A 138564-nucleotide genomic window follows, 5' to 3' on the forward strand; every position below is an offset into this window, starting at 1 on the left:
TAAATATATACATACACCTTTATATATATACACACATATATGCATATATATATATATATATTACTTAATAATATAAGCATAACATCTTTTATAATTGAATATATAGTATAACCTAATTACTTATGCCTAGTCACTTATGTCTCAATATTGAATATACTTCATTGTTGAGAATATTAATGAATTGTAAACCCATAGCGTCCCAAGAGCCGGAGCTAGAGAGAGAAGCTCCCACCCCTCTCTAAATAGAAAACTTAGAGCGTCCCAAGAGGGAGGCGGGAGCCTCGGCTCCCTCCCTCCCTCCCCTTCCAATTTTACTGTTTTTTTAGTTTGTTTGCTTTGTCTAGTTGTGGAATAAGGTTGCTCGGTGTTGGATGCTATGAAGATGTAGTGCCGTGGCTCATGCGCCTAGTTCCAAGATCTCGGTGGTTTATGGAGGCTCCTGCGGACATGTATGACCCCTGTATCGGAAAGAGGAGGATGTTCTCGATCGGTGGGGAGGTTGCTCCCAGTCAGTTGGGTACAATCTGGACTGATTCATGAAAATGCTTTGTTTTCATAACATAAAACAGAGGAATAAATCATCTTTCTTTCCAGTTGACGGCAACTTCCCAGTGGACATTACTGAAAGGTAACGATGACCTCTGAAGTGGCGGTTTGCGGTGCAGGTAAAGGGGGGGAGTACTTTGTTTTCCTGGGCGAGGGGCAGTTGGCGGAGCCGAATGGGACGGACAGAATCGTGGTCTTGCGGTTGTACTGAAGTTGGTGCTCGTGTAGAAACGCATTTCCAGTAATCTTCTTGCGGAAGTCGGTGCTTGTGCAGTGGTGGACTTGCTGAGGAAAGGGAGGTGGTGACTTATAGTTTTTGAAGAAACCCTAAGAGATCCCACTAGCAATCAGATTTGGTCCGTGTGTTTTGATGTTTAATGGGCTCTTGAGTTTAGGCTCAACCCATATGTTTTGTTTTAGACTGGGCCATGTGTTTTGTTTTTTTTAGATTGTTGTTTTTGTTTTATTTTATAAATAAAAAGAAGTAGGCTATTGGACTTGATGTCCATAGCAATAAAGTCTCACTCCTCCTTTGGAGGAATGTGGGTTTTAGTCTCACTCCTCCATTGGAGGAAGGTGGGTGGTTGTACTCCTCCTCCTTAGGAGGATGGAGCGTAGTAGTACCTCTATTCTTCGGAAGAGAGTTTATAGAAGTTCAGATAATGTCTGTCATAAAGAACTTTATAGGCGGGAGAGCTCCTAACAGATGAGTAGTTTTGGCTGGTAATCTGGGTTTTCCCAGTATTGATTAGTCACAATTATAATTTCGGTTTCATTAAATGGAATGAAGTCTATTTCAAAAAAAAAAAGAATATACTTCATAGTTATATTTTATAATTTATACAATATTTAGTGGATAAAATCTAATAATTTCATATACTAGTACGTGGAAAATATATATGAAATATTGATATATACTATCATATTATTTGTATGTATTAGTAAGTTATGTAGAAATATAATATATTGTTATTATAGATAAATATCAACTAGTTACATATTAATTATTTATAAATTTTTACAATTTTCTAAACAACTTGGGCTCGAGTTGTGATCTTAGCTCATCGAGTTGAACTTGAACAAATATTATATAAAAATCTTGAACTTCAGCTTGAGCTCAAGTTCGAGTTTCTTGAGTTGACCTGAGCTCAGTAATCCAAAAACTGACTCAGCTTGACTTGATTACAACCCTAATAGGAGGTAATTGCTTGTCCACCACGACAACCAATAGAATCTATAGGAGGAGAGTTTGGTGAAGCGCCTTGAATCTCTAATAGCGCAAATTGGTTGAATCATGTGGAAGCTCCCAAGCATGTAAAGCATAGCACAAGTTGGTCAGATCACTTAAAACCTTGACTCCTGAGCATGTGATAAGGTCACAATCAAATTGATGATTACATGGTAGCTTGGTTCCCTAGCATACCGCAAATTGATTAAATCACATGGGAACATGACTCCTGAGTATGCGATATGACCCCTATCAAATAGGTAAGAACAAGTAGGATCTCAATTTCCGAGCATGTTAGCAAGCATGTGATCCAACCAATGATCAAATTGCTTGGATCATGTGGGAGCTTAGTTTCCAAGCATGTAGAGCATACCCAATCTCCATAAGTATCTAATCCCCAATTAAATTAGTTGGATCACGTTGGAGCTTGACTCTCGAGCTCAAGATCCGTCTACCAATGAAATAAATTGGATCATGCGGGAGCAAAGTGTTTGCACCCTCAAGCAAAGTGCTCCTCATGTAGAGTGAGCAACAATAAGAAGCACTTTACTTAGAAGGTGCACTAAAGTCCTCACATCCAGGAGGGCGAGTGACATCACTGAAAGGATGCTCATCCCCCCATGGGTGAGCAAGGCACTTTTGTTCAATCCCTAGAAAGGCAAGTTCTTGCACCCTGGTTAGTAAAGGGTATCTCGTTAGAACGAATAACAACATCTCGCACTTGGACAAAAGGGTATCCTGATAAGGTGAGCAAACAATGCTCCTCTTGAATGGTGACCAAAAGATCTCATCATGAGAAGTCCTCCTCCCAAGGGACTAGCATTCAAAAAAATATTATGGTGATATTTGTGAAAGTGCCCATCCTAGGGCGTATAAAATTTGAAAGTGCTCATCGCTTGGGACGAGCAACAACATCTCACACCCATTGGGCGAGCACTTTGCTCGCATTACATGCTCGAGTCGAGAGCTCAACTCCCAAGTATGTGATAGGAAGCTTGATCAAATAGAATGAATCATGTGGGAGCTCCCGAGCATGTAAAGCGTAGCGGAAATTGGTTGGAGCTTAGCTCCCGAGCATGTAATCAAACCCTGATCAAATTGATCTTATTATGTGAGAGATTGGCTACCAAACACATATCTGATTCCTAATCAATTTGCTCGGATAATGTGGGAGCTCCTTACCCGCAGAGCGAACAAAGAGATCTCAAACCCCGGAGGAGCAACAATGCTTGCACATAATCTAGTGAAAGTATTCACATCTTCGAGCAAAGTTCTCTTCACGAAGGGCGAGTAACAATAGTGAGCACTTTGGTTTGGGTGCGCACTAAAGTCCTCGTATCCAGGAGGGTGAGTGACAGCACTGAATGAATGCTCGTCCCTTGTGGGTGAGTAAAGCACTTGAATTTTTCTCCAGAAAGGCAAGTGCTTGCACCCTTGGGCGAGTAAAGGGTATACGACCTGGGTGAGCAACAACATCTCACACTTTAACAAAAGGGTGTACCACTAGGGCAAGTAAAAAATGCTCCTCTTGAATAAGTGAATAACAACCAAAAGATCTCTCCACGATAAGTGCTCCTCCCAAGGGCAAAAAATTTATGTAGTGATATTTGCAAGTGCTTGACGCACAAGGCGAGCAACAACATCTCATTGTATACATGCTTAGATATTGTGCTTGATTTTCATAAATATTTGAGTCTTGATCAAATTAGTCGGATTATATGGGAGCTTGGCTCCTGAATATGTAAATCGTACAAATCAAATCACCAACAGTATCTAATGAAGTCCACAACATAAATTTCTACTAGAAATATCCATCTCAAAACCATCAAGCTCACAACACAAATACCCACAAAAAACCTCCTTATAACCATCAAGTCGATAGTAGAAATTCCCATAAGAAATCTCTTCATCTTTGACCCATGATAATGGCACCATTGTGGGTCTTTGGTACAAACATGAAGATATTTATGGTTATTTCCACTGCGGGTTGTGATGTGGTCAGATCTGGTCACATTGACGTGGTTGTCCATCTTTGCCATGGCTCTCACCATAGTCAACAAATAAACATGGCTCCGCATTTCTCTGAAGAAGAGAAAGTTTGAAGCATGAAAAGAGAAAGAGTAGAATAATGAAGAACACGAATAGGGTAGATGGAGAGTAGGGAGTGTGAAAGAAGATGAAACTTGTTTTGGAGATTTCTACCTATCATCGGTTGGTTTGATTTCGATTAGATTTCAATCAAAGATGTGTCTATCTAATTTAATTTGATGTAGAGGTAGTTTAGTCAGTTCAAATCTATGGCAGGGGCATTTTAGCCTAACTCAGGTCTCTTGTTAGGGCACCTTGGTCAAACTAGCATTTGTAGTAAGGGCATTTCGGCCCAACATGACATCTGTAAAGCGATATTTTGGTCTAAGTTATCACATGAATTCCTAATGGGTAGAATTTAAACTCGCTCTTTTATTATAAATAGATTTATAGGTCTCAATCAGATATTATAATTAAATCTAATCCATCTAAATATTTTCAATAACTGTACTATTCTTTACCAAAATTTTCTTTTATTTTTATCAAAATGATAAAGTCAAAATCCTTGTGGATGCTTTGTTTGGGCAATCTATTTTACCTTTTGACATTCAAATTTTTAACTTCTTCTTTTTTTTTTATTATTATTGAAAATGTTGCATCCTAAATGTTATTGCCTAAGATTGCACAGTGGGTAGGAAGGGAGGAAGGAATTATCCCCAGCCCATAATGGTGATTCGGGCTTCCATGTAGTGCTCTTCGCATTCATCTCTGAAATAATAAATAGCAAGAGAATAAAAATAAATAATGAGATACACAGAGATTTACGTGGTTCGGCATAGAAGTCTACATCCACAAGTTGGTTGGGAGCAAAATCCACTATGATATATTATTTTATAATTTCTCATAGCCTCACATACCGCTCAGTACAATGGAGAAATTTAGGATTTCAGAAGGTTGAAGATGATGCCTCCCTTGAGAAAGATCTGGTAGAGTCGCTACGTGTGGTGGAGTTTGTACGTAGAGAGCTTGGGGAGAGTCCCCCCTTCATTTGTAGAGATCTCATTCTTTTATAAAGATCTGTTTTCTTCCTTAGAGTGATAGTCCAACTTACCTTGTGAAACTTTTTCTTTTTGGGAGTCTAAACCAACGTCTTTTGGATTATATCTTCCTTTCCTTATCTCTTCCCTTATTATGGGTGATAGTTTTTCAAAGGGTTGAACCCAATCAATTTAGTCCCTAATAGATGCCCGCGATTTTTAAGGTCAACTTGTTTATTAAGAAGGCATTGAGAATCTTCAAGTCAACCATGATGGAAATAACCTATAAAAACTATAGAAAAAGTGATTATGGGAAATTGTCCATAGTTTGTCACTGTTATGCAATGCAATGGCGATTTCTGTGAGCGGTCCTCAAGAAGTACTTGTAAAATTTATAGTAAGGGCCTTCGAGGATGGGCCTCTTTATAGTTTGCTTGTAAGAAAGTTTGCATGATAATTGAGTGTACTAGTGATTGCATGTGATTGTTTATCGTTAGTCAAGTGCGCGTATTTTTGTGCTTGGTGGTCATTTTTTGTTTTCGATGCCACAAGTGGATTTTGCCTCATGCTGCAATTTTTCATTGGTGCTTAATGTTTCAATTTGGATGTTGATGTAAGATTTTATTTGTAGTAACCGACACTTAAGTGGTCAGTGAGCCTATCAACACCCTAGATCCAACTTAGGCGGTTGTTGAGGTCGTTGACTCGTTCCCGAAGGAAATCCATATAAGGCAATTGTAGAGCTCAAAGAGTCACTCTCAAAGGTAACCCGCTGTAGGCGGTTGTAGCGAGTGGAGACACTCGGCTTGTACATGGCAAGAGGATGCCTCGATCTCGTTGATGAGAGTATAGCAGGAGGATGTCTTGACCGGATAACTCTGGAGATGTGAATGTAGCAAAAGGATGCCTTGACCTCGTAACTCTAGCGATGCGAGTATAGTACGAGGATGCTTCAACCACGTAACTTTGGTCGTGCGAGTGTAGCGGGAGGATGCATCGACCGCGTAACTCTAGTGATGCGAGTGTAGCGGAAGGATGCCTCGACCACGTGACTTTGGCAATAAGAGTGTAATGGGAGAATGCCTCGACCATGCAATTCTAGCGATAAGAGTGTAGTAGGAGAATGCCTCAACTGTGTAACTCTGGCCATGCAAATGTAGTGAGAGGATGTATTGACCATATAACTCTGGCCATGCAAGTGTAGCGGGAGGATGCCTTTACTACATAACTCTAGTGATGAGAGTGTAGCGAGAGGAAGCCTCGACCGCTTACCTCTGGCGATGAGATTGTAGTGGGAATATGCAGCGACCACATTGACGTTAAAGTTGAGCTCAACCACTTGTTGCAATGGGAGCTAGAGCTCGATTGTACCAATAAAAAGAAACAAACAGGTCAGATTAAATAATCCAAATCAAAATTTTGAGGTTTGCAAACCTGAGCCATCTTGCTTGAGTGTAAGGAAGGATGGTGAGACATGGGTGATCTCCATTGGCAGCTATCTTTTGGCAACAATGAGAACATAGGATGCCCATGTTACCGAATAGTCTATTTTGATGATAACAAATTAATATGCCTAAGCGGTGCTAAAGTGGCGTCATAGTCGGTGTTTCATGCCACGCAAGTGATTCCTAGCAAAGTATATACTTGGGGCATACAGACACTAGGTTTCTTGTGGAACCTCGAGGACCTTAATGGGAAAAATCTTCCAAAAATCAATTTCATTAGTAAAAATAAAATAGTAAGTTTGAAGGAGACAAACTAGAATAATTTGGTTGTTGCGTCCAACAATTCCTTGACTAAAGTTGTTTGTTGTTGAGTGATTTTTTTGTTCAACTAAAGTTGTTTGTTGTTGTGTGATTTTTTTGTTCGCCCCTAAGTATTTTTTTTTTATTTTTCATGCACGATCGGTTGCTCACCATCTCGGTTGTTCTCCATCCTTACTCACCGCAATCATTTACCCGTAGCGGAGTGGTTGTTTGTCCGTTTGTTGCTTTTTCCTCGCCATGCACGATCGGTTGTTCGTCATCTTTGCTCATCATAGTTAGTTGCCTATCCTGGAGTGGTTGTTCGTCTATTTGTTGCTTTTTCCTCGTCATGCACAATCGGTTGCCCGCCATATTTGTTCGTCGCATTTAGTTGCTGGCCTTGGAGTTGTTTCTCCCCATATGCAATGCACTACTTGGTGAGATCATTGCTCGCCACAATGGTGGCCAGGAGCAGTGGGTATGGGCAATGAACTCACTGTTTGTCGTCTTTGCAATATCCCCCTTATGTCAGGAACTACAGACGACAATCTTTATCTCTAGTTTGGTGGCCGGGCGAGCTTCAAAGCCAAAGGGGACTTTACGACAGTGGAGGAGTGTTGTTGCAATTAGTGGAGGTGGTGAGGAGCTTTTCAGTAGGCAGAGCTTTTGTGTTTCATGGGCCTTCATGGCAGTGAAAAAATGATTCGAGCGACAGTCGAAAAATAGTGAGAATGGAGATAAATGGTGGCGAGGAACTCCATTGAGTTCGAAAACCTAGCTCGTCGATGACAGACAATGCAGGCGAGATAGGTGGTGGTCAGTGGTTGGACCTTCGGGGTGTGTAGGAATGTGCAACCTTTACCTATGGTTCTATACCTTAAGTGGTTGACTTCCGGTTAGGGGTGAGTTTGGTCCAATCCAGTCCGGTCCAGGGAGGTTTTGTGGACCGGACCGGACCTATTTGGTCCAGGGTTTTCCTACCCTCGACCGGACCGAACTCCCTCAGGACCGGTTCGGTCCATTCCTATTCGGTCTGGTCTGGTCCAGTCGGTCCGCAGTTGACTTTTTTTTTTTTTATCTAATGACATTTTGTTTAATACTTATGTAATTATATTATGATATATTTAATATATATACATATAGTATACTATTATATATATATATATATATTAGTAATACGCTAATACTATTAGTTTATTAGTAATAATACTATAACTAATAACTATATTATAACTAATAACTATATGTAATAATAGTAATAGACTAATAGTGATAACTATATATGTAACTATATGTAATACTAATAACTAATACTATTAGTCTATTAGTACTAATAACTATACTAGTACTATTAACTATACTAGTACTAATACTATAACTAATAACTAAATGTAATGATAGTAATACTATATGTAATACTATATTAAATAATAGTAATACTCTTATTACTAATGCTCTATGTAGTTATAGTGATTTAATACTAACATATTACATATTAAGCTAATTATACTAATACTATTATAAATTTACAAATATATGATATATTATAATTTATACTATAACTTTTATAATATGTTAATACATTAATATATATATATACTAGTACTATATATATATTTTTTTGATCGATTATACTAGTACTATATATTATAGTTAATAGTTATACATTAAAGACTATAGTAATACATTGATACTAAATATATATAGTTATAGACTTATAATAATTTAGTTATTATGAATTTGTGATTAGTATAACTATATAATTGTATTAGTATTAGACTATTAGTAATTCAATTTGGTTATATTATATTAGTAATATTAGTTATGTTGAATCAGTTAGTTAGTATAACTATATTCTACATTATTAGTATTAATATAAATATTAGTATTAGTTATAACTATATAGCCTCTTTTAGAATTGAGTCTTAGACTATATAATAGACTAATAGTATTAGTACAACTATATAAGTATATTTTATAGCTATATATTAGTTTTAATTATAGTGATTAGTATAACTATATAATAGTAGACTATTAGTATAACTATATATTAGTATTAGTTATACTGTTATGGTGATTTAGTATATTATAATTTATATATTATATTTATACTATAACTCTTATAATATATTAATATATACTAGTACTATATATTATAGTTATATATTAAATAATATAATAATACATTCATATTAAATATATATAGTTATATTTCTAGTGATTTAGTTATTAACTTTTTTTTTAAACTAGTTATTAACTTATTCTGATTAGTATAACTATATAAATTATAATAGTATTAGACCATTAATATAGCTATATATTAGTAATATTAATTATGGTAAATCAGTGTTTTAGTATAACTATATAAGTATTAACTATAATGATTTGTATATATTAATTAAATATAAGTATAGTGATAATTAAATTATATTAATTAAAGTGATAAATATACTATATAGCTATACATAGTATTAATTATAGTGATTAGTATAACTATATAAATTATATAATAGTATATTAATATTAATAGTAGACTATTAGTATAGGTCACTATAGCTATTGTTGAAGTATTAATTATAGTGATTTAGTATAACTATATTAGTATAACTATAATATATATTAGACTATTAATATTTTTTTATACTATATATAATTATATAATTAATTATATACAACTATTATATATAATATATATAAATAAATTTTTTTTTTAATTTTCTATTTGGTTCGGTCCGGGGTGAAAAACCCCTAGACCAGGACCGGACCGAACTCTTTCGATCCCTTAAAAATTGGACCGGACCGGACCGATCTTAATTCGGTCCGGTCCAAATAGGATCAGTCCGGTCGGTTTATCCGGTTCGGACCGTATGATTCTCAACCCTACTTCCGGTGTCGAGGACCCACCCCACGAGCAATAGAAATTGCCGACGGTGTGGGTAGTGGTTTGTGGTGGCCCTGCCAACTCATAGACTTTGGTGTGGGGGCCTCCAGCCACTTGTCAATTTTTACCTACATCGTGAAAGGCATGCACATGCGGGCTCCTGCGTAGTGCATGTTGCACATGCAATATGCTTCCCGTGTTCTTTCTCTATTTTTTTTTTTTGTTTTACCATTCACTACAATGTTAAGAGAATAAATAATAGGAAACAGAAAAGTTGAGGAGATCTATTTTGGTTTTTTAAAGACGATCTTATGAGTCAGAAAATATCTTTCTCCCAATTTCGATGCAGAAGATTTCGTTGATCCCACAGACAATGCCAATTTTTAATGCTTAAAATTGCACAATGGGCTGGAATAGAGAAATAAATTATACCTGGCCCATGATGGTGATTCAAGCTTCCATGCGGTGCTCTTCGTGTTCTTTCATGAAATACTAAATAACTAGCGAATAAAAATAAATAAATAGAGACATAAGATTTATGTAGTTCGGCATAAAAGTCTACATTCACAAGTTACTTGGGGGGAAAATCCATTATGATAGATGATTTGTAATCTCTAATGGTCACATATGTCGCTCAATACAGTAGAGAAATCTAGGGTTTTAGGAGGTTTAAGACAATGCCTCACTTAGACAAATCTGGTAAAGTTGCTATGTATAGTAGAGTTTGTACGTAGAAAGCTTGTGGAGAGTTCCCCTTTCATTTATAGAGATTTCCTCCTTTTATATAGATTTGTTTTCTTCCTTGGAGTAATAGAATCTAACTTGTCTTGTGATATCTTTTCTTTTTAAGAGTCTAAGCTAACTTTTTTTGGTTTATCTCTTCCTTAATTTATGTCTTAGCTTTATCCATTCCCTTATTATTAGTGATAAATTTTCAAAGGGCTAGACCCAGTCAATTTAGTCCCTAACACTAACTTTCAAAGCATACAATTTAAACCTCAAAGTATCAGTTTTTTTTTTTTTTTTCCAATATGCACATCAAAGTATCAAAACCCTCAATTCCATCTCATACTACCACTTATTTTAATTTTACCCCACTTTTTCTAAAATATTCTCATTGAAAATTTCTAAAAATAATGAAACTACAATTAATAGAAACAAATAACGGAAGAACAAAGAAGGGCAACTGGTAAGGGTGGCAATCCTTGTTTACAAGTAGGGCTGTAAATGAACCAGTCAGTTCGATAGCCCGCTTGGTACTAGCTCGGTTAAACTCGAATCGAACTCGACTCATGAAAAAAAAAAAAGCTCATTCGTGAAAACAGATATCCGCTCGATTTGTAAATGATAAATACCCGACAAAACTTGACTCGACTTGGCTAAGGCTCGTTTATGCTCGAGTTGACTCGTTAGCTCAACTCGATTAAAACTCATTCATATATTGATAAATATATACATACACTTATGCATGTATATATGTATTAGTTAATAATATAAGCATACCACTTTTATAATTAAATATATAATATGTATTCTAATTATTTATGTCTATATAGTGTATATACTTCATAGGTATATTTTATAATTTGTATAATAATTAGTCGATAAAATTTAATAATTTCATATACTAGTATGTGGGAACCATATATGAAATAGATATATGCTATCATATTAAGTGTATGTATTAATAATATATGTAGGCATATAATATATTGTTATTTTGGATAAATATCAACTAGTTAGATATTAATTATTTATAAATTTTTTAAAATTTTATAATTTCATAGAGGTTCTACTTATTAGTTGTATAAATTCAATATTAGTTCTTTTTATTTATTTATTTAATTTATTAATTATTAAATTTTATTAAAAAAAACAATTCAAGCTCGAGCACGAGCTCGACTCGACTCGAACTCGTTTGTGGGACGAGCTCGAACTCGAGTTCGAGTTGAGAGTTTAGTTTATCGAGTCAAGTTCGAATAAAGAATTAAAAAAAAATCTTAACCTCGAGTATTTTGAGTTGAGCTGAGCTTGGCAAGCTAAAAACTAGCTCGGCTCGGCTTGATTATAGCCCTATTTGTGGGTCATATTTGTGTCATGTCAAATCATAGATATTCGACTATATAGATTAACCCAACCACGACTCACTAAGCTAAACGAATCATACATTCAAATCTTAACACAATCCATTTAAATAATTGGTCGTGTAGTGTCATCCATTTAATAATTAATTGAAAATGGGTCAACATGATACTACTTATTTCAACCCATTTCATATAAATGGATTTAATTAGCCCGCATAATATATTTGACCTGATTAACATAATTTCACATAAAAGTTAAAATCCATATTTATTAGTAGTTACAATATCTCAAAAAAATAATAAGACTACTTACAAATAAAAAGATATCAATATTTTTTAGATTTTAACCTAAAATTTACCTAAAATAAAACCAATATTAAAAACCCTATAATAATAAATATGAGCATAAGTCTAGAATTACAATCTCAACAATAAAAATACAAATATATTTAGAAATACCAATATTACAACCAAATAATAATAAAATTTAAATTGGTTATTGTGGATTGATTTCAAGTTAAACACAAAGTTTTCGATTCCGTTCTGGTGATCGTTCTGGTTGAGATACTGGAACGGAATATTTTGGTACTGGTATGTTCTGGTGTACTATTTCAAGATAGAAGATATATGAATAAATTATATATATGATAACTATATTCTAAAATAAAACTAATACAAATTTTAAAAATATACATGCTTGATAAACTTAATAATAATTATCAGTAATCAATAAGTCATAAACACACTTATTTATAAAACTCAATAAAATACTCAATAAACATGCCTACCCATTCCTCAATCAAATCAATGATGCCAGTCATTCAGAATGATAATCACAAGGATGTACATCCTTCTTCTCCAACTTCGCAAAAGAAAATATTTTAAAAATATGTAAGCAACTTTTTGATTTTTTTGCATGCAAATCCCATCTTTTATTTATTAAATGGTAGATATAGATGTGTTGATGCTGACACATGTTGATTAGAAAAAGAATTAGTGGAGAAATAAGAAGACGAGGAACTTACAATATGGTATGGGAAGAAAACCGTGTGTTAGATTTTTAGACCGAAATAACCTGAAACACACCAAATAGGCCAGAATTGAATCTAGTACGAAATATTTAGCCACATCGTTTCGGTTACTGTTCCAGAACAGCAAATTCTGATCATTTTGGCCAGAACGGAACAATTTTCAAAACTTTGGTTAAACAGGTTAATCCATTTATTAATCGTTTCTTAATAGGTTAATTCGTTTTGACCCAAATCCATTTATATAAAATTTAAACTAGCTGATTTATTGTTATATCCGTATTGGATTCCAGAGCCGTGACACATATTGCCACCTCTAGTAATAGGTACCGACAAGTTACCTTGTCTTTTGTTATTTCTTACTAAATTTTTAGTTGTTTTAAAAGTTTTCATTTTTATTTAGTAAATCCTAACTTAATTAGTTAACAGTGGATGCGTGATTTCGCATTTCTAGTGATGGTATTTTAGAAACTTTACTCTAAAGAATGGGTGAATTAAAAATAACATGAGACTATCATTTTGAGTGTTGGGTGTTAATAACTTAATCTAGACTTATGTGTTTATGTAATGTGTAACGTCTAATACACTATGTTAAGAGATAATAAATCGATGTCAAATCTGTCTGGAATCTTATGTAATCTCAATTCTCGATTTGATTGGACGCAAAATGTAGCTTCTGTTCTGTCATGATTACACTATGTAATCTTGTAACCCAATCACACCTCTAATCCTTGTCAAAAAATGAAATCAAAACGTTCCTCGTCCAATAATTTGCAGACACGATAGCATGCATAAAAAAGCCATAAAAATCAACAAGACAGATATCGATTTTTAAAAAGAAGATGTTAACACCGTACACGTGGCCACAGACCTGTAATCAAGTATAACATATAATATTCATGTCCTAAAGTTTGTTTAGGTAGCGTTAAATGTCTTAATTATAAAAAGGTTTTATAAAATTAAAGTTATAAATTAAAGTGATTTAACGTGATATGTTAAATTATAAAATTATTTTTATCATAAAGTAAATTTAACGTATCACATTAAATTATGTTAATTTGTGAGTTTTCTTTTATGAAATTTTTTGTAATTATAACATTTCTTTTAAGTAAAAATCTTGATTATTAATAGTGAAATGATTTCTATAGTTTTAGAATGTGTAAGGACAAATTTGAAGAGTGAGATGAGATGAAAATTTTGTGAATAGTAATAAAATAGTTTGTGAATAGTAGTGAGATAATTTATCATAATGTTTTATAAGGTTTTAGGAAATAAAAGAGAAAAAGTTGAATAAAAAATATTATAATATTAAAATATTATTATAATATAATTTTTTAATATTTTTTTTATTTGGAGAATTGAAAATATTGAATTGTTTTTTATTTTTTTGTTTGAAAGTTTAATAAAATTGTAATAATCAGTCTGAAAGTATTTATATTTGAGTGATATTTAGAAAGAAAATGAAATGAGATGAAAATTAATTTTTTTCCAAACAAACCATAAGTCTCGCACTTTTTAGGAGAAAAAGTAATAAATATGAGACTCGCATGAAAAAATTATTTTTTAATAGTGTAACCCACTTTTATTTTTTTTTAAAATGAGTACACGGAATTTAGGTTTGGTTTGGCTGTATAAAATTATCATTTCAAACTCAAAATTTTCATCTAATTATTATAATTTTTTTAAATCTCCATATAAAATATAATAAATAATTTAATTTTTTTTAATTTTTTCAAATATTAAAATAATAATAATATTAAAAATATTTCATTTTAAAATTCAAAATTTTCATATCAAATTTTTTACTTATCAAACCGAACCTTATACACATTTTAACTGTATTTGATATTTCTCTGATTAATATTAAAGCAATGAAAGGGACTTGACAAAACTTGAATAGCAAAACGCTTTTAAAACGTGTTAGATATTATAACTTCTTTTTAGCTCAAGAGTGTATGATGTGTTAGAAGTGATGGTTTAGGTAGGGTACAACATCATAAACGAAGTAACATTTTAAAAAGGAAAAATGATATTTACAGTCGAAATTATATAAGTACTATCCAATTTTTTTGAAAAAAATAAATTAATATGGAACCCACGTGAAAAAAAAAAAAACTAACTTTTTAATCGTAGAGCTCATTCTTTTTCAAAACGATTATACGGTATTTACACATTTCATAACTGTACGTAGAATTCCTCTTTAAAAAATTCAGTACATTTTCTTCTATTAAACATAAAAACCATCATAGTAAAAAATATGCGTATATTTTTTTAATGTTAATACCAATGAATAGTGGTATATGAACACTGTTAGCTGCATCCATTCCATGGATCATAGCTTAGTTTTCAATCTATTTCCTTACTTTTTGTATAAAATAAATGGGATGCTATCTTTGATTTTCTTTCTTTCATCATAGATGTGGACCATCTGAAGCCCAAAAGGCTAAAATCCAGCCATCCATGCTAACTCTGCATTGGAAGTTCACTTTGATTATTTCCTTATTTATTTTTATAAAAAAAATGAGATAAGTTGATATAATAGTTAAAAATTAAATAAAATATTATTAAAATATATTTTTATAATATTATTATTATTTTAAAAAGTTAAATTATTTATTTTATTTTGTATGAAAATGTAAAAAAAATTATAATAATTACATGAGATAAATTATAAAAACAAACAAGGCATAAGTCTATAAGATCCCAAGTCGGCCTTTAGCATTAATATATAGAATATATTACAAGTAAATAAAAAACAAGTGCGTTAGTAAAAAGCCCAGAAGACAAAAACCTTGTAATCCAAACAAGTACAAATGATGCAAATACCAAGTACCAAGATCAATCATTTAGAAAGGCATTAATTTGCCAAAGTATAGAACCAAATTAAACACCAAAGAAAAAGGAGTTTGAGAAACTATTAGTAATTCGTGGACATGATATAAAATACCTTGGTTTCTTCAGGAAACATAAGCCTAAGACCATCTATCCAGAGAAAACCATTAGGTTGTAGATCTTGAAAGGAAAACAATTATTCAGAGAATGCCTTATGTTCCAAAGAACCAGTCAGTATATATTCTTAAGTAGTATACAAGTAACATACTTAGAACAAAACTTGACCAAAGTCACATAAAAGATCCAAGCCCAATATTTCTATCCCCTGAAATGGTATACTACCCCATTTCACCCAGCTATAAGTCTATCAAGTATTACAAGTCAATTCTTGAACATACTAAGGTCTTGTTTGAATAGTAAGATAAGGTTTGTGAATAGTAATGAAATGGTTTGAGTTAATATATTTTATGGGGTTTAAGGAAATGAGAGAAAAAAATTAAATAAAAATTTTATAAAGTTAAAATATTGTTATAATATATTTTTTTAATATTATTTTTATTTTAGGATTTGAAATGATTGAATTGTTTTTTACATTTTGTTTAGAAGTTTAGAAAATTTGTAATGAATAGATAATGATTAAATGAAAAAGTTAACAATTTGAAATGAAAAATATTTGTGTGTGGTGTTTTGATATTGAGTTGGGAGCATTTTGCTATCTAAATTAGGCCTAAGCCAGGTGTTTTCAAACCAATCATGGATAGATTTGGCCCCAATGGTCAAAAAATTGCATTCCATAAATTATACATTTTAAATATAATTTTCAAAAATAAAAATAAAAAAATGAGGAACTTATCCATCCGTTTTCAAAAAATTACAAGATTAGCAATAACAATTTAGTTATTATGACTACATGGAAACATGGTTCTAAGTTCATCTCTACCAAACTGAGACTTACTCACATTCTCAGTTTATAAGTTAATACAACTCTTTCAAGAGCAAAATTTCAAGTTGGTTCTTAAGATGATAGACCATTTATTGCCTCGTCTTGGAAATTTACCCTAAAGAATTACTTGACATCATCAGACTTCCAAGTTGATAAACATGATTTTCAATTTCTTATTTCCCTCATTTTCACGAGTAAATATAAAGTCCCAAGGACTCTAAAATTGAAATTTTTCCAAAGAACAATATAGTTGTATTCAGAAGTATTACATAAAATAGTGGGATCAATTCAAGTTTCATAGAGTAATTTTACAAGCTTAGAAAGAATTTCTATCACCAAAAGACCAAACCAAATTCTCTGTAGAGAAAGCATGACTTTAAACAGTCATGGCTTCAACCATGACCCAAGTAAAGATCAAGGAAGACCTTGCAAACCTTTTAAAAGAAGCACTATTACAAATTGAAAGAAAGTAAAAGAAGACATCTCTAGTCTCCTCAGTGTCACCTTCAACCAATCAACAAGAAGAAAATGAGTCCTCAATAAAGTTTAGCCAAATTCACACTCCTAAGACCGAGCCTTATTTACGACTCAGTGAAGTTTTCCAAGAAGCACAAGATCCATATTCTTACCTCAGTGAAGATTTTTAATCCCAGAGGAAAAGAATATAACAAGAAAAAATGTAGCAAAAAAATAAGTCATTGATATTATTCAAGGAATAGTAAAATTTGACAAATAAACAGTGAGTCGTCTCGTGATCAAATTTACCTCAAGTCTACAGAAGTTTTGGTGTTAGAGATAAATGCTACAAGATAAGAAACTTTCAGTACTGCCAAATCAAAAGGAAAAACAATTCGATAGAAGAAAAAAAAAACCACAATTAGAGGAATCTAAAGAATATTCTTATGCTGCCAAGTCAAAAAGAAAAGAATTCAACAAAAGGAAAAGAAAAAATCATAGCCGGAGGAATCTTTAGAGCATTCACAGCTCTATAAATGGAAGAATCAGTGAACAAAGAGAAAGGAGTGAAAAATATAAGTAATGAAGAGCGAATTGTAAAGAAAGAAAATCAGAGAGAGACCTTACCTTATTTTCTCATGTGTCCCTATTCGTTTGAATACAAGTTGAAACCTCAAGTCACATATTTAAGAAAAGTCCAAGATCGTAAGTAATCTTATTATCTTCAATAAAATTAATATTTTAAAATATGATTATTGTTTACTTGCTTTATATATAACGTTTACGTATTATTTCAAAAAATCTATTATAAAAACGTTGACATTGGATTAGCTAAATGCAGTGAAGTCTAAAATATAGCTAAATTCTACTTAAATAAGTTACATTGAATTAGCTAAAGTCATTTAGGTAAAACTCTAAGCTACTGTAAATGAAAAGGGAAGTCCGAACTTGGCTAGTCACTATTCATAGATCAAACCCACATTTAATTTCCAAACTTTAGATTATTTGCATTCTAATGTTAACACTAACTATATGTTAATTAATAATTTAATAATTAATATATGCTTAGTGTAGTGACAAAATATGAAAAAAAAAATAAAAATAAAATTATATTATTATTTTAATTTATTTTTATCTAGTCTAATGTGAGGTTATATATATACACATATATTTATACATGGAGAAGGAGGTCAAACCCATAATCTCCGTTTCAAAGATGTAGGTCTTGTATGATCAACCCATAAGTCTTTAGCCAATGTGAGATTATACTTGAATAGCTTTGATGTTTAACGAAAACATCTAATTTTAGTCTAATTTTAGCTCTGACACTCGTTAGAGCATTGTTAATAGATTATTTATTGTTAATAGATTATACATATGTAAAGGATATTTTTGATGAATATAATATGGATTTAAATTTTAGCTATTCTATTTATACAGTCTTCATATTAAAATAACTATTTTTCATTATATAACAATAAAATAATAGAAGATAAATTTGACTTTAGCTATTCAGATCACATCTCCACGTTGGATTATCTATTTATTTATTATATAATAATGACTAATTAATAATTTGAAAAATATTTAATTTTTTAATTATTAATTTATTTTATTTTATCATATTTTACTATTCTACCTATTATATATTAATTAGTAATCATATTCTAATTAAATTATAGGTCAACAAATTATATTTTTTCAATTGTCATTTAATATTAATAATCATAAATGTCTAATTAAATTCATCTAAAATTTTATATAAATGTCTTAATTACAAATCAAATTTCTAAATTTCCCATCTAACTATATATATTTTTTTTCAGATTTTATTCTACGCAACAACTATCAATTAAAATGAGAGAGGGAGAGTTATGGATAACTAATAAAATAAAGATTTACTCTTTAAACAGTAATGATCAAATTTTATTTTATCTTTGGAAAGACTGTAGCTAAAAATAAAATAAAAAATTGATAATGCATAATCTATTACAGGTGAATTTTATGTCTAATAATTAAAAAGTGAATAAGCCGTTAAGAAGCTCTTAGGATGCTTGTGTACCTGAATCGATAAGCAGCAGGTAGTGCAGGATCTCAAGGAGGACGCACAACTTCCACTAACTCAGATGCGACCGCTCGGGGCTCCCGGACCTCAAGATAGCTACAGAGCTTAAATGAAAAATAAAAAATAAAAAAAAAAAAAGTTTATCTCGTTTCCATAATGATAATATTATATTATATTACATTGCAATATTATTTCTAGTTCCAAAGCCGCAACGCTATGGATTATTATAAGGAAATAAAATATTCTCCCAACTAGAACGAGGAGATCCATTGCTTGAACTTGGACAGCTTCTCTTTCTCTTGCTATGGCAGACGATGATCTCCGTATGATATCGTTGTACCTTGAAAATAGAGGTTAGATTTCCATTGGGTCAAATTTATTTTCTTAATTTATTATTCATTTGTTTTCCTTAGCTTTTCCCAGTCCTTTTCTCGAAGCCTATCTAGGTTGGATTTTATACGATTCAACCTAGTCTTCTTTCTATTTTAGACTTCTTGCTGATCTATCCCGAGTTTGCATGACTTCTATTTGCATTGCCCATTAGATGATAATCATGGGCATGGATAATATTAGTTTTCTGCTTTCCCTTTTTAAGCGTTATAGGGTAACGCCATACGAGTATTTCCCTTAAAACTCTTTAAGAAAGTTTCTTCATAGAGTTTTCAGAATTTTTTTTTTTTTAACTTATAAAAATAGACTTTCTTAAAATTCTATTAAGAAAACAAGTCTTTGTGTGGAAGGAATGCTTAGTCTGTAAGAATAATAAAAAAGAAGATAGTTTACAGCTAAAAAGCTTCAATGATTTATTAACAATTCTGTATACACTTATTACAAGAAGTACATGAGCTATTACAGCAGTAAATGGTTCTGTGCAACTCGGCAATCTAAGCTAATATGCTGACAAAGATCATGATCGGTCATTGACTGTATAAAGGTAAGATCAGTGATTGTAGCAGAGCAGCTAATTTTTAGGACTTAGATGACTTGGTGAGCTGTCTTCACTTGAATGATCTGGACAATTTCAGTTGATTGGGCTTGGCTGTCGATGTGCTTAGCAGTTTGTACACTTGACTGCATTGCGAGATGGCAGGTATAAGTCGGCGTTATCTTTCTATCATATGGAGGAGAGTGATGGCTATTCATTGTAATGAACGAGGGAGGCAAAGCAATTGATTATATTGAACCTGTCATATGCATGACTAAGAATTAGATATTTTAATAACTAATGCATTTGCTTATACAAGGATGTGTTTCTAGTAAAGAACTTGTAGCTGCTGTTTAGGGATTCTTGACATCGTTCCAAATTCTTTGCTTCATTCTTCTTTTAAATTTCCCTTGCTTGCTCAGTATTATTGGTGGCATATGTTCATTTATCACCTTCGTATTCCTCGATGATCAATCTTAGGGGTGAAAAAAAAAACCGGCAAACCGGTGAGGTTCTAAATCAGTTTGGTACCAGTTCTATTTTTTCAAAACCAGTCGAAATCAATCCGGTTCTAGTTTTCCTTTTTCTAACACCAGACCGAACCGGACCGGATTGGTTCATATAGATATATATTTTAGTTTTTTATATTATATAAAATATTTTTTATACGAATTTTTATATTATATATAATTTTTGTATCTAATATATATAATTATGTATAAAATAATATTGTATTATATGCTAAATTATTAATTAAAATAACATTAAATTTTAAAATCCTATATAAATAACTATATATTATCGCTATAGTCTATAGTATTAATAGTTATACTAATACAATATCACTTTATATTATAATAAACTATAATATTTCATTATATTATATATTATAATATATCACTATATTATTATAAAATACTATAATAATATTATCACTATATTATTATATACCATAATCTATATAGCATATTATATATACTATATATATAATATACCAGAAAAATGGGACTGGAACCATTAAAACTGAAAGTACCGGTTTAGGGGTGTGGAAGGGATATTTAGAGCCTTGAAGAAGTAAGTCCATGTATTAAAAGGCCCAAATCTGAGACATCAGTGATTGAACTATGAGCCTAAGGGTTGGTCTTATTGATATATGTTATAGATAATGGAAATAGATAACGCCTCCAACTGATCATGAAGGTGATTACTCCAATTTACACGGAAATTCATCAAGATAAACTTCGGAGGTCAGTCTTTATCACCATTATCACGCCCATATAAATAAAACGAAAAGGTAACACATTGACTACATCATTCATATACTTATATTGATATCACTTTTCTCTAAATTAGGCACCAAAGTTCCACTAGGCACACCGTGCCACCCTTTCATTTCATTGCAAGTTATCCGTGTTATTGGTGATATGAAACATTAACAGTGGCGCCGTCTATGGGATTGTTATAAACTTCAACATGATTTTCACATGCCAACTACCATGCGATCACAGGCAACTTGAGACCAAAAGATGAATACAACAGAGATTGAAGCGAGGCTGGCGGATGTTAAAGAGAAGCTGAAAAGGGCGACAGCTCTGATGGAGAAACTACAGAAAGATAATGAAGAGTTGAAGCAATAGAACGCTGCTACACCACTAGTTAACAATAACCAGATTGAAGGAGATGCGCCAAGTGCAGGTGGAGTCAATGCCAAGGAGCTAGAAAAGAAGAGACTACACGACGAACTGCGGAGTCTCATGGATAAATACAAGGAGATGGCAAGAAAGATAGGGGAATCTTCCTCCATAGAGCAGTTGCTGAACTGGACGGATCTTCCCTACAGTGGTGAGGTAATGGCGGTACCACTTCCACCCAAGTTCAAAGTCTCCAAGATCGATATGTATGATGGATCCATGGATCTTACAGATCACTTGGAGAATTTTAAAGCATACATGACTCTCAATGGCTTCCCAGGAGAGGCCTCTTGCTGCGTTTTTCAATTAACCATGAAAGTAATAGCACGCGAATGGTTTGGAACTCTACAGCTAGGGTTTATCAATAGCTTTGAAGAGTTGGCCAAATAGTTCTTAACACAATTCCTGGCAAGCAGGAGACGCTGGTGACCTGCAGCTTACCTTCTCACCATTAAGTAGAGAGAATGAGAGAGCTTGAAAGCATACTTGACTCGATTCAATAAGGAGAAACTGACCATGGATGATTAAGACAAAAAGATCACACTAGCCACCCTACTAGGAGGCATATGACCTCGGAGTCCATTCGTGACCGAGTTGGTTAGGAAAACCCCCTCAACTTTGAGGGAGTTCATGGACAAGATTGGCGACTATGTTAATGCAGAGGACATGTTGCTGGCCCCTTTGGAGCCCAAGAAGTAAGAAGTGAAGTCGGAAGCAAAAAATTCAAGAAGAGATAGGAAGGTTGGGTCCAGTCACAGGGCACCCCGCAGGGGGGGGGGATTGAAAGACACTCCACCTAATGAGACCAAGGGCCTTGCCTTATCCACAACAACTTGAGCGTGCAAGAAACCGAATTGGGAGGAAGTAGAGAGCTCAAGCAAATGTTAGTAGACCACGTTAAGCCAAGAAGGGAAGAAGGTCGGGGGCATGAGTCCAAGCAGAGCAGAAGCCCATAAAGATAGAGGCAAGATAGAGAACGAAGGCAAGACATCCCTTGCCAACCACACGACCAAGACTAAGCCCCCTTGGAGGAAATCCGTACCATAATAGGGGGATTTTTTGGCGGGGGAGTGACGGCATCTAGCAGAAAGGCTCATGCCCGTCAAGCCAGGTATCATGAAGTGTACTTTATGGATAAACCTCCAAGTACCCTAGACTGAGTACCACGCCTGTTGTTTCCTCTGGAGATGAAGACTACGAGGGCGTCGTATACCCCCATGATGATACCTTGGTAGTCATTTTGTTAGTCGCAAACTATACCACCAGGCAGATCTTGATTGACAACAGAAGCTTAGTTGACATCCTATTCTGGGATGCCTTTACTAAAATAGGCATTGGCCTTGATAGGCTATGCCCATTATCGACCCCTCTAAAAGGATTTTCTAGCGAGGCTGTCCAACCAATGGGCACCATCGCTCTACCCATCACGATTGGGTAGGGAGCCAACATGGTTACAACAATGACATATTTCTTGGTTGTTAAATCCCCATCATCCTATAATGCCATATTGGGGCGCTTAACTTTAAATGATTTGAAAGTTGTTAACTCTACCTACCACCAAAAAATGACGTTTTCAATAGAAGCAAGCATCAGTGAGGTTCGAGGAGAGCAAATCTTGGTGTGGGAATGCTACATGTAAGAACTCAAGGCGGGGGCGCCAAGGGTATGTATCACAGAAAATTCAAGCACTAAGTCACCACCTCCATCATTAGTCGTGGCTGGCTAAGACATGGAGGTTAGGGATGAGAACAATCTAATGCAAGTAGAGGCAGATGAGCCTCTAGAGTTGGTAACATTGCACACCGATCGTTTGAACGCCACCACTCATGTGGGAACAAGACTCACCTGAGTATAGAGAAGCATTAAAACAGCTATTGATTGAGCACAAGGATGTTTTTGCATGTAGCCACGAAAACATGCTAGGGATTGACAATACTGTCATGGAACACAGGCTATGTGTCGATCCAGCAGCAAAGAAAACATGACAAAAGGGGAGAACCTTCAACACAGAGAGGTGCATAGCCATAGCTGAGGAGATTGATCAATGATCGCCTTTTAGCCATAGGATTTATAAGAAAAACATACTACCCAGAGTGGCTCTCCAACGTGGTGCATTGAAGAAGATTGATGCCATCTTGAACATGAAGCCGTCCCAGAGCATCAACGATGCCCAACAACTGGCGGGCAGAGTAGCAGCTTTAAACAGGTTCATTTCAAGGTCCACGACAAATGTCTTCCCTTCTTTAGGGTCCTAAGAAAGGTTCATCTGTGGAACAAGGAATGTGATCAGGCTTTCCAAGAATTGAAGTAGTATTTATGCAACCCACTACTATTGAAGCAGCCTAATCAAGGAGACACCTTGTATGTATACTTGTGGTATCCCCCTATGTCGTTTTTGTGGTCCTAGTTAAAGAAGAAAAAGAAACGCAAGCACCAGTATACCATACAAGCCGAGCATTGAGAGGCACCGAAACCAGATATCAGCGAATGGAAATGTTAGCATTCGCACCAGTGACAGCCGCCAAAAGATTGCGACCATATTTTCCAGCTCATCCCATGAAGGTGTTAACGGAACACCCTCTCGGTAGAATATTGCAAAAGCCCAACAGCTCAAGTAGATTGGTTGCATAGTTAGTAGAACTCAACGAATTCGATGTCGAATACATACCTAGAAGTGCAGTGAAGGGGCAAGCTTTGACAGATTTCATCACTGAGTTACCGAGTTCTCTGTAGAAGCTGAAGTCACACCTCACCAACAACCTTGGTGAGTTTTCGTTGACGGATCCACTAGTCAAACAAGAGGAGGAATAGGGATCTACATCGTCGAAAAAAGTGGGAAAGAGCACTATTACATGGCCACACTCACATTTAAAACCACTAATAACGAAGCCGAATACGAAGCTTTGATTGCTGGTCTCTCAATTGCCAAAGCCTTAGGTGCTGTAGAGATTGAAGCAAAGGTAGATTCCTAGATTGTGATAAACCAAGTCATTAGAGCATATGCCATGAAAGAGGAAAAGTTGAAAAAAAAAATACCTAAGTCGAGTGTTGGAGATCCGCGACCAGCTGGCCTATTTTAGTCTTGCATAGATACCTAAAGAAAACAACGCGATAGTAGACAGACTGGCCAAAGTCACTTCCATGAGGGATGAAGTAAATCTCTCCTGGGATATGCACAGAAAAGTGATAGAAATCCTAGCAATTGGAATGCAAGTGAGCCAACTAGGGCCCGCAGGGCCAGAATGGGCCAAGGCAATTTTTGAGTACTTTGACTCAGGCAAACTCATCGAGAAGAAAGAGGCAGCGAAGAAGATCAAAAAGAGTGCAACACAATTTGTCAAAGATGACAGAATCCTTTATAAAAAAAGGATTTGTCGTTCCTTTGCTAAGATGCATCTCGCCTAAAGAGGTGCAATACATCCTAGCGGAGATACATGAGGGTGTCTGTAGGAATCATTCTGGTGGGAAAGTTTTGTCGAGGAAAGCCCTTAGGATGAGCTATTACTGGCCCAATGCCCTCAGGGATGCCAAGCAATTTGCGACAAAATGCATCAAATGCCAGGTCTACACTCACATCCCGCATTGCCCTCCCAAAGAAGGTATTCTCTATCACTGTCCCATGGTCGTTTGCCCAATGGGGAATTGACTTGGTTGGCCACTTTCTGCCAGGGAAGTGGAGAGTAAAACATATAGTCGTGGTCATAGACTATTTTTACGAAATGGGTGGAGACGAAACCCTTAGCAACCATAACGGCAAAAACTATCACTAAGTTTATGTGGAAAAACGTCATCTACCAACTTGGAATTCCTCACAGTATAATATCTGACAACGGGAAGCAGTTGGACTCGGAACATTACAAAGAATGGTGCAAGGAGCTGGGAATCTAATGTCAACCCGCGGGATTGGAATTCCTTAAACCCACAATCAATTTGAAAACTCACTCAAGAAAATCAAAACCAAGTCAATGGATGGAAGAGCCTAAACCCGTTGAGGAACTTGTTTCAAGAAACTAGACCCGTTGAGAAATTCGTTTCAAGAACTTTGATTATATGAAAATCTAGACCCGTTGAAGAACTTATCGGGTTTCAATTGGCTAGGTTACTGTAGTGGTACTGTAGTTGCGCACTGTAGCCGTACACTATTCACTTAAGGGTATTTTTGGAAACAAAGGGCCTTATTTTAGCTAGGGTTATGTTTTGGGAATGGTTATTTAAACTCCTTGTAGCCACAGCTTATGAATATAATGAAAGTTTATGAAATTAATTAATTTTATTCATTGTGAGTTGAATTTATCTGCTCTTGTTCTTAATTGAACTTTTGAACTTATCAAAAGTAAATCACAACCTTTGTGGCGTTTCTCCTTTGTAATCTGGATTCTTGAGACAAGTTTTTCAACGGGTCTAGATTTTCATATAATTTAGGTTCTTGAAACGAGTTCTTCAACGGGTCTAGGTTTCTCTATCCATTGACGGTCCACCTTGGAGTCCATCAAAATTCAAGCCAAGTATTACCCGAGCACCCATAAGTTAATGGGCAAGCGAAGGTGACAAACAAGTCTTTACTCGGGATTTTAAAAAAGATTTTAACAAGTAGGAAGGAAGAGTGGTTAGAACTTAGAAGAGCCCCTAGGGGTAATGTGGACATACAAGACAACCGTGAAGACCCCAACAGGTGAAGCACCGTTCTCATTGGCTTTCGGGAGCGAAATAGTCGCCCCAATGGAAATCGGTTTGCTACACCAAACCCGCCACTTTAACCAAACTTAGAATAATGAAGTGCTGGAGGAGCACCTTGACCTCTTAGAGGAAAAAAGGGAAGAAGTCGAGATCCAAAACGTCCCCCACAAAAGAAGGACAGAGCACTATTTCAATAAAAAGTCAAACCCAAATCTTTAAAATAGGTGACTTTGTTCTCAAAGAAACAAGAGTGACAACACAAGATGAAGGCAAGCTCGGGCCACGTTGGAAAGGGTCATATGTAGTGATAGCTAACAACCAACCGAGGTCGTACTGCCTCAAAGATAGCCAAGGAAAGGAGTTGCAACATCCTTGGAATGCTAAGCAACTGAAGAAGTTTTACCCTTAATTCTTTTCTCCTATGTATTCAATAAAGCAAGATCAATAAAGGTAGATGGTTGTTCAGCTTGCGTACCCACGACCCCCATACTTAGCCACCAAAGTTGAGTCCAAAAACTTGCGCTGCAACTAAAGGGCGTGGAGGTCCAAAGACCCCATACCAATAGATATTTCAATTGTGGTTTCCATAAATTCGTTTAACAGAGTCTGTAGGGTGCATCCCACTTATCTAGAATCTAGTATGATGGGGGTTTGCATGCTTCGTTCATGTCTATTACTTATAGTCTAGTTAGAAGCACATGAGAAGTTGTCCACGAATGAAAGTTAATGAAATTCAACTCTATTTGGGACTTGGTTCTCTCTTGTTTCAATTAGTCTTGATTAGCAGGTGCAATTACCAAGTAGGAAAAGGGCAGGAATTCAAATTAGTCCAATTGTTAGGCTTGGTTTATTTGTTAGTGGAGCATAACAAGATAGTCTTTCTTTAATTTTGCCAAGTTCAGATATTGTTTATTTAGTTGCTTTCCCTTTACCCAGGAGACCTAGGTTTGATCCCCAGCAATGGAATAAAATTATTGTTACTGATAAAAAATTGCTTTCCTAATAGAAAACCACTGATAGCCTCCATTTAAAATCGGTTGTCTTAAATGGAACCAATTAACTTTTGGGCTGTCATTAAAAGATATTATGGTAAGTTCTTGCGAGCATTTAACTTGCAATTGCCCTATATATTACCTAGTTCGCCTAAGGTGTCATTATGGGATACCATACTGGAAATCGGTTTTCATTCCCCATGTTTTAGGTATCATTAGAATGAGAATGACAAGATATCTCTTTCCAATGTGTTGAGCTACTCGTGCTTTTCTAAAACTATGATTTATAGAGGGTTTAGTCCTGAGTGGGTTCAGTTACTGTGAGCATTTAAACCGGGCTGCTTATTCATTTTTCAAACCTGCTGAAGCCAAACAACCCCACAACCCCCATACTTAGTCACCAAAATCGAGTCCAAAGACTCGCGGTGCAGCTAAAGGACTTAGAAGTCAAAAGATCCTACGACCCCCATACTTAGTCACCGAAGTAGAGTCCAAAGACTCGCAATGCAGCCAAAGGGGGTGGAGGTCAAAAGACCCCACAACCCCCATACTTAGCCACCAAAGTTGAGTCTAGCCAAAGGGAGTGAAGGTCAAAAGATCCTACGACCCCCATACTTAAACACCTAAGACGAGTTTAAAGACTTGAGGTGCAGCCAAAGGGTGTGGAGGTCAAAGGACCCATGATCCCTTTTTTAAGCTAGCGAGCAGCGAGCATATAGGTCAATAGCGTGGATTAAACTAAGCGTGAAGAACACAAAGTAAACTCATAAAGGGCAACACAATATTAGCACAATATCACAACACATCTATACGAAATTGTCCAAGGAATTTCCAGAAAGTATTACAAAAGTTCAAACTATTACAACAGTTCAAGAAACATTATTCATAAAAGGGTAGGAAAAATCTTTAGGAAGGTGGAGCAGGCGAAGGCTTGGAGGGCGACGAGGAGTCCAAAAAGGAGTCGGGCATGGTTTTGCCCCCCAAGGAGTCCACGAACTAGACTGTAGCATCATTAGGTTTGAAGGCCTCGAGGTCCAAGTACTTTAAGTTAGTTCAAGGATGGCCCAATAGGTGAGCTCACAGGCGGGCCATGCCAGCCCCATACCTGTACCCAAAAGCCTAATCCCTAACACTTCTGGAAGACGCCAGCTATGGATGTAGACGAACCACCTTGCCTCTTGAAGCAGTCAATTCTGCTTCCAACTCCGACAACCGTTTCTTATGCTCCTTCACCTTCTTGTCCAGATGCAGCCTGGTTTGGCTCATCTTGTCCTACTTGGCATCTATTTCCTCCCAATTTTTTTGGTAGGCAGCGAACCTACTGTGCAAATCTTCATAGGACCCTTCCTTCTCCGACAGTTGAATCCCAAACTGCCTTCGAGCTTCCTGAAAGCTCAAGAAGCTCAGATGCCTAATCACGAAGGAGTTTGAGGTCACCTTCGAAGGAGCGGATATGCCCATCAGCTTGCTCGAGGTAGGATTCTACCTCAATCTTCTCAGCTAGCAGCTAAGCCATTTCTTGCTTGGCAAAAAATCCAAACATTCGCCTCTGGCGCACCTCCAACTCCAAGTCAGCACGATCATTCACAATCCAAGCTACCAAGTCGTTCACGCCCTACAAGGCACAATAACACACTAAGGAATGGACCCCATGGGCAAAGAGGGAAAATAATTATAACGCAACCAGCAATGTCATACCGGAGACAAGAAATCTTTCAAACGACATGACATCTCCATCACGGCCACATCCCGAGGAAAGGAACCCAAGTGAGAGGACCCCTCTTGCCGTGACTCGCTAATCCTCCACCTGGCCCCTTCTCAGGAAATGTGTCAATGGTGCGGAAGATGCAGTAACGACCTCTATCTCCGGCACATAAGTGTCCTGGACCAAGGGGTTGACAAATATAGAAGTGCCATCAGGGCTTCCTCCCCCTCTGTTCCCATCTTCCACATGGTCTCCTTCAACTTGATCCTCCCTCGATGACCCACCTCCCTAGGGGTCAAGGGATCCACATCACCACCAAAGGAAGGAAGAGGGGGAAGGGAAAGGAATGGAGACCCTTTCATTGTCTATGGGTGGAGTTTCATCCCTAGAGATAGTCGCAGGCAAGGAACTTAGATTGGAGCCTTGGTCATTGCTAGCAGTAAGGGTCACCAACTCAGACGCCATGACCCCAATCACACCCATTGAAAAGGTCTCAAATATTTCAGATGCAAACTCGCCGCCACTAGGAGTTGAGACTGATGAAAGAAGAGAGGGGAACTTGAAGGGCGAGGTACCCATCAAGTTTGACCCCTTAGCGGGCAACTCAAAATCAAAGGGTGTGGCCAAATCAACAAGGGCTTGGCCTATGAGCCCATCAAGGTCGTCTAACCTAGGGGATGTGGGCGGTGACACAGGCGTTAGAGAAACAAAGGGCATCTCTTACTCAATAGAGGGCATCTCCCCCTCCAAAGTGGGATGGACACCAGTATCAACGGTCATACCTAGCCCCACATCATTAGCCACGCCCTCAGCGTCTTTAGTTGAGCGGCTGGTTGGCGCATTGCCCTCAGTTTGGTGAAAACGCTTCTTGAGAGCTTCAAAAGAAGGCGAGGAAGCGGGCATCTTTTTGGAAAAGGGCTCCACAGCCTTCAATTTATGCCCATTTACATGGGAGCGATCAAGTACAACAAGAAACTGGTCAATGTTGTCGGGAGCCAATAGTTGCTCTATCCACAGGGCACTATCGTTTTCTTTAGCCCAATTAAGGACTGCATCAATGCAACTACGCTCGTGGTCAGTCAGATCTATAAGGATCTTTTTGTCGTCAGGGACCTTGCCCCAGTAAGCCAGAATGGGAAAATCCCGAATTTCCATTTCAGAGGCTGAGAATTCCCAGCCATTTTCAGAAACAAAGAAAATTTTCTTTTTCCATTGTTTGGCATTCGAATGGCAACCTTCAAAGGCGCCAAACATTGAGAACGGACACGAAAACTACAAATATTACTTGACAGTCCTTTTACGGATTAAAAAGAAAAGAACTCATGGGCAGTCAGGTTTGGGTACCTCTCCCCCAAAGGTTCCAGAACCATACGGAACACTATGCAGGAGCATAAAAGTACACACCAAGGGTATGAATGGAGTTGGGCAGGAGCCAGTTTAAGAAGATCAAGAATGTCGTGAATAGGGCAACAAAAGGGGAGACACAAACCATGTATAAGAGCACAAACAGGAAGGGAAACTCTCCTCGAGAAACCCTCTCGTCAACAACATCCTCTGAGGGGATAGTGAGACTCACAAAATCAGGGATATGGCACAAAGCCCTCAACTTCGTCAAGTCTCGAGCTATGAGTGTAGAGTGCCAAGTGAATCCTTCAAATAAAGGAGGGGTCTAACCCTTAGAAGATTCGGGCACAGAGTGGGAAGAAACCGTGGAAGGGGTTCACATAGAAACTTGGGGGGAAGTACGGGAAGAACTACGGTGAGCCATTTGGTGTTTAGGTTGGAAGAAACAATTTTGAGAGAGTGAGAGGTAGCGAGTCTTTGGAAGCCTTAGAGAATAGAATGTAGAGAGGAAATGGAAGAACTCGAGAAGAACAAATGACCTAAGGAAATGGAAGAGGTAGGAGAAAAAAAGGCAATGATGAGGGATTCTTGGAAGGCGAACGGCTGACAACCCCGTCAGTTATCATTCTTGAACAAAAATAAAAATAAGGAGTAAAAGTGCGGGAACATTACAGATGATGTGTGTCACGTCTTGGATGTGCATGAAAGTTAAATCTATACGAGCCCATACCCTAGTTAGCATAGACCTCCAGTGGGATAAAATCCCTAGGGTCACCACCTGTCTAGAGCTAGTAGGGTAGAAAGAAAGCACGAGCTAGTGAATTTCCCATGTACAGGCACAAGAGAAATTAGTGGGGTAACTAGAAGGGATATTTAGAGCCTCGAAGAAGTACGCCCATGTATTAAAGGGTCCGAGTCTGAGACGTAAGGGGTTGAACTATGAGCCCAAGGGTTGACTTATTGATATATATTATAGATAATGAGAATAGATAAGGTCTCCGACTGATTAGGAAGGTGATTACTCCAATTTACATGGACAGTCTTCAAGATAAACTTAGGAGGTCAGTCGTTATCACCATCATCACGCCCCTATAAATAACACGTAAAGGTAACACATTGACTACATTCATTTATATACTTATATTGAGATCACTTCTGCATAACTTAGGCATTAGAGTTCCATTGGGCACCCCGTGCCATCCTCTCATTTCGTTGCAGGTTATTCGTGCTGTTGGTGGTGTGGAACACATTCTTAATAGGGTGTAACCAGTGTATATTGGTTCGGTTCTAAAATATGTTCAAAACTGGACCAGACCGGTTATACCCCTAAATTCAATCATGCTAGTTGAAGTAATTCAAAACATTGCCATGATTCCTGTACTGTTTCTTGTTGTCTTCCACCCCAGGCTAGTTAAATTAGAATTTGAATACAAAATCTGGAGGATTGTTTGACCAGACTAGTGCAAATAAGACTTGAGTTTTCTTGATTTTTTATTGTTGTTATATTTACTATCAAGATATCATCGAATAAGATTTTTTTTTTTCCTTTTTATTGAAAGTTACCTATTAGAGTTAATCATCATGTGGGGCATACTCTATTTGGGTTATCATACAGAGAGGCTCCTGGTCAAATTTTGTATCTATGGTTTGAAACAGTTTGTGGTGATTATCTATTGATTGTTTAATTCTTGACAGTTGGACTGGCGAGACTTCTATTCCCCATGGAAGCAAAACTTGCAATGGATATTGCTTACGTTGATGGCACTTCTGAGTTTCCTTTAGGCATCAAATCTATGAATTTGGGGAATGCCCAGAGAACAAGTGTAGACTTAACTGAGGCACCTTTCAAGATCCAAGAGGAGTATCTAGCTAGGATTAAAGCACTCTCTAGAAGTGGTAATGACCTCCCATCTATATGCACCTGTATGATCATATTTTTTGTTCTGCTTCTAACACCAAGCACTTAGGGTGAATCAGCTCTTGCAAAAACTCACCTCGATCGACAAGGTTAATACACTGATTTGCCCTTTCATATTGGAACTTTACAGGATTTGTACAGAAGAAATATATTTCCCAGATGTTTTATTTGAAAGTGATGTCTGAATAGGAAGAGAGTATCATGTCAATATTCTTGTGTTTCTTAGAAACTTTTACTTGATGAAAACTTTCTCATTAGGAATCAGTTTCTTCCTTCAATGCTTTGGTTTTCTAATCTCCTCTCCCCCACCCAACCAACTCAAAAGAATTGCACCCTATATTTGCACCCTATATCGTGCCCACTTCTGCACAATGTCAGAGCACATCATCTTTGGATTTTTGTTTTATTATTTTTTAAGGTGAATTTCATTAGAAAGTTATATCTTTGGATCTCTAAATTATATGCAAGCGTCCCATTTTTTGCGTTTAGAATATTAAAAAAATTGCTTCACTTAAATCAGATTTTACTGTTCTTGTTTTTTTTTTTTTTTTTTGGTGTTTTGGGGGGGGGGGGGGGGGGGGGGGGAGGTGTTAATATGCCTGATTTTCTCTCTCTTGCTTAATCATGAGCAGTGGAACTTGGAAAACGCTACTTCCCTCGTTGCTCTGAAATCCTTAATAAGATAATGGATGCTGATGATATATCAGAACTGGCATGCCTGGAGAACGACAATCCAGATGATCGACTATTGAAGAAAAAAAGGTATATAGAACTCCAAGAAGGTATAAAGAAGGCGTTTGATGAAGATAAGGAGGAGTTTGATAGGTCTGCTATGTCGTCTTCAGCATCTGCATGCTCGGGAGTTGGCAAGGCCTAATGGTAAGCTTACCATCAGGAAATGAATAATTGTAAAACAGTTGTAAACCATCGTGTTATCCAATATAAAGAGATCCAAAATGCTTCATTTTGTTGTCGTACCATAAATGGTTTTCATGTCATTTTTTATTTTCTTTGTAACAAAGTCTGTATTTACTTGATTGTTGCCGAATTGTTTTAGAGATTTAGAGGGTGATTTCCTTTCTGGTCTTTCTTTCTCTTCCCCCACCTACTCGAACTCTTTGCCAAATACAAGAAAGATTTTTGTAAAATAGGAGTTCATGTACTAAGTTAGTATCGTTAGTATCATTAGCACCAATTTTTATTTTTTTTTAAATAACACAAAAAGTTGGTGTTATTCATTGATGATCCTTTTTCTACGAACCTACTCGCATGGAATTTAGTTCTCTCAGATACTTTCTCAATCCTGTCACCTTTTTTGTCTGCTTGAATTCTTAGTGCTAGTCAAATCATGGCAACGGGGTCACTCTCAGCTCATTCCACGCTAGTCGAAAAGCTCGTATTTTTGCTTCCGAAAACCACATCTAAGACACACTTTTAGTCATGTCTTGCACTTGTACAAGAGACCCACCTACCAGACATATAAAATAGTCGACCTTCATGTTCTTCAAACATGTGGCAGAGTTCTGGGCACATGGTTGTGTAAGATCTAGGCCAATCTAACTATGTTTAACTCAAGACAACTTTTGTTAGGGGCACCTAAGATGATCCACTTTGTCACACGTTTGGAGCAGAGCATAGGGATTCCATCATTTAATAGATTTAATCCACTATCTTTATATGTTCTGCTTGTAATTTGTTATTAGCCAATGTCAATGGAGAGCTTTGCTGTCCATAATTATTCTTCCTTCCTTATTTTCACCTTTCTTAATTTACTTAGGCTTGTACAGTTAGCATATTTGACAGAGTATAGTTTCCATATAGGGTTGGAATCATTCGGGAATTGCATTCTTTCCATGTATAAAATTCTTGTAAAGCTTATATATAATCTACAGATTACTCAAGGCCAATTAATTCGGCCATTCCCACAATACTTTGACATGGTATCAAGAGCCAGGTTGCTAATTTTTTCTTTTCCTTCGAATTTTTTTGTCTTCTTGGTTTCGGAGGTGCCTCTCGTGCCTTTCGGTCAGATCTGTGTTGTTGTCCCTACTTATCAAAATTAAGGGACCCCTTGGGTGAAAATAATGGTTCCTAGTTTTTCTAATTTTTACACAACAAAAAGTCACTCCTTCAAAATTACTACCATATAAAACAAACTGTCCGATCAAGAAATACAACAAACTGATAGGCAAGCTGCAGCAGCATGAACTCAATCTAAGGTATTTATGTTATAAGAGGACCAAGCTGTTCAATTCTAGTAGGGCTGTAACACTTTTTCCATAACAAACGAGCGCATCACCTTAAAAAAAAAGTGAATAGAAACTATGAACACTCGCGATAACGATGATATCTTCAGTACGAGTGAGTAGGAAATTCTTTCCACTGCAACTTCAACTTCTTGTGAGACAGAACCAAACCAAAGACACCCTCTTTTAGCTTCAGCCTTCTTTACAATGAGGAGAATTAGAGCAGATAAAAGACACACCAAGACGGTACATTTGATTCAAGGAAGCGCCCCAACACAACCAGCTTGCTCCACCAGTCCACATGCAATTCCCCCCCAATCATTTGGCTTGACAATCAAATCCTCCAATTCAGAATAGAATTTAGAGTCATTTACAGCTAACTCTTCATCTACAATCGAATTGTCCTCCAGTAGTTTCTCTGACATGACATCATAAACAGAGGAGATATTTGGTTTGCTACTTCTTCTAGACATCACATTGATATTCTGGTCCTCAAGACTGCATATTAATGCATCATCTATGGACGCTGGGATATCCATATCCATAGCCTCCTCTTTCAGGATTTCAGAGAGTCCAGATAGAGTTGTCACCAAGCCCCTCGGAACTTTGTTTCTGCAATTAATTCTACGACTTTTGTCAATGGCCTTTTCATGCACGTGGGATGCTAACAATCTGCGTCTCTTAACAAACTCTCCTCCATCCAGCTCTCTCTTTTGCTGCTTTTTCTTCTGGATCAATTGCTGAACAAAGCTTGGGCTTTTGGTTACTTTGGTGAGGAAAAAGAGCATCTGTTGTATCCTACACTCTGCACCTCGAATACGATTTGCAACAGCACCTAAATGATTCTGAGAGTCTTTCTGTTTCTGTCTCAGGTTATGGATTTCCACTTTCAATATGTTTTGATTCTCCTTAAGACTCTCGAGTTCATCCTCCAACCCGGGTTTCATTGGATTGGCACCTACCGCCCCCTCTTGTTGTTGCTGCTTGTTTAACCTACTTCTTCTTTTGATGCTCTTGAGCAAATGCTTCTTCCCTTTTTGAAATCCTTCGTTTACAAACGTCCAGTTATCTGTATCAATCTTCTTGAAACCCTTCACGCGTTTTACACCACGAAACCCCATCAACAAAACAGCCAATAGTAAAATGTTCAAACCATATTAATTCAATAGAAATTTGTATTAGGAATTTAGGCCTGAAACGGAAGAATCATGCAAGTCTATGTATATAAGATAAAACCCACATATGAGGCATGCAACTTTTAGCAAAAAAATGGTCTGGTTGACATGTGGCAAATTTGATTTCCAAGAAAATACATCTCAACCAGCCAGACCGAGTACTTGGATGAACAAAGAACTTGGAAATTGTTAGTGTAATGTACTCACGTAAGTGTTGAGCTGGCGAATGAAGCTGGAGAAGTTTCTGTGCTTGAAATACCTTGGGAGCAGGTCTTGTGCGAAGACATGCTCGTCCCACACGGTAAAGCTGTCCCGGGTCTCGCTCCACGATACCACCGTATCGGTATCCGGGTCTTCCACCATCTCGAATATCTTCTTCAGAAATGGCGGTGGACCAGGCTCGTGCAGCCCCTCCATCGGCTTTGGCACCGCCTCCGACGAAGGCCCATTACCACCTCCGTCACCGTCAAAACTCGCTACGCCCCGGTCCTCGTCTTCCTCTTCTTCTACTTCTTCTTTTATACAGACCACCTCGATGTCGTCCACTTTCGAGGTCTTTGTTGTAGTCGGTGGAGCTGTGTCGTTTATTTCATGGACCGGTGTCCTTATTGAGGTGGAGGAAGAAGAATAAGACGACCCACCATCAGGTGCACCGCCGGAATGAGCAGGCCGAATGTCATCAGAAGGCGTCGTTCTTGTTTCTTCTTCTTCTTTTTTGACATGGACTAGTTCTTTCATAAGCAAAGATGAGAAAGTACGACCACCTTCAGTTTCATGAGTAACCATATTGTTATTCTTCAATCTGGGAAATATCAGACGGTTTTTAAGAACAGTGAAGACTGCCAAAAAATGGCGCTTAGCTGAGAGGGAAAAAGAGAGTTCTATTTAGTTTCTTGCGCACAGAGGCGAGGAGAGAAGTGGCAGGAAGATGTCAAAAAGAAATGCGCAGAGTCCAGAGACGATAATGCCGAGTCGCCGACTGGGTGTGTGTTAGTCTGGGAGAGTGCTGTTTTTGGGGAACGTGGGTGAATCGCCACGTTGCACTGCTTTTATAATTGTTGCCATTTGTACTTTGTAGCCACCGTCTGGGCTGGTACCTCTTCTCCCCTGCCTAATCCAAGTCCTACCCTTTTTTTTTCTACTTCCAACTCCCTCAATTTTCTTAAAACTCGTGAATGACACTGATACAATCTTTTTTTTACAATTTTTTATCACTTTTTTTTTTTTTCTATTCTTTTTTCCTCCATCGGTGTAGCACGTGCAGGACATCTAAGGGTATCACTGACCTACTTTATTTTAAAAGTAATGTGAGATATAATACTAGAGTGTGTAGATTCTATGTATTTTTCTTAAAGTGTGATTTATTATTAAAAAATTATTATCATTTATATAAATTTTATATTTATTTTTTTTAAATAATATACGAGACTTATTAAAAAATTATTATTATTTATATAAATCTTATATTTATTTACTTTTTTTTAAAAATAATATATGAGACTTACACACCTTCAGATTGTAACTATCATTTCACTCATGTTAAACAGAAATTAATTATTTAAAATAAACACCATCATATAAATTTTTTGTAAAATATATTGTAAAATAGGACTACTAAAAATATAAAAAAATCTCACAAATTGACGCGACACATAATGTAGCACGATACCAATGTGCCATGTCAGTCCTTTTTTTTTTCTCTCCTCATTTTCCCCCTATCCACTTCTCTCTCGTGCCCCTCCCCTCACCCTTCCCCACTCCCTTTCCCAAACTCTCGAGCCCAGCACCGCCACAGCGTAGCCCCACACCAACATCGCCACCACATCTTTCTCGTCCCTCATCGATATCATTGCCACACCCCTCACCTTCCTCACCCCTTATTGTAGCCCAATCATCTTCCTTGACTCGTAATCGACGTCGGAACATTGTCATCATTGCCCCTCACCAGCAAGTATGCGATCTCTCTCTCTCTCTCTCTCTCTCTCTCTCTCTCTCTCTCTCTCTCTCTCACAATTTGGATTGAGGGGGTGGGCAACGAGAGGGTGGGGGAGTGAAAGGAAAAAACAAAACTAGCGTGACATGCTGATAATGTGCTATGTCAGTTTGTAAGATTCATTTATGTCTGTAGTATTTTTCATTATAAAATAATTATACGAATCCTTGATCATAAACTATACACAACAACTTTTTATTTTTTACAACTTTATTTTAAATTAAGGATGATAATATAAAATTTAGGAAAATAAAAACATTAGTATTTTTAATAAAATAGCACTATCACATTAGTCTGTTGTGAAATAGACATATAAATATTATTATTAATCTCCATCCATCTATGCATTTTCAAGTAAACCCAATATTATGGACAAAAACTTGTTTTTATGGCTGACCCGACGATGAAACAAAAACCCTTCGATATTTATTTATTAAACAAAAAACCCTTAGATATTTATGAGTAAATTGTCTTTTTCTTTAAAAAAAAAAAAAAAATGAAACTTTAGTGATGACTTCCATTATAACAAATCTGAAATATATGGAGGAGATTCCTCCATATTAACAATTACATAAGAAATGGTTAATGCTTCTTTTGCCAAGATATATGCTATTACATTGATATTTCTTCTAAGATGAAGAAACTCCCACTTGTCAAATTCCTTAGATTTTCTTTTGCTATAGTTACAAATATCCATATACTAGTCCAAGCACTATCTTCAGTCTTCAAATCCTTAATGATCTAAAAGAGTCACATTCAATTATAGCATTTCCCAACCCCAAATCCAAACCAAAAATTGTTGCTTGAAGTGCCATAATTTTCAGCCAGCAATGGATCTGGGAAAAGGCTCTTGTTCTTTTCTTGGTAGCAATAACATTTTCTTCATAATCTCGAACAACAACCCCTATGCTAATTAATTCTGATGTGAGCTTCATCTACTATAGCATCCGCTTAGTTTATAAGTATTCAAAAGAGGGAGTTCCCGCTTATTGGCTGTAGTAAAATGTTTTCTTTGATTGCTCTTAGGAATGGAAAGTTTCATAGTTCTTTTTACTAAATAATCACAGTTGTACGAGTTATTGAAAAGAGTGATTCTAGGCTACCACCCAACAATGACTGCTGGGCATGCCGCCTAGCACAAATTTGGTTTTTTATTTTTTTATTCTTTTTCTTTTCATATTTTTTTAACATATTTAAATATTTTTTTTAAAAAAAATTCATCGATAAACTAAAGTCACTTCATTAATCATTAAATAAAAAAATTAAAAATAAATTTAAATAAATGAGCGATCAAAATGAGAGAGCAAACTCGGGCAACATGCTAGCATTTTCTTATCGAAAAATATGACTCCCATTAATTTCTATCAACATTAAAAAAAAAAAAAGAAATAGATGGTCAAATCATTGGTTGTCACATGTGGACTTTGTATTTTCTTAAAATATGATATTATTTTTTTCTTCAAATAATTATAAAAAATGATTATTTAAAAAATTGTAAAAAAAAAAAATGTCTTCAACGGCCAAATCTACCCATTATTTAGGGTGTGAGCGAGCAAATCGTTTTAGAATTATATATATAAAGGTAGAGGATTCGAACTTTATTTTTTTCATTTGGAGATCAAGTATTATGTCATATGCTCCAAAGAACCTTGACAATTTAAGAACTTAGTAAATAAATAGGATGGATTGAGTAATAAAGTAATATACTCATGTCTTGCTCATCCCTTTCATAAATGTAGCAACTCAACTTTTTGTAACCCTAATTTTTTCTTCAACCCATAATCCCTTTCTTCTTTTCTTCTTTCTTCTCTCTTTCTAGTGCTATCTCTTCTTTGGTTCTTCTTCATTCTTCATTCCATTCATTTGCTTTTCCATGTCTACACATTGCGGGCCTGAAGGGCGTACCTTCAACACTCATACTACGAGATTTGTCTCTACATATCCTTGTCGTGTCATTGCCACCATGTCGTCAACAACATAAACGAGCCACCATCAATAGCTACAAATATACATCTCCTTCCTTATCTCTCGTCACCATAGAGGATTTGGTTGACTTTTTACTTGGGTTTCAATTTAGTCCATTTAGCTTTAGGTTTTAGTTGACTTTTGTTGTGGATCAGCTGCCTATTTAGGGCAAGTATGTTGCCTACTTCCAATCAAATAATTGACAAGAACTTAGTATCACAACCCTTGTCCCTATACCGGAATGCCATGTCACCTAAAAGCATTATGTGAAATTTGACTCATTGAAAAGATCATAAGCATTTTTATAAAGTTCTACAACATACAGTCACTTTTACATACTCTTTGTACACTCCACTAATATGATTAGCCAAAATAATCATTTTATATTAAAAAAAATAATGCAACCAATTACATAAATAGAGTACGCAAAGAGTACTAAAAAATTATTGCACATATGATTTTTGTTTTCGATCCTATTTGAAATAAACAAAAGATAAACCTATTTCTTTTTAATATACTTAGATTAATCATGCTTTGCCCCCATGGTCCTTACTCCTTAGGCTATTCTTCAAGAGTTTTACTACCTACAGACAAAGTCGCATACTAATCTGCGTACCAATACTGATTCCTTTAGATTCAAAATTTAAATTAACATTATTTTTAATAAAATCTACTTTTTAACCAATCACACTAAATTAATGCACATATTAGTACGCAGTTGTACTTACAACTAAATTTTTCCATTCTTCAAACACAAGAAATTCTTTCTGGTTTGAAAATTTCTAGTAACTTTGTTTTGGAACTAAAGTAGAAATTAGATTATGGGGGTAAAACACTTCATTGAATAGAAGCTACCAATTTAAAGATCCAACCCATCAACAAATATTGCATATCAATATTCAATATGGGATATTACAATATACATCAATAAATCTCAAACATTAGGCTCAAATCTCATTCTAATAGATTAATTGATTGACACGTGGTACACGTGGTATTTGTTACATGACAACTACGCTAATAACAAAGCTAACCGGAGTTGTACGAAAAGAATTCATTGGGGATCCAGGAAGTTTTGACAAGCAAGTGAAAATCCAAGAATTACTTTTATTTTTAAAATATTTACCAACAAAACTCTGACTAGGCCACCTCCTTTAACTGTTTGCCAGTATACCCAAGAAAGTTTTAGTTGCAAGGTTCCCGTCATGGTATTTACCATTTAGCTATGGTAATGGAAACGTCTACAGTGATTGTAACCCATATGCAAAACTTAAAAATTAAAAATTAAAGTTGAGCTTTAAGAATATTAGTTTGAATATTTATTACTAATCTACAGGTAGGTTGATAGAGCTACTTTCAGAGGCAATTCAAGGTCTGCCAAAGTTAGGAACGAAACATGTACATCAGGATGGACACTAAACAAGAAACTAATAAAAATACTGACTATAATCATGAGTATTTTGCATTCCTGATATAAAACCCAGATCGCACACAATACCTCAAACCAGCCTTTCCAACCAAAGCATGGATCAGACATTTAAGACCTGCCTACTATAGGTGTAACTGAGTTTAGAAAGCAACCTAATTCATTACAAGGAGAACCACAATTTCAAAAACTAAAGGAAGAGCCTGGGATTAGTCGGGGAAGCTGTTCCTGGGCACCCGGTGCCAATAAAAAAAAACTACAGGAAGAGAAGACTTGCCAAGTATTTTATGGTGTAGGAACATTGTAAGAAAGATGAAAACGAGGGGCATCATTGCTCATTTGCAAGTGCAACAGCAAGCCAGTTTGAAGCCGATGATTGAATCTCTATCCAGTTGGCTGGATTTAAAGATAAAGGAGTAATTGCAACCTGTCGTGCCAAAAGGCAACCTCAGAATCAGCAATCAAGGACAAGAGATAGACAGAGAGATGACAGACAAGGAGAATTTAACTCACAAAGCCATCTTCAAGTGCTTTGTAATCTAGATCTTCATCTGCATTTTTCTGATCCTTGTCTTCTAGCTGCGAATGTGGAAATAACAAGTGCTCATAAAAGATATTTCTTGAAATAATCCAAAATTGCAGGGAGAAAAATAGAATAAAGTAGCAATTTAGGGCTATGGATTCAACAACAAATTATAAGGACGGCTCGACCCCCCCCCCCCCCCCAAAAACCCAAAATAAAAAATAAAAAGAAATAAAAATGGGGAAGGGTCATTAACAGAGGGCTTTGCCTAGTATTTCAAAGATGGGAGTTAGTTTGAACCTCTAAACGGAAGTATTTCTTCACAGTTTCTTGAGAACTAAATTTCCCTGCAACTCCAACTGATTCAATCTCCACATTTTTCCGATGAATGTTCAGGCGACGCGCTGCACCCTAATAATATCATAAAGTACATACAGTTTAAGAATGGCAACTGAGAAATAGCAATATCTACTCAACCATGAGACTAACATGGTGGCATTATGGTATCAAACACAGAACTCACAGCAGCAGAGGCATCTCGGCTGAGCTGTGCCAACTTAATACCAAGGCTTTGCTGATTGGACATGAAATGGCCAGCAGAGGGATGCCTGTTTGCTGATACAGCACGCCAGCTTAGAAAGGACCTCCATAGACTCTGCTTGCTCACCTTGAAGCCCTGTCAAACAAAAAGTATAGCCTAAATACATGAAACACAACTGCAACTAAAAAGCACTTGAGTATGACTCAAGCAAACTGTGATGACTAATGGAAGGACTCCAGTCCACCGGACGTTCTGGCTAAAATTTCACAAAAATATGACCCATCACATAACGAAAGGGCCTTTGACAGGACAATCTATGCCTAAAAAGTGTACTTAAACATCCACGATAATGCAAAAAGGCATCCACATATTTTTAATTCAAGCATACTTCATCAATTTCATCTGGTGCCTAGCAGTTACCCACACAATGTTTTAAATCCACATTCCTCATTTATATGATTGCGAAATAAAACAATACACATCATCTCCCATCACACTTAAGATTATGAAAGTTTATTATCCTTCAATGGGATCAATCTCAATTGCAGGCACATGCCTTTTTTGGCTGCCCAACTCATTGATCTGGCAAGAAATATGACTTTGATTTTCTTTCAAAGAGGGAGAATTGCTACCCATACAATCTCAGGAATTGAAAAAAAAAAAAGAAGAAGTTGAAATATGCCATGGAATAGCATTTCATTTTCTTAGAATTTTCCTTTTGGACTCTTTTTTTTTTTTTTTTATAAGTAATATAAAATTATAATTTTCCTCTTGGACTCTTACTATCTGATGACTAAAAGATATAAATTAACATCCGGAAGATCCTTCATAGAAATATTCTAATGTTCTTGTCATACCGTGGACAGATGGATGCAAATAAGTCATTTTTTATATAAAGAGGATCATTAGACTCGTTTAGATATCTAATTCTTAGTAACAAGAACTCCCTACATTGCAAATTTAGAATGCTCCCACACAATCCAAAAACACAGCAGTTGGAGAAGCAAACCTTGTTCATCAAAGGACAACTGGGAATCTGAATATTCAGCAAGAAACTTTTGGGGAAAGTTCCTCTCTCAATATCTCTTACAGCTGCATGTATTAGTGGCAAACAAACGATGACCGCATCCTTCAAATCACTTTCATATCTCATGTCTTTCTTCCTGAATGGAACTTTGACATATAATATACTCGATGGGTGCCCATTTAAGTGGAGGGTAAACAAATACCAAAAAATAAGCGGAACCAATAAGAAACAAAGCACCGAAGATGCAATTACCAGTTCAATGATATACAAAGGGATGGTACACCACAAATCAGTGCCTCCCTAGCTCCAGCAACAGCCCCAGAGTAAAACCTAAACTCATGGGAACCCAACCAACATCAGCGCAAAGAGAAATATAATTCGACAGTAAACCCATACGACCAACATTGTTAGCTGAATAACTTTTCAGCAATAAATCTGGCCTTCAAAGAAAACAAGAACAAATTACTCACATGTTGTTACCACAACTTGATCCCTTGTTTACTCCACTAACGACCTGTATGTATACATTAATAAAATATTTAAGGGAATATTGGTGCTCAAAAATTAACGAGAAATTAAAAACAGTATCAGATTCTTAACTGCATACCAAATCAGGCTTTGGCCAAGAAAACAAGGCCCCGGATAAAGCTAGAGACACACAATCTGCAGGAGTGCCTGATCATAAACATAAAATGTAGCACATTTCATAGATTCTATTTCCGGGAATATAACTATATAGATCACTCAAAGACAAGCGGCATTGTAAAATGAATAAAAAAAAGTATAAAATCTGAACGCCGAGATACCAGAAACTTCATAAGCAGTGGCGCCGCATTTTTCAACGGAACACGCAGTAAGCGTCTCCCGGATCGTCACCGAATGACCGGACATCGACCCATCCCTGCAAAGAGCCAAATTCAAATTACTCAAATCGTCGTGGTAAGTACATTTCATTCCATTTTATATAAAACAGAACAGGAAATTTATCTGACCAAATGCTGAGGAAGCGAGGAAATGGATTGAATTCACCCCAAGAACAAATAACAGTAACAAGTTTTGCAGGGGAATATAAAAGAAAGGTAAAAAATAAAATCGGGAGCTTCTACTTTCCCACACTTTCTCAAAAAATAAAAATAAAAACGGAGGGATCATAACGCAAAACGAGAGCAAAATGGCTTTTAAGGAACAGACGATTGAGGAGCGCAGACGTGAACATCGAAACGACCGTCGCAAACCAGAGCTTCAACTAGGAATGTGAGACCCGGAGATTGTATGCCTTCCTCATTGGTCACCAACACCACAGGTTTCAAGCAATCGTTCTCCTTTTTCGACACTTCAGCACCTGAACATGGCGAAGTAGCCGAAGAAGAAGAAGAAGAAGAAGAAGAAGAAGGAGCTTCAGTTGGTTCGTGGATTTTGTTAGAGTGGCCCTCAACGGAGTTGTTTTTCCTGGTGATGAGAACTTGCTGAAGATTAGAGATCAAAGACGGAGGCATGAAGTTTTTCTTCACAGAGGTGGCCATTTGAGACAGACACAGATGCTTAGAGCAATTGCTCGAGTGTTCTTCATAAAAATACCCCGAAGGCAGCGACTGTAATTTTAATTCCTATAATTTATGAGAAATTAAACTCTAAAATATTATTAATAATCAAAGTTTTCCTCCGAGTTGAATTATTAGTAATTTTATTTTCCAAACTCATTCAAAAAAGTTGACACGTGTCTTCTTTTAAATACATAATTTCTTAAAAAACTGAGTATATAAAAATAAATCTATTAATTAATATGATTTCATACTAATCGTTAGATATATTTTACAATAAAAATAATTTTACAATCTTATTTATCATATCAAATTACGTTAATTTGTAAATGTATTTTTATATAATTATTTTGTATCTAAAGTATTTTACTTTCTTAATACATGTCAATTTTTTAAGTTAGATTTTTAGAAAAGAAAAATACTTTAACCACATAATAATTACATAAAAATAAATTTATAAATTGATATAATTTATTGTGATACATCAAATTATAAAATTATTTTATTATAAAATATATCTAACAAATCTCATAAAGTTATGTTGGTTTGTAAGTTTATTTTTATATAATCTTTTTACATATAAATCACTTCTATTTAAAAAAAAAAATTGTGTAGCCGTCAATAAACACTTAATTAGGTCGACCGAGGCTTCCTCCAAATTGGAAAACAGCGCCATTCATGTATTGGTCTTGCGAGGGACTAAGTTTCTTTTGTTATTTTTATTTTCAAAATGAATTGGAGGAAACCTCTTTCAAGTTTCAATCCATTTACAAAATTGGCATTTACTGAAAGGTCAATTAAGTTGTCGATAGCTTAACAAAATCAGAGCTCAGGGAGAGTCTTGTACTTTTCATAATTGGAATAACTTATCACGAATGGTGAGGAGAGTTTTAGCAATAGACAGAATAAATATCCCTTATTTACGATATAAATGAGTTCATATTCAATTTTTAGGTACAGTAGTTAAAGGTTATAACTACGATTTTTCTTTGCCAAAAATAAAATTTTAAATAAATATTTTTCTTTAAAAAAAAGAACCATATAATATTTTAGTGAGAAACACCTAACAGTTTTTTTTTTTAAAATATATATATATATATAATCTTAAAATGTGTAAGTCACACGTACTTGTTTTGATTTAAAAAAATAATAAGATCCGTTATTAAAAAATAGATTTGTTAGTGTGAATCTCAAATTTATCCATTTTTTTCAAATGAATTAGACTTTCACAATCTAAGACTGTAAAAATCATTTCTTAAATAGAAAATATTTTAATTTCTCTTATTTAGATTTTAAAATTTATATAAATGTCAAAAATAACATAAATTTAAAGGAAATTATTGTGCATTTGAAGTTTCAAATTCGATGTTTATTTTAATAAGGCTTGACTCAGTTGCTTGGTAATTAATTATTAAACCTAATTTCGTGTTGGATGGTCTTATACCTAACTTAGCGCTCATTGATCCCATCTATTTCGCTGTCACATGACCTCTTACATTTCTGCGCGTGTAATTGTGTTTTTTATTTCTGTTTTCGGCAGCTAAATTGTGATCCTATTTTGAATGGAAAAACATATTGACCATTATACATTAATTTATTTATTTTTTTATTGAATTTTTCTCACATTGAGGCTACAACGTTATTTTGTGGATAAAACTAATCTTGGCTACCGTCTCATTCAAATAGTCAGATGAGATAAAAAATTGATTAATAGAAATTAGATAGTTTATAAATAGTAGTAAAATAGTTTGAATTAAAATTTTTATTAAATTTTAGAAAATTAGAGAAAAAAATTGAATAAAAATATGATAAACTTAAAATATTATTTTTTTAATATTATTTTTGTTTTAAAATTTGAAAAAAAAAATTTATGTGAAAGTTTGAAAAAATTGTAACAATTATTATCGATTAGATGAAAAATTATGAAAGAGAAGTTGAAAAGCATTTGTATTTGAATAGTTTGTATTTCAATGTTTAAAAACACCACTTGCTATATCGTCTATTACAATTATAAAATACAAACATTTTCTTATGCAATCTAATGCAACAAGCTTTTATATCGATGTTATTTTTATTGTGTTGATAAATAGCCTTGTAAACAAAAAAAATTTATTAGTTTTTATCCTATAGAAAGGGGTGAGCCTAAGTAAGTTTAGATGTGTGGGGACAAGTCAAGTATGATATAAAGATGAAAAGTGAGCATAAGCATTGCTGTGTTAACATCATTAACTTTGACTGGGAAGAATAATTTTGAATCAAATTCAAAGAGTTTGAAAGGTGAAGTTCAAATTTCAAACAAGTTTGAATGTAGCTGAAAAATTTTTCAAAGACCATGTTGATGAATGATGTCGCTTTTCTACTTTTTCTTTTAGCTTTATAATGTTTAGGCAACGATGAGTCTTCTCCATGATAATAGCACTCTATAGCAGTGTAGGCAAATGCTCAATAAGGTCAGCCCCACATACACCACAGAGAGTCCCACATCGGGCAAACTTCTAACACAATCCAATGCCTTTTCCAAAACCTAAAGCAAGTGGCAAGAGCTCTTCCTACATGGTATATTACGTATAAAAGAAATCATACGTAATTCCTTCACATGAATTGCAAGCATCAAAAGGCTGACAGATAAATAATTCAACTCAGTACTACAACCATATGCCGCAAATAATACTCAATTTAGTTACCCGGGATAGAGACAACATCAACATGGGTGCTTTTCCTTGTCCTCATCAGATCCAAGAGCACTTGGATCATTTGCAAGCAACAGCCAGCTGAAAATCATGTTCACAGAAACGAATCAGGAATATTAATACAGCTTTGAGGAGACTTTTTCGGTTGAGCACTGCATTCATACAAACTGCATCCTGCAGCCTTAATACGCTCCAGTTTCAAAATTCACCTCCCGTAAATTTGAGCATTGGATCTTCAATCCAAAAACCTCATGAACTTGCCAAAACTTGAACCTATGTAAGAATCTTTTGCTTTTAAAGAATGTTGAGCAAAGTAACAAATCGAGTAAGATTTCATATTTTAGAATAATAATTTATACAAGCCCCAAATGTACAAGCCTCGTGCTTGTGCATTTGGGACTTGTCCCTAGCATCACTCTTCATATTAATCTGACATGCACCCTTAATATTCAGACGAGCAGCAAATTTCATTAGAAAAAGCAACCTGAACAGGTAGTCGCAAATTGCTGAAGCATAAAAAGAAGAAAAACAAAGCAATGACTAGGCAAGTAAAAGGTTGCTTCATTATCAAGATCCCATCACAAGTTGGCAGGTAGCAAATTCAAGAAAATAGATGCAAGGATGAAGAAGGTGGATACGTCTATAAAACCATTGCTGCAATAATCTTCTTTCCCTTTAATGGCAATACTAAACTTAGAATTAATGGGATGCGATGTAACTACTGAAAAGAAGCTAACCAAGGCAATTACCAGGAGATCAGTTTTAAGACCAGTCACATGTAACTGGCTTCTCAATAAATCAGTATATAAAACCTCAACGTAGAAAACCCATCTGGAGTCCCTTCAAAGCAAAGATCTCAAGTGATCATAATCATGGACCTCACATTCACAATGCAGCCATCATAATCAATCTACATTTGAAATTTCAAAACAGAACCCACAGTTAGTTTTTCCCTGTTAATAACAAAAGCATTGAAAGCATAAAAACATCAATGAAAATGCAAATCGCACCTGATTCTGAAAACAAGCTGCATGAATACAACATTGTGCCATTGAACGACAAAAGAGGAGGTACGGTACCAAAGAATGTCTTTACCACAAAAAATCTGTGCTTTACTTTTTTTTTTTATTATTAATAAATCTGCGCTTTACTTAAGCCGATCAGACATCGGATCCAGTCCCAACCAACCTGGATTTTACCCTTTACAGCTTAGTCTTACTACCATCGCCAGACAAGAAGTCAAGAATTTTTGAAGCTTTTGCCAAATCATTTTGGGAACTTCTAATTGTAATACTATTAGTGTCCTTACCAACCTCAGCACTGAGGCCGAGAGAACTAACAGACTGATTCGTTTTCACTTTTGATTCATACTTTGCTGCAAATAGTGTTAATGAGAGTGCCTTCCGGGCTGAGTTTGGTGCATCTTTATAATTCACAGAAGCTAAGGTGTCTGAAGATTGACTTGAAGCAATTACAGAAGCTAACAGCCTTGATGAGCTTGAATTTGAGTTTTGATATTTGCTACATGCAGCTTGTCCCTCTATAACAGCTCTATCAATAACAGTATTGCAACCAGAAGGATTGATGGCCTTTCTCTGACCGGTAGAATCTTGTCTCGGTAAATTCAAACTGTCCAATAACGTTAGTTTGGAAGCACTGTCCGCATTTGAATGCATGCTAGCCATGTTTTTACCAACAGAATCATCCAATGGAGCTTTTCCAAAGGAGAGAAAGTTTATTCCCTTTGGTACCCCACTCAGTGAAGTTCTATTTGGAATCTCAGCCGTTTTTTGAAATGTGTCTGATGCACTCGGGATTGCCAGATTCCCAACTTTGGCTCTCCCATTGCTACTTGGAGAGAAGCTTCCTTGTGTAAGCATACTAAAATTGACCACTGGAGATTTCTCAGCAGGAGGGAGGCGGCTGATTCGTTTGGGTGCAACTGCAGATGGTTTCACAAGAGTCTTCACATTTGTGGGAGGATGTGCCCCTGTGGAGTTGGAGAAGGCATCATTCTGCACGGAGCTACCCACAATGTTCAGTTGCTTCTTAATATTTTTCTTAGCCAGTGAGGATGGAGTCTTCAACTCAGGCGTGCAATAATTCGAAGGAGCTGTGGAATCTTCCTTGGTTGGTATCTGAAATGAGAGTAGCCAATGAAAAAGTAACTTAACTTCTTGAGAATTAATCTCAATTACTGGGAGTAAATATTCAATTATTCACTTATTATTTATTTTGTTTGTTTGGTAGAGAAAATAGTAGTTATGCACGTGTTACACTGCAATGTAGTCTCAAACAATCAGGCTACAGTATTTCAAAACATTAAAGAAGAATTGCCTTCATTCCCTCAAGCTCTCATTCCTTTTGTAATTAGACCATCAAGCAACGGAAGTTGTCACTTGGCCCCCCAATTAGAAACTTAAAACATAAGTTTTAAGGTTCAACCACTAATATTGTACTACGTCATCTATTTGTTAAGATTGTACCACGTCATCCACTTTTCGTCCATTTGAATGGTTAGAACTTAAAGACAACGTATGTTGCACTCTAATTGGGTGGTGGCTGTGTCAATTGGTGATCAACTAACAAAAGGAGTGGTAGCTTTAGAGGGTAAAGTTTAATTTTCCCAAACATTAAATAAACCCAAAAGCGTAGTACCTTGTGTGAAAACATACAAGCATCACCTCTGCTGCAGAAACCTTTCACATAATTGTCACAGGGATACTTCGAGAGCTGATGATCAAATGGACAGTCATCTCCTTTCATGCATGAGTGGCGTGCAAAATAACTGCAGGGCTGCAACAAGAATGGAGAAGAGAGAGAGAGAGAGAGAGAGAGAGAGAGAGAGAGAGTCTGTTAGGCCTTCAAGAGATGTTACTGAGGGAGCACAAAATTGTGTTACTGCATATATCCTCGAACTACAATCAAACAGCAGATGCCCATCAAAGGATAACAAGCAATCCAGCAACTCAATCCATTAATCATAACAGACTCCAGCCTTTTTTTTCATAGGAAAAAGTAAAATTTTATTGAAGTAAAGGTGAACAGGAAGTACACCGGCAGTTTACAAACAGCATGCCTAATTACATCTTGGTACTAGTGAGAGATACAAGGGGGTCATGAAAATTATCCGTATTACAGACTCCAGCTAACTACTGCTAATTGGCCAGTTGTAAATAACAAGAGTTTTATAATGCAGCAGCTAAAAAAAGCATAGGTTAAAGAAAATACCGTAGATTTTGTCAATGGTACTATATCATGTGAAAACTGGCACTTGTCACCCTGTGAAACAAGGATAAGTTATTGTATGAGTAGATGGGTAGAGGAAGAAAACCCAAAGTCATGTAGATTATATGATAAAGAAACAGTATAATAACATCATTTGATAAGTCAGCCACACAAAATGATTGGAAATTTAGAAGTGGTAGAGGGGAAGGGGAAGAGAAACTGTGTTGAACTCTTGTCACAAATTACTTTCAGTTCATGGTATTAAAGGGCACACTTGTATGCCCTACATCAGAGAAACAGTGGAGGGGATATGCATATGCCCTACATCTACAAATCGACACTCCTTTCAATAAATATTTTGGACAAAATGAGTACCGTTCTTATGTAGTGTTTTATTTTTTTTCTTGATGCATGCATAGTTTTGAATTTCATTCTGGTCAGAATGGCTGGAATTTTCTGGACTACATTCTATTCCGGATTGATTAATAACAATTTTATAATTTTCTTGTGTTTGAATGGCATTTTTATAAATTTCAAATTTAGATAGCATTCATATAATTTTAAAATCTAAAAGGGATTTATATGATTTAAATTTTTTTGTAACTTTAAATATGTCCCCTCATTCTCTTTTTTCTTTTTCTTTTTTAAATCTCATTATTTTTAATAATTTCTCAGCTCTTTATTTTTTTCTTTTTTCTTTTTTCTTTTTTTTCTTTTTTTTTTTTTTTTGTTCTCAACTCAAGTTTGTGATTTTTTCAATATTATCTTTTGACACCAATATCTCTACTTTTTTTTAATGTTGTCAGCATATATTCATTTTAGAAATTTTCAATTCTTCCACATATATATATATATATGGCTAATCCCAAAACAGTACACCAGAATGCACTAGTACCGAATATTCTGTTCCAGTACTTAAACCAGAATGATCTGCAGAATGGAATTTAAAATATTGGGCGTATGACCTGATTGCTCCACAATAAGTTAACATGCAAATGAACACAAACTGCAGAAAAAGCATGTTACTAAAGCAGATGGTTCTATACAAGAAATGAATGATATAAGGGGTACATAAGTTCGATAACCAGGTAATTTTACTTTCCTATGATCTTAATATATAAATAGCCACTTTCATGCATGGAAACAAAGCAGTATTTATGAGGTAGAAACAAGAGAAAGCCCAGAATTTAAAGCATGGGAAACGAGAAGAACCAATATCTCCCCAGCCAGAATTTATATTTGGTCCAGAGCCACATGAAATGGACATTGATTTTCTTTTCTTTTCTTTTTTTCTTTTTTTGATAAGTAAGAATGAACAATAGATTGATTTTCTTTTCTGGAAAAAAATGTGTTGTTTCCAAAGACATGACAAGAATGTAACCCAAACAAGACAATCAACAACTAAACCTCTATAAGAAAACTAGATTTGTCAAAATATGAAATTTGCTGCTTGTTGGAACACATTACAGATTATTGCCATAGATGCAGGGCCAAAAAACTGATGAAAATAAATTTTTAAGTGATTATGGTATAAACATCAGAATGCACCTTTGCAGCATGACAAGGGTTTTGTGAAACTTGATAGAATTAGTAATCAGCATTAAGATCAAACGAGAATAATATGACAGGGAGCATTGTACAACCTGGTGGCACCTTCCCTTGAGATAATGGCGGCAATATGTCACAGTTTTTGGTTTTGACACTGGATATAGTTTCAACCTTTTAACACCAAGCTCTCTGTTCTTTTCTGCTCGTCTCTTTCGTTCTTTTAGCTACAGAATACAATAGTCATTAATGAACAGATTAAATAAATACTTTAAAAGAAGATAGAATTATATTCCCCACTTGAAAACTTGCTATTAAAAATGGAGTGAATTAATCTTTCGGGAGATTCTGAGGAGTACCAAGCCAACACCCGATAAAATTCCTTAGAAAGAATGGACAATCAATAAGCTTCATCAAAATATGCATAAATATACAAAGAGCATCCAAGCAATAGAGGAGACCGAAGAGATATTTTTAATTACCTTTTTCTTTTCTTTCTTTTCTTTAGAAAGAGGGCCCCGCTTTTTCTTTTTGCTGGAATTAGCATGTTGCTGCAGTGCAGATGACAAACATCAAATCAGAAGGGTTACATGTGGACGAACACCATAAATTTAGTGACTTCCCAATTTTAGGACCACAAACATTTCTGTGTGGAGAAAGTGTGTGCATCACATACTTGGTCAGATGTGCAGGGGTTTATGCATTTGAGAAAGGGAAATTTCAGAATCAACTTGTCATATTGATCAGTTATATTTAAAAGAATTAATTTTTATAAAAAAAATAGCAGGCTATGGAAAAATGTAAACTCATAGTCACTTGTCTGGTATTGAAATCAATAGAGCTAAAACTGATCATTTCTACTCAAAGTGAAAGCAAGAACACATCCCTTTGCCCTCAATGAGATAAGTTGCAGAGTTCTAAATATTAACCACAGTTAACTCAAATTAGCATAACAATGATAGAAAATGCTTCCTTATTGGAAATCAAGACCATGTCTATTGAATTCTGTAAGTCATAAGGCAAAATTTCCTCTTCCACTGCATTTAACATCCTCAATTCCAGAAAATGAGCTGTTGTTTAAAACAGTGTTGTTAAAAGTGTTCTTAATCTCCACCCCCATTTTTCCTCACCATCTCTCCCTTCTTTCTCTTCTCTTTCTTCTCTCCCCATCTCTCTTTCTCCCCTGTTTCTCTGCGATGGACAATGTTAGGCATTTTTCAGTGGAGTCCAAATCTTTTGCTTTCTCAAAGGTGGGTGCAAATTGTTTTCGTATTCTTGAGAAAAGCAGACGCATGGCTATTTATCTATTAGTCAACGAGGCAGCGGCTTCATGGGTGGTGAAAATGGTGGTGGAAGCCACCGAGACCAGGTGGCGTGAGAATTTCTTCAGGAAAATGAGGGTCGGTAATGGGTTTCTCATGCTTCATCTACTCAGAAATGCTAGGGGCTGCTACCTCCATTTGGAGGAGTTCATCAATGGGAGAAGAAGAGGCTCTCTGATCATCCCCGAGGGCGTCAAGGGCTGCGGATGGGAGGGGTTCGCTTATAATCTCAAAAAGGTGGCTGAACGTGAGACTCCAAGCCGGGTTGGGGAGCTCGGTTTCAGGCCGTCTGCCACGCCGCCGGTTTCCTACGCCGCGGTCTTGTCTGGTGCAGCAGCAGAGTACAGCTCTACCATGGAAAAGTTGGGAGACAAGCCTGGTTTTTGCCCAGTGGACTCGGAAGGGACTTCTGACAGTGGTACTAAGCTAGGTGATATAGAAGGGGTGTTCTGGGATGTAAAAGCCAAGCTTACTGGTGTACTCCAAGATATTGCCTTTTTGATGAATAAAGTTGATATGGGACTCGGCATGGTGATGGGACGGGGTAAGGGGTTCACGTCTACCTCTCTCCAGCTAGTTCCAGAAGACCGTTTTCCCAATATGGGAAAGAATGACTCTGCAGCAGAGAAATATGAAGGTTCAGGGGCCTTAATAGGCTCTCAGCCACTCGGGCCGTTGACAGGCTCGGGGCCCAAGCCTCAGAGCCCACTGAAGGTTTTGAACCCTCAGCCCCCCCTCACACGGGCTTCGAGCCCACGGCCTCAGGCCTTAAGCCCACGGTCGCGGGCCTCCTCACAGGCCAACCCCCCCTTTCGGGTTGAGTCTGAGACCCGGCAGGTAAGCCTTCAGCCTCCCCTCACACGGGCTTCGAGCCCACGATCCCGGGCTTTAAGCCCACGGTCTCGGGCCCCTCCTCAGGCCGGACCCCCCACCCGAGTCGAGCCCGTGACCTGGCAGCTTTCATCACACGGGCCTTCCTCGTCTCGGTCCCAAGACCCTTCTTCCAGCACTGTCAACCACACTCCACCGGCACCTTTGCCGGCAACCACGCCGACATCACAGAAACGGCTGATGGACTCCAGCGTACCTACCGGCGTAACCGACGCACGGTATAAGGTCACGACAGCGGCAATTTCGACCCCAGCAAAGTCGCCTGAGGAGGAAAACGACGTCTCAGTCGTTCCTCAAGCCTCTGGGAGCCCGATGCCGGCACAGATAATCCCGATCTGCCCCTTGGAGTCTTCTAGGTTTTCTTCCGATGGCAATCTGTCCCCACGAGATGAGGACCACCCCTTCCCAGCAACCTGCGCAGCCTCTTCCTTGGTGGGAACTTCAGAGTTTACTTCCAGGGTTCTTTGTACTCTTGAAGAAGAGGCAAATCATGGTTCTGAAGAGGAGGAAGAAGAAGTGGTAGAGCTTGGCAATCTGTCCCCACGAGATGAGGACCACCCCTTCCCAGCAACCTGCGCAGCCTCTTCCTTGGTGGGAACTTCAGAGTTTACTTCCAGGGTCCTTTGTACTCTTGAAGAAGAGGCAATTCATGATTCTGAAGAGGAGGAAGAAGAAGTGGTAGAGCTTGGATCAGGTTCTTTGGTTCCTTTCACTGTTATGGGCAACGAAGGGGATGATCCCAGTCCACTTTGCTCGTTGCCCCCAGCACTTCCGTGGTCTGACCCACAAACAGATTGGGTGCTAAAGAAGGTAGAAGACATTCGGCTTTGTGCGGGGATTTCTTGCGCCGGCTTTGAGGATCAACTGACAGCACTGTTCACGGCCATTGCAACAGAGCAGTTTCCCAACCTCCGATCCGCCAGCAAAAGGGAGAGGGAATTAAAGAGACTCTCATGCTCCGTAAATTATGGTCGAGAAGGAAGCACTAGCAGGGAAAGATTTACTGAGAGGGCGAACTTGGGTGATCCATGAAGCCCAAGATCCTTTCATGGAATGTTCGAGGTTTAAACAACCCGAACAAACGCCTTAGAGTGAAGAACCTAATCCGAGATTGGAAGGCGGACATCCTTTGCTTACAGGAGACCAAGTTGAAGTACGTAAACAGGAAAATTATCAGAAGTTTGTGGAATTGCGCTTATGCGGGATGGACCAGCTTGCCCTCCAAGGGTGCATCAGGGGGTATTATTGTGATGTGAGATAAGAGAGTTGTTGATTTGGTGGAAGAATTCATTGGCGAGTTCGTGGTTGCATGTTCCTTTAAATCTTTGGAAGACGGGTTCGGGTGGGGCTTTGCATGTGTTTATGGTCCAAATAATGATAATAACAGGAGGCTCCTTTGGGACGAGATTGCGGGTTTGTGTAGCTGGAGGGAGGGTCCTTGGTGCATTGGAGGCGATTTCAACATCACTCGGTTCTCGAGTGAAAGGTCGGGGGACTCCAACTCGGGATCAACCATGGCTGATTTTTCAGCCCTAATCTTCAAGCTAGACTTGATTGATCTTCCCCTAGGAGGGGGCAACTATACTTGGTCAAATGGGAGGGTATGGTCTCGTTTAGATAGATTTATTGTCTCTCCTTCTTGGGAGACACATTTCCCCACTCTTTGTCAGAAGCGCCTCCCCAAGCTTTGCTCAGATCATTTTTCACTTTTGTTGGACTGTGGAGGTATTCAAGAGGGACGGAGATATTTCAAATTCGAGAATATGTGGCTGAAGGTAGAGGGTTTTATGGACAAAATTAGAGCTTGGTGGTCCTCCTATCAGATCTCGGGCACCCCCAGTTTTGTTTTAGCCGGAAAACTTAAACCCTTGAAAAATGATCTGAGAACATGGAATATGGAAACCTTTGGGAAACCAAATGACCAAAGATATAATTTTTTTCAGGAATTACAGCTTTTCGAGGATAAAGAAGCGACTTCGGCCCTCACGGCTAAGGAGAAGGAAAGGAAAACAAGGGTGATAGCTGAACTGGAAAAAATCACGCTTATGGAGGAAATATCCTGGAGACAAAAATCACAAGCCCTTTGGTTGAAAGAAGGGGACAAGTGCACTAAATTCTTCCATCGTGTCGCCAACTCCCATAGACGAAGCAACGCCATTGAGGTTCTTCATTCCGATGGGAGGATTATCTCCAATAGGGCAGCCATCAAGGAACACATTGTTTACTTTTACGATCATCTGCTTAAAGAGCAACATTCTTGGCGTCCTAAGGTAGATGGATTGACCTTTGAATCTATTGATGCATCAAGTGCAGCGTTGTTAGAAAGGAGGTTTGAAGAGGAGGAAGTACTCAAAGTTTTAAAAGGGATGATAAAAGACAAGGCCCCAGGCCCCGACGGTTTCACTATGGCTTTCTTTCAAGCTAGCTGGGACATCGTCAAGGAGGACATTATGAAGGTATTCCTCAAATTTCACGCTTTTTTGAAATTTGAGAAAAGTCCCAATGCCTCCTTTATTGCCCTTATTCCGAAAAGGGTAGGCTCAGTAGAGGTGTAGGAATTTTGCCCCATTAGCTTGGTGAGTGGGGTTTACAAAATTATTTCCAAGGTGTTAGCCCAGCGGATGAGCATAGTTATGGCGAAGATCATATCGAAATCCCAAAACGCCTTTGTGAAAGGGAGGCAAATTCTTGACTCCGTCCTTATTGCTAATGAATGTCTGGAAAGTCGGGTCAAAGCCGGCATTCCCGGTATCTTGTGCAAGTTAGACATGGAGAAAGCTTTTGATCATGTTAAATGGGACTTCTTGATACACATAATTGGCAGGTACAGTTTTGGGGAAAGGTGGTGCCAATGGATAAAACATTGTATCACAACCGTCCCTTTTTCCGTCTTGGTGAATGGCACTCCCGAAGGCTTCTTTAATAGTTCCCGAGGCCTGCGACAAGGAGATCCCCTATCACCTCTTCTTTTCATATTAGTGATGGATGTCTTAAGCAGAATGTTGCATAGAATGGTGGAGGGTGGTCACATCTCGGGTTTCTCAGTGGGCGGCTCCACCCACGGTAATCTCTCAATCTCTCATCTTCTCTTTGCCGATGACACATTAATCTTTTGCGAGCCAAATCCTGATCAAATCCTCTCTCTAAGGGCTCTATTGCTCTGTGTTGAAGCTGTCTCCGGACTCAAGGTCAATCTTGCAAAATCTGAAGTGGTTCAAGTCGGAGAGGTCGGTAATCTAAGTGAATTGGCTGGTTTGCTAGGCTGCAAGGTGTCATCCTTACCTATGAAATATTTAGGTCTCCCTTTGGGGGCTTCACATAAATCCAAAACAATGTGGGATGGGGTGGTCGAGAAAATCGAATGTAAACTTGCAGGTTGGAAACGACTTTACTTATCCAAAGGTGGTAGAGTCACTCTTATTAAGAGCACTCTATCCAACCTTCCCACATATTTTCTCTCCCTTTTCCCCTTGCCTGCAGGTGTGGCGCATAGACTGGAAAAGACCTTCCGTGATTTCCTATGGGGTAGCTTGGAGGACGTGAAAAAGTTCCATTTGATCAAATGGAAAAAAGTATGCACACCCATAGCCAATGGCGGATTGGGGCTCCGCAACTTGAGAACTCACAACAAAGCACTACTTGGCAAATGGCTATGGAGATACCACAGGGAACAAGACGCCTTTTGGAGAGAAGTTATCAACAGTAAATATGGAAGCATGCGAGGTGGTTGGTGTTCCAACCCAATAAGAGGGGCTCATGGTGTAGGTTTGTGGAAATTCATACGCAACGGTTGGGAAGCTTTTTTTGCTAATTGCAGACTTGCGGTGGGAAGGGGCAATCAAGTTAGCTTCTGGCACGACTCTTGGTGTGGCGAGTTTGCTTTGAAGACCACTTTTCCTTCCTTGTACAGGATTGCGTCTGATAAGGAGGCCACAGTTGCTGATAACTTCGACAGTTCTTCTACCTCCACCCACTGGTCAGTAAGATTCACTTGAACGGCACAAGATTGGAAATTGGGAGTCATCGCTGATTTTTACAGCGCGTTACAAGCATCAATTTTACATGCTGATAGAGAAGATCATCTCCTTTGGTCGCCCACAGGAAATAAGCGTTTCTCAATACATTCCTTTAACAAGGTACTCTCAGCACATCCCTCCTTTGTATTCCCTTGGAAGTGCATTTGGAGGACTAAGGCTCCCTTAAAAGTGGCTTTCTTCGTATGGCTAGCATCTCATGAGAGTATTCTGACTATTGATAAATTGAGAAGACGCGGCCTCTACTTGACGGATTGGTGTTTTATGTGCAAACACAATGGTGAGACAGCAGATCACCTTCTCCTCCATTGTGAAGCTGTCACGGCTCTATGGGATGACATCTTCACAAGACTAGACTTGGCGTGGGTAATGCCTAGAAAGGTGATTGATCTTTTGGCTTGTTGGAGAGGAATCCAGGGTAAGGGCCAGATTGCAGATATTTGGAAAATAGTGCCACTTTGCCTAATGTGGTGCACATGGAATGAAAGGAATAGTCGTTGTTTTGAGGACAAGGAGCGATCTCTGGAAGGCTTTAGGGATTTTTTTTATCACACTTTAGTTCTATGGGCATCCTCTATTGTAATGAATGGCACTTCTTTTATTGAACTTTAAGCTGCGAAGTAGCAAGGCTCTTTGTATACCCCCTGTGTACTCGGGCCTTGCCCTTTTCATGTTCTAATATATCTCTTTTTACTTATCAAAAAAAAAAAAAAGTGTTCTTAAGCACAAATCCCCAAGGCCAAAGCGCTTCGCTTTTCACTTATGAAAAGCGAAGCGCATTTACAAAAGCAAGGTTTAAGAGTACTTTTGGGGCTTTTCGTGTGAGCTTAAAGTGCAGAAAAGTGTGCTTTTGTTATTTTATAATAAAAAATTATAAAATATCAATTCAAGACCCAGAAAATGACGTACAATTATTATTAAGTATTTAGTTAATATTGAAGATCATGTATGTACTGTGGTGCCACATGTTGTCATATGTGAAAGGCTTTGACTTGATATAATAGTCTAAGTTGGCTTTCTAGATGGATTGGTATTTGACTGCTTGTGTTAGCATAAAAGTCAATACCTACAATTCTTGAGCTTTTTGGTCATGGCCTTTTTGGTATATTTTGATTTAATTTAACCATGTACTTTAAAGCAAATCAAGTAAATTTTTTTGAAGAGTGGCTATAAAGAATCATATGTGTATATCAGGTAAAGCAAAACAGAATTATATACAATATTATGTTTAAATAAAGCTTGGCCACCACGTGGGTGGCCAAAATGGCCATTCCATTTTTTTTATTTACGTTAGATATTTTAAAATGAATTTTCTTATAATAGAAACTTTATTTATATAAAAATATTGACTTATTATTATTATTTCTAAAAAACTAATATAATTATTTAAGAAAGAATTATTTTGACAAGTGGAAATCTGTGAGGTTGCCACATGTTTTCAGTCAACATTGATAGACAAAAAATTAACAGAGGGTCTTCTTTCTAATTAACTCATATTAAATGGGCTTATTTCTCAGAAAAAGAAATTACACTATCTTAAACCTAAATACCCATAGTACAAGGGTGTTTGATTAAACTTCCTAAATTGTATTTAATTACTTGATTACTTTTTTATCAGTTATCTAATTAGTTGATTACTTGATTTTCATATTACATAATACTCTAATAAATTGAGCTAATAGGCTAAATATATATTATCATCTTGCTTTTTAAAACTTTTGTTATTGCATTTTGTGGATTCTTACTTATTATACACTAGTTTTAAAAATATGCACTTTACTTCAATCAGCCTCACGCTTGTGCTTTGCACTTTGCACCTAGGCTCTAAATGGCATTTACGCTTAAGTGCACCTAGCGCTTTAAAATCTAAACTATTTAGCAAAATTAATAGACCATTATGAATTGAACAGTACTCTAGAAAATGGAGGACGCATATTTTATCACAGGGACAGCTCTAACAACCAAAAGTAAACAGACCATTCCAATAGACGCCGTTACAAAAAAATATCAAAGATTCCCATAAGGAAGTGCAAAATATAAACCTGTAAGTCAAATAATAAAAAATATCAAAATCATACCTCCTCTGTAGATGTGATTTTGTGGGAATCAGTTGTATTTTTTGGTGAAATCTGTGCATGCGATTCTAGATCACTGGGACAAGCTGGTGTAGGACAACCACCCTCCTCGGCTCCACCTTTCTTTCTATTTTTTCCATCCTCTAGCAGAATGTCATGCATATCTGCCATTTTAGCTTTCATAGGTTTTTGGTGAAAACTCATTTCAGGTCTAAGTGTCATCTCGTTTCTATTGCATTCCTCTGGTTCAACTTCTCTATTATTGTTAGCATTGTCAACTGTGTCCACATTAAAGGAAGTGAACTCAATAGCTTTTCCTTTTGCGCTATTCAGTTCATTGTGGTGGAACTCTTTCTTATCAAATACATCTAGAGATATTTGCATGTCATCTACACTATTCTCCCCTGACACCATAGCATCTTCCGAAAACATATCCAATGACTTGTCATCTGTTCCATAGTCACCAGAAATTTCTCCCTCTTCAACGTCTCCATCTTCAGCCATATGATTGGGAGAATTCAAGGAGTTGCTACTATGAACTGATTTCTCCAATTGTGTCTGAGCCTGAGGGGTTTCATTCTCTGATTGGACCACATCAGTCTTCAGAAAGAAACTTTCCCCATCCATATTCTCACTTCGTTTTGGAGGTTCGCCGAACATATCTTTATCTAAAGACAAGTCAAAGGCTTCAGAAATATTTTGAGTAGAGCATATTCCCTTCTCAATTTCTGTATCCTTGGTAATAGGAGTGTGGAAATTCTTTGCATGGCTGGAAGAAACTGATTTCACCATTTCAATGTCCATCTGCTGCATTTCGTACTTTATATCAAATGAATTAGTTTTCGAGGATAAGGCCTTATCTTTACCATTCTCTATAGGTTCTAGAACTTCACCAATCACGTTCTTATCTAATAACAAATTAAAGGCATCGGTATTCTTTTTTTCATTCTCATCTCTCTCCATAAGAATGTCCTGACATGCAATATGTTCTGCTTGGGTATTCATCACTGTAGCATTATCACTATTGCCCTGGTTTTTGTCCGATGATGCGGTTGGGGGGTTAATACCATTTCCATTTACAGGTTCTTTATTGGCTGTCACGATACGCTCTAATTCATCCTTTAGAAATTTTTCTGGACAAAATCTTCTATCTTGGAGGCCAATCCCATCAGCGCTCTCATCAAAGGTCACGTCCATACATTTTGACAAATCCTCGTTTTCTTCTATAGCCATTTTTCTCTCTATCTCATCTATCCCCACATGTTGTGCATCACTGAACCCTCGGTCTTGGACACCAATAACTTCAGAACTCTCATCAGATTCTGTCTCTTTCTGAGTTGCCAACTTTGGGGGCTCCATTCTATTAGGACCGACCAATTCAGAACTCTCACAGACTTCTTTCCCAGTCGCTTGCTCCAATTCATCACTGCCATAATCTTTTAACAAACAATGTCAATAACAATCAGAATAGCACGATTGAGACTGATATTATAAAAGATAAAGAACTTGTTAACAGGTAAAGGTCATAGTTCCACTCCACATGATCTTATTGTTTTTCTAAATCAAATTCCCGCACCAGGTATAAAGATTATGATTCCTGGTGCTTCGATTTCTAGAAAAAGTAAAATTGGGAATCACTCAACCTCACGCAGAAGTCATTAAGCAATGCTTGCTAAATTCAAAGTAGTTTTCTAGGCTAAAACTGATAAAAATAATCCTTAGGTAGGTACCGTGTGGATTGGCACATGGAAACAGCTTTGCTTGCTTTCATGACCGAAAAGCAAAGGATATCAACATTTTTCTAAAGCAATACACTTACTTTCAATCTTCCAACTAAGAAATTCCGAACAACTTAATTTCTCAGAAGGCAAAAACAGCACTCAAATCAAAGACTTGTGAGAATCTGGAGCAAGAAACCCCCACAAGTTGAGAAAATTACAGTAATGAAACTGCGACATGCTTGAATTACTACCTGAATTTAGCTCCGGATGTAGAACTTGAACAGCCGAAGGAAGCTGAGAATTTTCATAACAATGAGATAGGATTCGAACAAGAGTAGTGTAAGTATCACTCTTGAGGTGTGACCGACAGCGAGTGAAAGAGAAAAGAGGCGTTTCTGAGGGTTTGGGGGCTTCGATTTCTGCTTTCTCCATCGTTACCGAATAAGGAGAAATCGAATTCAATATTCTTGCTTATCAGAAGAAGAAACCCTAGGCTGGGCGGGGCTAGCTCTGAAAGTCTTCCGAAGCAACGCTCACCACCCCGAAAGCTAAATTCGGCTGAAGACGACGTGAGAAGTCGGTGGGTTTAAGGAAGGATAATCGACGTGAGCTCTGATGCACAAGGCTTATGGCTGGGACAAATATTTTCAAAGAATAATTGCGTCAGCCACTATTTGGCTTCAGCCGGAGCATACCTTACGTGGTGTTACAGTAAAATGACATTTCTCTCCCTAAAAACAGAACGTCGGAAGATCATTTTCGCTCATTTCAAACTTTCTCCTCCTCCTCTCCTCTCGTCTCCGAATCCTCCCCACCCACCCCCCACCTCCCACGAGCAAAACCCCCGCATCGCCCAGAAAACTCACCCTCATTCGAATCTAAAAAAAGTAAAATACATTCTCGTAGAGTATTTTCTCTATTTCAAACTTGCCCCTCCTCCTCTCCAAATCTTCCCCACCCCCCACGAGCAAATCCTCTTCCCCCCCATCCCAATCTTCTCCCCCATCCCCACCCCTAACCCCCGCGTCGCCCAGAAAACCCACCCCCATTCGAATCTGTCCTGCAAAATACTATCTGGTTCGTCGCGTCGCATCACCTTCCTCTGTCATATTTGTTTCAGCGGCGCTTGCTCAATCGCATAGGTAAATGTTGTACCTAGTTTTCCTTTCAAATGATTATCAAATTAATTTACTGAGAAATTTGTTTTGTTGAGTATTGTGAGATGGGTTTCGATAGAGATGGGTTTCGAAAGATATGGGTTTCGATAGAGATGGGTTTCGATAGAAACTGGTTTCGAAAGAGATGGGTTTCGAAAGACCTAGGGCATGGACCAAAAGCCTTATTTTCTGCTTGACGAGCTCGGTTTTACAAACATTATCATTTACATTTTGAAGTCGAACAAAAGAGAGATAATTGTTCTGGTACTCTGCCTTTTCCTTAAGACTCTTTTTTATGAGATCATTGTATCTAGTTATGATAATGCTATGTTATAATTTTTCCATGATTATTAGTTTGATCTGTGTAGTGGAAAAAAGTACCAAAATAAATTAGCAAATATATAGTTTTGGTTGTGCATAAAACAAAATAAAACCGAAAAGAATGTGATGAATCATGAAAAAACTTTGCTAATAATTGGAATGGCTCACACCTACTGCATGTGATGAATCATGCAAATAATTTAAGCCCTTCTAAATATTTATAATACATGAAAGTGGTACTCATTAAATGTGCATAGCTTGTATCAAATATGGATTGCCCAAATGTGTATTGGGTGTATGCTTTTAGTTAGTTTATCTCTTTTCAACCTGATGTTGTTGGTTAATTTTACTTGGTAAGAAAAATATCTGACATATTACACATAGGCCTGTAGATCTTGGCATGCCAAGTGGTGCGTATTCTAATGGACATGCTTACTGTTTTATTGTTCACGAAGAATCAACTGGATAGACTGGATTTGTGCAGGGGTTCAAGTCTGTTTATTTGGTTTTGCTAGTGATTTTCTGCATCTTTCTTCAGCAGTCATTCATTAGGCTCTATTACCGTGTACTGGATTATCACAATTAGATAGACTCTTGTGTTTGTACTTGTCATTCAATTTTTTGAAGGTGGCATAGCATCATCACAATCATCATCTTCATTTGGTGATTTTGTGATGGAATCACCAACTTGTTGATGTGGCTTAAAAACACAACTAAAGACATCCCGCACTAAGTATAATCCGTTCAGAAAATTTTTTGCTTGCCCAAAATATGATACGGTAAAGCAGCTAATCCTTAGTCATAATATTTGCTAATATTCAGGCTTCCAGCCTATTCATGTTAATAATTGAGAGTTTGAACTGGTTGCAGGGCGATGCACGGTGTGAATTCTTCTTGTGGACGGATATATATCTTTTACTAGATCAAAACATTCGAACTAGAGAGACTAAAGTTTGGACTATGTGGGATGAGGTCTTGCTACCAGAGTGCCAAGTGCAGAAAAGGGAGGAGAAAGTAAATGAGAGAGAGAGAAGCCTGAAAAAAGCTAATAGAACATTATTGTATTTGTATTGGATTCTCACAACTGTAATAATTATAGCTTGGTATGGATAAATTGGAAGTTGACTGTCATGTATGAACCTTTTTCATTTTGTGCTTGTTCCCCACATGTAATTAGAGTGTTTGTAATAGTTTTGGTTATGATGTACAACCAAGGGGAATTTCCAGCCACCTTGTATAATTATTTAGCTCTTTAATTAATGAATATATGTATCAATTATGTATCCATTCAGATTCTGTTATTGAGTAGCATCTAGAAATACCAATTAAACTGTTATTGAGTAGCAGACAGATTATATGCCTATGTAAGTTTCCAGCCACCTAACCTGATGCATGAAATATGGTCCCTTTTGTGTAAGTTTGGACAGTTTATGTATTTCTAGAATTTGAAGAAGAATACCAAAGGGAATAACTAATACCGTGACTTGCATACATTAGAATCAAACTCATCGTATTACATCCAAGTCATACGTATAAGCCAACAGAAAGTTAAATACATTCAGACTGTCAAATTTGTTCTATTAAATTCATAAGCATCACGTAGATGGGTGACTTTGTGTTTGCCAAAAGCTCATTCAGTGCTACTCTTCTGCCCAAAAAACTGATGCATGATCCAGAAAGTTTGCGCTGTATATGTTGCCGTGCATCTTAAAGCCGCCTAACCAAGACATATCTCCCTCCTGAGTTGAAAATCAACTCTATCATCCCAATGCCTTCTGACCATATACAAAGCAAAAATTAATGAATAAATAGACAATCTTGGTAAGTCGAAGTTTCATAATATGTTCTATAAATGCCGAGCCTCAACAAAAGTTTGCACTATAAACTTGAACAATAATTCTCATTTAAAAAATACAAAACTTAAACAACTTTTAAATTTGTTTCATGAAATTTTCAACATGTACAAAAAAGGTTGAGGTTCAAGGATATCAAACCTTCGACTTTTAACCACCTATATTTTCCATAGCAACACACTAATGATACTGCCACCCCTGCTGCTCAACACCACTACCAAGATATAGAAGTAAGACCCAAAAATTCTGACAGTAAAAAAAAATGTTGCAAAACTGTAAAACAAGCCTATTGTATAGAGAACTCACACCTGTTACATATCTCCAAAAGCTTTGTTAACCATCGGCACCTTTTCATACCCCACTGCACTATAAATTATTGTTCATCACAAGTGGTTAATAGAAATTATCCAAAAACTCCCTCCATAATTACACAACATTTTCCACTTGGTCATGCATCTGAAAAATCAACACAACAGTCACCCATCCAAAATAGAGCACATATATTATCCATGATGACTCCAGCATTAGACCACATCAAAAATGGTCACCCATCTGGGAAAAAAAATTAATATACACTATCAAATTTACCTTTCAGTAAATAAACAACCAACCAACTAGATTAACTCAGTTATGATCAAAATGCATTTAACCAAAAGCTCAAGAGGTAGAACAATGTGTATAACACATCCTCATTCCCCAATGGTAGCCCTTGTGTGAGAACACTATTTTGTGTTCCAGCATCACCAACTCCCTCATCAAGTTGAGATGTCGGGCTGTCCAAGAATGTTGTTTCATTCTCAAATATCAGCCTGCAAGTCTAACCATTCATAAAGGACAAAAATTAAAAATCATGCACATATATTAATTAAAGTTAAACTAAACTTAACTAATGTTTAATATGCACATAGATTAACTCAGGTGCTTTTTTGAAAAACTGAACAACTTTTTACCGTTGACCAGGGACAGCGGCGAAACAAAGGAATGTCGGAGGGCTTTGTTACTCGGGGTTAATGTGCGATTTGCTCTGTCAGAGGAGCACTCAGGGAGTGGTGGCACTTTGCAGGAAGAGGAACATCACTTGGTGTCGCTGAACAGAGAGACGGCGTCGCTGGGCGGCGCTGGGCAAAGGAAGGTGATGCGACGTGGGCAGGCTAGGGAGGAGCTCTTTCGCGGGACAAATTCGAATGGGGAAGCAAATGACGAAAAGCCAATCCAACCGAATTACAAAACATACACAAAATGCACCGTTTCGTTTAAAAAAAAAAAAAAAAGGCAACCGCGTAGGGTGTGCACTGTGTGCAGCACTACAATGGTTGCTCTATAGCATTACTCTTATGTCAAAATACTTCTCTAAGGTGTGTTTGGGTTTAGGTATTTACTATTAAACTGGTGTGTTTAGGTGTTGAGATATCCTCAACACCTTTCACTATTATTCATTACTTTATTATTATTTTTCACCTACTTTTATTACTATTTCTTATTTTTTACTTACTTTTTATTACTATTCATTACTTTTTATTTACTTTTTACTATTATTCACAACTCTCCTCAATACTTCTCAACACCCAAACCTACCCGACTCACCAGTCATCCTAAGAGTAAACTCTGATCCCATGTACGTCATTGTCGAGTTTTGAAAGTTTTCTTATATAAAATTAGTTAAATTGTACTATTTACTATTATTTACAAAACTTTATATTATTATTTATGAATATTCTAAAATATTTTTAACAGTCAAGCCAATTATAATAATATGAAATAATTATTCTATTCTCAATTTAATATCCGAGAAGATAAAATAACATATTGAATTCAAATTTAGTTCTTTCAAAATTAAAAAATAAAATTTACAATTATTTCTTTACTTTTTTAATATTTCTTAAAGAATTATTTGTTTATTTTTTCAATTTTTAAGTTTTTAAAATTTATTCAAGTTTTTCACTTTCGTTTTCAGATATTTTATATTTTTTTTAAATACCAACTTTTTTATTGAGAGGATAAATTAAAATGTTTTGGTAGTTTAAATGGATGGTTGTGGAAATTATAATTTCAGAATAACTACAAATTGGATGGTAGTTTAGAACTTCAGTGCAACATGGGAAAATTAGGACAGCAAAAGAGGAGAGAGTATCTAGAATTAGGGTTATAAACCATGGTTGTCATTGTTAAGGTAAACATCTTACCTTTTTTTTTTCCTAATCAAGCTCGCATAATATTATATATAAAAGGTTCATATAAAGATTAAGGTGGATCCTTTCTACTATCAAGAAACAAAAGGCATCTAGATAAGAGATCAGAGGAAATACAACCAAAAATAAAATTGTTTGCTACCCATTGCGCCACTGGGTGTGCACATTGATTTGCAAATCGATTGATTTTGGCTAGTTTCCAATGCCTATGAGAAAGAAAGATATGTTAAATGTCTTCAACAATTGGAGATATTTACTAGTTTGGGAAGGATTCAATACTTTTGATTGCTTCAATATCCAGTTGAGAGTCACCTTCAAGAATAACCAATTCTTGTTGTTGATGAGAAGCCATTTTAGCTGCAAGATGAGCTGTCAACGCTTCTACTACAAGTGGATTTGAAGATTGAATTTTTTTCTATTTTAATTTCTAGAAGTTTCCCGTTATGATCTCTACAGACTATTGAAGCGACAGAGAAAGTGTCTCTAACTGCTATATCAAAAGAAAATCTTTGATGATTGGAGGGAGGAGTCTTCCAAATTTCAGTATATATCTTTTACTTTTCATTCCATGCATCTTTGTAAGCTTGGTAGATTTGGCTCAGCTGGAGTTTTGTCATTTCATTCGAGAGAGGCACTTGGTTATGGACAATATTGTTTCTCTATTTCCAAATAAAGTCCATGATAATAACTGCAAATATTTGAAAATTGTGCTTTTCTATTTCCTGCAATCCCAACTCTTTCTTAGGGAATAAGATCATTTCTATCCCGTTAGTTAAAGATTGAATTGATAAATTTTTCAAATTTAGCGGCCATGAACTTTGATACCATAGAATTCTGACTGTTAAGCATTTTATGAAAAGATGAAGTGAAGTTTCGGCTTCTAGATTGTAGAGAGGACATTCTCCTAGTATTCCTTCTTAAATGACTGCATTTACTCTTGACTTAGTGGGTAATATATTCCAAAGTAATTTCCAAAGTAGTAATTTATGTCAATCATGAATCTTCAGTTTTCAAAATGAGTTTGAAGAAGTTTGGTGTGACCATCTGTTGGACCATCTCATGATTGTTAATCATCATTTGGTAGGCTGTTTTGACCAAGACCTTGTCATTTTGGTTTAGAGTCTAGACTATTCTGTCTTGGCTTTGTGAGATAGATGACAAACGTATTTTTTGAATTTCAGTTATACTTTCTATATCAAACAATCTTTGTATTTTTTGAATATTCCAAACTTTTGGAACACTAGTGAAAATGTCTGAAATTTTTAAGTTACGATGTATCTGGTCCATTCCTTGAATTGGTGTAGGCTTGAAATTGTTTATTATGGGTGTTGAACCCAATGTTTCAAAATTCGTATAATTATATATCTACACATAGATTTTGATGATAACAAATGAATTCAAAGAATCAAAAAGTCTCAAACTCAAGTTGTCTACATAATGGAATCAAGCACATTAAGAAACCAAGTATGAGTAAGAAGGAAACAAGTTCACATTAAAGTCATAGAGTAATGTTGTAAATCTCTTAAAAATTTGAAATTAGAATTAAGGCTCAAAATTAATATTTTATCATAAAGCATTAAAATACATTTTCAACATGTGCATGAATGTTTTGAAAATTAAATTTGAAATTTTTGAAAGATAATTGATTATCATTTTTCACATGTGTATGACATGATTAAAGATTTGAATTTTGAAAATATTAAAAATGATTGATTGACATCTTTTACATGTGCATGATTTATTTGAATATTTTCAAAAATGATTGATTTTTTTTATTTATGCAAAAGGTAGATGATTTGTTTGAAAATTTTGAAAAGTAAAGTGTACTCCTTTTGTCATATGAAAAAAGTAAAAATATTAAATTTGAAATTTTTGAAAAATAAAGTGTGCTCTTTTTGTCACATGCAAAAAGTAAAAAGGTTATGTTTGAAATTTTTGAAAAGTAAAGTGTGCTCCTTTTGTTATATGCAAAAAGTAAAAAGATTAGGTTTGAAATTTTTGAAAAGTAAATGATATTGTCTTTGACATGTAAATCTTTTTAAATTTGAATATGAAATCTCATATACCTATAAATAGATCATTTGAGAGTTTCACATTTACAACACCAAGAGGATATAACATTCTTTCAAAGCTTTCATTCTCTCTTCTCTAAATATTGAACCTTAATCCTTATTCATTTTGATATAGATATAGTTTACGTTGTATTGTTCTTATTTCACTCATTGAGAAATATTTTTTGATAACCTACCTACTATCAGCTCTTGTATCAGTAAAAGGGTGTGTATAACTCTTGTGCGTGTAGAAAGTGTTTTACACATGGAATAGTTGAATCATCATGTGTAAGGTAATTGCAAGTGTAGAGGGTATTCTACACGGATCATTTGTAACGGTATTGTTCAAATGTATAATAGATTTCTATCTCCACCTGAAAGAAATTGAATAGTGAATTTGAAAATTTTCAATGGGTAGCTTGAGGCGAGGACATAGGCAATGGGGCCAAATCTCGTTAACATACTGAATTTGATTCTTTTTTACCCTTACTCTTTATATTTATTGTTATTTCGTATTTTGTTTATATTTTATATTGTATATTTGATTTATAATTGTTATTTTTTTTAAATACAACTCAATTCACCCCCCTCTTGTGTTAGTCATCTGGGCAACAATTGGTATCAGAGCAACAATTGGTATCAGAGCGAAGGCTCTATTATAAGATTAACTATCTTTTGAGTTAAGATCTTATGACTAATATTGCGACTTCATTTGGTGAAGGTCAATCTAGCAGTCGGCCTCCACTATTTTGTGAAGACAATTACTTATTTTGGAAAGTTAGAATGAGAATATTCCTTCAGGTTCAAGGTCGGGAAATCTGAAAATACATTGTAAATAGATCTTATATTCCAACAAAAGTGATTGATGAAGTAAATGTTAAAAAAGAAGAAAAAGAGTTTGATCGTGAAGACGATAGACTTTATACTTTGAATTTAACTGTTATGAATTTATTATATACTACTCTCAATGGAAATGAGTTTAATAGAATAATGACTTGCGCTATAGCAAAAGAAATTTGGGATAACTTTGAAGGTACTTATGAAGGATCTTCGCAAATCAAGTAATCAAAAATTTATATTCTTACTCATGAATATGAAATGTTTAATATGAATGATGATGAATATATTTCTAATATGCACACTCATTTTACTAACATCATAAACAGATTGACAGCTCTTGACAAAATTTATTTCAAGGTGGAGATAGTAAGAAAAATTCTCAACTCTACACTAAAATGCTGAGAATCAAAAGTGATAGTGATTCTTGAAGTTAGAGATTTCAAGAAGCTCGAATCAATGAACTCATTGGGTCACTTATCACCCATGAGTACACATTGAAAAGAGAAGAAGAAGAAAGAAAGCCAAATAAGAGTTTGGCATTTAAAGTTATTCTTTATGAAAGTGAAAGTTATGAAAATGAGGAAAATAACGATAAAAATGAAGAAGTTGCAATGATAACAAGAAGAATTTAGAGGTTCTTAAAGAAAAATAAAACTCTTCTGAAGAAATCTTTCAAAAAGTTTTTCAATAAAGATTTAGGTAAAAATGACACTTTAATTCGTTATAAATGCAATAAGTCTGATCATATCAATCCAGATTATCATCTGTTAAAGAAAGATCGAAACAAGGGTAAGAAAGCAATGAAAGTTACATGGGATGATGATTCAAGTAGCTCAGATAGTGAAGTAAGTAATGGAGAATCAGCAAATATTTGTCTTATGGCTAAATATGATATTAAGGTAACAAATTTTAATAATATTAAATATCCTTCATATAAAGAATTGTAAAATCTTTTAAAATATGTATATGAGAAATTTAAAAAATTGAGTATCAAGTATACTATTTTGAAAAAGAAAAATTATTCTTTAACAAACGAAATTGATATTTAAAAAAAAAAGTATCGTTTTGAAAGATGAAAATCTTGAGTTGAAGAAGAAGAAAACTGATTTAGAAAATATTATTGAAAACTTTATAAATGGAAAAAGAAATTTTGAAAAATTTCCTGGTAGTCAAAAATATGTTTTTGACAAAGCAAGCTTGGGATATATGCTAAAACAAAAATACAAACCTTATAAAAACTTCTTTGATAATTCTTCTACGTCAAAATCTAATATTCAAAATTCTTTTCATAAAAATAATTTAGTTAAAGAAAAATACTATTATAATCACTCAAGTTCTTTATATATGCCACATACTATTTGGAATTTTTGTAATAGAAATGATCATAATTATCATGTTTGTCCTATTAAAAGAAAACATATAATGACTATTAAGATCATATGAGTACCTAAAAATTTTGTTTATTCTAATACTAATAAATAAAGGACACAAATAACTTGGTTACAAAAAAAAATCATTTTAATTGTTTCTATAGGTATGCATGAAGTCCTCCCCAAGCAAAAACAAATAGTTTTTAGATAGTGGATATTCAAGATACATGACGTGAGACAAAACTAAATTTTTTGATCTTAAATCTAAAGAAAAAGGACACGTGACATTTGGAGATAACTCGAAAGGAAAGATCGTAGGAATATGTAAAATTGGTAATGAATCTTTTCTCATAATTGAAGATGTTCTACTTGTTAAAGGTCTAACACATAATCTTTTGAGTATAAGTCAATTATGTGATAAATGATTTATAGTTATTTTCAAAATGGATAAGTGCATTATTTTGAATGATTATAATTGTAATATTTGTTTTATTACTTTTAGAAGCAGCAATATTTATACAATCGATTTTGTAGAAATTATCTCATAAGATATTATTTGTTTTTCAGATCAAAATGAAACTAATTGACTATTCATTTAAGACTAGGTTGTGCCAACATAAAACTTATTTCCAAACTTTTAAAAAATGATTTTGTGAAAGGTTTACCAAATGCAAATTTTCTTAAAGACAAAATTTGTAATGTATGTCAATTTGGTAAACAAATAAAAACTTCTTTTAAAACCAATAAACATATTTCAACTACTATACCACTGCAACTGATACACATGGATCTTTTTGGACCGAATAGAGTTGTAAGTCTAGGAGGAAAATATTATGCATTTGTTATTCTTGATTATTTCTCTAGATATATTTGAGTCATATTTCTTACTCATAAAAATTAGGCACATAATGTCTTTATCAAGTTATGCAAGAGAATTCAAAATGAAACTGACTATACTATTTTAAGTATCCGAAATGATAGGGGAAAAGAGTTTGTTAATAAAAATATTGAAACATTTTGTGATGAAAATAGTTTTGTGCATAATTTTTCTACTCTTCGAACTCCTGGTTTGGTAAAAAATAAAATTCTGTTGCACTATTTACTGCTGACGCAGAATATGTTACTGCGTGTAGTTGTTATGCTCAAGTTCTTTACATGAAGCAATAATTTGAAAATTTTAAATTCATGTATAATCACATTCTAATCAAATGTGATAATGCAAGTGGTATAAATCTTTCAAAGAACCCAATACAATATTCTATAACTAAATATATTGAAATAAGATATCATTTTTTTCTAAATCATGTGCAGAAAGGCGATATAGTACTAGAGTTCATAAACACACACGATCAGTTAGCAGATATTTTCACAAAACGTTTACCAAAAAATAGATTATGTATGATTAGAAAAGAAATAAGTCTGATACATGCTATGAATATCTCTTAAAAGATACAGTAGAGTCAATAAAAATAGAGAGATAATTCTTATAAATACTTTTACATATATTTGAGATTTTTAGTCTCATGTTTGAGACACTAATTTTTTTCATACAATATCATGTTATCCTTATCCATAGGATTGACAAGCGAAATGAAGAATCTAATAGAGATTTTAATTATTTATTCTTCTGCCGAATGATTCATTCCCTTGTGTGAGATTGTTGAACAATTCGTTGAAGTACAATAATTTATTCTTTAAATTTTTCAACTTCATAGTTTCTGACTTGTAACTGCTGAGAAAAATCAATTATAGAGGAGGAGTAGTGAGTCCCGAGACTCACAAGTCATAGATAGTATCGAAATTTGACTTATTAGCCAAATTATTATTTTCTTGTTGCAACATGACACCAATGACAACTGTAGAAAAGATAGGAGGTTGAAGTGGAGAATGCCTCATGGATGGATTTAGATAAATGTTAGAAGAATGAGCCATTGAGAAAAGAATTGAAAGCTAAAAGTAAGAATGTTGAAAGAATGCAGATGAATTATAGAGATGAGAATAAGATTTGATGCGAATTGGATGAATTTTAAGGCTGATTTTATAAAAACTCAGAACCTTTAATCTTGTTTGTCAATAACACCAAGCAATTATTTAAATCTCTAGTCACACTTGTCGAGTCACGGGAGGCTCTAATTTTTCAACTATATATAGTATCTACTAACACACCGTTTTCTTCATTCCATTTATCTGCTACGGATCCTTTTTAATGATGCCAAAAGAAGAAAAAGTTTTAGACTAGAACATTAACATTGTTTGAATTGCTAAACTTATTATATATGTTTGGAATTATATTTATACTTTTATTTGCAAAATTAACGCATATTTTCAGGGGAAGTTTAAGTATTAATATAGGTTTCAGATTCTATCAAATATTTATCATCATAAAAAAAGATAAGATTGTTGAACCCAAGGTTTCAAGGTTCGTATAATTATATATCTACATGTGGATTTTGATGATAACAAATGAATTCAAAGAATAAAGGAGTTTCAAACTCAAGTTGTCTACACAATAGAGTCAAGCACATCGAAGAACCAAGCCTGAGCAAGAAGGAAACAAATTCACATTAAAATCATAGAGTAAAGATGATTGTTTCTTAAAAATTCAAAATTAGGATTAAAATTCAAAATTAATATTTTATCATAAAACATTAAAATACATTTTCAACATGTGCATGAATATTTTGAAAATTAAATTTGAAAAATTTGAAAGATGATTGATTGTCATCTTTCACATATGCATGACATGATTAAATGTTTGAATTTTAAAAATATTAAAAATGATTAATTGTCATATTTTACACGCGCGTGCTTTATTTGAATATTTTCAAAAGTGATTGATTTTTTTTTACTTATGCAAAATGTAGATGATTTGTTTGAAAAATTTAAAAAGTAAAGTGTGATCTTTTTGTCATATGCAAAAAGTAAAAATATTAGGTTTGAAATTTTTGAAAAGTAAAGTGTGCTCCTTTTGTCATATGCAAAAAGTAAAAAAATTATGTTTGAAATTTTTGAAAAGTAAAGTGTCCTCCTTTTATCATATACAAAAAGTAAAAAGATTAGGTTTGAAATTTTTGAAAAGTGAATAATATTGTCTTTGACATGTGAATCTTTTTAAATTTGAATATGAAGTCTCATATGCCTATAAATAGATCATTTTAGAGCTTCACATTTACAACACCAAGAGCATAAAACATTCATTCAAAACTTTCGTTCTCTCTTCTTGATGCTTTGAGCCTTAATTCTTATTCATTTTGAGAAAGATATAATTTACGCTGTATTATTTTTATTTCACTCATTGAGAAGTATTTTATGATAATCTACCCACTACCAGCTTTTGTATCAGTAAAAAAGTATGTATAATTCTTGTGAGTGTAGAAAATGTTTTACGCAAGGAATAGTTAAATCACCACGTATAAGGTGATTGCAAGTGTAGAGGGTGTTCTACACGGATCTTTTGTAACGGTGTTGTTTAAAGATATAATAGGTTTCTATCTTCACTTAAAGAAGGTTGAATAGTAAATTTGGGGATTCTCAAGGGATAGTTTGAGGGGATGACGTAGGCAGTTGGGCTAAACCTAATTAACATATTGAGTTTGCATCTTTCTTACCTTTACTCTTTATATTTATTGTTATTTCATATTTTGTTTATATTTTATATTATATATTTGACTTTTAATTGTTATTTTTTTAAATACAACTTAATTCATCATCCCTCTTGTGTTAGTCATATAGGCAACAATGAGGATCCATGGTTCTGACCATATGTTGATTGAGCACCCATTATTTATTTGATAGCATCTTCATTTCTTCAGTATTTCTCTTGTGTGCAATATCCCTTTCCATAAACTAGAGTTAGACTATTTCGGTGTTGCATGTTAGAAACTAAAATTTTTGAGGTATTTTGCTATCAGAGTTGCATGCCAGAGGCAATTCTGCTTTTCACTCATCTCTCAACACATTTTAACTAACAATGCTTGATTCATATTTTCCATCTATTTGAGTCTGAGACCTTCAAAGATTTTTAATTTGTAAACTGATTTTAGTTAATTACATTAATGGAATGCTTAAATATTAGGCGAATCTATGTATCAAAACTTCAAAAAGAAAAACCCATGAAAAACGACGATACTTATATGCTATCATTTCTAATTCCCTAGACTTCTATTTTTCTCTTGAATGAATTATTGCCTTTTTCATTTTTGTTAATCTCCAAGACTTCAGATCGGTATCTATTCGACTCGAATAGACTTTTAATCGATTCAAACGCACTATGCTATTTAGGGGTTAGACCTTATAATCAAAAGTCACTGCAAAATTACTTTAGTTTATAAAAGAGAGATTTCGTAATAAAAAGCGTTATAATTTCTAAAATAATATTTATATATTATGAATAAACAAATAAACCTATTTATATCTTCAGAAAATGATTTCCACAGTATTACAACTGTGTAAATTTTGCAGGAAAGTAAAATAATTTAAAATTCATACAAAAACTTAATTTTTAATAATAAATTTCATTTTTTTCAATAAAAAATGCAAAACTTATTAACTCATGTGTTTGGTTATTGAAATTAACTAAATTTATTTCAAATTAATTATTGATAAGATATATTACTTTTTTAATTTTACATAAAAAAAATTAAATTTATCTCAATCTATTTTATACATTTAAATATAACTCAATAAAATTTATAAAATATTATTATTTATAAATCAATTCAGATTATTAAAATTACTACATCATCTAAAATTAGACTAAAGTTATAAGTTAGGTTTGGATACAAAGATTATTTTAACTCATTTCATCCGTATAATTTTTTTAAATTTTTATATAAAATATAATAAATAATTTAATTTTTTTTAAAATTTAAAATAATAATAATATTTAAAAATAATATTTTATTTTATTTTTAATTTTCAATTACAACTATCTCCTACCGGGTGACTATTCAAACCTAACCGTACCATGACTGTATTCCGACGGTCCAGTACGGAGCATCATTAATAATAATAATAATAATAATAATCGGTGAGCCACCGATGAAGAGAACAGGTGTCAGCCTGGTTTTAAAAGAGGGACTAGGGTTTTAGTTTTGCTGCTTCTATTGCTTGTTCTCTCTCTCGCATCTCCGTAGCTCCTTTACGAACAAAATAACGCACGAACAACAATGAGCAACGACAAGGATAACTTCAGCATGTCCGATCTCAACGCCGGTATTCTCTAATTCCTTAAAACGCAAATCTCTTGCTGTTGTCGATCTTATGGGCTAATCTATTTTTGCATTTTTGTTTAATTTTTCTGTGCGTAGCTCTCAACCAGGAGGATCGAGCAGGCCTTGTTAATGCTCTCAAGGTTAGTAACTTTTTATACATGTCTCTCTGTCTGCGGAGAATACATGGAAAGATGAACTAAAGACGGAAGGCAACCTCGCTTTTCTCGGCTCTACCAATCAAGTGGCACGGAGTACTTTTCATTTTTTTTTTTTTTTTCATTTCGTTGGAACTGGGCCTTTGTTTGGCTATCGCTTAACAGCTTGAAGTTCCGTACCTGTGTTCCTGGATTTGTTGTCCTTCTTTTTCGCTCTCAATAAGAAAACTCTGTTTGAGCTGGAAATTCATTGACATCTTATCTTTGCTTTTAGGGTTTGATTGGCTAATGTTGCTAGAGTTTCTTGGTGTTGTCTGCAGGATAAGATTCAGTCTCTTGCTGGGCAGCACTCCGATTTACTCGAGAATCTAACTCCCAAAGTCAGGAGACGTGTCGAGGTTCTCAAGGAGATCCAGGCATGCCTCTGTCTTTATTTTTTGCGAAGAATGCTCTAGTAATAATTTATGTTCTTTAGTGCTAGATTTTTTTTTTATTTTCCCAATTTATTTAATCATCAACTGTGTGTGTTGGATTGACTTTGTTGTTTATCGAGGTATGAGTCTATTGTTTTGGATGGACGCATGTTAGATGTATTTGGTGTGTGTGTTAAATGGTGTGCCAATGCAAATGTATTCTTTCAGTTTCAGTTGGCAATTGGATTTACTGAGGACCTTCTTTTCTAGACGAGATTTGTGAGCAACTGCTCAAAATAATGTTTTTATGTGAGGGTTGTATCTAATTTTTATTTTATTTTTTATTTTTTTATTTTTTTTATAATAGAAATTTCATCAAAAAATATTTTTTAAAAGTATCTAGAGCATGCCATTCTGTTGGATTCCACACGGAGATACCATAGCGTGATTCATATACAATGATCTTGCTACGAGAGCCAAGCTTTTAATACAATTTGAAACTTTGGCAGAATAACACCATTGAAGTCCAACCTAGAATTTAGGTGATTACTTACACTGTTAAAGTCGAACTCCACTTTGTTTAGTTTTGATCTACTCAATTTGAAATGAGTCCAACTGAGCAAAGCATATTGGTGTTTTTATAATATTGCCTTTTCAGATTGTAGCCATGTGCACAGTGCCTTAGAAGGATTCCACCCCCTGCTTTCTAACTCCACATACTGCAATCATTTTGATGCAAGCTTTTTTCATACTGTCTTCATTTCTTACAAAATATAATAAAACTCATGCGTTATTTTGCATAATGCCTTTCGTCTTATTGTGTCGGTTGGCTTTTGTTTTTCTTGTTCTTTTTGTATTATAACTCGAGTTTCTTACCTCTGTTTTAATGTACAGGGCCAACATGATGAATTAGAGGCGAAATTTTTAGAGGAGAGAGCAGCTCTTGAAGCCAAATATCAAAAGTTATATCAACCACTGTATACCAAGGTATCATACTGGTCTATATTCTCCAATAAGGATGAGAGAATTAATAGAGCTCTCTCTCTCTCTCTCTCTCAAACACTCCGTATGCTTCTTGATCTCCACGTCTTTTTAGTTTAATGTGTCATGAAAACTGAAGAAAGTCTCCGAGGCTGTTTTAGTGTTGCACTACATAGTCACGATTTGTTGCTTTCCTGTTAATTACAGAGCCCACCAAGTATTAACTGTGGTACTTCACCTAAGTACTATACCTAGGGGTCTAAGATAAGCCTCCGTTGAATTAACTCCTGCCATTCCTGTTGCCTTTTGCGTGTCTTTCATAATGCTTCATGTGCTGGATACTGACTCCTTAAACTAACGTGACATACATTAGTTATTGTGTATCCCTTTACCCTGTTTCATAATTTCACTGAATGCTTGCAGCGATATGAAATTGTAAATGGTGTTGTTGAAGCTGAAGGAGTTACAGATGAGTCAGCTACGGAAGGAGAAGATAAAGCTGCTGAAGGTAACTGCTTAATATCGATACAGTACCTGAAACTTTTTTCCCCCCCCTTGGGTGGGCTTCATTTGTCGCTTGATGTTGAATTATGTGTTTATGCAGAGAAAGGGGTACCCGAGTTCTGGCTCACTGCAATGAAAAATAATGAAGTGCTAGCTGAGGAGGTCAGCCTTGTCAATAATAATTTCCTGTGCTTAGTGCTTCTATATGATTTTATGTAAAATTGTGGTTTCCTTGTGTATGCAATTAGATATCCGAACGTGATGAAGGAGCTTTGAAGTATCTCAGAGATATTAAATGGTGTAGAATAGATAATCCAAAGGGGTTCAAGCTTGAGTTCTTCTTTGACACAAATTCTTATTTCAAGAACTCTGTCTTGACAAAGACATATCACATGATTGATGAAGATGAACCTATTTTAGAGAAAGCAATCGGGTACAAATCTTTTATTTTATAATTGATTATTTGATAAGCTTGTGCACAGCTATTTTTTGATCGATACTTTTGGTGCCTTTAGGACGGAAATTGAGTGGCATCCTGGAAAATGCTTGACGCAGAAGCTCCTTAAGAAGAAGCCTAAGAAGGGATCAAAGAATGCGAAGCCAATTACCAAAACTGAAAATTGTGAAAGTTTCTTCAACTTTTTCAGTCCACCTCAAGTCCCCGAGGATGATGAGGATATTGACGAGGATGCTGTATGAACAATATCACGACATTAAAAAATGATTGATGAATATTGACTCTTTATTTTGTAATTGATTTTATTTTTATTCTCTTTGAGTAGGCCGAGGAGCTCCAAAATCAAATGGAACAAGATTATGACATTGGGTGAGAATATAAATAATCTTTTATCCATAATCAGGTTTATTAAGTGGAAATTTTGTTCGAGGGTTGTGGCTGTAGCGTTGAACTGAAATCTTTTGGCAACACAGCATGAATTTCATTGTAGTTTAATTATAATGGTTTATGTAGGTCAACTATTCGAGATAAGATCATTCCCCATGCTGTATCTTGGTTTACTGGGGAGGCTATTCAGGAAGATGAGTTTGGAGACATAGAAGACGATGATGAAGATGAAGACATTGAAGAGGATGATGATGAGGAAGAGGAGGACGATGAAGACGAAGAAGAAGATGATGAAGATGAAGAGCAAAGTAAGACGAAAAAGAAGGTGAGTTTTTTAACGATTTGTATTGCCAAGTTTTAGATTTATGATTGGTTAAGCACGGAAAAAGTTGTTGGGATTTGCATGATTAACTTTTTTGTCCTTGTGTTTCTTATTTGATCATCTCCTTCTTTGTCACAAGTTTTTTCTATTAGAATCTTTTATCAAATTCACCGTTAAATAATCAATTAGAAATTTTTTGTGGCATGTTGCTAAAAATAATAAAAAAATATATGAAGGTTTTAAAAACTAAATAATCATCTTAAAAATTATTTAGAAAAATCTAAAAAATAAAAAATGCACGACAACAATAGACATACCAAAAATACTTTAGAAGTCAAAATTTTAAAAGATGTAAAAAAAGTACTAAAACTGAAAAAAGAGAAGTAGAAACGAACAATAAATTTAATGAGAAGAGGGGAGAATGATAAATTTAAGTAGAAATGAACGATGGCAAAGGGGAGGCCTCCACCACTCTTCCCAACAGGGTTGGCCACTCAAGTGTTGCCTGAGTTGGCGGACATGAATTGCCTTCCTAGGACACTCCTAGGCTAGCCTTCCAAGTCCCCTCAGGTTGGCCGATCCAGGTCATACCTTGGTGGCCGACCTAGGTTTGGTTAGTTGTGGCGGGCTTTTTAATGGTTTTTGTGAATATCTCATTTTTTGGTTTCAAGTTTTTGTAGGTTTTTGTCTTGTGTTTTTTCTGTTTGTGTTGATTGTTTTTATAATAACTTTTAGTTTTTTATTTTTGACGTCGTTTTTAATTTTAAAATTTTTTAAAATGATTTATCATTTGCAATCTCATTTTTTAGTTTTATTTTATTTTTGTTTATATTTACTATTTTTAGGTGTATGTCGACACCTGGCATGTCACGTCAGTTTTCTGTTTGATTATTCAACGGAAATTGACTGAGGGTTTTAATTAAAAAATTTTTACCATCCCTAGGAGCAAAATAAAAATAGAAATTGGAGGAGCAAATGCTGATAGTGTAAAATCCATGAACTGTTTTTGTACTTAATATTTTTCATTTTTGTTTTAAAAGATGGTACTGATCATTATTTGTCAAATTGTTTTGGAATGTTTTTGCAGTCATCGGCTGGACACAAGGTGCAGTACTTGTATTCCTATTTCCCCTTTTCTGTTATCATCATCAATCTAAACACCACGCCCCCCAAAAAAGAGATATATGAGGCCCATCCTAATTGCTTTTGCTCTTCTTTTTCCGTTATTGTTATAAATTTAATTAGAATTTCCTAATCAATTGTGTTGTAATCTGTAGAAAAGTGGAAGAAAACAAGCTGTGGATGGACAGCAGGGTGAGCGGCCTCCAGAATGCAAGCAACAGTAGGTAGTAGGGTTTGCTGTAGCAGCAGATGAGATAAGCGTGAGAATTGCAAAATGTTAAATCAAAAAGGGGTGCCGATTTTGAATTTTTTTTTTATCACTTCATTTTTTTCTTCCTAATGTTATATGAGGAATGATTTTGGGTCCTTTTTTTTTTTCTCCCTTTCCTTATCTTGATGTTGGTTTAAAAAGACTGGTTATATAGTGAGATATTTCCCGTGATTTGTTGATGCATGTAGTGGTTACCTTGAATGTTTATCCAGAATTGCTCATAGCAAATCAACGTTTTGGAGTCCATGTGTTCCGATTACTCTCGTTTTCTCTTGAATGCTTAAAAGTCTGTTACTCGATCTGGGCATTATATTGATTTTGATCATTTTGTGATTGCCCTTCTGTTAGTGTGTAAACTTCTTTGTTTAAAATTTGTGTGTAGAAGTATAATAATATAATAAACAATAAATCCCACCTTTTCCAACAATATAATAAACAATAAATCTTATTTTATCATTATAACTTTTTTAAACTTTTACCTAAAACATAATAAATAATTCAAAATTTTAAAATTTCAAAATAATAATAATAATATTTTATTTAGATTTTATTATTCATTTAAAATCATTTCATTTCATTACATTTTTTCTCTGAATTTAAACCAGACTAAGAAATTTATCATAACGTAAACATATTTAACATAAATTTTTTTATAAAATATTTAAAGCTGAAAATTAAAATATTATTGTTCATAAATATGCTAATGATATGCTTGACTTAAAAATATTTCTGGTGTAATTATTGATTTGACTGATCTGAATTATTTGACTTATATGGATTAATTGACTTGTCTGACTTGCCAATATACTTAACTATGTGTAAGGTTGCGCATTGGTTTCACATCTTTTGGCCAAAAGGAGAACTGTTGATCTAATCTGATAAAATACTATGGCGGATTATGTTTGAGTCTGTAGCTTGAACATCCACCATGTTTGCAATGGTATCATGCATATGAATGACTATATGATTAATATGATCTTTATTTTACATTTAGTCTTATGAAAACTTATGCGTCTTATATGTAACGTAAGATACATGAGATACATAATATATACATAATTTTAATATAGGGAATGGAATATGATCATGAATTATAATGAATGATATGGTTGCAGATATCATAACATCCGTTGGTACATAAACATTGGCCTTTGAGTATTCCTCCTAGTAGCTTTGTCAAACCACCTTCAACAGGTTTTGATTTGTCTTTCCCTTTGCCGTTCTGTAATGATTTTTATGGATAGTGTATTGAATCCAAAAAATTCGTTACAAGGGATTTGCTCAAAAGCAAAGAAGCTATGGATGACCCTTAGTAAAAGAAGAAGAGCTAAAGCTAACACGGGCGGAAGCCCCCATTAACTAGCACAAGTAGCGGCTTTAGTTGTTTATCCAGGATACCTCCAGTAGTGGAGGCGGCAAAGTACCAGTGATAACGTCAGTACCGATATAACTTTTTTATATAAATAAGGATGGACTGACAATGAAAAGAGCTTGAGAGAGGTCCATTAGGGACACCCTTTTAACTTTTGCAGGCTTCTCTACTATAGGTGTTGAAATTATCTTGTTAGGTAAACCTTAGTTTGGAGCCATAAAATTGGCAATTTCGGTGCAAGTTTTATTTTAATTCTTTGGCATTCCTTATGAGATATATAAGTGAATTGGGCCAATTGGCATGCAATCGAGTAAAATATGATATTGCTTGGATGCTAAAATTGCCTCCAAAGTCGATATGGTTTTTGAGAAAAATGGTCTTGCATCCAAGCATATAAATATCTACAATATTAACTCCATAAACTTCCTCAAACTTCCTCAAACATCCAAAACTCAAAAAATTCATCTTTAAAAAATTTATCTAAAAAATTAAAAAAAAAAGAAAAAAGAAAAAGACTTTGCTCAATGCACAGCCACCCCATGGCTGGCTGCCCCCACCATTTTCTCTTTTCTAATTGCAACATCTTTTATTTTCTCTTCCATTTTTTTTTTCTTGAAAGAATTATTGATTCTTTTTCTAGAATTTTAGGGCTTATTTGGATAGTAAGATGAAATGAAATGATTTTAGATAAAAGTTAAAAATTAAAAAAATATTATTAGAATATTATTTTTTAATACTATTATTATTTTGATATTTAAAAATATTAAATTTTTTATTATATTTTATATAAGAATTTTAAAAAAATTATAATAATGAGATAAAACACTCTCTGAATTCAAACAACCCCTTAAACTGGTGTTTATTCAACTGAATGGAAATAATTAATTCAAAATTTCGAAGTACTTATGCTAAATTCACAGTTTAGACCTTGTGATAAAGAGTTACTATAAATCCCTTTTTTTATTTTTTACTCTTCTCGTCTCAGGGTTTAGATTTATAAAGAAAATTATTTAAATATTTAAAAATTTAAATATATTTTATCAAAAAAATCTTATAATTTATAAAATAATTATTTAAAATATTTCTGTGATGCAGGAGATAGGCTAGACCCATTGGTATGGAAAGGAATAAAGGATGCATTACAGAGAAGCAATAATAATAATAATAATAATAATGGGTTCGCCAGTGATAAAGAGAGCAGGTGTTTAGGTTTTAAAAAGAGGGGCTAGGGTTTTAGCTTCCATAGCTTCTTCGTGTCTAACATCTCTTCATAGCTCACCCTTCCCCCACCAAACAACACACGAAATACAATGAGCGACGACAAGGATAACTTCAACATGTCAGATCTCAACGCCGGTATTCTCTAGTTCCGTTATAAACCAAAATCTCTTCTCTGTTGTGAAACTTAGTCCTAATCTATTGTTGCATTTTTGTTTAATTTTTCTTGGCGAAGCTCTCAACCAGGAGGATCGAGCAGGCCTCGTTAATGCTCTCAAGGTTAGTAACTTTGTATCCGGCTGTGGATAATACAAGGAAAATGAAACAAAGACTGTAGATAACTTGGCTCTACCAATCAGAGTGGCACTGCGTTTTTTTTTTTAATTATTTTATTGGAACTTGGCCCGTGTTTGGCCATGGCTTAACAGCTTGAATTTCTGTACCCGTGTTCCTGGATTCGTTGTCCTTATTTTTTCCTCTCTCAATAAGAACACTCAGTTTGAACTAGAAATTCGTTGACATCTTATCTTTGCTTTTAGGGTTTGATTGGCTGATGGTGCTAGGGTTTCTTGGTGTTGTCTGCAGAATAAGATACAGTCTCTTGCTGGGCAGCACTCCGATTTGCTCGAGAATCTATCTCCCGTAGTCAGGAGACGTGTTGAGGTTCTCAAGGAGATCCAGGCATGTCTATGCCCTTAATTTGGCAAAGAATGCTCTACTATTAATTTATGTTCTTCAATGCTAGATTTCTTTTTTATTTGGTGGATTGACTTGGTTGTCTATCGAGGTATATAAGTCTATTTTTTTGGAAGGACGCATATTAGATGCATACATTGTGTATTCTTTGGTATACCAATACATATGTTTACTTTGATTTTTGTTGGGGAATTGGATTTAGTGGGGAACTGATCCCGATAATGTTTTTATGGGAGGGTTACATCTACTTATTAAAAAAAATTATGGGAGGGTTACATCTAGAAATATATATTTCTAATGTATCTGGAGCATGCAATTCTGTTGGATTGCACACGAGGATGCCCTGGTGTGATTCACATACAATTGCGAACTTTTGCAGAAAAATGCCATTGAAGTCCATCCTAGGATTTACGTGATTACTCACTGAAAATCTAAATCCAACTCGGTTTTTACTTGTTTTTAGATATGGCCTACTCAATTTGAAATGATTCCAGTTAAGCAAAGTATATCAATGCTTCATACTTTTTGCTCTTTTCAGATCACAGCCATGTGCAATTTGTGCCTTTCAAGGATTTCACTCATGCTTTGTAGCTCTACGTGCTGCATTTCAGACTTTAATGCAATCTTTTCTCTTATTCTCTTCATTTCTTACAGAATATAGTGTTTGCCGATCAAAAAAAAAAAAAACATTCTTACAGAATATAGTAAAAATCTTGTTCGTTATTTTGCATATGCCTTTTGTCTTATGGTGTCAATTGGAATTTTTTTCTCGATCTTTTGGTATTATAAATTATATTTCCTGACCTCTGTTTTAACTGACAGGGCCAACATGATGAATTAGAGACGAAATTTTTAGAGGAGAGAGCGGCTCTTGAAGCAAAATATCAAAAGTTATATCAACCATTATATACCAAGGTATCATACCGGTCCGTATTCTCCAATAGGGATGAGAGAGTTAGTATAACACTGTATGCTCCTTGATCTCCATGTCTTTTTAATTTAATGTATCATGACGGAATGACGAAAGTCTTGCTAGATTATTTTAGCGTTGCACTACGTACTTATGATTTGTAACTTTCCTGTTAGCTACATAGCCCACCTACTACCTAGCGTTGTACTTCACTTAAGAACTATGGATATGGGTCTAAGATAATCCTACATGGAACTGGTGCCTTCTGCTTATTTTTCATCATGCTTCATGAGCTGGATATTGACATTTTTTAAACTAATGTGAAAGCCATTAGTTATTGTGTATCACTTTACCTTGTTTCATAATTTCATTGAGTTCTTGCAGAGATATGAAATTGTAAACGGTGTTGTTGAAGCTGAAGGAGTTACTGATGAGGCAGCTCCGGAAGGAGAAGATAAAGCTGCTGAAGGTACCTGATTTAAATCTATCCAGTACCTGAAACTTTTTTGCTTCCTTGGGTGGGCTTCATTTGTAGTTTCATGTTGAATTATGTGTTTATGCAGAGAAAGGGGTACCCGAGTTCTGGCTCACTGCAATGAAAAATAATGAAGTGCTAGCTGAGGAGGTTAGCCTTGTCAATAATAATTCCTGTGCTTGGTGCTTCCATATGATTTTTTATGTAAAATTTTGGTTTCCTTGTTTATGCAATCAGGTATCTGAGCGTGATGAAGGAGCTCTGAAATATCTCAGAGATATTAAATGGTGTAGAATAGATAATCCAAAGGGGTTCAAACTCGAGTTCTTCTTTGACACAAATCCTTATTTCAAGAACTCTGTCTTGACAAAGACATATCACATGATTGATGAAGATGAACCTATTTTAGAGAAAGCAATCGGGTACCTACGGATCCTACCTTGCTATGACACTGAAATCTTTTTTTTTTTTTTGGGTATTTTTTATAATTGATTATTTGAGAAAAGCTTGTGCACAGCTATTTTTTGATCGATACTTTTGGTGCCCTTTAGGACGGAAATTGAGTGGTATCCAGGAAAATGCTTGACGCAGAAGCTCCTTAAGAAGAAGCCTAAGAAGGGATCAAAGAATTCAAAGCCAATTACTAAAACTGAAAGTTGTGAAAGTTTCTTCAACTTTTTCAGTCCACCTCAAGTCCCCGAGGATGATGAGGATATTGACGAGGATGCTGTATGAACAATATCACGACCTTTAAAAAATGATTGATGATTATTGACTGTTTATTTTGTACTTAATTTGATTTTTATTCATTTTGAGCAGGCCGAGGAACTCCAAAATCAAATGGAGCAAGATTATGACATTGGGTGAGAATATAAATTATCTTTTATCCATAATCAGGTTTCATTAGTGGAAATAGTGTTCAGGGGTTGTGGTTGTAGCATTGAACTGAAATCTTTAGGCAACACAGCATGAAGTTTCATGGTAGTTTCATAATAATGCTTTATGTAGGTCAACCATTCGAGATAAGATCATACCCCATGCTGTATCATGGTTTACTGGGGAGGCTATTCAGGAAGATGAGTTTGGAGACATAGAAGATGATGACGAAGATGAAGACGTTGAAGATGATGATGAGGAAGAGGAGGACGAAGAAGATGAAGAAGAAGATGATGAGGATGAAGAGGAAACTAAGACCAAAAAGAAGGTGAGTGTTTTAAACAATTTGGATTTGCCAAGTTGGAGCTTTATTTTGGTTTAAAGATTGGATTTTACACAAAAAACTTTTTTCTCCTTGTGTTTCAAAGTTTATCATCTTGTTCCTTTGGATTTATAATTTTTTTCAATTAGATTTAATTTGAAAATGTCCATTAAATAATCTAGCAGAAAATTTTCGGGGCTTGTCATATGGCTAAAATTAATAAATATATAAAAAGGTTGTAGAAACCAAAAAATATTTTAAAAATGACCTAGAAAATCTAAAATAAAAATGCACAATACAAAACCAAAATTTTTTTTAAAAACCAACATTTTTTAAAAGATGTAAAAAAAGAAACCAGAAAAGAGAAATAGAAACAAACTATAAAATAAAATAAAAAATGAAGAAGAGGATGGAAATGGAGGTCTCTGCTACTCTTGCCACCAAGTCTGGGTGACCGGTTTTGATTTGCCACTTGGGTGTTGCCTGAGTAGGGGGACATTGGTGGCTCCGGAGGACATGCCTAGGCTGGCCAACCCAAGTTTGGCCTGGGTTCGCCAACCTATGTCAGTTGCAGGGGCTTGCCAACCTAGGTCTGTTGGGAGGGTGCCCCTGCCCCCCTCATCTTCTTCCACTTTTTTTAATTTTTTTTCTGAATATCTCATTTTTGGTTTTAAAGTTTTTGAAGGTTTTGTTTTATGCCTTTTTTATTTATTTCTGTTTTTTATTTTTGACATGCCTTTTCTAATTTTTAGAATTTTAAAATGATATATAAATTTACATCTTTTTTTTAGTTTTAAAATCTTTTAGATCTATATATTATATTTAGGCACATGTCGAGATGTGGCATGTCACATCTGATTTCTATTAGATTATTTAATGGAAATTCGACAGAGGTTTTTAGTTGAAAAAAGTTTACAAGCCCTAGGAGCGAAATGAAATTAGAAATCCAAGGAGCCTACGTTAATTGTGTAAAACCCATGAACTATTATTGTACTCATCCCTTTTATTTTTCATTTTTTATTTTAAAAATTGGTACTAATCACTATTTGTCAAATTGATTTTGAATGTTTCTGCAGTCATCGGCTGGACACAAGGTACATTGCTTGTTTTCCAATTTCCCTTCTTCCGTTATAGATCTTAACAGGACCCATCCCAAGAAAAAGGAGAAATATAAGACCCATCCTAATTGCTGTTACTCTTCTTTTCTATTGTTCTTGTTATAAATCCAATCTATTATGGCTTCTCAAAAATAAAAAATTAATCAATAATGGTGTTGTAATCTGTAGAAGAGTGGAAGAACACAAGCTGTGGATGGTCAGCAGGGTGAGCGTCCTCCAGAATGCAAGCAACAGTAGATTAGTAACGATTTCTGTAGCAGCAGATGCGATATGCGTGAGAGTTGTCATGGGGGTCATTGCAAAATGTTAATCAAAAGGGGGTGGCGATTTTGAATTGTTCTTTCTTTCATATTTTTCTTCCTAACGTTATATGAGGAATGATTTTGGGTCTATTTTTCACCCTTTCCTTATCTTGATGTTGGTTTGAAAAGACTGGTTATATAGTGAGATATGTCCTGTGATTTGTTGATGCATGTAGGTGTTGTCTTGAATGTTTCCAGTATTGTTTCTAGTAAATCAGCTTTTTGGTAGGCCTTGTGTTTTTAGGTTGCTCCCATTTTCTCTTGAATGCTTAAATCCCTTACTCGATCTGGGCATTATTTTGATCATTTTCTGATTCATTTTGTGATTCACATTCTGGGCGTTTTGTGAAATTTTGTGGTGTTGCTTCCCCTTTTCATTAGTCGCTTGCTTCCAAGCTTTTTCTTGATGTTCATTTCAACTATACCCGAATGGTGAGGGGCTAAGTTCCACATTGTTTTAGTACGACTATTGTATTGTCTTGACCTCCTATATAAAGGTTGGTCTAAGAGCAAAGGCAATTTAATAACTTGAATACAACTTCAAGTCTTTAACAAATTGTATATATTTATATACAATATATTTATTTATATAAATATATAAAAGTTAGTATATATATATATATATAGTGGTGCGGAACTGGGGACAGGGCAGATCGGGGTGGGGTAGCTGGTGTGGGCCTTGCTGCCCACCCCTAATTTCTACAAAATACAACATATGAACATATAAAAGATGATTTAAAAGCGAAGCTGCGAAGGGAACAAAATGTTTTTAATTTTAAAACATACATATTTAAGAATTTTTTATTTTTAATTTACTTTTCAGAACTATTAGTTTTTTAGGAAATTTTACATTATCCAAAATTTTCCTTTTTTTTCTTATATGACCACTAAACTATTAAGATTCTCCATTACTCTTGGGGTTCCTTTGTTTTATGGTAAAACTATGATGGATTTTGTTAAGCAAATTATTTATACAAGAAAATAACTTTTTGTTTGTTTGGTTGTCCCTCCAGAATATTTTTTTTCAAAAATGCATTTTGTTGTTTGGTGTATATAATCTTTTACATAAATGTAATTTTTTATACCATAAATGTGGTAGGGCTGTACATCAAATCGAAAAACCAACTTCTACCGATGGAAACTGGACGTCGAAACTGGTGAAGAACCGATCGGCGGGTGAATTAAATATATAGGAACCGATGTTGGCTGATTAGGTTTGCGGTTCGACCTTAGGAAAAACTGCTGAACTGGCCAACGTTAACTATACTTTTTATTTTTTTATTTTTATATCTATAGAGAAATGACACCGTTTCACTTTAATGAGTGAAACAATGTCGTTTAAAATCCTGGACTGAGAAAAAAAATTAATGGAACGACGCCGTTCCAAAATGGGATTAAACAAAGTTACGAACCTCCCTTTCTTCTTCCCTGTCTTCTTCTTCCTCAGTCACTTAGGATTTCTTCTCCTTTGTTAGACCCTTCTTCTCACACTCATGATAGAGTTGCAAACGACGCTGACAACAGATCAAACATCGTGCCAAAACACATCGAGATCGATGGAATAGGTTTTCTCTCCCCCAGTCGACTGGTTTCAATTGGTTCTAAGCATCATTCGTCCACATTGGTGAGGTTTCGGTTTGGCACCGAAATTGATGCCAACACATCGGTGTTCAGCCCAAAAATGTGGTATTAATGTGTTAATTGTTAACTACAAAATTAGTATATGTGGTTTGTTTTAAGAGAAATACTTTAGTCACAAAAAGATTTTACAAAGGTAAATCATATTGTTTGATGTGGTATGTTAGATTGTAAAACTATTTTTATTATAAAGTTATTATTACCGTATTATATGAAGTCATGCCATTTTGTAGATTTATTTTTATAAAATCTTTTTGTGTCTGTAGCAATTCTTTTATTTTAAAATTACAAAAAAAATCTTTGTGCATTTTAATTGGATTTTTTTATTCTTTGTGCCTTTAAAATTGGGCTAATTAATCTTTTAGTTAGAAAAGGGGCAATGAAGAGGGTGAAGATCAAGGAGAGGAAGGGAACATGAGATAAGGAAAAAAAAAAAAACCAAATTTTAGAAAACAAAAAAAGCATTAGATTTCCACTTCATTGACTCAAAATTATTTTTCGTTTACCAACTATTTCAAGCACATTTAAAAACCATGAAAATCCGATAATGTGTACGCTTGTGAACTTGTCTTCGTAGACTTATTAAAAAAAAAAGAAAGTAAAAAGTCTATTCTCTGTTTTCTCTAAGAGAACAGAGGTAAGACTTTTTGGGGTCAGTAACTTATGGTATTGGCATCGTTAGTTTGTCAAGGGATGATGAAAGTTGGTAAGGGATAGACGATCTGGAAGACAAGTGGAGCAGATTGATGCTAAGGCTTAATTTGGATAAGAAACGGTTTCATTTTATCTCATCTCATTATTATAATTTTTTCAAATTCTCATATAAAATATAATAAACAATTCAACTTTTTTAAATCTCAAAACAATAATAATATTAAAAAATAATATTCTAACAATATTTTATTCAACTTTCAACTTTCAATTTTAATCTAAAACCATCTCATCTGATCTCACTATCCAAATTACACCTAACAGAAGAGGAAATTAATATTTTGGAAATTGAACGGGATGGTGTGATAGAAACACAAAGAAAAAGTCAACGTAGTTTAGTGGGAAAAGTGTGCATGGATCATGGTATTGGTGAAGATGTGTTAGCTTCTAATATGGCAAAAATATGGTGAGCAAGCAAGCCGGCAGACTACAAAGAGCGTGGTGCAAATTTATTTACTGTATCTTTTGCAACACATGCATATAAAATGATGGTGATGGCAAGTAGGCATTGGTTGTTTGATAATAGCTTGTTTGTACTTAAGGAGTTTGATGGCTTTACTCAGCCTAGTAAGATGAATTTTGATAGAAAATAGTTTTGAGCCCAAATACATAATTTTCCATTAGCTTATACGAACAAAGAAGGTGGGGATCAGATTGGAAATTCAATAGGGAGAGTGATTGAAGTAGATTTACCGGGGGATGGGATTGGATGGGGACAGTTTCTTAGAATTAAGACTAAAGTTATGTTACACAAAGGCATTGACAAGGGAAGGAATTCTTAAAATATGAGAAGTTAGTGCAAATGGTGAAAATGTGTGGCTCCCTATAAAATATGAGAAACTGTTGAGATTATGTTTTGCTTGTGGTTGTCTGGTTCATAAAGCAGATGGTGTTTGTTCAAAACAAGTGCCTCAGAGAAGAGCTCAGTGCAAGGTCAATAGTTTGGGTCATGGCTAAGAGCAGATCCTGTAGTCATGAGGTGTAGTCAAAGTAGACCAGATTGGTATGCAAATCAAAGTCAAGGTAAAGTTGCACCAGGTTGGACGGGCAGCAATAGAGGTGAGGAGAACTTGAGGAAGGTGACAGAGAGCAGGTTAGAAGCTGAAACTGATGGACGATTAGGTGAAAATCTTAGGATCCTTTCACATTCAAATTTTGTAAAGGATCAGGTGGAAAATTTAAATATGGTGGATAAGAGGAGAGTGGTTACTGGGAAGGATGAGTTGCGTACGACTCAAATGAAGGAGATATCTACTTTTGAAAAGGAGAAAGGAGTGGGAAAGAAAGGAGTTGGGCTTAGGCCTGGATAAAGGTGTCAATGTATAACAGTAGTCTACATTATATTTGTAATAATATACAGCTGTAGTATTTTAGAGTGTATATAAGTAGGCTAGTCAACGCCGCTAAATAGAGGCAGGCTGCACATGGTGCTGCTGAATATCAGGCATAATCTAAGGGGTCATAGTTAGGTGATCTTCCCGCTCAAAATTACAGTACACAAGCCATGTAAATATGTTCTATATAAGTGGGAATAAATCCTCTGAAGAGGATCATTGAATTCATTTAACATGGTATCAGAGCTTCCTTGAAATTTTTTGTTTCGGTCTATCTCTATTGTTGTGGTCCTACAGCAATTTTTTTTACAAAAATTCTCACCGAGCTACCGCTGAAGCTCTTCAGACTTTCTTTTCAGCACCTCTTCAGAAATCCAGCTCTTCAGAAAGTTTCAGTCTCTTTGTTTTTCTCTCCTTCTCTTCCCGGTTCTGTTCTGTATCTTTCGGCACCTCTTCAGAATTTTTTTTTTCAGCACCTCTTCAGAAATCCAGCTCTTCAGAAATTGAAGCTCTTCAAAATTTTTTTTTCAGCACCTCTTCAAAAATCCAGTTCCCGGTTCTGTTCTGTATCTTTCGGCACCATCATCTCAACAGGTTCTCAGGCAAGTTCTCGGCACCATTATTTGGTTGTCGCCCGTGTAATTTTTTTTTCCTCTCCTCTCAGTTTCGTGTGTCGGCGTTGGGTCTTTTATTTTCGGTCTCAGTCAGTGCTCACTTTCACGTGTTGGGTCTTTATTTCTCAGTCTTGGGTCTTTTATTTCTCAGTCTTGGGTCTTTATTTCTCAGTCACGTGTTGGGTCTCGGCGTGCTCACTCACTTTCTCAGTCAGTGTGTCGGCGTTGGGTCTTTATTTCTCGGCTCTTCTTTTTATTTTGCTTTCGGTACCTCACTTTCACGTGGCTTGATTTCCCGTGGTTTGACTTCGGCTCTTTTATTTTCACGTGACTCGGCGTGTGATTCTTCTATTATTTCTCGGCTCTTTTATTTAGCTCTCGGTACAGTCTAATATTTTTTTGTTCTATTATTTTTTCTCAAGTTCAATTTTTTTTCTCTCAGGTTCAATTTTTTCTCTATGGATTCTACACCTGTCTGTACCAAGTTTACGGGCAACAATTATTCGACGTGGGCATTTCAGTTTGAACTTTTTCTTAAGGGAAAAGATCTTTGGGATCATATTGATGGAACTGATTGTGCACTTAATCCTGACAAATCCAAGGATTGGGCTATGCTTGATGCTCGGATTATGTCTTGGCTTCTTAGTTCCATTGAGTCACATATTGTCACTCACTTACGACCTCATCGCACTGCTCAACTTATGTGGACTTACTTAAAAAAAGTATATCATCAAGATAATGGTGCTTGTCGTTTTCAGTTAGAGCATACGATTGCTTTGTTTTCTCATGACAGTCGTTCCATTCAAGAATATTATTCGGCCTTTCTGACTCTTTGGAACGAATATTTTGATTTAATTACTGTGGATGTTCCTGTTACCTCTCTTTCCACCATTCAAACTCTTCATGAAACTCGTCGTCGTGATCAGTTTCTTATGAAACTCCGCCCTGAGTATGAATCTATTCGCTCTTCTCTCCTGAATCGCTCTCCTATTCCTTCTCTTGATGTTTGTTTTGGTGAGTTACTTCGTGAAGAACAAAGACTTAGTACTCAAGCTTCTCTAGAACACTCTCATGGGAGTTCAGGGTTCACTCCTGTGGCTTATGCTGCTCAACGAAGAGGACCGTCGGTACATTCTAGCACTTTACAGTGTTTTTGCTGCAAGGAATATGGGCATATTGCTGCTAATTGTCCTAAGAAATATTATTCTTATTGCAAGAAAAAAGGTCATATTATCAAAGACTGTCGTATACGGCCTCAAAATCGTCCGGTTCAAGCATTTTAGACTTCTATAGCACATGGCTCTTCCTCAGGCGCTTCCTCTGACCTTGCACCTCCTGCAACAAATTACTGCACACCAGAAATGGTGCAACAGATGCTAATTTCAGCATTATCTGCAGTGGGGTTTCAAGGTAAACATACAACTAAACTCTGGTTTGTAGACTCAGGTGCGTCTAATCACATGACGAATACTCCTACTGCTCTATGTCATGTTCGGCCCTATGCTGGTCAATCTGCAATTCAGACTGCCAATGGTAGTTCTTTGCCAATAGCTGCTGTCGGAGATGCCTCTTCTCAATTTACTGATGTGTTTCTTGCTCCTCAACTTTCCACAAATCTTATTTCTGTTGGTCAATTAGTTGATAACAATTGTGCTGTTCATTTTTCCGGTGCTGGTTGTGTTGTGCAGGACCAGGTAACGGGGGAGCCGATGGCGAAGGGACCTAAAGTGGGGCGTTTATTTCCACTATTTTTACCTGTTCCAGTACTTTCTTCAATTTCGTCTATAAAGTCTTTTACTTGTCATAATGTTCCAGATCTTAGTATGATGTGGCACTGTCGTTTAGGTCATCCCAATGCTCAGATCTTATCTCATGTATTACACTCAAATTTTCGTGATAATGAAGAACGTTCTTCTTTATCTCTTCAGTGTGATTCTTGTAAACTTAGTAAAAGCAAAACTCTTCCATTTCCTTTGCATGCTAGTAGAGCTTCTCACTGCTTTGATCTTATCCATAGTGATGTTTGGGGACCTTCCCCGGTTGGTTCACATGAAAAATTTAAATATTATGTAACTTTCATTGATGATTATAGCAGATTTACTTGTGTTTATTTTCTTCGCTCTAAATCTGAGGTTTTTCGTACTTTCACCGAGTTTTTAGCGTACATTAACAATCAATTCTCTGCAACTATTAAGACATTACGCACAGATTCTGGTAGTGAATATTTGTCTACTGAGTTTCAGGCATTCTTGGCTTCTAGAGGTATTATTCATCAACGTTCATGTCCTGCTACTCCCCAACAAAATGGAGTAGCTGAACGCAAAAATCGTCATCTTCTTGATGTGGTACGTACTCTCTTGTTAGAATCTTCTGTTCCATCAAAGTTCTGGGTCGAGGCTCTGAAAACTGCCACTCACTTGATTAATCGTTTACCCTCCCAAGTTTTACACATGGAGTCTCCCTATTTCCGCTTGTTTGCTAAACAACCTAATTATGATAATCTCCGTATCTTTGGTTGTGTATGCTTTGTCCATTTACCTCCTCATGAGCGACATAAATTATTTGCTCAATCTGTTAGATGTGCTTTCTTGGGATATAATGTGTGTTAAAAGGGATTTGTTTGCTATGATCCTACTTTACATCGTACACGAATTTCTCGGAATGTTATTTTCTTTGAAAATCAACATTTCTTTCTTGTGTCCTCTATATCTTCTTCTTCTACTGTGGTCCTTCCTTTTTTTGAACAGCAGTTCTCAGATCCTCATCCAGTCACCTCTCGTTTTAAACCGGGTGTTGTATATACAAGACGCTCCCGCCCACAGTCTCTTCCGGCGGCTCAACCGATATCTGATTCTACCATGCTCCAGGACCAGTCAATTGCAACATCTTCAGAGCACTTGGTACGTCGCTCTTCTCGAATGTCAATACCTTCGGATAGGTATGGGTGGTTTTCTTATGCTCTTACTGCTACATTATCCAACTTTGATATTCCCACATGTTACTCACATGCTGTCAAGCATGATTGTTGGCGACAAGCTATGCAGGAAGAAATTGCCGCTTTAGAGGCCAATCACACCTGGGACATTGAGTCATGTCCTCCCACCATTGTTCCTCTGGGTTGCAAATGGGTTTATTCAATCAAAGTTCAATCTGATGGAAGTTTGGAACGTTACAAAGTTCGGCTTGTTGCACTTGGAAATAATCAAGAATATGGTGTCAATTATGAAGAGACCTTTGCTCCGGTGGCTAAGATGACTACTGTTCGTATGATTCTAGCTCTTGCTGCTTCCAGTGATTGGCCACTACATCAAATGGATGTTAAAAATGCTTTCCTTCATGGGGATCTTAAGGAGTGTATTTATATGAAGCCACCCCCGGGATTGTTCGCCTCTCCGACTTCACAAGTGTGTAAGCTTCGTCGCTCCCTTTATGGTCTCAAACAGGCATCGAGGGCCTGGTTTGATAAATTCCGCACAACTTTATTACAATTTTCATTCAAGCAGAGCAAGTATGATACTTCATTGTTTCTTCGGAAATCAGACATGGGTCTTGTTGTTCTTTTGGTTTATGTTGATGATATTGTGATCACTGGTTCCAATTCTGTCTTACTTGGTCAGCTCAAGACTCATCTCTTAGAGTCCTTTCATATGAAAGATCTTGGATCTCTCACATATTTTCTTGGTCTTGAGGTGCATCGTAACTCTTCTGGTATTTCACTCAATCAACATAAGTATGCTAGTGACTTGGTGGCTACAGCTGGTCTACAGGAGGCTACTTCTGTTGATACTCCTATGGAACTAAATGTCAAGCTTCGCAAAGAGGAGGGTGACTTACTTGCTGATCCCAGTTTATATCGAAAATTGGTTGGTAGCCTTGTTTATCTCACTATTACTAGACCAGACATTTCATTTGCTGTACAGCAAGTCAGTCAGTTTCTTCAGACTCCTCGTCATCTTCATTTGGCTGCTGTCCGAAGGATCATACGCTATGTTCAGGGCACTTCTGCCCGTGGTTTATTCTTCCCGGCCAGCAACTCTACTCGTCTTGCTGCTTATAGCGATGCTGATTGGGCTGGTTGTGCGGATACACGTCGCTCCATCACTGGTTAGTGTGTGTTCTTAGGTAATGCATTGATCTCTTGGAAGAGTAAGAAGCAAGACAGAGTGTCTAAATCATCTACAGAATCTGAATACCGAGCGATGTCTTTAGCTTGTTCTGAAATTATTTGGCTTCGGGGTATGCTTGCTGAACTCGATTTTTCTGAGACCGATCCCACACCTCTACATGCCGATAATACGAGTGCTATTCAGATAACGGCCAATCCTGTCTATCATGAGCGCACAAAGCATATTAAAGTCGATTGTCATTCTATCCGTGAAGCATTTGAAGCTCGTGTTATCACTCTTCCACATATTTCCACTGAACTACAAATTGCAGATATCTTCACCAAGGCTCTCACTCGTCATCAACATTGCTTCCTAAGCAGCAAATTGATGCTTGTTGATCTACGGGCATCAATTTGAGGGGGGCTGTCAATGTATAACAGTAGTCTACATTATATTTGTAATAATATACAGCTGTAGTATTTTAGAGTGTATATAAGTAGGCTAGTCAACGCCGCTAAATAGAGGCAGGCTGCACATGGTGCTGCTGAATATCAGGCATAATCTAAGGGGTCATAGTTAGGTGATCTTCCCGCTCAAAATTACAGTACACAAGCCATGTAAATATGTTCTATATAAGTGGGAATAAATCCTCTGAAGAGGATCATTGAATCCATTTAACAAAAGGAGAGCCCAAGCAAGCCCAATCAGAAGATAGTGGTGGAGATGAGTGGGTTAAACAAACAAAGTTAGCAGTTGCTGATGAAGAGATAGAGACATGTTCAGATATCAATCCTGAATTGATAGATAAATCTGCAGTTGAGTTCATTAACTACTACATCAATAGAAAATAACAAAAGAACTATATGTGATGAAAATGGAGTAATGTATGTGAATTGTAGGAAGAGACAGAAAGGAAGTATGCAGGGAGTGAATCATGAGGAAGAGAATCGATTGGCGGTGGCTACATGGTAACCCCGCCAGGAGCCATGAAAACCTTAAGTTGGAACTGTTGGGGGCTTGGAAACCCCCGAACAGTTCAAGATCTTCACTTTATGGTGAAGAAAAAGAAGCCTGACTTAGTTTTTCTAATGGAAACTAAGTTAAATGCAAATAGGTGGGATTGGTTAAAAATGAAACTTAAATTTGATGGGTGTTTGGTGGTGGATCCATTGGGGAGGAGTGGTGGATTAGTGTTGCTATGGAAATTAGAATTAGGATTAACAATTCAATCCTTTTCTAAAAACCATATTAATGCTAGTTTAAAGTTGGAGGTGGGAAATGAGGAATGACAATTCATAGGTTTTGATGGCCAACCTAATGTGAACAAAAGACAAGACACATGGGATCTGCTTGTTTCTTTGAAACTTGCAGATCTCATGGCATGGATGGTATGTGGATATTTCAATGAGATATTATCTCATGATGAAAAGGTAGGAGGTAGAAACCGAAGTGAGGCACAAATGGATAGATTCAGGCAAGCTTTAGAGTAGTGTGGTTTGTTTGATTTGGGATATAGAGGCTCGAAGTTTACATGGAGTAATGGGCACAATGATGCTACTTTTACTAAAGAAAGATTAGATAGGGGGTAGCAAATGAGAAATTGTTGAAAATTTTTAAGAATGTATAGGTGAAAAGTCTTGTGGCAAGAAGGTCAGATCATAGACATTTAATCTTCTCTTGCTAGCAGGAATACCATAAAATGGGAGGATATAGAAGGTCATTTAAGTATGAAGTGGCTTGGGGATCTCATGAAGAATGTAAGAAGTTGGAACAAGAGGAGTGGTTGAAAGGAGATGCGATGGATGTCACATTAAAAAAGTATTCAGGTGTGTCTCCATAAGTGTAGTTCAGCAATGTCAATATGGAATAAGGGAAGATATTCTGATATTGAAAGGATATCAAAGAAAAAACCGAGGCTTTAAAACTAATGCAAGATGATGAAGGGCAACATAATATTGAGGAAATTAAGAAGCTACAAAGGGAGTAGGGGATTTTACTTAAAATGGAGGATTCAAGGTGGAGGCAAAGGGCAAAGGTGCACTGTATAAGCATGGTGATAGGAATACTCATTTCTTTCATGCATGTGCTGCATAAAGAAGGAAGCAGAACATGATACAAAAGATAAGGGTTTCAGAGGATGTTATGAGAGATGATGAGTCAAAAATAGCACAAGCATTTAAAAATCACTTTCTAAGTTTCTATTCATCAACAAGACCAAGCAAAGATGAATTGGAAGTCTTCCTTCTATGTGTAGACATAAGGGTAACATATGATATGAACTCAGAGCTGGTGGCACCTTTCACTTCTATGAAGGTTTATGAGGCTCTTAAACAAATGAGCCATTTTAAATCTCCAGGACCAAATGGCTTTGGAGCTGGATTTTACTAGGAGTATTGGAGTTTTGTAGGGCCCAAGGTATGCATGGCTGTGCTTAATTTTTTAAATGGGGGGAATATGCCTTGTAATTTAAATCATACTAATATTGCTCTGGTTCCTAAGATCAGTACATGATTATAGGTCAATTTCCTTATGTAATGTTTTGTATAAGCTTATAGCTAAAACTTTGGCAAATAGGCTTAAGAATGTATTGTCTCACATTATATTTAGTTGCCAGAGTGCTTTTGTACCAGGGTGATCCATCACAAATAATGTAATGGTGGCTTTTGAATTATTGCATTCAATGAAGACAAGGAAAATGGGAAGAGCTAGAAGTTTGGCATTAAAGCTGGATATGTCGAAGGCCTATGATATAATAGAATGAGAATTCCTGGAAAACATTATGAGAAGGCTGGGGTTTGCTGAGAACTAGATCAAGACAATTACGAAGTGTGTAGCATCTGTTTCCTATTATGCAGTTGTGAATGGTAGGCCAGGTGTGAGGTTTAGATCAACAGGAGGGCTGAGGCAAGGTGATCCATTGTCATCTTACTTGTTCCTACCATGTGCAGAAGGGTTGAGCTCCTTATTGAATAGAGCTGAACAAAGGGGCATGATGAGTGGAGTGGCAACAGCAAAGGGTGGAATAAAGCTCACTCACATTTTATTTGCAGATGACTATATCATATTTAGTAAAGCAAGGAAGGAAGATTGGAAAGCAATTCATGGTGTTTTGCAGGTGTATGAGAAGGCTTCTGGTCAAGTTCTCAATCAACAAAAAACTTCAATTCTGTTTAGTTCGAACACAAAAAAATCCATCCAAAGTGCAATATTACAAGAAGCAGGAGCAGTGCTGTGTGGAGATTATAGAAAGTATCTAAGATTACCATCTATGATTGGTTGACTAAAATACCAAACTTTCAAGGGGACTAAAGAGAGGATATGAAAGAAGATACACAGTTGGAAGAATTCTTTTTTACCCACTGTTGGAAAGGAGGTCATGGTAAAGGCAGTGCTGCAATCTATTCCAACCTACACTATGAATGTATTTCTACTTGCAAAAAAGTTATGCAGGGAGATAAACACTTTATTTTCAAACTTTTGGTGGAATAACAAGCAAGAAGGAAGAGGTATTTGCTGGAAGAGATGAGAAAAGATGAGGGTGAATAAAATGAAGGGTGGAATGGGGTTTAGGGACATAAGAGTTGTTCAATAAAGCAATGCTAGAAAAGCAATGTTGGCGATTGCAGCAGGATCCTCACTCTCTTATTGCAAAAATATTCAAAGAAAAATATTATAGAAGGTCTCAGTTTTTAAAGGCAAAAATTGGTTGTAATCCTTCTCTTATGTGGAGAAGTTTGATGGCAGCACAAGCCTTGTTGAAGGAAGGCATGGCATGAAGGGTTGACAATGGTCATAATATCTCTATTTGGAATCAGAAGTAGTTGCCTCAGTCACTTTCTTTCAAAGTCAAGTCTCTTGTGAAAGTCCTGAATGAAAACTCAAGTAAGGGAGTTGATAATTGAGGAACTTCACTGCTGGAATGAAAAGCTGATATTTGACATCTTTGAGAAAGATGAAGCCACTCAAATATGAAGCATACCTTTGAGTAGAAGAGAGGTTGAAGATAAGGCAATATGGGGATACACAAAGAATGAAAAGTTTACAATGAGAAGTGCCTACTGTGCAACGAAGAGTATTGCAATTACTACCCGAGGCGAATGCTTGAGCAGCCATAATAAAAAATAGATGTGGGAGAAGGTTTGGAAAATGTGCATATCAGTGAAGCAATTCCTTTAGAAGGAACTCAATATGATTTTGCCTACCAAGAAAAATTTATTTAAGAAGAAGGTTGTGGATGAAGTTTTATGTCCCATATGCTACAGGGAAGAGGAGACTATTTGGCATGTGTTTTGGACATGCCCAACTACAAGTGATGTGTGGGCAGAGAGACAGTGCACTGCAGAAGTCGAGTTGTGAGGATGGAGAGTTTTTCCAACTATGGGATAAGTTGCAGCAGTGTTTAAACCAGAAAAAAACTAGAAGGAACATATGTGATCTTAGTAGGTATTTGGACTAGAAGGAATAAACTAGTGTTTGAGGATAAGTTTGATAGCCCAAATAAGGTTGTGCAAACTGCCTTAGCTAATCTTAAAGCATTTCAAGAAGCTAATGATGATAAAGGAGAGCAACAAATTCAAGTCAGTAGGAGGAGGGAAACTAAATGGTTGCCACCCACTGAAGATGTTACAAAGATCAACTTTGATGCAACTTTGAACAAGGCAGAGTAAAAAAATAGGAATATGTGTGATGGCAAGAGATTATAGAGGGGAGATTATGTTCTCTTTGTGTGCTGCTAAGAATTTTGATAGAACTCCTGAACTAGCTGAAGCTTGTGCTTTAGGGAGGGCTATGGAGATTTGTAGTGATTTGCACATACATGAAGCATCTTTTGAAGGGAATATCCAAAAAGTTATTAATGATATTTACAAGAATGAGGCTACAAGTGCATGGTTGAGGCAACAAGTAGAAGAAATTAAATTCATTATCCATCACGGATCTGATTGGGAAGTCAAGTTCAATTATAGAAAAGGTAATAGTGTGGCACATAAACTAGCTAGCAAAGAGGGCACTACAAATGGGTGGAGAGGTGTGCTGGATTGTTTAATTTATCATTTTAGTGATGAATGAAATGAAGTTCTTTTGATTAAAAAAAAAAGAAAAAAGAAAACCCACGAAAATCCCTTTTTGACTATTGATTGAAAATCCCTCTTAGTTTTGAAAGCTCGGAACTCATAATGGAAAATGATTTCTAGGATAAAATGTACTTTTCTTTTTATATACTTTTCATAAGCGATCGAAGCAGTCGAGTACTATAGAGAAAGTGTACTCTATACAAGATTATCAATGGGAATTTTCTATTTGCTTGATTAGTTGTAGATTTTACTGGATTTGAGTCCCTCAAGAGTCAAACCTCTAAATTTTAAAATTTAAATTAAGAGAGATAAATATACGAAATAGATCGTCTAATATTTATTAATATTAATAAATCAATAATACTTAATATGATTAAATATTAAGTTTTTCACGTAAATGATTATAAATCTGATGTCTTATTTTATATATTTATTTTCTGTGATTTTATGTCTTAAATGTTGAAAAACTTAAAAATATGTAGATCCAATGTTTCAATATTATAATAAAGACAATTTTCTTTCAAATTGAGTTGGAGGAAGTTTCTTCCAAACTATCAATAGATATAACAAGTGTCCGTTAAACATGCGTCAAACACATTCTTTTTTGGAAGTCTTAACTTAAAAAATTACGTCTCTTCGTTAAAAACTTGTGTACTTGTCACATGCTTCGAAGAGGGATATTAATTTTTTAAATGAGTTGAAAGAAGTTTCCTCTAACCTAGTTTTAAAGAAAACTCCAACGTTATAATAATTAAATATGTTTTGTTATTTTATAATTTTTTTTTTATCATTTATGCTAATATAAAAATGATACTAAAACTCAATTTAATCTGAAAAAAAATATTATTAACATATTTACCAATTTAATGAATCTTTGTTGCATATACGTAATGAATATCATTACTCAATTCTGAGTAAGGTTTTCATACTCAAAACATAAAAAGTTATCATTTATCTATTATGATTATAGAAAAGATAGGGAGTCAAGAGAAAAGAATTGTTTCTGGTTCAATTAAATGGAATAAGATGAGATCCACATTTAAAAAAAAAAAAAAAAACATTTTTTAACTATAGATCCTATTTTAGACTTGCACACCATTGGAAAGTGCTACTTTAACCCTAAGTTTATCTCTGAATTTGACCGTTTTGACCGCATGTGTATTTTATTTTTTAAATATTTAAAAAATTACTATAATGAATTTATATATTTTTTAAAAAAAATTATTTAAACAATATTTAAAATATATTTTAAAAAATTAGGTAGAATACTTAGCAGTGACGTCTAGCGGTATTTGGTGGGAGCATGTTCTTTTGGTTATTCAATTTTGCTAGTTACAGTCGCCATATACAAGTGGCAGGTAAACGTAAGGAATAAAAAAAGTAAAAAGGACAAAAGCAAACCAAACTTCTCTCTTTCTCTTTCCTGAAAACTTTTCTTTCTTTCGGTTTCTTCTTTCTCGTCTCTCTTCCTCTTTTTTTCATTTTTTTTTTTCTGGGATCAATTATTTTGTGGCTGGTTCTATATTTTTGTCCAAAATTTTTAAATAGATCCATCTGTTGAATAAGTTATTTTTTTTCCTTCTTCATACACTAGCCCATTATCCATATACAAATTTTATCTCAAGCAACTCTCTCTCTCCCTCGCTCTATTTTTTCTCTCTAAGTCTGAGTCATTACACCATAATAGCAAGATGGGTGCGGCTATTCCATGAAAGCCTCTAAACCTGAACTCTCCTTGGTCATTGACATGTCCACTGTGATGGAGATGCAAGAAGGGTCAACCACAATACCACTAGAAGGGCTAGGCGTGTTGAGGCTAGGAGGCCGACTTTGGAGTGCTTGCATGGTTTGGATGGTGATGCTTTGGGCGTACAAGGCAAAGTCATGGAGGACCAACCGCTTGCCACCCCTTGATTTTAGGGAATGAGGTAAATCCCTTGATTGTAAGGGATGAGGCAAATTCCTTGAATTTAGGGGATGAGACAATTTGGATGAAGTTGACCGAGTTGTTGTTTCTTAAAATTAGGAATTTTATTAATTTGTTAATTAGTAGATTTGTTTCATTAATTCTAGGAGTTTGTTGGGATTGTTTCCCTTAATTTTAAGAGTTCGATTTGTTATTGGATTGTGATCTTAAAACAAGTTGATTATGGGAGGACTAGCTGAACCCTAGTACTGTTTATTTCAGTTTTGCATTATAATTCATTGTTATGCTATTTTTTTAATAAGAATTTATCAACCAGTTTTCGAGAATTAAGTGCTAGACTGAGTTAGTATTGATTTTTATATTTCAATCATTTGAATCTTGGTATTGCCTCGAGATAACCTTTGATTTATTTGCCCACCATGACCATAAACACTTGAGTGCGAGTGAGGCGTCCATCACACGGGCATGAGACAGCTAATCTCTTTTAAGAGTGAGGTATCTTCTACCGGCTTATTCATGTCACCCTCTGCATTCACTAGATGCACATTGTTTGGCTCATAAATAACTCCCAAAACCCACATAGCATAATACCCTCTACTACAGGATGGGCAAAAGCTTCCCGAAGCATCACTTCCAAATCATCTGCTCTAACATGTTCGTTGATGGAAGACACATCTAGCTTTGTGAACTAGATTTTTTTTAACAAATAAGATAATATGGTTAAATGGATAAGAAACCACCAACAATGTCCCACCCAACTAAGACCACAGTACAAAAGTTTAATAATGTCTGATCACATGCTAAAAAACAAAAATCATCGTCGAGCAATCATATATTAATTGAATAAAACAAAGAAAAAAACCTCAATGCTTCTTAGAGACACCAACAGTCCTCCTCTTGTGGCTTGTAGTCTTGGTGTGCTGGCCATGAACACGAAGGCCCCAATAGTGCCTCAGACCATGATGGTTCCTGATCTTCTTCAGTCGTTCCAAATCATCCCTCATCTTCATGTCAAGTGCATTGGAAACCACTTGAGAGTACTTGCCATCCTTCTTCCTATTCAAAAACCAATATGAGATTTTGAACTGTCGATGGTTGGCAACAACAACCATGAGATTGTCCAGCTCAGCAGCAGTTAATTCACTTGCTCTCTTGTTCATGTCGACGTCAGCCTTCTTGCAGATGATGTTCACTAAGTGGCGACCAATACCTTTGATGGAGGTGAGGGTGAACATAATCTCTTGCTTTTCATTGGTGTTGGTGTTCCGCACATGTAGAATGTGGTGGAATTCCTCGTTAGCTACTAATGCCAGTTTGGACTCATAGAGAGGAAACAAGAGAGATGATTCGGAGGCAGCAAGCAGGCCAAGCCAAATCGTAAGATGCAAGTAGAAAATAGATATTTTTTACAGAGAATAGAATGGTGGGGGTCTCTGAAAGTGCATTTCAGATTAATTTTCCATGAGTATAATAATTACTAGGAGGCATTTGAATAGATGATGTTTTTCATCCTAAAGTTAATCATATTCTAATAAATTTATAAGATCATTTAAGAGTCATAAAATACACATTGATCATTGCTACATCACTTTCTACCTCAGTAGGATATTACTCGAGTGCTTGAGGATAATTCTCCTAGCAAAGAGTAGCATCAGACAAAGTTTTAAATTCCATTCTGGTGACCGTTTCGATTGATGTACTAGAACAAAATATTTCAGTACCGGTATATTTCGGTATATCGTTTCGGGATAGATATTATATGAATAAATTATATATAAAAACTATATTTCAAAATAATATCAATAAAATGATAAGAAATGGAAAACATAATAAGAAAAACGGTAATGGTAAACACAACAATGAGTAAAATAGCAATGCATCAATATTCTTTGAAAAAGCTTTCTCCTCCTGGGTTATATTTTTTTTTTTTTCATGACTAGATCATGATCTACAAGTAAATAGATAGTAATAAATTTTATATTTTCTACTTTTTTTTTTTTTTTAACTTTTCAAAAACTTTAAATTTCGACGGTTAAAGCCTTTCAAAAGGGATGTTTACAGGATGAAAGTCTGAGAGATCCTATACAAACTATTTAAGTTGAAGATACTATTGGCTTGGGGGAGAGAAAATAATTCTTTTTCTTTCTTAATGTGGTAGAATGATTTATCGGGAATCAAGACGGAAAGGAAAAGTGCCAAAGTGGGTGTGAAGTTATGATTTATTTTCATTTTTCATAAAATTACCGTTATGTCCCCAATTTTTAATTCATTTTCAAAACGACCATTAAGTTTAATTTCGGACCGGAATGGTAATCCAACCATAATATTGGAATCTGGCCAAAATTGGCTGTAATGACCAGAATTTAAGTCGAAACGAAATAGGTACCTACTTTATGCCGGTTACTATTCTAGCACGAAAAATTCCAGCCGGAACGGAACAAATTTTAAACTTTGGCATTGGGCCCACATTGACACTGCTTCACCTGCTCTATTTCTCTGTTCTGAAGTCTGAAATATTTCTAAACAATAATAAAAATTGGATCTTGAAATGCACTAATAAGTATGAGGAAGAACAAGAACATGAGAAGATTCAATGAAGAACAAATCAAGTCATTGGAAGTTATGTTTGAGGAAAAGTCAAGACTGGAGGCTCGGACAAAACACTAGCTAGCTAACGAGTTTGGACTATGACTTTGCCAAGTTGATATATGGTTCCAGAATAGGAGGCCAATCTGCTGGGAAAAAGGAAGGGGAGAGAAAGAGGGAGGAAGAAAGTGACTGCATGGTGTGAGGAATTAATGGAGAGAAAGGGAGAGTAAGAAAGTTGGGGCCATTTGTACAAACTGTCAGACGATTACATATTGACTGCACCCACTTATTGTATATAGAGTTTTTTCATTTGGTTATTAACATGAAAATAATGTCGCATCAAAGCCAGGTCAATTTTGTTGGATGAGCACTATTTTCATTGAACCAAGGGTGGATTAGAATTTAAGGGTCCGTTTGGTAGTAGAATTGTTCTAAGGTATTTTCAGATATTTTATTTTTAAATATTATTCAAATACAAAATATCATTCAATTTCAAATCCTCAATTTTTTGTTACCTAATTATTACAAATTTTCTAAACTCATAAACAAAATACAAAAAATAATGAGTAATATTAGATACAGTAATGAATTATGCAGGTGTCACATAATTATTTTGAAAAAGTGTGGAGTTAACCATTAAAAAAATTAAAATTTTCATGTTGTTCTCATATATTTTTTTTAAAATGAATGCTTAACGATTGTATACCTTATGACTACAAATATCATTTCTAAAAAAAAATATTACTTTTTCAAATTTTAAAATAAAAATATTATTAAAAAATTATATTTAATTTTTTTTTAACTTTATAATATTTTTAGTAAATTTTTTTTCTTATTTTTCAAAATTCAATAAAATATTTTAACTCAAACCATTTCAATCTTATTTATAAATATATTAAAATATTCCAAATATTCAAATTCTAAATATTCAAACAAAGGCTAAGGTTGTGTTTAGGTAGTGGGGTGATCTCAGATACTCTGTGAATAGTAATGAAAAAGTATTGAATAATAGTACAAAATAGTAAAAAATATGTGAAAAATAATAATAAAATAATGAATAATAGTGAAGTATTTTTCATCACCCAAACCTGTCCTAAACCTTCCGGGACCTATGGCTATGGGGAGAATGACAAAGGAGTTCCTTCCAAACTAATTTATTATTATTTCTTAATTGGTACCTAGCATTTGAAATAAAGTGAGAATGCACAAATCTTGTATAAAGAATTTTCCATAAATTCACATTAGTCTCATAGTTCCTAAAAACTGGTTAAATCAAAGAGTTCAGCTCTTATACTTCAGAGATTTCAGCACCAAGTTCCAAAATTAAGCCTAACTTCTAAATCGTTTTATTATTATTAGTAGGGTGCTGCTACTCAGAGTCCTCATTTTGTCTCTTTAAAGTTATCACTAGTTTAAATTAATTTTTATGCATATTTTATTTATTTTGTTAAATGTTAAAAATAATACATAAATGCACTAGTGGTAATATTTTTAGGGTTTTGCTACACAACCTCCCAACACCCCAACACCCTACCTTTTTTTTAATTTTTATTATTTTATTTTTTATTAAATATTTAATATATAAATAATAAATAAAATAATTAAATTAATTTAAAAAGAATAAATTCAAAAAAAATATTAAAAAAATATTAAAAAATTGAAAAAGGGTAGGATGTTGGGGTGTTGGGAGGTTGTGTAGATTTTTTCTGAAACTTAAAGCTGGTTTTGGAATAAATCCAACCATGTAAAAATAATCAATGGTTTGAGAATCCGGTTCAGAATTGAAACCAATTACTCAAATATTTAGACTCGTTTGTATGTTAAGAATATTTTAAATTATCTATTAATAATAACAAAATTATTAATAAAATAATAAAAAATTATTTATAAATAATAATAAAATAATTTATACCACTTTTGTACTCAAATGTGTATTTGAAAAATTCTGTTCGTAACCATCCCCGCGCAACCATCGCGCACCCATATGATGTGGCAAGTCAAGAGTCAGTATTGACCATCTTAAATGAAACGGTGCGGTTTGAGGAATCATCTTCTTCCTTCCCCTTCTCTCCTCCCTTCCCCTTCCTCTCCCCCTCCCGCACCATTCCCTTTCTCTTTCTCGTTCTCCTCCCTTCTTTTTCCCCTTCCCCTTCCCTTTCATATATTTTTTTTAGATTTCTCTTCTCTTTCATCCATTCGAACACCCTTCACCTTCTCCTTCATCCATTCCGTACCATTCTCCCAAATCCCCTTCAGGAAAACCCTAACTCATCCTGTGAGACCCATCTGTTTTTTTTTTTTTTTGCAGTTTCTGTGAGACCCATCAGATTCACGTGCGTGCGGGGTTGAGATTCTGAAGTAGGAGAAGTGGAGCTGAACGCGTGTCAGTGTCACGCTTTTGTAAGATAAAGATAAAGATTAGAGATTAGAGTTATAAGTATTCCTTTGCTATGTGCAAAATTGTACCGCTTCGCAACAAGGCATAAAGCCTTATCTCTGTAGTGCATCATTTCAAGTAAAAGCATAGCTGCATACGGTGCAGTTTGCCCTTTGTCTACGGACTACGCCTACTTGATGGGATTTACTTTACTTGATGATGTTCTAATATTTATTTTGTCTTTTTTCCTTGCCCTGTGGATCTGTTGATTTCTTAGTTTGAAGGCAATTGAAGCAAGGAGTAGCGAAAGAAGTAGATCCCAAAACATGAAGAACTTATTGTAAGTGTATGAATTCATAAGTTTTAATTTAATATAATTAAAAAAAAGAAACAAGCAGTTCTGCGTTAATAAGAAATCAAAAAAACCACCAAAATGGATTCGGCGTCCAGAAGAAAGAACCAGAGATGAAAAGCAGAAAAACAGTACATCTTATGTCTTTCTATTTCAATTTCCCTCCGTTTTCTTTTTTTTTTTTTTTTTTTTTACACTAACCATCTGACAACGCCATCTCAGGTGCGCAATAGTTACGCACCTTTTGTTGTACGTAGCACTATTGATGTGCGCCTGTTAAATGGGCAAATGAAAGAAAAAACGAAAGACAAAAAAAAAAAAAAGTAATTTCAAAAAAACTTTCGGTCCAAGGACGGCCCAATGAACAACCGCCCCGGTTCACTTCCCTTCATTCAACTCTCTGCAACGGTGTCGCAAAATGGAGGGAAATCATTCCCCAAAACCCTAAAAAACACACACAGTCACACACTAGCATACATATATGCACTGTTGCTCACGCATGACAAATCATAGGCGTTCCGATTAACTTATCCTTCATTTTAGAAAAAGTTATTCTTTTGGCTGTGGAGGTTAGTCGGAACAGTCTATGGCGAGGCTTGTTCGGAACGCCTCCTTTCTGAAACGCTCTATTCTTCTACCTGAGGTCACTCTCTGTTCAAACTTTTAGACCCTTTTTTCATTCGTGCTTATTTTGGGACTCACTGGGCAAGAAATCAGAAATGATAGCTTGTAGAGACTGTAATCTTAGTTTTAGGACCAAAAGGGAAAACCTCATTCAAAGGAGCCTGTTGCAACTGTTTGAGTCAAAAGAGCTCGGTAACTTGTTTCTAAGAAACGAAAACAAACATACATGTAATGTGTTCAATATAACTTTTTTTTGGGATTTCGTTTTCTGGGAAATCAAATGGGAATGTATAAATAGGAGCATTTCTTTTTCTCCGAGCTTATTATTTCTGAAAAGCTATGTTTTCGCTGTACTATTTCTCAGGGTTTTAGTTGAATTGTTTCTCTGTATATTTTCTTCTTCTATAGTTCCCAGGTTTGGCACATTTACAACTGATTTTAGTTGTTTATTTATTTGTCTAATCTCTTACTTACAGGGCTTAAGAAGATGTATATTGGGAACGTCTTCTCAGTTTTGCGACTTCTCTACTAAAGGTGCTGAAGCCTGAAAGTATCTAAATGTTGACCAAACCATAGTTTGGGAGTGATAAAATTGGCTTTATTGTTGTCAATGTGTTTGTGGAATTTTATTATAATAGTTTTGCATGGCTTATGAGACATAAGTAAATTGACGTGTACTGAGGATACTGGTATTGATTTACCATGCTTTATGCTCTTGAAAGTGTGGGATGTCATTTATCTTGGTAGCACGGTTACATATAAAGTGAAACATAAATTCAATACAGTTTGTTCTTACAAAATCCGAGTGGAGTTATTACCCTAGAGATCACCCATTTCCCATTTTGTTTTGTATGTTAATTCGTGGATCATTAACATTCTCAATTATGATCTCCCTTAAGGTGGAAGGAAGTCCAAGACAGGTGGCATTAGTCCTAGTGTAGATAATATGTCTAAGAAAGATTTGGCCCTACAACAAGCCCTAGATCAGATCACGTCCTCATTTGGAAAGGAATCTATAATGTGGCTTGGTTCCTCTGTCCCTTTGCAGCACTTACCAGTGGTATCCACTGGTTGTTTTGCTCTGGATTTAGCGCTGGGAACTGGTGGACTTCCAAAGGTATCAGCTCTGTTCCATGAAATTTATGGACCTAGACATTCTTCAGTTTAGTAAATATTTCCTTTTTCAGAATATAAATTATTTGTTGTTGGTGATTTTAAAAAAGGGGTTGTGCGCAGTTTTGCTGGTTTGCTTTCCTATGCTGTTTTCGGGCACTTTCCCTTACATCTACCATGTGCTCTTGATCCTTCTTATACTTTTACCGAATATATTACCTTTTGGTCACTAACTTAGAGACATCTTATCTTCAGCTAGAACACACGCACACACACACAATAATATGTGCTTCAGCTAACACACAACATTTTCCTTCCAGTTATCTACCATAGAGACCTTTATCTTCAGCTAAACACACACGTACACACTCCCACAAACATTCACCATTTATATGTATATAACAGAAATGTGCACGTGTGATATGTTTTGGTCGCTCATAACATTCCTCCATCGGACTTCTGCAGGGTCGGGTTGTGGAGATATATGGTCCAGAGGCTTCTGGGAAAACTACTCTTGCTCTACATGTAATTGCTGAAGCACAAAAGCAAGGAGGTTTTTCCTATATGCTTCTGTAGTTACTTTGTCTAATTGCATCACTAATAATAACGGGGAAAAGAAGGCTATGAAATCTGTTAAAAAAATATCCCCATTCTGTGCTGATGGAAACATACCTTACAGAACATGATAAATCTTGGGGACATTTTTGTAAATCTCCTTATTCTCTGCAGATGGTTTCTCCGTGTATTTGATTTTGTTATAACTTTGGTTGATCACAAGTGAAACAACTATTTGGGTGGTGCAATTTATTGTCCATTTGATAAACCATCTATCCTGGCCCCTACCCCCTGTCTCTAATTTTAGCTTTTTGCTAATTGTATAATCAAATAAATGGGCTTTTTTCCCCCAATTATACTGTTATATTATGGGAGTTATAGCTTGACCTATAGAGTAATTAATTAGATGTATAAAGGGGATACTAAAAAAAAGACTCGTCTCTTTGAGGAATCTTGATTGTGGCCAGAACAAGAAAGATACTTTTTCGGTAATCTTATGTGTCTCATGCCATGGAAGATATTCTCGGTATTTGTTCTCATGAGTAGATAGTTTTGACCACGTGTAGATATAATAGTACCATTGGTGAACTTTTAATGATTGTTACCTTTCCAAAGTAGTTTATAATTATTTGAGGAAATTAAGTTTGTTTCATGTCATTTCTATATAGGTTACTGCGTGGTCGTTGATGCTGAGCATGCTCTCGACCCAATGCTGGCGCAGGCTATTGGAGTAAAAGCTGACAAGTTACTTATCTCTCAACCAGATTGTGGTGAAGAAGCTTTGAGTCTTGTGGACACCCTTATTCGAAGTGGTTCAGTTGATGTTGTTGTTGTTGACAGTGTAAGTAAGGTGCTCGGTTTGTGCTCATTTTGCCATGTATTCAAGATTTTTTTTTTAAATTTTTTAATTTTTTTTTTCCGGAAGTGTTACACAACGTTTTGCAATACAGTTTCTTCCCCAACGTTACAGAAATCTTTTTGTTAAAAGTTATCTAATGTTTTAATTCTGCTATGATAATAATAGTTGTGTTGCTAATGGCAGGTAGCAGCCCTCGTGCCTAAAGGTGAACTTGATGGCGAGATGGGTGATGCTCACATGGCAATGCAGGCTAGATTGATGAGCCAGGCACTTCGCAAGTTGAGCCATTCTTTGTCACTTTCGCAGACTATATTGATATTTATAAACCAGGTATCAATTTTGATTCTACTTTCACAGCCAGTTGTATAATTCTGATAAGCTAAGCTTGAGAGGAAAAGTATTGGCTAGTTGCGCTTTGTCTGATGATAATCTGAGGCGTCAGAAAATGGGGCAAGCTTGGGGTTGGCCTTGGAACTGACAGCCAGGGCCAATAATTTTATTCTCTTTGTTTTTTTTTTGTTAAATTTGATATGTGATATGACATCTATTTCTTAGCATTTTTTGATATTTGTTTCTTCTTACAATCATGCATATAGTTTTCCCCCTTTTTATGTTTAATATAAGGTTTGGACTCCGTCGAGATGCCTAGTCCACTTGTCTAAAGAAAGTTACTATACCCAAGGGTGGTTGAGTAAATTTCTTTGGAAATGTTTTTATTTGACTAAGATGCTTTTGTTTGGCTGGGAACTCCGACTTACATATAATTGTTTTCTGCTGGATCTTGGACATTTTATTTATTTAAAGAGTCCCAGCTGAAAAATTTATTTTCTAAAGCCTACCGATAAAAAAAAAAAAATAGTGGCAGGTTTGGAATATATGTGTGATTCCTTGGAAAAGTGTATCATGCTTTTTTTGATAAGTAAGAAAGACAATTTTATTAATACGAAAGAAATAGTTGAAGCTCATGTACACGGGGAGTGTACAAAAGAAACACCTAAATACATTCTAAGAACCAGAAAACGACAACAGAAAATCATGAGCCTTAGCTCTGTTAATCACTAAAGCGAAAAACCAAAGCAGTAAGCTGTGCACAAAAAAATTCTGTAGTTCCTCCTAAGTGCGCTCCTTATCTTAAAACACTGATCATTCCTTTCCATCTAGATACACCACATAAGACACAAAGGGACCATCCTCCAAACCGCAGCCACTTGAGAACAACCGTGAAGACCATTCCAATTAGCTGAAAGGTCTACCACTCTCAAAGGCATCACCCAGGCCATACTGGCTCTACAAAAAATTTCATACCATAGTGGTCTTACCATCTCGCAATGCAAAAGTAAATGATCCACTGATTTCCCATGCTTTTTACACATGTAAGACCAGTCCATAACAATGAAATTACACTTCCTCAAAATGTTTGTTATCAAAATTTTCCCCAGAGAAGCTGTCCATATGAAAAAAGCAACTTTGGAAGGCACATTAGACCTCCAAATACACTTCCAAGGAAATGAAAAACAATTTTGAGATGTCAAAAGCTTAAAATATGATTGAACTGTAAACTTATTGTCCCCCTTGGGCCTCCACAACATCCTATCCCCATCATTGCTACCAAGCCTCAAAGAGTATAAAATAAAAAACTGGAAAAAGCTAGAACTTCATCAATTTCCCAATCATGTGCAGGTCTAGTAAAACAAACATCCCACTGGAAAGAACCATTAGAATGGACTAATCAAGCTGAAACAGAGGTATGCCGACCAGAAACTTGACAATAGATGACCAGAAACAGCTATTGACAATAGAGTGGGTTCACCACACAAAATATCAAGCCAAAACCGGATCCTAGAACCCTCTCCAACTGCATAACTAACAGGGCTTGCAAAACTCTCCCAGCCCTTTCTAATGAATTTCCAAAGACCCACACAATACAAACCCCTTACCTCATTAGAACACCAACACCCCCCCCCCCCCCCCCCCCCCCCCCAAAAAAAAAAAGCACTTCCATATTTACTATCAATAACCTCCCTCGAAAGTGATTCCTCTTTCAATTGATATTGCCATAAACATTTCCCCAACCTCCATTAGAGATGGGAGAGCAATCTTTTTTCCACCTAACCAGATGGAACTTAACTTCCTCTCCAATTCCACCCCACAAGAAAGCATGAAATAATTTCTCAATCGGTTAGCCAGCCCTGTAGGCAGAGGAAATAAAGATACAGAAAATAAGTGGAAAGATTGGAAAGGGTGCACTTTGTTAAGTTAATTCTACCCCCCTTTTGATAAATACAATCGTTTCCATCTAGCCAACCGTTTCTCAATTTTCTCAACAATCCCATCCCAAATAGCTTTAGCGTTCAAAGGCGCCCCCAACGGAAGGCCCAAATATTTCATCGGCAAGGAAGCAACTTTACAGCCCAAAAAACTCACTAAGCTATTAATGTTGCGCACCACACCTTAGACTTTCAAGATTCACCTTGAGACCGAAAGTATCTTCAAAACATAATGGCATTGCCCTTAAAGCTTGCATCTGGCCATGATCAGAAAAGGATTATTATCTGCAAAAAGATGAGAAAGTATGATAGAACATTATTAGCATTTCCCACTGAAAAACCAGAAAGAAATCCCCCCGATGACAACCTCCACCATCCCACCAAATTTCTCTGTGATAATAACAGAGAGAAATGGGGACCAAGGGTCCCCTGTCCCAATCCACGAGAGTTGTGGAAAAAATCAGCAGGGTTCCCATTAACCAACATCGAAAACCAAACAGTAGAGACAAAATGCCTAATCCACAAATGCCACATCTCCCAAGCATATAAAAGAGAAATTTGGGGCTTTGAGATAATTTGCTCCATAACCTTACTTATATGATTAGCAAGAACCTTTGAAGTTATCTTAGGGGTGCTACCCGCATGGTGCGGGGCGGGGGAGACCCTTCCTCGCACCCCGCCTTGCACCATGTGGGGAAGGGGTGCACCATGTGGAGGCACCCCTTCCCCTTCCCCCCTCGGGAGGCGGGGGGCGGGGCGAACACCCCATCCGCCCCGTCCCCCCCGCCCACTTCAGGAACACTATGTTCCGTTGGGCTTAAAAAAAATTTTTGAGTCTAAAAAAAGTCTAAAAAAGATTTTTTTAGACCAAAATTACTATATAATTAAATCGTAAATTAAAATTTAGATATATAATAATAATTTAAAAACTATTAACATAAAAATTATGTTATTAACTTTTAAATTTGTTAGACTTGTTAAAAAAAAAAAAGACTTGTTCACAAGAGTCACAAGAGAGTGAGACTTGTTCACAAGATTGCAAATGGCATGGGCACTCTAGGCCACCTTATATAGAACTCCAATGCCATACAAGAGTCTTACTTGAGCAATATGGGACTTACTGTTAAGTCCCATATTGCTCAAGTAAGACTCTTGTATGGCATTGGAGTTCTATATAAGGTGGCCTAGAGTGCCCATGCCATTTGCAATCTTGTGAACAAGTCTCACTCTCTTGTGACTCTTGTGAACAAGTATAACAAATTGTAATATATATTTATATATATACAATTTGTAAAATATAAATATATATTTATAAATATAAACTAAAGTGGGGGGCGGGGGAAAAGCCCTGCGCTCCCCCCCCCCCCCCCTGTGGCCGCTTAGTATATTTCATACGGGGTGGGGGACCCTGCTCCGACATGTGCGGTGTGGGGTACCCCGTCCGCCCATGCGGAGGCGGGGCAGACGGGGGTGGGGTAGCAGGGGGCGGGCCCCCGCTGCCCACCCCTACTAATCCATTTGGTCTAAAAAATTATTTTTGGGTCTAAAAATAATTTTTTGGACCCAAATTATAAATTAAAATTTATAAATACAAAAAGAATTTAGACTAATTAGAGTTTTATTTACTACTAAGTCCAAAAAGAATTTACTACTAAGTTCCACATTGCTTAAGTAGGACTATTGTATTACCTTGGCCTCCTATATAAAGGTTGGCCTAAGAGGCCAAGGCAATCCAATACTTGAATACAATTTCAAGTCTTGAAGGAATTGTATATCTATATACAATATATTTATTTATATAAATTTATAAATAAATATAAAAAAATATTTTTTTATATATGTGGAGCGGAGCGGGGGGTGGGGCCAAGCTGGGCATTTTCCCTATGGGGCTGGGGTGGGGTACGGGGCCCCGCTGCCCACCCCTAAGTTATCTTGTATCATGAGACTAATAGGATAGAAATCCTTTATCTCTAAGGCCCCAAGTTTCTTTGGGATGAGAGCAATGAAAGTCGCATTGAGGCATTTTTCAAACTTCTTGAAAGAATAGAACTTCTGAAAGACTTGCATCGCATCTTCTTTCACAAAATCCCAACAAGCTTGGAAAAATGGCATCGAAAAACCATCAGGACCAAGAGTTTTATCTTTTGCCATCCCACTAATCACATGATGAACCTCATCTTTGTCAAAAGGTATTTCCAACCATCTCACACTTTGTGGATGTAGAGACTTGAAAGCCAAGCCATCAAGATTTGGCCTCCAAGTAGCCGGTTCAGTGAGAAAGACTTTCATAATAATGTACAATATGGTTTTGAATCTTAGGTGGAGAGAAAATCACACAATTATCTGAATAACGCATCTCAATAGCATTACTATGTCGATGAGAATGGGCCATTATATGAAAAAACTTAGTGCATTTATCCTCCTCTTTCAATCTAAAGAGCTTTTGATTTTTGCTGCCAAGAAATCTTCTCTATCAACAACACCCTCTCAAGTTCAACCACCACTGGTTTTTACCTCAACAAAATCTCCTTAGGAGAAACCCCATTCTCCTCCTAAACCTCCAAGTCATTCAAGTCCTCCATAAGGGGATTCTTCTGGCTGTCAATATTCCTAAAAACTTCTGCATTCCACTTTTTTAAATCAAACTTCAAGACCTTGAGCTTGCCAGCAAGGATAAAACTACGAATGCCCATGAACTGATAAGAAGACCACCAACATCTCACCTTATCAACTCCTAATCACATATTTTCAAACTTAAAAGTTCCGGTGACCCCTATGAATATCTCCACAATCCAACAAGATGGGGAAGTGATCCAAACACACGTGAGACAATATCTTCTGATACAACTCTAGGTAATGAACCTCCCAAGAAGGAGAAACAAGAAATTTATCTAGTCTCAACCAACCCCGACTATTGGACCATGTGGACACACCCCCACACAAGGGGGAGATCCAAGTAAAATAAAACTCTGAAAATTCCTCCATTGCCAAAGAAATACTAGATTCCCATGATCTCTCTCTTGAGAAGTGAGTAATGTTGAAATTCCCACTCATCCATCACGGCGCATCCCAAAGATGATACAATCCCGCCAATTCCTCCCACAAAAGTCTCCTTTCCCTATCCGGATTTGGCCCAAAAATGCCCACATAGGCCCACTCCTACCCATCCTCAACATTTTTGAAAGAATAAGCTACATAAGAATTCCCAATACACTCCATTGACTCCACCACTCTTTTATCCCACATTAGGAGGACACCTAAAGCTCCCATAGATGCCAGATAAGCCCATCCCATAAATGAACATCCCAAGCTACGGATGATACTTCTATTAATGAAACGTAACTTCGTTTCTTGCAAACACACAATATCAATCTTTCAAATATGCAATAAAGATTTGATATGAAGACGCATATTGGAATCATTAAGCCCCCTAACTTTCCAAGAGAGGATCTTAGGCTTCATAGGAAAAATGAGACCCCCTCCCTTTCAATCTGTCCCTCCCTCCACTCCCCCTCCTTAACGTCATTATCAATGGAACATTTTAGTCTTCTTAATTCCCTTTCTTTCTTTGATGCAGATTCCAAAGCCATGGAGTGTCCATATTCGATAGCAATTAGAAAAACCTTGAATTGCTCTTCAAAACCATCACAAGAGATCCCAGCGCATGCTTGAATCTTCTCACCCTTTTTTAAAACCCATTTCGAAACAACGTTGGATGAAATTGGACTAGGTGGAAGTGTGCATAAAGGGGTCGGATCAGCCTCTCTCCCATTAGAACAATCCCCATCACGCAGGACCATTTGCAAATTCGAGATATCTGATACCCCCATAGGGGGGACAGACTGAGGCTCGACCCCAATATTAGACAACTCTTGGGAAATGACCCCATTTTCCATTCTTGATTTCTAAAGGATTTCAACAGGGATCAAAGATGGAAATACCATTGAGAATGACTCCACAGACCTCATACCCTTGACGAACAGAACTAGAGACAAGCCAGAGTTGCCATCCATACCTACCACACCCATCTGTGGTCCATCTCGTAACATAAAATTCCCTTCCTCACTTTCTTGTGACATTTATGGCTCAGACACGCCATCCGAAGGGTTGTCAGTCGCCGGTGATGGAGTCTATGCCTACCGAATCAACAATGAAGCAAGTATTGACACCACAATAGAGGAGCCAATTCCGAATCACCCTAAATAGACCCGGTCTGAGTTGGGAGCTCTTACTCGAGCCCAACTCGTTTACTTTCTTTTCATGTTTAATCACCTCGCACGTGTGAGATCCCATAAGACTGCTTGGCCCATCAATAGGACCAGCCTTAAGCTTGCCCAATAAACCAGCCTCTAAACCCACAAAGCCCATTGACAAGCCAATGCCCAATAGCACCCAATATAACATTGAATTAACCTTCTCCTTCATGACCAATAAGTTTCTTTGCATGGCCAATAACAAGAACCCTTCTCTACCTCCTGTCACGCCGGCCTTGAAATACCAACCGTCTTCCTTTGGGAAGATGATTCGATTGCAAATCCAGCTTCTCAACCACCCCACCAACCACCCCACGAACATCCCGCTGACCCTCCGAACTACTGTGAACCACTAGATTTTGAGGCGATTTCTTCAAAACCTTCAAAAAAGAACCCTTCTTTCCCGAAACAACGTTGCCCAACAAAGGTACCCTTTGTTTTGCTCTATTATCCACACCCAAAACAGAGGAAGAAGTAGCGACCTTCCTAAGCGTTGTGGGAAACCTCAACCATTTCTCACCCTTAGGTCCTTTCAGGATTGCGATGAAACCACCCATCACCTTGTTCCTATACTAAGATAGCGTAAAAAAGGCAATAATTATTATAGCATCGTTGGGACAAAAGAACCTGAATCCCATTCGTCTGAATCTTGTAAAACTCCGAAGAACGGGTCAGTGCTATGCAGGCAACCACCATTTACCAACCATTCCACATCAGAAATATCAACAGTGATGAACGCGGTGACCTTGCGACTTCTCTCCGTAATTTGCCACCGCTGACCACTCTCATGTTGAAAATCAAATATCTTTGAATTGATTATCAATTTTGACTCATGCCCATCACAAAAGGAAGTAAGAGAACCAAAACCCAAAAGAAGGATAGGGTAAATAAGGAAATAGCAGAAAGACAGATAATGATTATAGATTATTTTCAGTGAGAATTGCCGGAAATAGGAAACCGGGAGTCAAGAGAGAGAGCTTTTATGCACATTAGAGTGACCCAAGAACAATCAACCTTTCATAACAAAGCTTCAAGCCCTTATGAGTTAATATAACCAGAGATTCAAATAGGATAATAGTTTTTTAAGAAGGTTGTGACCATCGAAATTACTTCTAGCTGTATCATGTTTAGTGTTTGACTAAGGTAGTTTCTTCTTAAAAAAGGGAAAAAAAGTTTGACTTAACATGAGGTTTCTTAATGGATAAAATGAGCTAGAGAATATAGTTTTTTTTTTTTTTAATAAGTAGCTAGAGAATATAGTAAGTGGTACTTGTTTTCTTACTGTTGCGCTGTTGCCATCTTGAGAGGTGAACTACAGATTAAGTGTCCTCATAAAAGTGGTTTGTTTTTCTTGATATCTCTTTTTGAAAGAGGATGATGCCTATTTTATGATCAGACCTCAATTTTATCACATGTTTATCCAGACAAGGTCGAAGCTTTCAACTTTTGGAGGATTTGGTGGGCCCACTGAAGTTACTTGTGGTGGTAATGCCTTGAAATTCTATGCTTCAGTGCGCATTAACATTAGGAGAACAGGGCTTGTCAAGAAGGGTGAAGAGGTATGATATTTAATCTATTTCTTTTCAATCACAAGATTATAGTTGAACTTCACTAGATCGCCCCTAGAAGACTTGCTTGGCTTTTAAATGGACTACACAAATTACTGGTCTTTTGTCCTCTGGCTCGAATCATGTATACTTGTGCTCAGTAACCAGTAATTGGTCTTGTTTTGTACCATAGGCCCCACAAGATCTAGAGTGGCAATTGCAGGAATTTATAAATGATCTTAAAATGATGCAGCAGTGAAAGGACGAATTGTTGATTGCTTGAAGTTGCTAATCAAAGGATCAAGCTATGGGTAGTTGAGTGCCTAAAATATTCTTGGCTTTGGAACTTTTCTGTTTTCTCCATTCTAGCAGTCCCAGCTACTCTATAAATTTGCCTTTTTTGGGGATTGGAAATTGCAAATGCTTTTTATTGTTGCTGAAAAGATCTAATGCCATTCTGCATAACTTGTATGCGGTACCATAACTTGTGTGGTAATGTTCTTACTCTATTGTAAAGGCCCGTCTTTAAGCAGGCCTTGATCCTTTTCCTCTGCGAGCCTCATTTACAAAATATGGGGAAAGCCTGAAGCAATTAACAAGTCCTTGTCTAAATGGCTTTTATCTTGGTACATTTTCTTGCAATCAAGGCAACCGTATCATGTTGTTTTGCAGGCTTTGGGAAGCCAAGTTCTTGCAAAGATTGTGAAGAACAAGCTTGCCCCTCCTTTTAAAACTGCCCAATTTGAGCTCGAGTTTGGCAAGGGTATATCTCGGGAAGCAGAGATCATAGAATTTGGAGTAAAACACAAATTTATCTCAAAGGCTGGTGCATTTTACAATCTTAATGGTCAGAATTTTCATGGGAAGGATGCATTTAAGAAGTTTCTGGCTGAGAATGGAAGTGTAAGAGAAGAACTCACAGTAAAGCTCAGGGAGAAGCTACTTTATGCCGAGACAGAAGAGGAACTGGCAATAGAGGTTACGGATGGAGATCTTTCAGAAGAAATTGTTTCACCTGGTTCTACCGATGAGGAAGCAGTTGCTGCTGTTGAAGCGTAAGTGTACATTGGACTTGAAGCACAGTTGGAGGTTTTTGCTCGCTCTTACCTTCGAGTAGGGGTTGTCGTTCCCTGTGAACTGCCGTTGTTTTCTCCTGATCAATTGGCAGCACGATCATTTTATCGGGCACAGCTTGGCTTTAGTATTGGAATGGCCTTCGGTTCAGAATCACTTGCTACTGTTCCTTATAATGAGGTGTTGAAGGTTTCCTAATGATAGTCTTGTAAATTAATTTATTTTCTTAAGCCAATGTGTCATGCGCCATGTATCAAATGAGAGTTTTGTTGTTTCAGAAGTATCAACTTGGAAGAAAGGCCATTTGATATCTTTTTAGCTACATTTTTTAACAAGGTTGGCGTTAAATACGTTTTAGCGGTGGTGGTTGGCACTTGGAAGTGGAAATTGAAAAGGTCATAATACCATCACTTTCCTTATATTCGTATTATTAATGGTTTTTCCTCGTACAATGGGATCTTTTTTATTCTATTTTTTATTTTTTATTTTTTTCTTAGGGTGTTCTGGACATCACAACAACAGAGGTTGCCGATTATGTAGTAGGAGGTGAGCACCATAATCTCTCTCTCTCTCCCTCTCCCCCCACCCCCGGGGGATGACTTTTCATTTTCCATTACCGGTGCTTCTTGCCTGGAATGATCCTCAATCATTCTGTTCGTAATCTCTCTTCTTATCATTGGATTTGTTGAGTTTTACTTATTATTAGTCAGTTGTTAGTTTGGTGATGGATAGGAGTTTTCTTATAGAAGGCAATGCTTTCTGTATCACTGAAAAGGGTAGGAAGACTAGAATTTCTCTACATTTATCTGGAGGTATGGTCGTTTGGTTTGCCAAGGTGATGGAGGATTGTTTGAAAATTTGGCAATATGGAATCATACCCGACTAGAAGGGAGGGAGAGAGTCTTTATGGTGCAGAGGGGTCAAAATTCGTCTAGAAGGTTCGTGAAGCTGATTGAGTATGGAATAGGTTTGGGTAAAGGTATATTAGTCATTTTTGAAGGGTGGAGAGGATGTGGATGGGCTTGTTTTGTGAGGAACTCGAGAGATATGGTTGGGTCCTCTTCTTCTGTGTATGCTTACGTTAACAGATTCAAAGAATGGCTTCTAGAGATCCCAGTAGTAAAGAGGTGGTTAATACAATTTCGTATGAAGGAGATGACTCGTCTGGTGGAGCTTCTTATGTGGTGGTACTGTTGAAACCTGCTCCATTGTCTGAGAGTTTTGGTGGTGAAAAGAATAGGAAGGTGGAACTACTGCTGGATGGATGATTGAGGAAGGAAGGTGGGACAGAGCTTCGGCATAATTATTCTGGTGGTGCAACTGGATGGCATTACGAGGTGATGCAAAGACTTGGAGAAGTGGAAGGGTCCTTGTGGAATTTACGCCTTGAATAAATTGGTTGGAAGGAGAGGCTCCACTCTATACTAAAGAAGGTAGATGGAGGGTTGGGCCTAATGATGGGCTTGGGCAATAAGTTTCGCCCCCCTTTCTCTTATCTCTTATTAATAAGAAACAACTTGTAGAGTTGGCTGGGCCGAAAGAAGATGGAAATAAATGTGGGCCAATAGTCATATTTGTTTTCTGGAGGGCTAAGGATTAGCGGGGGAAATTGATTGGACCCCTTGGAGGGGTGCCCAACCAGAGAAGCCCCTCTAGCTCGATAAGAGAGAAGGTGGCTCAACCCATTTGCTCGACGGTCCTGATGGGTCCATCGGCTTCATAGAATGAATTGACGGCAATTGGCGATCCTTAAGGGGGCTTCCCGATGATGAGGTGCACAAAGGTGATGTCAACTCAGAGGAGATCTATGAGTTTGATTGGTGATAAGAGTATAAGACAGCCTACATTCAAGTCTTTTCCAAGGGTTTTGTTTCACAGAAAGGGTTGACGGGGGAGGGGGAAAGTTATGTAGGGTTCCGATGATGGGAAGCTTCCTGATGGTGGGGAGAATGCCAACTTCTTCATATTCAGGAAGTAAACAGGCTATTTTAGTGAAGGAGATGGGCAATAAAGAAGATCTGAAATCTATTCCATATTCTCAGATGAGTTTAGGGAGGGGGGCGGGGGGTAGAAAAATATGTAGGGGAAATGATGGTGAAAGAGGGGCGAGGGAACATGCTTAGAGTGTCGCTTAAATTATGAAGTCTGGGGCCCTTAGTTCTCATAATAATAATTTAGAGTTGTAGCTAGCTCTTTGTAGAAGAGAAGAGTATGAGGCTGGTGAATTTGGGAAGTTGATTGAATCTGATGAGGAGTATTGTAACACCTTCTTTCCTAGGGTTAGGGATGTCACGTGCTTATGTACGTATAGCCAGGCAAGAGACTTGCATATTTAATGAAACATTGTTCATCACTTAAAAAGAGTTTATAAAATAAACTGTCTTAACAAAATATAACCAAAATTCTCAAACTGACTGAAATGGAAATCACACAATAAAGTCACTAAGTTCATAATTTGCTCCTTCTAAACTTAGCCCGCCTGCTCGTATTGATCATTGTCCTTGCTTGGGTGGTTAAAACCATGAAATAAAACTAAAATAAGTCGAAAACTCAGTAAGAACACAATGTAAACATAACAAATGTAAGGATTTTCATAAAAGTGTTTATGCTAAGAGTTTAAAATCATGACTGATCATATTGATACTTATGCTATGTATGATTTGTCTTGGTTTATTTGAATTAACTGATTGTTCTGACATATATGCCTGATCTGATTGATTTAACTGATCTAGCTGAATTTATTGAGCTGACTGGCCAACACACTTAACTTTGTGTGCAAGGTTGTGTACTAACTTTCCCTGCTGCAGTATGGGAAGCGACTGTGTAGTACTCTGGTATACTATGGTGGACCACGCTTGAGTTTGTGGCTTGCACTCCCACCCTAATCTGAACTGAATGACCATCTAATTAACTGATCTGATTAAACTATTTTGATCTTATCTTGCACTTGAACGTGAGATAATTTAAGTATTTTATGTGTCATGAGATGTATGATATATATACTTATATAAATAACTGTAAATTTCTAAATTTGAACATGATGCTGGATGACATGATCTTGTGCTGTGCTAGGCGACATGCTTCATATGACGTGAGTGGTACTTAAAGATGGCTGTCAAAGAATTAGCTTTAATATAAATTTATATAAGCTGAACTGTGATGATTGTAATTTGTGATTAAATTACTTACCTTGTTGTGTAGCTTCCTGAATCCTACTTCGTAACTCGTTACGTGAGGGGAAGCATCATGCGACAGGGGAACTCCAATACTCAACGAGAGAGAAGGAGACACGACTGAGCTGGGTGAGGTGGACGGTGGCGATCGCGATAGCAGAGCACAAGGCTGAGTGAGGTTGACTGCAGCGAATCAATTGGAAGTTTTTGTAGCTTTTTGGCTGGTTTTTGGCTAGAGGAGTTGTGGGTGTCTTAGATTCCCACATTTGGGCCCTTCTTCGTGGACCTTCAGCGTGATGGGTGACGTCGGCTTTTGTTTGCCATGAGGGATTGAGGGTGGCTTGTGGTGGCTTTCAGTGGTTGGAAAATTTCAGCTTGCGAACTGTTCGTGGTGGAGGATGTAGTGCGAGAATCGCCAAGAAACACACTCACACACAAGATAGAGACAATATTTAAGTAGTTCGACAATTTGCTTACGTCCACTGGAGTGGAAACAATTGATTTCAATATGCTTGTACAAAATTTACAAACACTCAAAACAACCTTTCTATCTGTCAATGACCCTTTCTCTTCGTTTTGCCCACACCCTACATTTCACCCACACCTCATGCCTTGATCATTCACCTATTTGTGGATGGTCTTACATCATTACAAATGACTTCTTTTTATAGGAGAAGCTCCACCAACTCCAGTCGCCATTCTTGACAAATGGCTGTTGTTTACATGTTGATCAAATGGCAGTTGTTCACTTGCTATTCAAATGGCGGTAGTTCACATGCTGTTCAAATGGTGGTAGTTCACTTGCCATTCAAATGTCGGCTGTTCACTCGCTGTTCAAATGGCGGTAGTTCACTCGTTGTTCAAATGGCGGCTGTTCATTTGCTGTTGAACAATTGCTGTTCAAATGGCGGATGTTCACATGCAATTCAAATGGTAGATGTTCACATGCTGTTCAAATGGCGGCTTTGGGCTTTGATGATGGTGGTTGATGCTCTTTGTTGTGTGAACTGTGTGCTTGTTAGAAGGGGCGGTGTCCTAACCGTGGTGTCGGGGTCTTATTGGGTGTTATTCGGTGCAGCTTTTCGTGGTATAGGTGTGCTCTGTTATGAGTGTAAATAGAGACTTGCTCTTTTGCTTGTTTCATGCGATAGTGATTCTACATGTGTTGTGCTAGTGGTGGGAGGTTTGCTACATGCTACTGAGTAGCTTGAGGAGTCTTTTGTTGCCTGTGGGTTGAAGGCTGCTTGTTTTGTAGTTGCTAAAACAGAGAACATTGTGTGTGTGAGAGTGTTGTTTTAGTTGTGAGGTTGTCGTGTGGTTTGCTTGCTTTATGGCGGTTCACAGTGGAGTCGACAACGTGCTCTATATAGACTATTTTAGATGTTTAAGCAAGAGCTATTGCGAGTTGGGAGGTCATTTGTGTTTGCCGGTCTTTATGGTGTAGTGGTGTTGTTATGACTTTCACAGCGGCACATGGTTGGATAAAGGAGCAGTGTGGCTTCAATGTGGGTTCTTCCACGATGGACTTGAGTGATCTTCACGGTTGCCTTGCTGTGTAGGGCTCAATTTGATGTGACCGTGGTTAACGGAGGTATTTCATGGGGAACAAGAAAGAGAGAGGCTATAAAGATGTGGGAATTCCAGTGTGTACGTTTGTTATAGATAGGAAACCTTTCAACTAAGGAATCATTCGAGAGATATATGTGTGATAGCTGTAATGGCTTGTAAGTACACGGTTCATGAGTATACAAAAGTGATTCGGCCTTTTCAATGGTTTTGGGTCTGTGGTTATCCAATACATTGCAATTGGGCTTTCTAATATAGTCCATCAACTATAATTTAGGCCCAATAAAATTATCCTTATAATTATTGTTATTGGGCATGGTTGTTATAAGTATACTCCTGACTCATTATGTTCTATACTTCTTGGTATAGAATGGAATCATAAATCTTTTGATTGGGTGTTGAGAAAGGTGGATGAAATAAAAAATTGTGTGAGTGTTTCTTGTGATGGATTTGAGGAACAATTTATAGCTCTCTTGATGGCTATTGAGGTTAATCAACTTTCTTTGACCAGATTCGCTTTAAAAAAGGAAAGGGAATTGAAGAGATTGTTGTGCACGATCAATTATAATGGAAGGGGAGGTAGTGTTCTTAGAAATAAAGGTACGAAAAGGGCTATCACAGAACATCAATAAATCCCAAGATTATTTCATGGAATGTAAGAGGGCTTAACGATTTTTGTAAATGTCTCCAGGTGAAAAAATGATTTAAAAAATAGAGGGTTGATGTTATTTGTCTTTAAGAAACAAAGTTGAAGTTTGTGAATCAATCTAAGTCCAAAGCTTGTGGAATTGTAATAGTGTGGGATGGGTTGAGTTAGTTTCAAAAGGGGCATAAGGAGGCATCATTATTACGTAGAATAGGAGGGTGGTGGAGCTGATGGATCATTATGTAGGGGAATTTTTGGTAGGGTGTCATTTCAAGAGTATTGAGAATGGGTTTGAATGGGTGTTTGTTGGAGTTTATGGTTCAAATGCGGACAGTAGTAGAAGCATTTTATGAGATGAAATGTCAAGTCTATATGGTTGGTAGAATATCCCTTGGTTTTTTGGAGGGGATTTTGATCTTGTTTTCCTAGTGACTGAGTGGGGGATTCTCACTTTTCGCATGCTATGACTGCTTTCTCATGTTTGATTTTTGAGTTAAATCTAATAGATTTACCAATGGAGGGAGGAGACTTTACGTGGTCAAATGAAAGGATTTGGTCAAGGTTGGATAGATTCCTGGTTTCAACTTCTTGGGATGCTCATTTTCTTGGTTTGAGTAAGAAAAGACTTATGAGAATTTGATCTAATCATTATCCTATTATGTTGGATTGTAGGGGTATTGAGAGAGGGCATAAGTATTTTAAATTTGAAAATATATGGCTAAAGAATGAGGAATTTGTAGATAGGGTGAGAAGATGGTGGTCTTCATATAATTTTATTGGTACCCCAAGTTTTGTATTGGCTGGAAAATTGAAAGAACTTAAAAAATATTTGAAGACTTGGAATAAATAGGTGTTTGGGAATTTGGATAGTAAGAGGAAGCTTTTCTTGGAACAGTTGAGGAGATTGGAGGATAAGGAGGTGCGAGGGATTTTTTCTTAGGAGGATGGGGAGAGAAAAAAAGGGATGGTTACTGAATTGGAGACTATATTGTTAATGGAAGAAATTTCTTGGAGGCAAAAATTTGGGGTTTTGTGGTTGAAGGAAGGAAGGTGATAGGTGTACTAATTTTTTTCACCAAATGGCAAACTCTTATTGAAGAAACAATACTATTGAGGCCCTTCGAGATGGGGATCAACTTATCTCATATCAAGAAGAAATAAAGGAACATATAGTGAATTTTTTTGAGAAGTTGTTTATGAAAGATTTCTCTTGGAGACCTAAATTGGATAGGCTATTTTTTTTTTATTCTATTGATCAGATTGAAGCAAAATGGTTGGAGAGAGTTTTTGAAAAAGAAGAAGGTCTTGATGTTGTTAGAGGTATGGAAAGGGATAAGGCTCAGAGTTTGGACAAGTTCTCAATGTTTTTTTTTAAAGAATGTTGGGACATTGTGTGAGAAGATATTATGACGTTGTTTCTTGAATTTCATTCATATATGAAATTTGAGAAAAGCTTTAATGCTATTTCATTGTACTCATTCTGAAAAAGGTAGGAATTGTGGAGATGAGAGACTTTTGGCCGATTAGTTTGATAAATAGAGTGTATAAAATTATTTCAAAGGTGCTGGCCAATTGCATGAGCAGGATGATGGAAAGGATCATTGTAAAGTCTCAAAATGCTTTTGTAAGGGGAAGACAAATCCTTGATTCAGTTTTAATTGCTAATGAATGTTTGGTGACTAGAGTCAAATTGGGCGAATATGAAATTTTAATTAAATTAGGCATGAAAAAGGCTTATGAATGTTAGTTGGGAATTCTTCTTGTACTTGCTTAGGAGATATGATTTTGGAGAGAAATAGTGTTTGTGGATCAAGCATTGTGTTTCATCTTTGAGATTTTCTATATTGGTGGATGGTTCTATGGTTGGATTCTTCAACAGTTCATGTGGTTTGAGACAAGGTGATCCCATCTTTCACTTCTTTTTTGTTACGATTATGGATGCTTTGAGTAGAATGATTAAAGCGGCGGTGGATGGTAATTTTCTATAGGGTTTTGTGGTGGGTGATGAGCCTCATAATTATTTAAAAGTCTCTCATTTATTATTTGCTGATGATACTTCGATCTCTAGTGAGCCTAATACATATCATATTCCTTCTTTAAGGGCATTATTGCTATGTTTTGAAACTGTTTTAGGGTTAAGATTCATTTTATCCAAATCTAAAATTGTTCCTATGGGTTCCATTTAGATTATCTCATATCTGGCTAATATGTTGGGATGCAAGATTCTTCGCTTCCTATGAGATATCTCAGTCATCTCTTGGGGGCTTTGATAAATTAGTTACAGTTTGGGATATGGTGATTTAGAAAACTGAAAAGAGATTAGCTAGTTGGAAAATGCTTTAATTGTCTAAAGGGAGAAGAATAGCCTTGATAAAAAGCACATTATCAAACCTTCCTACTTATTTTCTTTCTCATTTTTCTTTGCTAGTAGGGGTAGCAAGAAGAATTGAGAGATTGTATCGAAATTTTGTGGGGAGGTAAAGAAGAAGAAAAAAAGTTATTTTTGATTAGTTGGAACAAGGTTTGTCAACGTATTTCTTGTGGTGGTTCGAGGGTAAAAAATTGGAGATGGGTGTAAAAAAAAAAAAATGAAAAATTGGTTGAACTAGACCGAACCTATTCTTGGTAATAAAGTTTCTTATTAATTATATAAAAAAATATTTGTATTATTAAGCAGTTCGAGAATACTAGTGTGCGGGCACATAGCATCTTGTCATAGGATGTCATGTCAATTAAATTGATGCTTATCTATTACCTATCTAATTTTTAAAGCATCTTTATAAATTGTTTTAGCTTTAGAAAAGACTATTTACAAAATTGAAAGCCCTTTCCTCCTTTGCAATTAGGGGTGTAACCGGTCCGGTTTTAGACAAAATCTAGGACCGAACCGGTAGGCACCGGTTTTACATTTTTCAAAATCGATTACGCACCGATTACCCTCCTAAACCGGTATTCCGGTTTTACCGGTTTCCGGTCTGGTTCGGTCTGGTTTTTCGGTTTTAATAAAATATATATTTATTATAAAAAAAATCTGTTTATAAAAAAAAAAAAAACTGCTATGTCAAAAAATTCTACTTAAAAAAAAAAACTACTATATAAAAAGACTGTTATGCAAAAAAAAAAAAAGTGCTATGTAAAAAATTTATGCTATTAGTATAGTTTTGGTATGGCTTTATATAAATTATATGCTAATATATATAATTTATATTTATCTACTAATGTCTTATGTACTTATAAAAAAAAAATATAAAGAGTTTTAAGTGTATTAGGCCATTAAAATTTAGTAATAATATTTGAGTGATTTTCTTTCTTTTTAGGTTCTTACTTCTTATGAATCTATCATAAAATGTTATTAATAAATAATATATATTTATAATATTATATATTTAAAGCATATGATCAATTAAATTTTCATGTTTGAGATTAAACTTTTATTTTATAAATTAAAATAACACTATCTTATATATAATTATAATTTATATTATTATATATTATGTATAAAAAATTATATATAATATAAAATATATAACATATAACATTAAATAAATAAAAAAATATACACATATTAAATAGTACCGGTCCGGTCTAAAAATGGCCGGAACCAAAACCGGACCGGTTCCGGCCGGTTTTTCATTTTATGAAACCGGTTCCGGACCGGACCGGTTCAAAACCGGCACAACCGGTCCGGTCCGGGCCGGTCCGGTTTTCCGGTTAAAATTTACACCCCTATTTGCAACCCAAGAGTCCCCACTTCCACTTTGCACAATGCTCTAGACCAGACCCACCGTCTAGGAGAGAAGTCCTCCTCCTCTCTTCCCCTAGTCACTCCCCTCTGTCACTATTTTCCTTCTCTCCTACCATCTCTTTCATTTGCTTCCTCTCAAACTATCTTCCAAGCCTTATAGTTTTCCAATTAAGATTGAGTAGATATATTTCCTTTCACTCATCATTAACCTACACCACGATATTCACCATTCTCTGAATTATTGAAAACAGTTGAAAATTGTCTAGTATCGCCTTCATGTGAGTTAGACATATCGGTGGACCTCGTGGGCCACCGCTTTTGCCCCAAACTGAGTCTTTTCAGCTCCAACCTCACCTCTCATCTCGGCCATCGCATCAGTTTATTTTTTTCCATGATTTCCCCATTTAGGGCTGAGCACCGATTCAACCGGAGTCGGATTTGGACTCCTCCGACTCCGACTCCGACTTTGTCGGAGGCCGAATCCGGCCTCCAACTCCGACTCCGCTTACACCTCACTCCGCTCCGACTCCGCCTCCGACATGTCGGAGCGGAGTCGGCCTCACGAATCCACGAATCCACGATATTTTTCAAAAATATTAGCCGGCCTCAGTGCCTCACGAATCCACGATAGTAGATAAAAGAGAGAAAGAAATCAAAAATCAACAACCAACAAACAAAAACTAGAGAGAGAGAGAGAGAGAGAGGAGATACCGGATTTCAAACCCATTTTCAACAAACAAAAACTAGAGAGAGAGAGAGAGAGAGAGAGAGAGAGAGAGAGAGAGAGAGAGAGAGAGAGAGAGAGAGAGAGAGAGAGAGAGAGAGAGGAGATCCGAAGAAGCCGTCGGAGCCGGGGCTGCGCCGTTTCGTGGTGGCTGAGGGAGTCGAAGGCTGGGGCTGCCGGCTTGCCACTGCGCTGGAATGACTTTCGGGGGGGCTGAAGCCTGAGGCCCTGAAGTTTGAAGTATAAAAAGTTAAAAACCCTAACTTAACTGCTTCAGTATCGGGGGGGGGGGGGGGGGGGAATATAACCGGTCTTCGACTCTTCAGTAATCAGTGAGGTAAACGGCGCCGTTTACCTCCAAAACGGCGCTGTTTTACTAAAGGCAACCAAAACAGAGTCCAACGACGCCGTTTGGGCTCTGTTTTGGTATTTTCTGCCCCTTTTTTTTTTTTTTTTTTTTAAACTCTAAATCAAATATTAATATATTGTTTTAATACTTTAATACTATATATATTAACTATACTATTATATATAATATAACTATATAGTTTATACGTATAACTATATATATTATAGTGTATAAGTATAACTATATATATATATTATATAAATATAGTTAATTAGTAAGTTAATATATAACTATATATATTATATTATATAAGTACTCCTCCAATATATTATATAAGTATAGTTAATTACTAAGTTAGTATATAACTATATATATTATACTATATAAGTACTCCTCCAATATATTATATAAGTATAGTTAATTAGTAAGTTAATATATAACTATATATATTATATTATATAAGTACTCCTCCAATATATTATATAAGTATAGTTAATTACTAAGTTAATATATAACTATATATATTATAGTATATAAGTATAACTATATATATTATATAAATATAGTTAATTAGTAAGTTAATATATAACTATATATATATTATATTATATAAGTACTCCTCCAATATATTATATAAATATAACTATATATATTATATAAGTATAGTTAATTAGTAAGTTAATATATAACTATATATATTATATAAGTATAGTTAATTACTATACATAGTATAGTAACTATATACTATATAAGCCCTTAATATATATAGTATATATATAACTATATATTATATATTGACTTATAGTAAACTAGTAATGTAAAATATAAAATAAGCTATAGTGAGTTATATAGTAACTTATAGTAAATTAGTAATGTAAATTAACTATATAAGGTATAGTAACTTATATAGTAACTTATAGTAAATTAGTAATGTAAATTAACTATATAAGGTATAGTAATTAGTAATTTATAGTGTAACTAATAACTATATTAACTTATAGTAACTTACTAACTTATAGTAAATTAGTAATGTAAATTAACTTATAGTAACTATATTAACTTATATTATTCATTATAATGTTTATAGATTATTATTTATTAGATGTTAATATATTGATAACAAATATTTTTATAAAATATGCACAATATCGGAGTCGGAGTCGGAGTCGGAGTCGGAGTCGGATTGGAAGTCAGAGTCGGAGTCGGTGTGTCGGAGTCGGATCGGATCGGAGTCGGAGTCGGGACACCTCTACCTCCGACTCCGACTCCGACTCCGACTTCCAGGGGGAAAAAAACTCCGACTCCGACTCCGACTCGTCAGAGTTGGAGCGGAGTCGGAGTCGGAGTCGGAGTCGGATTTTCGGATTTCTGCTCAGCCCTATCCCCATTTGTTTTGATTGTTAAGTTTTTGCATAGAACTCAAATTTGCACCAAACAGCCACCTAATGCTGTCTATGCACCACGTCTCGATCATTCTATATCACCTTGGATGATTATATATGCATTTCTTGATTGGGGCGTGTGGGACACATGCTGCCACCATCGTGCATGCTTCCCCATGCGCTGACTTTCTCCTCCATAGCGATGCTACCTTTTGTGACAACTTGAATTTGGCATTTTACATCATATGCTTCAACCGAGACTTTTTAGAGCATGCTTCATAGCAATTCAATATTAGATTGTGCTAAAAATCACCTAAGTTGTGACAATCTCTCGGCTTCACATTGAAAAACACCCCATGGAATCGGCTCATAGTTATTTATCATTTTTTTTATATTTTTATTATTATTATTATTTTTTTTATCTCTACTCAATATTGTATTGTTTGGGAGTATTTGTTGGAGTTCCCTTTCTTCATAGTTTGCTCAATAAAGATATTGGCAAAAAGTCAAAACCTTTGTCTTGAAGTTTTTTGATAAATCTACAAATAGAGTATAAATAATCTATTTTATCAAAATGAAGAAACTTGTGAACGAATTCAAACTCGCTCAAATATGAAATGAGCTATTTGTGAACATAAAATCCAACTCGATGAACAACTTGAGCTTGATTCATGTTTGGATAAAAGTTAAACAAATAAGGTTTGACCATTCATTACTCACTCGATGAACAACTTGAGCTTGATTCATGTTTGGATAAAAGTTAAACAAATAAGGTTTGACCATTCATTACTCACTCGAACTCGACACATTTATACTCTTAATTGCATTGATTCATTATAAAATATTTATTAAAGAGTTTTCTTTTTCTTAAGCAAGATCCATATATTATAATTAACAAATAAAGGAATACTTGAATAAAGAGTAGGGGACTCTAACAAACTCCCTTTCACAACTAGTACAATAGTAAAGAAAAATAAAAAGAAACAAGCGCTAAGAACAATTAAATGTTCCCTACCCTTCTTCAAAAGGGAGCTGCACAAATTAGCGGTTTTGTTATAATAAGACAAACAGAATGTGACCCCATGACCGGGGGCCATGGTGGTTGATGTGGCTCCATTTTGTTCTAAAACGGTTGTTGGGGAGATCCACTTCCTCATTTTCACAATCTTGTGGCAAATTAAGAAGACTCTTATAATAAAAAGCCAGATAAAAATCCTAACTCTTTCATGTTATACATTGTCGTAAAACTCCACACTCTCCTGAAAGAATACATGTGGTTCTCGTGTTGAGGGCAAAAGTAAAAAAAGGTGAAGCTCATAAGTTGTGTCAAAAAGAAATCGCGAAGGGACTAAAGAAGGGGTGGTGATCATCTCAAAGGTTCAAACATGTTTTACACTTGTTGCATATAAGAGTATTGCAACAACTAGATTAAGGAAAAAAAAGGTAAAATAGAGGTAAATATGGACATATTGTAGTTTAAGCTAACTTCAAGAGACATCGGAATCTGCATTGGCGCATGAGATCGATGCCCCTGCCACGGTATTGCCATGATGGTCAGATCTACAAGATTTAAGGATAGCTAATTTTCTAGTCCGGTGCATGTAGCACAATGGGCTTCAAGAAGGGGAGGTGCGTGAGGTTGTCAAAAAGCTTCAAAATGATCTTTTTCAGCTTTCAAGGAAAATGATAACAAAAATAACTAAAAAATTAGAAATAGCTCCCTAAACAAAGTAGATAACTAGGAAAAAAGAGGAGGAGGGAGTTGAAGCTCCCATACTCTCCAGTGGAAAAAGGGGCAGAGAGAAGGGTATTTGGGCACTAGGGGTGTTAGTTTTGGGAGAAAACGGAAGACCGTCATATGATAACCATGATTTGATGTTATAAAAGAGTTGTAAGGTACTATTATTGTTGCATGTGTATTTTTATCTGCTTGTATATATCAATCGCCATGGATTTGACCAGTGTTATATATAATCTACAGAGCATATATATTTGTTTGATTCTCAAATTGAAGCTAGCTAGCATTCCATGTGGAAGGGGCTCCATATCATTACAAGCTAACCAGTGGGCTTGGATTACAAGTTGGGCCACTAATCCAGGATCCTCTAAGAACTTGGCCCATCCTCAGAGCCTAGTCTATCCTGATTATCGAGAGAATAACTATTTAAGAGTCATTCAAGGAGTAAAATCTATCTTATCATTTGAGTATAGATAAGCTCTCTACCCTAGAACTTGAATTTTAAATAGCGGATAAGTCTGCTATCACATAGTAACAATATTCTCATGTGCTCTATATATAGAGAGTGTTATATATATAGAGAACCCATATATGTAGAGATCTTCTAATTTATTGGTATTAAAAAAGAGAGTTTTTCATTGTGATCACTTAGACATCAGGGTGTTCTACAGAAGTCCCAAGCTACTCTATTCTTCGGTTGCATGTGATTGTGCATGAGTGTTGGTGAAACATGCCGATAAGACCACGGGTATTAATTAACTCTCTCTTTTACCTTGACCTTTGCATAGCTTGGGCTCGACTTGACCGAGTTTGGTGAGAAAAGTAGGGGCCGGGGAAAGGGGAATTGATTTTCATTTGATCAAGAACGATCAAATATCAATTTCTAGTAGTGGGATCCACTAACTTTTGAAATATCTGCGCGAGTAGCTAGAAATGTTGATCTAGTAGTCGGGGGAACCAAAGAAAAAGATCATCAAGATCATATGAGAATGTGATTAAAATAGGGTAACTCTTAGTTTGGTTCATTGCTTTGAGACTCATTCTTTTTAGTGACTTTCCTTACGAACTTTCTTCTTCATTTCCCTTCAACTATTTCGTCTTCTTATCACATTTTAAACAAGAAGTTTAGGAAGGATCTGCGAAACCTGCTGGTATTTTAATTTACTCATCGAGTACATGAGTCTCATATTTATAAGTACTATAACAACTAGCTAGCTGGCTGGCTGCTATATATTTTTCTTGGCAAAGACTTCATGACCGAATTAAGATAAAAGGTAATTGCAATTTCTTTTACCTAGTTAATTGTCATCGTGATCTGACAAAAGATGGTCTAGAGATATGGTCATAGATTATGATTAAAGCGACCATCGGCTTGACTTTTTCCCTTCCTTAATTTGTTTGAATGAATATAATCCAACAAACATATAAAGTTAATTACAACCATAAAGATCCATTAATTAATGTCGACCTATTTTTAAAAAATTACAATAATAAGATGTGATGAGATGAAATTATTTCTGTTTTCAAACTAAGGACTAGTTTATTTGTTAGAATGCATTGAGATCAATTTAATTCATTCTAATTTTAAGTTGAGTATAACATTCAAACACACAATTCTTAAATTACTAAACTCATCTCAATTCAAAACATCTTAAAAGTAGGACCTATAATTTTTTTTAACTTAACACTTTTTTTATACGTGGGACTCACAATCTTTTTTAATTTCTAATAAATAATATTAAATTCATTTTAATATCGAAATACATCTAAACTTATCTTAAATAGACAGCATATAACTCGCTATATCATTTTATTAACTTATTAGTGTTAATAAAGAATTGAGTTGAACTCGACGCTTAAAAAGCAGTCTAAACTTAGATGATGACAACTCAACTGCGAGAGTACGTATCAATATTCGTCCCAAGTAGTACTCGGTCAACCAATGTCTCAGTCTCCCGAGCAATCAATATTTCTTTAATTTTGACTGTAGTTTTGCTTCATGTTAATTAGTGATGTGCGTTGGATTTAGAAGTTGTAGAGTTTAAGAGCCTCACGCATGAAATGAAATATTATTGGACCCTACGTTAACATTTATTATTTAATATTTTATTAATCTCACTTTCACTTAAGTCTTATAAATATATATATATAATAATAATAACTTCCTAAACCCAAATGATCCTCGTACGTACGTTTGTTAATTTTGTTTTTAAAAGTGAGATCCTATTCATTACATTAGTCTTAACATACATCGAATGTATCCATTTGTGACCTTTTGTGACTTAATTATAATAATAATTATCATATTCATGACATGATGACTCCTAAGTTTCCTTAATTTCACCCTCATATATATATATATATATATACGAATTTAATTCAAATTATAAAAATTATATAATAGATCATCAGAATTACATGATCTGGTCTACGTTAGTTTCCGGCGACTAAAAAACAAAGAATTGGGTCAATAACAAAACGAAAAGAAAGGAAGAAAACCAAAACCAGTTTTTGATTTTGAGCAAATTCTGGGGAATCCTGCGTCATGATGATGATTCAGAGATTGACGGTCAAATACGCCGTCTGTACGTACGCACGTGCGTACAAAAATTAGCCCCTATTCCACTTAGTTATTTTCAATGGAGAAAACTGGTTGACTAACATTGAATGGGTGGCTCTACGCCAACGTATATATATATATATATATATATATATATATATTGTTTTATATGTATTTTTTAAAAAAATATTTTTAAAAAATAAAAAATATTACAATTAAAAAAATAAAAAGTCCGTGGAAAGAGTAGCATTTTTCTTGATAAATGACACCAAAAAATTTATAATAAAGGATATTTTCCATATATAATGTCGACATGGATCAACGAAATCGACGTACGTGCTCCCTGTTTTCAAGCTAAAAACAAAGAAATTAGCCGCTAGGCACGTTTGGTGAAGAAAGTGACGAAAAAGTTTTATTTTCACATTGTACGTACCATCCATCTTTGAATTCATCTATATCTATGAATATTTTATCTTTGTTGGATTATTCAATCACGTCTATTTATATATATATATATATATATGAAGGAATTGCAGTCAATATGGGCGACATAACAATTAATCGTACAAGAAATTACGTAACTATCTCACATGTGCATCTAGAACCCACCGAAAAAGAAAAAGAAAAAAAGCAGACATATATGTTTCAATTTCCTGCCAATTAGTGGTCGAAAGCCGGTTACTGAAAATCAAACAATCTCATCTTA

General features: G+C 35.9%; 8 protein-coding genes across 15 annotated transcripts; 4 read left to right on the top strand and 4 right to left on the bottom strand.

Moving 5' to 3' along the window:
• Positions 1-18935: 18935 nt before the first annotated feature.
• Positions 18936-33211, top strand: LOC122304343 (BTB/POZ domain and ankyrin repeat-containing protein NPR1-like). The gene is made up of 3 exons (XM_043116561.1): positions 18936-19226; positions 31903-32103; positions 32758-33211. Exons 1-3 carry the CDS (start codon positions 19178-19180, stop codon positions 33000-33002), a joined length of 495 nt encoding a protein of 164 aa, XP_042972495.1. The 5' UTR covers positions 18936-19177; the 3' UTR covers positions 33003-33211.
• A 1036-nt stretch (positions 33212-34247) lies between these two features.
• On the bottom strand, positions 34248-36507 carry LOC122304344 (heat shock factor protein HSF30-like). Its single transcript, XM_043116562.1, has 2 exons — positions 35754-36507; positions 34248-35462 (listed from the first exon to the last, which is right to left on the bottom strand). The coding sequence occupies exons 1-2, from the start codon at positions 36330-36332 to the stop codon at positions 34629-34631; spliced, it is 1413 nt and encodes a 470-aa protein (XP_042972496.1). The 5' UTR covers positions 36333-36507; the 3' UTR covers positions 34248-34628.
• A 4406-nt stretch (positions 36508-40913) lies between these two features.
• On the bottom strand, positions 40914-44617 carry LOC122304345 (5'-nucleotidase SurE-like). Its single transcript, XM_043116564.1, has 10 exons — positions 44213-44617; positions 43828-43922; positions 43629-43696; positions 43492-43535; positions 43274-43351; positions 43004-43157; positions 41977-42129; positions 41754-41864; positions 41444-41509; positions 40914-41357 (listed from the first exon to the last, which is right to left on the bottom strand). The coding sequence occupies exons 1-10, from the start codon at positions 44542-44544 to the stop codon at positions 41259-41261; spliced, it is 1200 nt and encodes a 399-aa protein (XP_042972498.1). The 5' UTR covers positions 44545-44617; the 3' UTR covers positions 40914-41258.
• A 2491-nt stretch (positions 44618-47108) lies between these two features.
• LOC122304346 lies at positions 47109-62731 on the bottom strand. 4 transcript variants are annotated; one of them, XM_043116566.1, is made up of 9 exons: positions 62320-62731; positions 60351-61783; positions 52508-52576; positions 52124-52252; positions 50484-50534; positions 49911-50048; positions 48263-49390; positions 48002-48162; positions 47109-47333 (listed from the first exon to the last, which is right to left on the bottom strand). In XM_043116566.1, the coding sequence occupies exons 1-7, from the start codon at positions 62498-62500 to the stop codon at positions 48455-48457; spliced, it is 2937 nt and encodes a 978-aa protein (XP_042972500.1). In that variant the 5' UTR covers positions 62501-62731; the 3' UTR covers positions 47109-47333; positions 48002-48162; positions 48263-48454. The 4 variants fall into 4 exon arrangements, with proteins under 4 accessions (XP_042972500.1, XP_042972501.1, XP_042972499.1 ...); XM_043116567.1 differs by having other exon boundaries at positions 47109-47525; XM_043116565.1 differs by having other exon boundaries at positions 47109-48162.
• Positions 62732-76907: 14176 nt separating this feature from the next.
• On the top strand, positions 76908-81973 carry LOC122304347 (nucleosome assembly protein 1;2-like). The gene is made up of 12 exons (XM_043116569.1): positions 76908-77063; positions 77159-77202; positions 77538-77633; positions 78525-78617; positions 79035-79119; positions 79216-79277; positions 79364-79548; positions 79631-79808; positions 79898-79941; positions 80086-80284; positions 81369-81386; positions 81559-81973. Exons 1-12 carry the CDS (start codon positions 77018-77020, stop codon positions 81625-81627), a joined length of 1119 nt encoding a protein of 372 aa, XP_042972503.1. The 5' UTR covers positions 76908-77017; the 3' UTR covers positions 81628-81973.
• Positions 81974-84227: 2254 nt separating this feature from the next.
• Positions 84228-89191, top strand: LOC122304348 (nucleosome assembly protein 1;2-like). 2 transcript variants are annotated; one of them, XM_043116570.1, is made up of 12 exons: positions 84229-84402; positions 84500-84543; positions 84850-84945; positions 85783-85875; positions 86255-86339; positions 86434-86495; positions 86583-86767; positions 86897-87074; positions 87165-87208; positions 87354-87549; positions 88620-88637; positions 88830-89191. In XM_043116570.1, the coding sequence occupies exons 1-12, from the start codon at positions 84357-84359 to the stop codon at positions 88896-88898; spliced, it is 1116 nt and encodes a 371-aa protein (XP_042972504.1). In that variant the 5' UTR covers positions 84229-84356; the 3' UTR covers positions 88899-89191. The 2 variants fall into 2 exon arrangements, with proteins under 2 accessions (XP_042972505.1, XP_042972504.1); XM_043116571.1 differs by lacking the exon at positions 88620-88637 and having other exon boundaries at positions 84228-84402.
• A 16037-nt stretch (positions 89192-105228) lies between these two features.
• On the bottom strand, positions 105229-106687 carry LOC122304849 (40S ribosomal protein S18-like). The gene is made up of 2 exons (XM_043117114.1): positions 106610-106687; positions 105229-105684 (listed from the first exon to the last, which is right to left on the bottom strand). Exons 1-2 carry the CDS (start codon positions 106685-106687, stop codon positions 105229-105231), a joined length of 534 nt encoding a protein of 177 aa, XP_042973048.1.
• A 3373-nt stretch (positions 106688-110060) lies between these two features.
• On the top strand, positions 110061-122394 carry LOC122304349 (DNA repair protein recA homolog 3, mitochondrial-like). 4 transcript variants are annotated; one of them, XR_006240982.1, is made up of 9 exons: positions 110062-110326; positions 110784-110841; positions 111207-111424; positions 111886-111973; positions 112644-112825; positions 113018-113164; positions 120779-120913; positions 121574-122155; positions 122254-122394. XR_006240982.1 is itself a non-coding variant. In XM_043116573.1 (8 exons), exons 1-8 carry the CDS (start codon positions 110270-110272, stop codon positions 121958-121960), a joined length of 1272 nt encoding a protein of 423 aa, XP_042972507.1. In that variant the 5' UTR covers positions 110062-110269; the 3' UTR covers positions 121961-122394. The 4 variants fall into 4 exon arrangements, 3 of the variants coding, with proteins under 3 accessions (XP_042972509.1, XP_042972507.1, XP_042972508.1); XM_043116573.1 differs by having other exon boundaries at positions 121574-122394; XM_043116574.1 differs by having other exon boundaries at positions 110068-110326; positions 112644-112816; positions 121574-122332.
• The last annotated feature ends 16170 nt before the right edge of the window (positions 122395-138564 follow it).

The sequence above is a fragment of the Carya illinoinensis genome, chromosome 3, assembly GCF_018687715.1.
Source record: "Carya illinoinensis cultivar Pawnee chromosome 3, C.illinoinensisPawnee_v1, whole genome shotgun sequence".
Classification (NCBI taxonomy): domain Eukaryota; kingdom Viridiplantae; phylum Streptophyta; class Magnoliopsida; order Fagales; family Juglandaceae; genus Carya; species Carya illinoinensis.

Bases quoted from the DNA above. Each gene is read 5' to 3' on its own strand.
- LOC122304343 (XM_043116561.1), top strand. From the start codon at position 19,178: ATGGCAGACGATGATCTCCGTATGATATCGTTGTACCTTGAAAATAGA. The intron at 19,227-31,902 runs GTTAGATTTCCA...AATTCTTGACAG, and splicing joins GTTGTACCTTGAAAATAGAG to TTGGACTGGCGAGACTTCTA. The intron at 32,104-32,757 runs GTAATGACCTCC...AATCATGAGCAG, and splicing joins TAAAGCACTCTCTAGAAGTG to TGGAACTTGGAAAACGCTAC.
- LOC122304344 (XM_043116562.1), bottom strand. From the start codon at position 36,332: ATGGTTACTCATGAAACTGAAGGTGGTCGTACTTTCTCATCTTTGCTT. The intron at 35,463-35,753 runs GTGAGTACATTA...AAACGCGTGAAG, and splicing joins TTCGCCAGCTCAACACTTAC to GGTTTCAAGAAGATTGATAC.
- LOC122304345 (XM_043116564.1), bottom strand. From the start codon at position 44,544: ATGGCCACCTCTGTGAAGAAAAACTTCATGCCTCCGTCTTTGATCTCT. The intron at 43,352-43,491 runs GTGAGTAATTTG...CCATGAGTTTAG, and splicing joins TCAAGTTGTGGTAACAACAT to GTTTTACTCTGGGGCTGTTG. The intron at 42,130-43,003 runs GTTTGCTTCTCC...TTTGTTTGACAG, and splicing joins GTTGTCCTTTGATGAACAAG to GGCTTCAAGGTGAGCAAGCA.
- LOC122304346 (XM_043116566.1), bottom strand. From the start codon at position 62,500: ATGGAGAAAGCAGAAATCGAAGCCCCCAAACCCTCAGAAACGCCTCTT. The intron at 50,535-52,123 runs GTTGTACAATGC...CTTGTTTCACAG, and splicing joins TCAAGGGAAGGTGCCACCAG to GGTGACAAGTGCCAGTTTTC. The intron at 49,391-49,910 runs GTACTACGCTTT...CTCTCATTTCAG, and splicing joins CTTGTATGTTTTCACACAAG to ATACCAACCAAGGAAGATTC.
- LOC122304347 (XM_043116569.1), top strand. From the start codon at position 77,018: ATGAGCAACGACAAGGATAACTTCAGCATGTCCGATCTCAACGCCG. The intron at 78,618-79,034 runs GTATCATACTGG...GAATGCTTGCAG, and splicing joins ATCAACCACTGTATACCAAG to CGATATGAAATTGTAAATGG. The intron at 79,120-79,215 runs GTAACTGCTTAA...GTGTTTATGCAG, and splicing joins AGAAGATAAAGCTGCTGAAG to AGAAAGGGGTACCCGAGTTC.
- LOC122304348 (XM_043116570.1), top strand. From the start codon at position 84,357: ATGAGCGACGACAAGGATAACTTCAACATGTCAGATCTCAACGCCG. The intron at 85,876-86,254 runs GTATCATACCGG...GAGTTCTTGCAG, and splicing joins ATCAACCATTATATACCAAG to AGATATGAAATTGTAAACGG. The intron at 87,209-87,353 runs GTGAGAATATAA...TGCTTTATGTAG, and splicing joins GAGCAAGATTATGACATTGG to GTCAACCATTCGAGATAAGA.
- LOC122304849 (XM_043117114.1), bottom strand. From the start codon at position 106,687: ATGGTTGGATTACCATTCCGGTCCGAAATTAAACTTAATGGTCGTTTT. The intron at 105,685-106,609 runs GTAATTTTATGA...CCTCTCTATGAG, and splicing joins TAAAAATTGGGGACATAACG to TCCAAACTGGCATTAGTAGC.
- LOC122304349 (XM_043116573.1), top strand. From the start codon at position 110,270: ATGGCGAGGCTTGTTCGGAACGCCTCCTTTCTGAAACGCTCTATTCTT. The intron at 110,842-111,206 runs GTGCTGAAGCCT...ATCTCCCTTAAG, and splicing joins TTGCGACTTCTCTACTAAAG to GTGGAAGGAAGTCCAAGACA. The intron at 120,914-121,573 runs GTATGATATTTA...GTTGTTTTGCAG, and splicing joins TTGTCAAGAAGGGTGAAGAG to GCTTTGGGAAGCCAAGTTCT.